This window comes from Harpegnathos saltator, unplaced genomic scaffold (assembly GCF_003227715.2).
Source record: "Harpegnathos saltator strain DR-91 unplaced genomic scaffold, Hsal_v8.6 scaffold384, whole genome shotgun sequence".
Classification (NCBI taxonomy): Eukaryota; Metazoa; Arthropoda; class Insecta; order Hymenoptera; family Formicidae; genus Harpegnathos; species Harpegnathos saltator.
Genome location: NW_020230188.1, coordinates 1545288 through 1661360, shown reverse-complemented (window position 1 = coordinate 1661360; position 116073 = coordinate 1545288). Strand labels below are relative to the sequence as shown.

Sequence of the window (116073 nt, the reverse complement as noted above, 5' to 3'; positions counted from 1 at the left end):
ACCTTCGATATCTCCTAAACGGTTAGAGATACAGGCTTCGGACAGGTACCAAATTAAAGCCCTTTCAAAACCCTACATTTTGCACTACATGGACGACTCTCTACTCCCAGTAGAAGCGGAGATATCGACGGAGAAAGGTTGGAAAACTTTAACCTTCGATATCTCCTAAACGGTTAGAGATACAGGTTCGGACAGGTACCAAATTAAAGCCTTTCAAAACCCTACATTTTGGACTACATGGACGACTCTCTACTCCCAGTAGAAGCGGAGATATCGACGGAGGAATGTTGGAAAACTTTAACCTTCGATATCTCCTAAACGGTTAGAGATACAGGCTTCGGACAGGTACCAAATTAAAGCCCTTTCAAAACCCTACATTTTTGACTACATGGACGACCCTCTACTCCCAATAGAAGCGGAGATATCGACGGAGAAAGGTTGGAAAACTTTAACCTTCGATATCTCCTAAACGGTTAGAGATACAGGCTTCGGACAGGTACCAAATTAAAGCCCTTTCAAAACCCTACATTTTGGACTACAATGACGACCCTCTACTCCCAATAGAAGCGGAGATATCGAAGGAGAAAGGTTGGAAAACTTTAACCTTCGATATCTCCTAAACGGTTAGAGATACAGGCTTCGGACAGGTACCAAATTAAAGCCCTTTCAAAACCCTACATTTTGGACTACAATGACGACCCTCTACTCCCAATAGAAGCGGAGATATCGACGGATGAAGCTGGATATCGACGGAGAAAGGTTAGAAAACTTTAACCTTCGATATCTCCTAAACGGTTAGAGATACAGGCTTCGGACAGGTACCAAATTAAAGCCCTTTCAAAACCCTACATTTTGGACTACATGGACGACTCTCTACTGCCAGTAGAAGCGGAGATATCGACGGAGAAAGGTTGGAAAACTTTAACCTTCGATATCTCCTAAACGGTTAAAGATACAGGCTTCGGACAGGTACCAAATTAAAGCCCTTTCAAAACCCTACATTTTGGACTACATGGACGACTCTCTACTCCCAGTAGAAGCGGAGATATCGACGGAGAAAGGTTGGAAAACTTTAACCTTCGATATCTCCTAAACGGTTAGAGATACAGGCTTCGGACAGGTACCAAATTAAAGCCCTTTCAAAACCCTACATTTTGGACTACAATGACGACTCTCTACTCCAGTAGAAGCGGAGATATCGACGGATGAAGACTGGATATCGACGGAGAAAGGTTGGAAAACTTTAACCTTCGATATCTCCTAAACGGTTAGAGATACAGGCTTCGGACAGGTACCAAATTAAAGCCCTTTCAAAACCCTACATTTTGCACTACATGGACGACTCTCTACTCCCAGTAGAAGCGGAGATATCGACGGAGAAAGGTTGGAAAACTTTAACCTTCGATATCTCCTAAACGGTTAGAGATACAGGCTTCGGACAGGTACCAAATTAAAGCCCTTTCAAAACCCTACATTTTGGACTACATGGACGACCCTCTACTTCCAGTAGAAGCGGAGATATCGACGGATGAAGGATGGATATCGACGGAGAAAGGTTGGAAAACTTTAACCTTCGATATCTCCTAAACGGTTAGAGATACAGGCTTCGGACAGGTACCAAATTAAAGCCCTTTCAAAACCCTACATTTTGCACTACATGGACGACTCTCTACTCCCAGTAGAAGCGGAGATATCGACGGAGAAAGGTTGGAAAACTTTAACCTTCGATATCTCCTAAACGGTTAGAGATACAGGCTTCGGACAGGTACCAAATTAAAGCCCTTTCAAAACCCTACGTTTTGGACTACATGGACGACCCTCTACTCCCAGTAGAAGCGGAGATTTCGACGGATGAAGGATGGATATCGACGGAGAAATGTTGGAAAACTTTAACCTTCGATATCTCCTAAACGGTTAGAGATACAGGCTTCGGACAGGTACCAAATTAAAGCCCTTTCAAAACCCTACATTTTGGACTACATGGACGACTCTCTATTCCCAGTAGAAGCGGAGATATCGACGGATGAAGACTGGATATCGACGGAGAAAGGTTGGAAAACTTTAACCTTCGATATCTCCTAAACGGTTAGAGATACAGGCTTCGGACAGGTACCAAATTAAAGCCCTTTCAAAACCCTACATTTTGCACTACATGGACGACTCTCTACTCCCAGTAGAAGCGGAGATATCGACGGAGAAAGGTTGGAAAACTTTAACCTTCGATATCTCCTAAACGGTTAGAGATACAGGTTTCGGACAGGTACCAAATTAAAGCCCTTTCAAAACCCTACATTTTGGACTACATGGACGACCCTCTACTCCCAGTAGAAGCGGAGATATCGACGGATGAAGACTGGATATCGACGGAGAGAGGTTGGAAAACTTTAACCTTCGATATCTCCTAAACGGTTAGAGATACAGGCTTCGGACAGGTACCAAATTAAAGCCCTTTCAAAACCCTACATTTTGCACTACATGGACGACTCTCTACTCCCAGTAGAAGCGGAGATATCGACGGAGAAAGGTTGGAAAACTTTAACCTTCGATATCTCCTAAACGGTTAGAGATACAGGCTTCGGACAGGTACCAAATTAAAGCCCTTTCAAAACCCTACATTTTGCACTACATGGACGACTCTCTACTCCCAGTAGAAGCGGAGATATCGACGGAGAAAGGTTGGAAAACTTTAACCTTCGATATCTCCAAAACGGTTAGAGATACAGGCTTCGGACAGGTACCAAATTAAAGCCCTTTCAAAACCCTACATTTTGGACTACATGGACGACCCTCTACTCCCAGTAGAAGCGGAGATATCGACGGATGAAGGATGGATATCGACGGAGAAAGGTTGGAAAACTTTAACCTTCGATATCTCCTAAACGGTTAGAGATACAGGCTTCGGACAGGTACCAAATTAAAGCCCTTTCAAAACCCTACATTTTGCCGTAAATGACGACTCTCTGCTCCCAGTAGAAGCGGAGCTATCAACGGAGAAAGGTTGGATATCGACATCGAAAGTCACACGGACACAACTGCGCTAAAAAACGCCTGCCGGAGTATAAGTAAGTACTAACGTAACGCTAAAATATTTTGGAAAAATAATTTTGGGTACACACAAAATATTATCTTATTGTCATATATTTATATATCGTTATAAATCGTATATAATCTTCATGATATTAATCATATACAATCTCAATTCTTATTTTTTTTGTGCATGTTAACATGTTAATTCATGTTACAAATGCATAACAATGCGCGAGACCGTGCTTGTCAAGTACGCTATTATGGTTGTAGCACGGACATAAACCTCCTGAAAGTGGATGTAGCACGGACAGCCACTAGATGCAGGTTTTACCGTCGAGACCTAAAAGTGGATGTAGCATCGTAGTTCCCAAAGTGAACGCAGATAGCGCCCATTCCCAGTGCGAAAAATCGGTGTCGCCGAAAACGCCGTGTTGGCCGCTCTCAGCTTCCTCTCTGGTTACACTTTGTACGGTATTCACAATTTGTCTTATTTTCCTTGCAAACATTATGTTCCTCCGACAAAATTTTTCGGAACCTTCCTTACGTAATTTCTAAAAAAGATGCAGAGTCGAATTTTACAATTCTTCAAAATTATAATAAATAATAATATGGTGTTGTGCTACACTCCATGTGCACTCTAGTAAATCAAGCAATTTTTATCTCTGATTTTAAGAAAGACGCTCTGTACGTTTCTGTAGACAATTTTTCTAATTACAATGTTATTATGATAAGTACAAGGTGATTTTCTCTATATTATGATCATAAAATACGAAATGTCTCTGCTTATTTCGCAGGTCTCTACAAGAGGTCTCTGTGTTCCTCCTGTAGGCCCTTCAACTGTCAACTATATTGACCATCAAACCATGTTTCAATACATTCGCAACGGTAAGTCAGGTATGTGTTGAAATATCGACAGGAACTACTTGAGCTTAGCATGGTTGCGACACCTAGAATAAAATATGACAGTTTTTAGCAACGATACAAATTCAAGGAAATAAATTATCAGGTAATATTTCAATTTTAAATGTAAGCATTTAAATTTTAAATGTAAAAGCATTTAAATGTAAAAATCTAATACGAGATAGCGAATGTTTTGTCAAATATGTTAATACCGTTTATCACACGTTGAATGTGTAAAGCGCGTGCGCGCATAACGCCACACACACATTTTTGTTCATTTTTATATAACATTATATAATAAAAATTATCTAGTATATTCTCTCTTTCAATATCACGGTATGATTTGCACGACTCGCTTAGCTCATTTTATATCACATCGACGAACTTAGCTAATATCTTATCGCACGAATAGTATCACATTTTATCGCAATGCTTTTACACGATTTCGCGCTATTAGCCGGTAGCAATTGCACGTTCCGCGGTTATTTGAGAACGCAATCACACGGCCCTTCTTCATTATTTTGATAGCGCCGTCATCGTTTGCATCTGCGTCCATCATTCGCTATTTTATCGCGAACTCTTTCAGGAAACCGTGACTTCTGCTCTTGTTTTTTTTCGCGCGTAATGATCACGCTACATCGCCCCGCGCCCATTTCCAGGATCGTTATCTAGGTAAGTTATTTAGTAAAAGCATGTTTCGTGAATTCGGTTGTGAACTCTGTGCCGTGAATCGTATTAAAGAAAAAGAAGAAAGAAACAAAAATTCCATGCATGGGCAATCTATGTCGGACTAAAGCTGATTAACGATGTGGAAAGCGCAATCGTTAAATCTTTTGGCTAAAATGATTCGCCGTGCGCACCGTGGCATTAAATAACAAATGGCCGCAGGAAGCAATTAGTCGACGGCTGTCAACAACCAGACAAAAATGTCCGGTGTCTTTCATAAATAAGGAAGGCGCTATCACGAAATCACCGGCGAACGAACGATATTCGAGCGCTCATTATGTTGACGTTTATTATTATTCCACTTGACAAATTCGCACGTCATGGCAAAACGAATAATGCATAATTTGCTTGCCGTAATTGTCGGAGAACAAGCCGCCATACTGGGTTGAAATAACATCGCAAACCACTTGAGGACTTGCTTTTCAACGATGATTTCACCTCTCCATCATTAGTCTTTCTGAGTAATATTACGTGGGTTTTTGCAAAATATAATTTCTAGGATAATAATTAATCAAATGGGAATGTAAATAAAAATTGCCCGGAAATAACTTTCGCGACAAGCTGCTTGAGCTGTAAAACGTAAAGGTGACTGAAATTTCGAAAATAATGTTGACGACACATCTTCCCAGAATTAACCGAGATGATCTCGAGACACGGATAAGAGAACAAACATATTATTCGCGAGAGATACTCCAGATATCAGCTATCGTGATCAGCTGTGATCTATCGCGCATCTCATCGCGCTGTTCCATCTTTTATCGTGCCCTTATTCCGTGTCTCGCAGAATGAAGAAACGACGAGTAAGCAGGAATTTACATGTTTCGGGCAACAACGTACGAGGAGTCGCTGCTCCTCTCCTCGTCACCGTCGTTATCGCCGCCGTTGTCGCCGTCGTTGTGAATCGTCGCTGAAACGCTTAGAAGAGGGGAGGACAGGGTTAAGGGACCGAACGGGTTGTTCCAACGCCGCGACTTCCACGAGGGACTTCCCGGCCGCATTTAGTTTTTCGTTTAAAAGCGGACGCGGTACCACGATACCTATTCAGTTTCACATTTGACACGCGCTGTGTGTAACAGTGTCAATCACCATGAGGTCGTTCTCTTACCTCATCGTGCCTGCATCGCGCATCCTGATGCTCCTCCTCGGCGTCCTCCTCGGGCACACGGTCCTCGCCTCGCCCGTTAAACGCGTAAATTTCGCCAATGCCACCGGTAAGCCACTCTACGATTTCGCTACGAGAACGAAGAAACGAAATTCTTGAAATTAACCGGCTCGAAGCCGGAAAAGACTTCACTTTACGGCTTAATGGCACTTACAAAGGAGAGACGCAATCTGACAGTTACAAGAAAACTCTCTCGAAGTGCACAGAGCGTGTTTAAAGTGCAACTTTTTTTACGCATTACTTTAAATGATATAAAAAATTGCAGGTTCTCTTCATGTTGTTACAAAGCGGCTGATTGGCTTTTATATCGATCTTCAGCTTAAGTGTCTATAAATTTAAGTTTATTTCTTCGAATTTATTTAAGTATTTCTATGAATTGTTGCTTTTATTCGCGAATATACGCTCGAGGTTTATTGTTTTTTAATTGTTTCTAAGAATTCGAACTCAGAGCTTCAGGCGAAAGAAAATTCTCGTACATTTCGTCTTTTTTACTGCTCTTTTTGTCGCTATTTGCCATTTTATTCCTTTTATCCATTTTAATCAATTTAATAAAGATTCAGTCTGCGCTCTTTCCTTATAAGTTTCCAATTTGTGGGCAATATACTATATTCCTTACGGGTAATTATAATTCCGCGATACGTGTAACAATAGTAACAGTGCGCGAAATATCGTAAAACACAAACGACGAACATCCGCGCCAAATATCAGCGTTCAGTCACAAAAAAGTTTAAAAAGTTTTATAACCGTTCGAATACTCATCAATATCCATTTAATCATTGTGAGTCATCCGCATGCAAATTAAATTATTTCATCGTCACAGTGAAGTCCGGTTGGAGGTAATAAATACTTGACGTCACAGCTGAGTAATTTTCAGCCGACATAAATTCGCTGTATCAAAGCGTCATTTATGACGCTACGATGTGCCCAATTTTCTGATTGTATCACCATAATTTCACAATATATCTTGTCGACGATGCACACGCATGCGCGCGCTCACGTACTCTCTCGTAAACAAAAAAATCTGATACTAATTGCACATAATTCGCGGCGGGAATTAATATGCGCTGATACGTAACCCACGGCGATGAGTTTCGGGAACCTCATTCGGCGCCGGCCGACAAAAACAAAAAGAACCGTGTTTTCCCATAAGGGAAAAACACAATTTAAGGTTTTCATGAATCTCTATTTTTAAATATATTCGCTCGGTATCGGCTAGTTCAAAAAACGCCTTGAATATTTATATTCATGAACGATCAATTCAATAAATTCGTTCACACGGTCAGAAGTCCGAGCAGAAGTCCAAGCAGAATCGGGAAGAAACAAAAAAGATATTCAAGGTGAAATTTAGTGAACCTGACGATCTTTCTTGGCTGACCGGCAGTTTCCATTCGCGGGACGCGATATTATCGCACGTGTCAGGTCGTAATTGTTTGACGACGTAGAGCGATCCGCCCGCGCCGTCGCATCTCTCACAGACAAAATATTACTCCGCGCGATAGTGATACGTTCGCAATTGCGCAACTAATTGTTGAAAATATGTTTACCGGCTTGTTAGCTGACTCACGAAGCGCGAATAAAATGTCGTAAGGCGGCATTTTACGAGAGTGCGCTCCTGAAACTCGTCGCGTGCGATTTATGTGCTCGCTGATTTTCTCAATCTCCATGATTACGGTGTTGTGGGAGTCGGTGCGCGGCTACGACAACTCGACGATTTTCATATCGAAGATCAACAATCTAAACAAGCGATAATTCACGTCCGGCAAATATACCGAACGACGATCTCGCGTAAGAGCTCTCGCCTTGACGCGCGCTGAGAAAAAAGCGTCCGGTATTCGCGACTACAATTGTATAGTGCATTATTTACAACTAAGAAAGAAATTCTTCTTTGTAGTAGATATGCTATTGCAGCGTTGCTAGGATAATGTGCACACATCTATTATTTTTTGTATTACAACAGCAGAAAATATATAGTTTTCACCGGAGATGTCATTTTAACGAAAGTCGGCAGTTTCTTTTTTTCTTCCTTCATTGTGAAAGACAGACAAATTGTGTGTCTGATTCTGCTACAGAGTGCCCGAGGATCGTCAGTCGGGAGGAATGGAAGGCCAGGAAGCGTCTGGACTTTGAGCTGCTGCCGGTGACACCGACGCCGTACGTGGTGATCCACCATGGCGGTATACCTAAATACTGCACTGACCAGGAATCGTGCTCCGCGATCGTTCGATCTTACCAGAATCTCCACTTAGATAACCGAGGCTGGTGGGACATCGGTTACAATTTCCTCGTCGGCGAAGACGGGAATGTCTACATGGGCCGCGGTTGGGACTACGTCGGCGCCCATGCACCTGGTTACAATACGCAGAGCATCGGCATATGCGTTCTGGGAGATTTCAGCGGTACTTGAGATTATCTGTTTACGTCGATCGAGTTACTCGAGATCGCGTACGGTTGAACGCAGCGCAAATCGTGCAAACCTAGCGATACGATCGTTTTACCAAATCGTCATTTAAATCGTCGAGAGGTCTTTGGAAATAATATCAATTTCACATCGCTGCATCGTTCATCCGAAGGTCACCTTCGCTGTCGAGTCTGTTTCTCGTAGAAAAATAATCAGATTCGACGAGGAAGAAGAAGAGACCTGTTTACGCTTAAGGCAGCAAAATATGATTGGGACACGGGACGTCATGTACCGCGATAAAAACAGCCGCGCTTCTTCTGCGTCAATGCGCTCATTGACGTAATGCAAATATGATTCCGCAGACTTTCTCCCGAACGCGGCCGCCCTGAAGACGCTGAACGAGCTGATAGCATGCGGGGTTTCACTCGGCAAGATAAGCGACAAGTACAACGTGATCGGCCACCGGCAGACACGGCCAACGGAGTGTCCTGGTGAATCCTTCTACAAGTACGTAACCGCTCTTCCCCGTTGGACTTCGAGTCCGATACCGCACACCACCACCACCACCACCACCACTACCACGACCACGACGACGGAGGCAGCGGAACGAAAGGGCAACAACGTGGAAGAAAACGGCAAATCCGTCGCCTCATGATGACTCTTGCGCTTCCTCGCTCCTCTCGCTCCTCTCGCAAAGCAAATGACATTTACGTTGAACATTACTACTACTACTCAACGCAAAAAGAAGACTTGACAGACCAAGAAGGACTCGCAGTATCACATCGATGAGATCATCCCGCTCTTGTTGCGAGACGCTCGCACCATTTACGTAATCATAGCTGGTAACTTAATATTCCTACTTTTTTCTCTTTTTTTTCTTTAACAAGTTGCGGATGAGCATGCACTTGACTAAGAGAACAGTCGCAGGCTATTCTTGTAGGATACAAATGTAATTTTAGTGCGCCGACATTTCGGTATGCCGGAATATGTTGAATAACCGCTGCTACCTCTCTCTACGCGTTCGTTACGAAAGGTCTTCTTCGCTGGGGAAACGTCCGTCGTCCTTCAGTTCGTTCGTTCGTTCGTTCGTTCGTTCGTTCTACAGAGAACGGTTCTACCGAGAACAGGCTTGTGAAGGTAGTTCCCCCATGTCCCAGATTCCGCCAGTGCGCCATGTGCGCGCGCTCGACATCGATGACACAAATTAGTGACTAGAGTCAATGACGCGAATGAGACTTATTAATTGACGAGGACGACGTGTACTGTCGTCGATACTGTACGCAGTTTATCGTAAACACCGACGAGTGCTCCCGATTACATCGCTGTAGTCCGACGAAGGAGATCGATGTACGGGTTCGCGTGCCCGAGCCGTACTTTTGCGTACGCCTATGGAACCGCATGGGCCCCCCGCGAGGTCACGGCCTGCGTGTTTAATTAGTTAATAATGATAATTGAAGATCACCGCGCGACGTGATTCTCTCCGGCGGGATGAATATCTTCACGCATGTAGTTTTGATAAGATCTCTGGGCGCCAGCGCATACATACTTCATAATTATGTAAATGGCCTGCAAATTACGATCGGAACCTTTTTACGGACGCCGAAACGATCCCGTAGCGTGTATGTCGGCGGAAGGACGCGGAAAGTAAGACCGTACACAATTCTCACGGAGATCGACCGCCGATCGACACAGAAGCAATTTCCGAAAATTATACATATGTGCAAATTTTCGCGGACGACGACCAGACCAGCCACCGCTGACGGTCCTCTTCGATTCCTCCTTGTCGGCGCGGAGAGCGTTACCGAGTTATATTTAAACGATTGCGAGTTATATTTAAACGATTGCGAATAGCAGAATTGAAAAAAGAAAGAAATGAAATATCAAATTGTCGATTAATCATAATGATCGATTGCATCTCCCGGGAGAGTCATTAAATATTGCGGGAGTCCAATCGACAAGATCGTCGGTATCGCTTAATGTAAGATGACATATTCTCTACTTGGTACGTGTTCTTGTCAAGCACTCTGCGGAAAAATGAGAGAAGAAAATAATCGAACTCCCCGGCGGGAGTCCCTAGCGCGTTTCGCCGGTCGTGCGAGTCAACTCGAACGGTCGGCTTCGATCATCGTGAACATTGAACATTGAAACGATGCGTATTTATCGATTAATTCCAAATAACGATCGACTAATCGGCACGCATGATCGACTTTTCAATGTTCCTGAAAGAGTCTGTTCCTTTTAAACAGTACAAACGAGTAGTTAGTGACGTTGCGTCGCAATTATTTGTATTTATCGTTTTCGTCCATTAAAGTAGAATTAGACAGTGTTCCATCTATGTATATAATATTTATGTATATCATTTGACAATGAAATAAATATATGTCGTAGCGTGTGTCGTACTATCTCGTTACATTCGTGTTTTCTCCTTTTCATTCACATCAAGTTTCATTGCGTTGCGTAAGAAGAAGGAATTAAACTCCTCGTTATTAGTCAAGTTTGTTGTTCGTGCGAAACTTATTTGAGCGACGAGGGTATCTCATGAATTTCTCGTCTGAATGAATTTTTCTTTCCTAATTAATTTTTTGCTTTACGGTAAAAATTAACGAATCAACATTGTTTTCTGATTACACCGTGTCTTACCTTATTCATGGCTGTGGTTCCCGTTTCAAGCCTCACTTCTCCTCCTTCATCCCCGTTAAGCAAATAATGAGATTAGTTGGAAAGACCCACAGGGAAGTCCAAATGAGGGAGTGTGTTGTTACATACACAGATATGTACACACGTACGTACGCGTAATGGTATCACAGTGTGCACAGATGTGTACACAACCTACACAAGAAGCGGTCAAAGATCATGACTCGTGAGTTATATCGTTAATTAAGAGGATAATCGTATATAATGCGAAATTGCGCCTCGTAGCATCAGTAGTCAAAGTGGCGTTTAGCGTGTCAAAATGTTCGTCGCAACGTCAACATCAGCGGTGTTCATCGCGGCGGCCTACTTGACGCTCCTCATCCCGGAGACCGCAGCCAGTAATATATTAATTATATTAACCGCGTTAACATGTTACGGGCCTCGTACCGCGAATATTATCTCACGTCGAGATAGCCGGAATATCGCGGTGACCGTCGTCAGTTCTCCACGTAAGCGCGAACATTTTGCGTTAACACGTATTAATCGTTCTCGAGTTACATCGCACGCATAAGAGAATTTATTCATGCTTCCGTCATTTCTACGATGTTGTGTGACCTTGACACGCATTGTCTCAATAGCGTCGCTATTTTGTATTCGATCACAAGGTTATCACTCCGAATCATTCCGCGAAATGTTGATAAATGACTTTCCTCTGACATTTCTATCGCCGATGTTTTCTTCATCAGCCGTTATTTCGCAATTGCTCAGCCATATCACTAATCGCCGATGGCTGATTAAGCGCCAATATTACAGTGGTCTCAGTCTATTCGCTTGTCATGCGATTAAAATGTATTCATCGACGCAATAAGTTTTTGCAAAGTACAAGGTGGCGTTTAATGATCAACAAAGTCTCTCTCGTATAATCGCTAATTACTCAATTACAGTTAATATATTTACATCCCGAGACAATCTTCGAAGTGTGCGATATGATAATTATAATTTTTTAAACGATCGCGGAAGCGAGAAATATTTTCACTCTTCTACTTCTGTAAACACGCTCTCGGTTTTATTTTCCCCTGTTAAAAGTGGAAGTTGTAATAATATATTTCAATGGCTTCTTATACGCGAGTTTCGTAGCCTTATAATCCTTGGTTCTTAAGGACCGAGCTCGTCATATCGACCCTGTAACATAAATTGCCAGATAATATGAATGATTTTGTTTCCATGAAAGACCAACAAAATTCAAAACGGCGTGTGAGTTTATAAATCTCCGCCTTTTCGTCTTTCGTCGGTTCGAAGATACACGTATATCGAAAATATACATGCCGGCAACTGCGCTTAACGTTCGAGGTATCAATTAATATTCTGATTTATGTTTATGATGATCAAATCAATTATAGGTGTTTCGAATAAGTATGATATTAAATCTGTCAACTTATAAATTTGACATCACGCGTGAGTTCTTATATGCTAAATGAAGTCATTAATTATCATTTAAATCTTCCGACGCCCGATATCGTTAAGAGGACTATCTTATTTTTTCAGCTGCTCCGACGATCATCTCGAGAGCGCAATGGGGCGCCAGAGCACCCAAGCACCAAGCTGCCAATCTCGCGAGAAAACCAGCGCCTTACGTTGTCCTTCATCATTCGACCGGCAATGGCTGCGTGACTCAAGCCATATGCCAGCTGAAAGTGAGAGAATTCCAGGTGAATCGCTGCGAGAAAACAAATAAGCATTCGCAGAATAACGAGCTCATAGCTTTCGATTCACCGATGCCCAAAAGAGAACTAGTCAAAGTAGAACTATTTGTTTCTTGTCTTCTTCCTCTTTTATCAAAACAGGACAATCTTCCATCCTAAGCTCAGTTTGCTCCTTTCTTCTGGTTTCTTGCTTGTGGAATAACAAATATGACGACAACTCTCGTATGTATCATATACACCCGCATAATCGTCGAATCTTGTGTGTTTCAAGAACTATCACATGAATAGCAAAAAGTGGTCCGACGTCGGCTATAATTTCATAGTCGGCGAAGACGGCAACATCTACGAAGGCCGCGGCTGGGGCAAGCAAGGCGCTCACTCCAAGCCCTTCAATAACAAGAGCATCGGGATATGCATCATTGGCGATTACACCAGTGAGTTACACCAGTGAGAAAGAATATGAAGTCTATCCCATCGTTATATTTTTTAATGAATTCTTCAACTCGATGTAGACCGAACACCAAACTCAGCTGCGGTTCAAGCTGTCGACAGTCTGATCGCTTATGGCGTGTCCAGCGGCGAAATAAAGAATGACTACAAGCTGCTTGGCCACCGGCAAACCTGGCAGACTAATTGTCCTGGAAACAGTCTTTACACCATGATGCAATCGTGGCCTCATTGGGCGGCGGCTGCTTAGTAAACATAATTTTTTACATCGATACGTTCCAATCAGCCGTGATCGGGACGATCAGGTCGTAAGCTACGATTGCTTTTGTAATTTTATATTTATGTGTCATTGGTTACTGAATCTGTCACACATATCCGAAGAGATATAAGTCGAGCCGTTTTTGTTTATTTATTGTAATCTGTATAAAGTAGCACATGTAATAATTTAACGATATTATTAAAATGAGGTCGTCGATCGAAGACACGCGATGTTTCCTCGTGGCAGTCACACGTAGATAGTCACGAGGCCGTTGACGTAGGTATCGTAAGTGTCTTCCTCGGTCCTGACGCAAATTTCTAGGCTCGAGAAATCAGGTGTCACGTCATCCTTCCCGTAATCAACCTGGTCCCTCACCTGGAACAGATTCAAATTCTCTGAAACCTTCCCGCCGTCAAGAGTTTCGTCAAAAATCGCTTCGATGAGTTTTTTACATCTTCGAGGGTACAGCTCAACGCAAACAAGAGCCAGCGCTGTTCGATACAACGAAGGAAACATGTACTTTTGCATTCAGTTCGAGCGTCTTTTTCATAGTAAAGTAAATTGGATGTTTTTTATACAGCAATTTTTTATACAGCAAGCTAAATTTATTCTTAAAGCAAATATGACGTGAGCTCTGGAGAGAATACCCCGAAAAAACCGTGGCAGCGAACGCCTCAACGAGCGCGATGATTATGCACCTCGAATGGAATCCACCTGCCGAATCGCTCGTTCATCTTCTCTATACACACTTTCGTCCCATAGGGAATACCGGATTTGAGATTACCGGCGACGGTGACGTAACGATTGCGGCCGTCCAAGTAATCCTGAAATATGTCTCCGAGTTGAACGCAGCCGACGAGGTAATTCTCACGGATTATTCTCAAACCTGAAGAGTGTTCAGTTTTTCGCCCCTCTCGTCCAGATGATTGCGTTTGTCGTCTGTTCCGAACACGGGATAATACGCGGTGAGGGATGCATTGTGGTGAGCGCGCCCTGAACACTTCAGGTTCGTTCTATTCAAGCTGTCATCTGAGAGATCGTGACAACGTTAAGCAAGCACTCGAGCGAGGTTGAGCGCGTGTAAAATCTAATCGCTATAAGCGAGACTACTGAGTCCTCACAAATCCGCACGCCGTAACCACAACGAAGTACAGATTTAACCTTTTGCACTCGGAATGCTAACACGGCTGGTACGAACGTTTATTCCGGCAACTCGGAATGCCAGGTGTGCTGACACGAAAATATTTAAAGAAGGAAAGCAATAAAACAATAAAATGCGGCGACAACATTAAGGGAAATAAAGATCCTTTTTTGCAGTTTTTCTAGGAAACTTTAGAAATAATATTTATAATTATCGAATCGGTGGAAGGAAATGTGGAAATATTCTTCGAGGGTTGCAAAGGGTTAAGCTGGAAAGCCGACCAGGATACCACCGTAAATTCGAGTAAACACCGTAAATGCTTGAGAGGCGGATAGAAGTAACGGTAAATCCAATCATACTTAAGCACACTTAAATAACGAGAACTTAAACGGGAGAACTTAAAAATGCTGCTCACCGCTCGCGAAGGCCACGGAGAACAGGAAGAAGGCGAAAATCAGCATGGACATTTTGGACTTCGCGGTTGGTCGGCGATTCGTGACAATCTTGTGACAATGGATATTCTGATCGTTGAACGACCGAGCGACCGCTTTAAAGCCGAGCGATCTTTATACAATGACGATCGGAATTCGCTAACGTTTGACAATTCGCTCGCGCACGTGCGATACCTCCAGCTGACGAGAGAGCAATCAAGATCACCGCAAGCGTCACACACAAGCGCGATGGATCGTCCTACTTTTGAAAATTGTCATCGCGTGATCGATTGTGTCGCGTACACGCGCATTGAGAGAGAAAAGATGCTCAATCTGCGAATCACAATCACTTTCAGCATCGGTTATATCCGTCGGCTGTTTTGACAAAAAAACAAAGCAAAGCAACGATTTGCTATGTAAGATTGCTATCAATTTAACGGTATTTACGTCGCAAGAGTGGATTTCCCGTCAGTAAGTATTTTAGCGTAATTAGTCGCAAATAACGCGTTGTTTCCTCAGCGAAGCGATAATGCGAAGCATGCTTCTTGAGCAATGCGTGATCCCGATATACCTGTTTCACGTTTAAGCACACTTGAGCGACATCGATTATTTGATTACTCATTTATTAACGACGTGTATCCGCGAGTCCGTGCAATGCCACGCAAGAAATGGATTCTCACGGTGGTAGCTCGCAGAATTGCTCCACGTATTTATTATTCACACGTCCTACGTCACGGCTTTTTACGCTTTTCGGAAAAAATATGTTATTAAATATATGTATCAATTATACGCGCGGAAGTCTCTCTCTCTCTCTCTCTCTCTCTCTCTCTCTCTCTCTCTCTCTCTCCACAAAAGATACACTGAGGCAAGTCGCTAATAACTTTTACGCGAGCCTCCGAACGGCTCGTTCGAGTCCAGCTAGGCGATTAGAAAACTTCATTACCGCCTCCATAGAGTGGCGACACAGTGTGACTTTCTGACCTATAGCTCTCGTAAATAATACAGAAGCTCGCTGAATAGGACACGTGGAAAAGTACGCGTCGTCAGTCTTACGAGACGTCTCGGAGCGACTTGTACTCGGCTGTACTCCACCTCGGGGCTAAAAAGTATTTGGAACGAGTACAATGAATCAGAGTGACACTTTCGATGGTAGCGAGTTACTCGACGCTCTGTGAACGCAGGGGATGAGAATGGGGATTCTCGTTAAACAATACGAGGCGACGCATTCGTGTTGATCTGCGATATCGCCAGGGCGACACTTCACGTTATTCCACGACTCGACTTCCTGCTGAACACTCGCGCGGGCTTTCGCCCGAACAGGTACTCAACTCTCGTAATCTCAGGTGATAGATACGCGAACGATACTTGCTACGTCGCATGTAATATGTCTCCGGTGCACGTTTTCAAATCGTTTGTTCACTCGAGATCCGCGCGCGCGCGCGAGAGAGATGCTCGGTGTGTTCACGATTACGATTGCTCATTTACAGCGCGATAATTGCAGCCTGTGAGGGCACTTTTCCGTCACGTGATTCTCAACTCTCTGCACATCGCACTTTTGCTTCTGCGTATCGCGACGATAAAATCGGCCGGCGAAGAGCGCACACGCGACGCCGAGATACCTATGAGCTACAGCATGATCGATGTGTCATTGCTCCGTACCCACTAACATCGATTCCTAGGCCGCGATGCAACAAACAAATAAAAGCAACTACGACGAGTTTGCCGGAGGCGAGGAGGCGTCGAATTGGGACGAGACGAAAAGAAGAGTCGTCGATAATCGTCTCGAGCCCATTACACTGGGTCAGGGTTATCGCGACAAACCGATGGCGCCGATGAGCGGAAGATAAGGTCGTCCCTTAACGAAATTATCCGTCGGAAAAGAATCGACCCACCGCGCGTTATATCCGTATCAAACCGCGCTCGATCGGACGGAAAAACACAAACTCGCCCCGCGACGAGTTCCAGTTTATCAAACCGGGCCGCTCTTTCTAATACTCCCTTCAGGGCTCGACCTATCCACCCTCTCCCTCCCGCCAGGCAATTTATCGTTGCGACCGTAACGCGCGGTTTCCCGCGGTTATTGACGCAAAGACAGAGAGAGAGAGAGAGAGAGTGAGAGAGGGTGAGGAGGGGGAGAGGAAAGAAGATAAACACGCGCAGTGGCGCATCGCTTATTCCATTTCAAAGAGTCGATCGAACGCGCGGCGCGATTCCCGCCCACGAGGATGAACTTCTGCCGGAGGAAATCGCAACCGTCCCGGCATCGGCATGAATTCTTCATCGATGCCGGATCACTTATTTATCAGCCGGCTTCGGGCTGGACGCTGCGGTCCCACGTGAAAATCCGAGAGAGCCGGCTGGGCAGCGACGACCGGACCTCGCAGGTGGCGTCTCGACGGCTCCGTCGAGCCAACGCGCTTCATTCGACGCGCAACGCTTCCTCGTGTCACACGTCGTCGTCGACGTCGCCGACGTGTACGCTTCGCAGACGCGCCTCCCGCGACCTGCGTATGATAGCGTTCGTTCTCAGGCGCGAATGTCGTCTCTAAAGTCGAGTCGTGAATCCGAGCCGAGCCAGGTACCACTTTTCTTTCTTCGATTCGCACGCTGCGAGCAGCACAGCACGCCGGCCAAAGCACCCACCGGATTCATTTGGATCCGCTTTTCTGCATTATTCATTAGACAGATAGCGAAAAGCGCTTCATTTCGTTTCTTTCTTAGCGAAACGCGAAGCGTATATAACCTTTGTTCGTGCTTCTTTACGCCTTAACGCTAGAGGAGTTTTCTCCGAAAACTCCGAAAATTTTGCACTCTGGGCCAAACAGACATATTTGATCTCATAATTATGCTCATATCTGACGTCGTTGATATTTTTTGTTGCGCCAGCCGAGAAATATTAACAACTATTTGCATATAAAGTGACAGTCGCGCTGCTTGCTGAGAGGAATCGATATTATTATTCATTCTTTTTATTCCCCCAGTTCTTTCCTTCGCGATTCGACTTCTTTCCTTTGAAATCCAATTATGAATCATAAATATCATTAGTCACTTTATTTCGAAAGTCTTATTTTATCTCCATTTTGAAATTCTCTCCTTCGAAACCCAATTATGAATTATAAATATCATTAGTCATTTTATTTTTGAAGTCTTCGTCGCCCGTCCTCGAGCTATCTCGAACTCGTAACATTTGTTCTTGCCAAATAGCCGTCTCACACTCACAAACACACTGGTCTGGTTTAACAGGAACCCGCGTTCGCGAGACTTAGCGTTCGTGTTTGCATTTGCAATTGAGATCGAAAGAGCTTATTCACGGTTTCTGTTTGCTGCCTCGCTTGTCTGCTTGGACTTGAAAATTAAACATGTATGTTACACATCGAGCGTTTTTCCAAGACTTCCCCATAGTTATTTAATACGCATATCAACACGCTTTAATAACAGTGACACGTGGAATCCGCGCTGTTAAAAACTCCGCACGGAAGCTCCACTCGTTATCTTCCTACTCGCCGTCGCGAGTATCATTATCACGAATTCATTTGTACTTTAAACATTTTTACATTCAGCACCATACTGCCGACGAAAAAAAAAGACTTTGCAACGAGTTTTGCAACGCATTCGAACAGGGGAATTTCTCGTCTCGTATGTGACGATAATTATTGAAAGAGAAACTCTCTTGACCTCAGAAGGTCTGAATTGCAAGAGAGCCTTCCCGACTTGCTGACAAATTTTCCCACTGGACTCCGAACGCGTTCTGAAATTCATACGGGGTACGACATGCGTCCGCGTGTCTTAAACGACGGAAGCGCGTGTGTACGAAGATCGCTGAATGTTTCGCAAAAACAAAAAGTACGTAACGCGACGCGATAACGCCGCGCGGTACATTTGCATTCCGCCGTACGAACGCAGAAACGGGGAATTCACCGGGAGTCCGCGCAAGAGGAAAAATCAAGGATCCGCGCAGCGTGTTCCGGATTAATCGTGCACGCGCCGATTATATGTCATTTAAGCGAGTGATCTAACACGTGCGATAACGCGTCGTGCATATCAACGGAATTGCAATTATAAATCGCCGTGGCCGACCGACCTGCGATTAAATAATCGTTTAACGCTCGCGGTTTCTTCCGCGGTCGTTTTTATCGTCAACCGCAGCGGTAATTACCGAAGCCGCATCGCGCAATGCGATCATATTTTCCGCGTTACGGCGAGCACAGCGGCTCTCGCGCGCTGATCAGGAAACCCGACTGGACGTAAATTTCAATCGAACCGTCGCATCCCCCAAAGCTGAGGCAGACTTTACGGCTAAACGCGAAACCCGGAAGCTCTCGTGGTTACCCGCCGTCTGAACTTTCGGCTAATCCCAATGTTTCGCGTGATCGCGTAAATGTCGCTATTACATCGCAACCCTTCAATCGCCCGCATGACCGACCATGAATATGCGAGTGAAAATACGTCCGGACACTGTAGAACACGCTGTAACGCTCGAATCGATAACGGTGGAATCGGGGAAATACCTATACCTGCGAAATCTGTCTGTTGGCTCCTTATAGATTGTAAAACACATATTGAGTTCTTACGTAACGCTGTCGTTCCCAGCGGCGAACACGCTCGCGCGTTTCGTGCTGCGAAGCGCGTAACTCTTCGGTTTGTCTTACGCGAACGGAATGAAACTAAATTAGAACAGAAAGAGAGGAAGAGAGAATGCGAGAAGGAGAGGGAGGAATTAATCAAATTACACTAAAAGAACAGCAAATTTGGCTGAAAAAATCGGAGCGGTTGCATGGCTTCGTGCAACTCTGAAATCAAGTTCGTTTAACCTCGAATTGTTCAACCGAAGTTCCACTTGGCTTGCTATGCAAGCCGATTTTTCTTTTTTCTTTTCATACGATACACCTTCGAAACATCTCCACTGGCCCTCTAGCCCCATCCCTCTGACCCCTCTTTCGGACCCATGTGCTTTCCGTTGCAGAGGCTCAAATGACCTCGTCAGCGGTCAAGACCTGGTTGCACCGTGGCGAGCTCGAGAGACTCGAGAATGTAGTGTTGGAGGGTCGAGGTGCGTGCTTATTGGGCGAACACTCGCAGGACCTTCGAACTCGTGTCTTCCTGAAGGGACTCCCGAACTACTTGGTAAGAAGATTCCCTCCCTCGCTTCTTGGTGCTTGGGCGCTTCTTCAAGATTCGACTGACGACACGTTCTGTGCGTTTCAGACGAAGATCGCTCAAGTGCACGACGCTGTGGAGCGCTGCTCATTAGCGGAGACGCAGCGGATCATAGCCGAGGAGTCGAAGAAGAAGTTGGCCATCGCCAAGGACTCTTGCGGCACCCCCTTGATACACAAGGCGGTCTACTACGATCAAGCCGACATCGTCGCATGGCTCGTAGAGAACTACCCCATCACGCCGCAGCAGAAAGATAAGGTGGGTGTCGCGCATTCCTGGCTCGCGAGATCGCCATCGAAGGACACGCGAGGAACTTCATTTCGCGACGTGTGCTCGAACAGTCCCAGCTAATCGCCGCGATATCAATTTCGATGATTACAGGATCGATAATCGAGCTACTACTCTCGTGGAAGCGAGAAGTCGAGAAATTAGTTTCACGGAGTCCTCCTCGCGAGTCGCGCTGTTTGCGCAACATAATGTCTCTCTAATTGCTTTAATTTAGCCGACTCCTAATGGACGCGAGTGTCGATCGATTATCCCCGTGGCGATTCGCTCACGAGCGATCTACTTTCGCGAAAACGGAATCGCGCCGCAGCGCGAACGTGAAGATCCTCCTGCGAAATCAACGTTTCGCGGGGAGGAGGAATACCGAATAATCGAGCGGTTTCTTTCCGTCGCGCTAATCGCGTGACGCCGATAATAACCAAGTGTAAACCACCTGTTCTGCCCTCGTAGACATTAGCTCGCACGCGGGCGTCCGCACGCACCGCTCGAAGGCGCGGCCGACCCTCGGCGTATATCAGCCCTAGCGAGCATCCATGACTCCGCACTTCCCCCGCGGATAGCCGGCGAACACGCGAGAAAGAGAAAACGCGCTCGCCTGTCGAATCGAATAATTAGACGGTCAGGCGACGACAATCGAATAATCTGACTGTCGAGATCACCCTCGTACTGTCCAGGAGGGGAGGACAGCTCTGCACTATTGCGCCGCGTGCAAGGACTCCAACGCGATCTGGGATCTTCTTCTCGAAGGCGGATGTGACGCCAGCGTTTGCGACAAAAGGGGGAATCCGGCGGCCTATTACTTGGAACACAGCGCGGAAATTGAATTGCCAGAAGTGGAGATCATGTCCCGTCGGAGGAAAAGTACCGGAAAGGATTGTGAGTATGGCCTCTCTCTCTCTCTCTCTCTCTCTCTCTCTCTCTCAGGTCACTCCAGAATGAGAATAGGAGGAAAAACGCAAGAATAAGGAGGAGCCTGACGACTGGCGTATCGAGAGAGCTACATTCGACGATTACAGTTTCCCTTTTTTCTCTCTCTTATTCCTCGATACGTCGACGTGATATTAATCAAGTCAAATTAAAGGGTTCATTTATCCTGTCAAAAGAACATATACGTGATTTTCTCTTCTTCGGAAGAGCCGTAAGAAAAATGCAACGAGATGTGAACTCTTACAAATCGGAACCTCTTACAGCAAGTTGAAATCTTGCTCGAGAAATAAACCCGGGAACTAAAATCGAGACAACTGGAAGTGCAACGACACTCTCTATTTCCACGCAATATTATCTACCATTAAAGAAAGAAGGGCTGCGACAAGCGAGGTGTTTTCACAAGGTTTATACGAGGCCATTCGTATAAACCCGCACGACACATTGTACGTTTCACGTCCTACACATGCTTTTAAATATTACATGAACCGCTGAATCATTAGAAAAAAAAATTCGTGGAAACTTCGCACGTGCGAGTCGCGCGGCGCGTTATAGCGAATTCGTTCATATTTCCTACATCCGCGGCTATAGATTCTCAGTTTCTCTCTCTCTCTCTCTCTCTCTCTCTCTCCCTCTCTCTCTCTTATACCCCACACATTCGTTTCTAATGACCGTGAAAAATCGATAGCACATAAATTCGTAAGGCAAGGCTAACCGCGGCGCTCGATACGACGACGCGATCGAAACGCGAAGAATTACCGCCCACCCGACGGGGTGGCACAAATTATGTAGCGCCTAAACGAAAGAGGAAATTGCCCGGTCGCACACGACGATACAACGACGTGCGTCGGACTTTTCGTTTTTAACGCGCCCTCAAATATTATTGCTCATGCATATCGCGTCGCGAGTCGAGTCGGGACATACACGAGCTGCGTCTGGCGCGCGACATGTAAATGGCAAACGGGTGAACCGACAAGCAACAGCGACATGGCACGAGGAATTAACTGTTCCACGTGGAAACGGTATTTCCGCCTGAACACAGACGTAATTAGGTCGCAGTAGATCGACCGATCTTCAACGAGTAAGAAAGACCGGGTTCTAATTTCGTCGGCGATAAGAACCCATTCTATCCGTTCTCTTCGATCGCGCACGCCGGCAATTCCTTTTGAGAATTGCTAGCCGAAGCTATTTCCTGTAAACATATATCCCGTCGATCGTCTTCGTGCCTCCATGCGCGAGACATGCATGGAGAAGATTCGCCGAATCGCTCGCGCAAGATCGATCGTATGCGGGGCATGTGTACGAGTCGCTCTGACAAATTAAATTAAAATTAATTTCCCGCGCGCGTCGAGTAATCAGCGAATTATAGCGCGATGACGCCGCGTTTTATCTTGCACCGTAAAAGCGCGATTCGCCGCAAACCTCGCGACGCGCGATTCCAGTCAACCCGCCGCGGCGCAATTAAAGTCTCAACGGCGACCCGTCGTCGCGCGCGATGATCGATCGCCATGGATGGTTATTGTTTTCGAGCATCCGTCCGAAGGAAGTCTCGCGTGAGCGCGGCGTTTCGCAAACGAGATCGCGGCCGTAATAATTCATCGCGCGATACGGACGCGCCGCGTCGGCCAAAAGGCCGCAAACAGACCGTGCGCGAGGAGTTTCTTTCAGCTCAGAATAACGCAATGTCTATATGCAGCGTAGAACGCGAAGGCAACGCGAAGTGTGTCAGTAATCAGCAACTCGGACTTCCTCCGGATGCGACGGGGACTCGCTCGCTGCCTCCTGGAAAATTTATTAACCGGCGATCGGGCGCGTCTTCAGGACGTTGTGAAATATTAAGGCGGGTAGTCGTGCACGTAACTATTACCGTAACTATTACCGAACGCTATGCTTCGATACGTCGAATCGTGCCCGTCAAGTCGGACACGTTCGACTAAAATAGATATGCCCCTGCATGTGCATTACATGCCTGCGCAAGGCTGTCGAATATTTTGTTATTGTTAGCCTTGTTTCTTTTGCGGATAATAACGGGATACACGCCACACCGTTAAATCGAAGCGTCTGCCGTGAAGCGTCCGCGTTATGAATGACAGGCTCGGTGTCGTATCAGCTCGAGTCGAGTCGAACGAACTGACTTTCAGGGTTGTGTATTTCAGGGCGGGTCGAGCGCTCTCAGCATATTTCGCTCCTCTCTTTCCCTTTTCTTATTTTGATTCCGATTTGAATTTCTACCTTTCCTGTGCGACTCTGAGTCTAAGCTGCATTTTGCTGATCTTCTTTCTTCCTAGCCAGCACTTTCGAGCAATTGCGGAGTAAATGTAACGTCCTTTGAGCTGAGAAATTTCCATGCGATTCCTACAACATTTTGCGCGTCTTGATGCATGAAAAGTTGAGCTGCTTCCTCATTTGCGTTCTTAAAGGGTGTTTTACAAGGTGCTGCTCTTATCGCTTTGAGCAAACTTCTTGATTCGCCAGAGAATTTGCTGATATAAACTTCCCCTATTTTTAACGTCTAAAATTTAGAATTCGCTGGTAAAAATCTTCTAGACGCTAGCGGGTAAAAATCGAGCGCCCGGAAGAATTGTAAAGACTGTCAAAGCGAATAAAAGCAGCATCGTGTAAATTACCCTCAGAGTCCTCGGCCGAATTTCGTGTCTAAATGCGCGAGCGTGACGCTAACGATATACAATGACCTTTCGCGCAGATCTCGACTGCAAGCCTTCCAATATCAGGATATGGATACACAACAGGGACATCGGGAAATTGCAGCAAGTACTGTGGGAGGGACACGGGGCGAAATTGCGGTGCGAGACCAGCAACAGTCCTCGAATCAGAAAATTCCTGGAGGCCGTGCCCTTCATCATGGTACGTTGGCGTAGTAGAATAGAATCATTCTTCGCCGCATGCGAGCGACCGATTCTTCTTTGCTTTCATAAATTTTGGAACCATCATGTTTTGATTTATTTACATGCTGTTTGTACGTACCGCAAAGAGGCTATTCTCCATGAACAAAAAATAAATGAATAAATTCCGGCCGATATTTTCAGGGCACAATAAAGGACATTCACACGGCGACCATCAACAACGATTTGGATGGCCTGAAGAAAAAACTGGAGGAACCCGTTTCGCCGGTCGTCCTGGGAGGCAAGGACTGCAACGGCTTGAACGCATTGCACAAGGTAGGATCTCTCGTGATATAATTGCTCCATATAAATGGAAATTACCGAGAAATAAATTTCACTCTTATCGCGAGAAGGCCGCCGGCTTGGGGCATGCGGACATCGCGCGTGAGATCCTCGAGAGGTATCCTACGGCGGTGGCGACTCAGGACAGCGAGGGGAAAACTCCGCTGCATTACGCGGCTGCGCTCAAGGACGACGGCGCCATGTACGACCTGCTGACGGAGCACGGGGCCGACGAGAGTAAATTGGATAATGTGAGTAACTTTCGCGTTATCCGCGAGAGAAGAATCAGGATTCGATCGCGACCTGATAACGTTTCGCATGTCTTACTGGAAAATCAGAGGCAAAAGGCGCCAGCCTTCTACAAGAACCGGCCTTCGGACGTGGACCTGACGAACCTGTCGGTGATACCGGATGCGCCTCGTGTCTCCGGCAGCGCCTACCCCAAAAACTGGGACTGGAGGATCCTGGAGGCGAACCAGCCTCTCAGCCGGGGGATGAAGAAGGTAATCAGCAGCAGCAGCGACATCGACAGCGCCTTCGGTAGCGCCGAGTCCACGACCAAAGATTCGGACGCCTCGAGCGAGGTACTTTTTCTCGTCGTTGCTTACGTTAAGACGCTCCTCGAAACTCGTCGATCGTTGCTCCGATCATTGTCAATTCCTTTAACACGCATCGTGTAATGTGGTACATCGCGCGAGAGCGCGTTACTAAATAATAGAGATATGCGAACTATTCGAATTCGAGTCGAATCTAAATGTAATTCGATTCGAAACCGAACCCCTATGATTCGAATTCGAATAGGAATCAAATACATTATCGTTTGCGTGCATCAGCTACAAAACAGGCCATCTGGGCCTGTATGTTTGAACCCTTAACTTGTAATTAACTTAACTTATAATTAATAACTTAATTATAAATTATTTTAATTATTTAAATATATATTTTACTTTAAGATGATATTACAACATTAATATTCCCTTTCATATTAAAATCTTCCATCATTATTTGCATGTTTAATAGTCATGTTAAATTTTTTAACGATTCGACTCGATTTCATTCGATTCGATTCGAATTCGAATTTAAAAAATGAGATTCGACTCGACGTAAAAATTCTTGATTCGCACATCTCTACTAAATAATTACTTGGCGTATCCACATCGCGTAAAATAATATCCTGGATGAGAGACGTGTGAGTAATAACGTAGGTGGCCTCGGTCTGAATGAGTAATTTGAAACGAGCAATTGAAAACCGAAGATTGGTATTCTTTTTCCTCGACACGTGAAACCTCCGTATGCGGTCTCGCCTCCATGATACTAAGGTTCACACGGGGGGTTTCACGGAACAGGTGAAAAGAGCGGACGACGAGCAGCCGCAGAACGAGGATGAGGAGGAGGAAGAGGAGGGGGAGGAGGCTGAGACTCCAAACGGAGGCATAGAGGAGGAGGAGGAGGAGAAGGAAGCGCAGAATGAAGGAGATGATGAGGCTAACAACGGCGATGAGAAGCAAGAAGAGGAGGGGGCGGAGGAGGGTCCGAACGATGAAGAAGCGAACGCGGAGGAGGAGGAGAAAGAGGAGCAGCAGGAGGAGGAGCAGGAGGAAACAAAAGCGGACGATTCCGAGGAGAAGGCATCCTCGGACGATGACGTAGTGATCGGACCAGTCGCGGAGCCGGAGAAAGATGAAGAGGATGCGGCCGAGGAATCCCCGAAGATCGAGGAAATCGCTGACGGCGAAAAAAACGATGAGGAGAGAAACGATCCTAGCACCGGCGACTCCGGCGTCGATGACCCTGCGCAGGACGAGGAGCAGGTATGATCTCGATCGTGTTGTCCGCTACGATCGTCACGACGCGCTGCGTCTTCTTCGGCAGGAGGACCAAAAAGCGATTCGACGTTTCGTCGCCCTCTCGTTGATTGGATTTTATTCACCGACCGTACGCAAATCGGCATTAAATAACATTAACGTACAATATATAAGGCTGTTGATATTTTCCACTTGCGCACATTTAAGATTTAACCATCACAATGACAGACTTCGGCTTTGACACAATGTTTCTGCTCTTCTTTGGATAATCGTCTATAACTATAAACCAGTAACGCGTGCTATAAAAAAAGAATTGTAACAACTTACTCGTGTGTGACGCGTTAAAGCTATTTTTGCCGGTTTGCATACACCTCAGCTGCATACACATTGAAATTTAACTGTTTGCCTTCTCAGCTGCTATATGTGTGTGTGTGTGTGTGTGTGTGTGTATGTGTATATGTATATATATTTAAATCGAACGTCCGGCATAGTCGGAGGTCGACTATCGACGGAACGCACAGCCGGGATCTCTCAATCTGTTCCCTCCGCCTAGATCGTTAGATAGGAAATGACATAATTATTGTATTATGCACAATGTAATGACAATTGCATACAATAATAATGCTGTTTGAACGAAGAAAAAGCTCGCCGTCTATTTATTTTGACGAAACGACGCTGAGATTCTTCGCGTTCTTCCGCCGGTGGCGGATATTAATTCATAAAGCGTGCCCCCGTTGTCGACGAACCTTTCCTCTCTGTCTGCGGACGTCACTTATGAGTACATATACGTTGTCGTACGTGGTGTGTACAGGCGCGGCAGGGGACGATCGATTCGCATGTAGGATTCCCAGACGCGATTAATATCTGCTATCGATCGCTACGTACCGCTCACTGCCGTGCGCATGATTTTGTACCTAGACATGACAGCAGGTCGTCGGAGAGCACGAGGAGTCCGCCGAGGTGGAACTCGACGAGGGTAGCATGGCCCGTGATCCGGAAGTGGACAACCTGCTGGCGAACGGTAACATGGAACAACTAGCGGCTCTAGTTCTCAACGGCGAAGGCCGGCGATTAGTCGGGCGACAATCCGGAAATCCGGAACTCCAAGCGTTCATCGACAATGTGCCGGCTTACATGGTACGTACATTGCTGTCACGTTGTTATACATTCAAACGTGTGCCTCTGTATGCGTGTGTAATATGTATTATATACGAAAGCGCCTCGAAGCAGCCTTTCGCCGAGACAATACTTCCCGCAACTCGCTAAGAAATTCTAAGCAGGAGAGTTTGCAACGTTGATATGAACTAGTTGATATGAAAAGGAGCCCAATAATTAGGACCGACAATATTCGATAAATTGAGTAAAAATAAAATTAAAATTTTCTCCTCGTTGGAGGTTTCCGTATAGGTCTGTTAACGATTCTCACGATGGGAAAAATCCGAGGGTCTCAAAATAATCATTGATTACATAAAGATATATTTGTAATTTTTTTATAAATGTTAGAAATACACGCACAAAATAATATATCCTTCCTCGCTCACACAGGGGAAGATCCACGCGGTGCACATGGCGGCGCGAGAAGGGAATCTCCGCGATTTGCAAAGCGCACTGGATCGCCGCAAATTCGCGGTGGCGCGGGACGAGTCGTCACCCCATGGCGCGACACCGTTGCACGTGGCGGTTGTGTTCGGCAATACAGCTGTCATCAGGTACTCAGCGTGGTACTCGATACTTCATTCCCAACTGCGCACTTGTACTCTTTCCTCTCGCGCTTGTCGTCCCACGCTCGGCGAAGGCTTACTTTTGCGAAGCCGATAAGACGCTTGAAGCCGCTTCCGAAGACGATCGACCAACCGCGAGGAAGCAAGTCTGTTCAATAATATAGACTGTGTATATCTGTTTAACTATTACAAGCCGATCGCCCCGCAGATATTGGCTCATAATTTATCCCGATCACGCGGCGATAAACCTTCCTTACGAGTGACAGGCTATAAGGCTCCATGCACCATCAGACTCACCGTCGTCCCATTGAATATTTCATACGTGAATATTTCATACGATTCAGGTACTTGGCAGGGAGGTTTCCAGAAACCGCCCACGCGATCGATCTCGACGGACGTACTCCGTTGCATTACGCTGCGACGCTCGCTGACAACGGTCATTATTACAATCTTCTGCTGCACCTGGGAGCTAACCCTCTAGTGCAGGACAACGTAAGTACTTCGTATCGTTTCCTTACGTCTTTTGCCTGCAAATGGTTCAAAGTCGAAAGCGACCTCAAAGACTATGATCTCTTCGTCAATAAATTGATACGGAACGAAATTTCGCTCTCGTTTGTTTCTTCCTCGTCATCAACGGTGAGAAAGTCACGAGTCAATTAAGATACGCGCGAATTCTCGAGCGAAGCGCCCCGGCAATTTCCGCCGACCGCTAATTTCCCACGGACGAGCGCAGAGCGTCCACGAAGTGTATCTTTTGTATTATCTTTTGTCACGTAGTTCGGACATAAGGCGGATTATTACAAGCAAAATCAAAGCGACCTGTCGCACAAAACGATTCTGCGCGATTTCGGGGCCAGCGAGCGGCTCGCCGACGAAATGCTGATGGACAAAGGTATTTCTTGATTTGAGGCATTCTTTTGAGCACTGATCGATAAACATGTGAACAGTTCTACGAGGAGTCGTCGTCCGCCGTCGGGCACTCGATCCCCGCGATCCTTCGTGTCACACACTCTCCTCGTGTATTCGTGTGATCAGGGGTAGTTCTTTATATTATAGTCACAGTAAGAGTCGAAGGTCCCCGTGAAATCACCAGATACGTCGCACAAGACTCGGCACTAACGTCCCCTCTCCCTGTGTCTCCCCTCACGATTTTTCGTCAAATGTATTTCCATCACCCTCCTTCCCCCCAACCCCTCACTTACGTGCGCGTCCCACACATTTATAACTCATTAATGCGATTATTTTGTGATATCCAGTTTCGCTCGGGACCAATTTAAACAAGCGTAGTCAGGTCGTCCCCCAAACGTCGTCGCGTAAGGATCCCAATACTCGAGATGTACTCGTTGAGCGCACCCACACGGATTCACACAACACACACACACACACATACACACACCCGAGTGCTGATCCCCTTTGACTTGACTTTCTTGTTTTGTGAACTGATTTCGCTTCGCTCGATCACTTGACGTGACACAGCACATAATCGATCCCCCCACAAACATGTCGAATAGCAAGGGAAAGTAAAGGAAAACATGATACGTCCAGAGAAAAGTAGGATAAAGTCGCCCCTCCCCTCACACTCTCTCCTTCCCCTCGAGCGGCCTGATTCTCAGCACTCACACGCTTCGACAAACCGTCACCATCCCTCCGTGAATCTCTTTGCTCACTCTTTCGCTCCCCCATCAACCCATCCCACCCCGACAACACCGATGGTAACTCGGCTGTTCTGTTGCCACCGCCGCCCGTTGCTGCTGACCCGGACGAGCCCCGAACAGTGCCCGGAGGTGACGTCTACTCCGCCCGGCGGGACGTGAGCGAGCCGGAGACACTGGCCATTCTGGAACGGTGTTTCCGTTTGCTGGCGAGTAACCGCCGGTCGTCCGTACCGAAGACTTCGTCGAACACCGGTACATTAGTCGGCCGTTGCCTGAAGCGGCCGGTATTCGATCTGATCAAGCACCGTGTGACTCGCATGGACCACAATCTCTTTGACGTGATCTGGCCGGCGATGAAAAGGTACGGTAACGTCACGGCCAACGGCAGCAAGGCCGGCAGCGCGCGTTCGAACATCAGCTACTCGGACGAAGACCACGGTTACGGCGTGGTAGCGCCCGACTTTGAGAGCTACGTCGTCTTCACCGAGTTCTTCGACCCCTTCATCCGGGAGCTGCACTGCGTCACCGCGAGCGGTGACCTACCCGACCATCCGCCGCCGCGTTTCTTCAACAACGACGACGAAGGGGACGAGGAGGCGCCGCCGGACGAGGCGACGCTCGCGTCGATCGAGCAGCACGACCTCGACCCGATCGCCAAGTTCATTCAGGCCGGTGTCATCGAGTGCGCACGAAACCTCGTCAACTACACTCTACCGTTGACCTTGACGGTCAACCAGCTGGAGGAAGTCGAACGGGAGATTACGAATCAGTTCATGAGCCCGGAGATCAGCGCCATGATGGCGGAGGGTAGTAGCGAGGACGAAGCTGGCACGTATTTCACCCTCAACGAGATCTTGGAACAACCCAGCCGTATACGAGCGCAACTGGCGGCGGCCGGTCTGCTCTTGCCGATCACGGAGTACGACGTGAGCGACGATCGACGTCTCCACGGTAAGCACTGGCCTTACGGGCGAGGTGTCTACGTCACCACCGCCGGCGACCTCGCCGCGTGGGTCAACATCCAGGACCATCTGCGCGTTGTCTGCCGCACCAACGAGAACCGACCGGGCCTGATGGGTCGTGCCTACGTCAGGGTGGCCAAGCTGATGATGATACTCGATCGGAAGCTGAATTTCAAGCGCGACTGCAAGCTGGGTTTCTTAACCGCGCGCCCTCATGCCCTCGGTAACACTTTGAGGTTCTGCTTGGTCGTGAGGTTCCCGGAGCTCTCCAAGACACCCGACAATCTCCGGCACCTCTGCGTGGTGCGCGGTCTCAGTGTACGCGACACCGCCAAGAAGGACATGGTGAGGATCGGCAATCAGCAGTCATTGGCCATCGCCGAGCTGCAGACCCTGCAGGACTTCTCCAGAGCGGTTCACAATATCATCACCCTGGAGAAGGAACTGTCGTTGAACAACTCGATGAAGATCGCTACCCTCATCGCTGGTATATTTCGCAAACGGGCAAATGCGTCGAGGGGTCTGAAGGCGTAAAAAGCTCGACGGTCATGGTGGTAAAAAGAAAAAAAACAAAAAAAAAAGACAATAATAATTAGGTCCTGAGCTCTTGAAGACGATTCGTCGAAAATAATTCGTCCGCTCAACGTCCATCCCGAAAAAAAAAAAAAAATAGTCGCCTTTCTTCAACGTACTCTGAATAATTAACGTAATGTGGAAGGTACTTGTGTGGAAGAACCGTCCGCCTTTCTGAGAAATCTTACACGAGACGATCTCACACCGAGGCGCAAAAACACGGACTTGTTCATCGTTCGTCGAAGATCTAGATAGCGAATCGAGATCCTGATTATCAATCAGACAACCCACCGAGGATGCTCGACTTTCATTAAGACTCAACTCTCGACTCATCTCTAGATAATATTTCGTATATACACAACCGATATACACACACACCGATGATCGTCGAGATCGCCTTCGAGAGCATCCATTCTCTTTCCCTTCAATGTCAATGTCTTTCTACGAGAACTAAACATTACGCTTACCTGTGGAAAATCTTCTGTGATAATTATCAGCCAACGTCAATTACTCCTCACAGACTGAACTTTTTTTAAGATACCTTCTTAGGATGTAGCGTGCGAGAGAGAGAGAGAGAGAGAGAGAGAGAGAGAGAGAGAGGGAGAGAGGGAGAGAGGGAGAGAAAGAGAAAAAATACGTTGGAAAGACGTGTGAACGTTATTTTGTTTCCTCTCGTGCACTGACGTTCCTCTTTGCGAAATTGCGCGATATAAGTAATTAGCCGCGGCTCTATTATATCGGATTATCCGGTGGCGAGAATGCAGAATTGCCGATTAGGTTAGTAAACGATTAGCACTATTTACCAACATATACCTATATATACACGACACCATTGTCGCACAACATCCCACTTACAATTGTGCATTGTAAATCTTTGTTCTCGAGGTAATCCGACGAGTCGTGCGAAGTAATGAGAAGAAGGAATAGGGGAGAAAATAGAAGGGCGTTCGTGTACCAAGTAATTAATAAATCCATCGTCGCGTAAAAAACGCACGACTAGATGAGTACTTGTATAAATAAGCCATGCGCGGCCCTCGTATATCTCTTCTTCGCAATCTCTTGGATCGAGACAACATTTCGTTACCGCGTGTATGTACACACGCGTCGATCCTCGCGTTTATTCCAAACGCTGAAGTTGCCGCTTTTACGTAAAGTCGACGGCGCAAAATATCTCGGTGCAAAACTAATGGCACGACAAGCTTCCAACTGTCAAAGTCTTTTCAGGGGCTTCTTCTGTATGTAATGCACGAGTCGATGTTCACACAAGACAAAATTGACGAGGCACATGTCTTTCCAACTCCGTGTTACCAACTCGTGCTAAGATGAAACCATGTTACCCGATCTTTTACCCTTATTACGCGTACCGCAATGTGATCTCGTTATCATCAATCGAGAGACCAATGGGCGTCTAAGTGTCAAATCGTAATTTTCGAGGTGCGCAAGCATTACATATAACGCGAATTCGCGCGCTCTATATTTTTGTAAGATGTCGATGTTACTTCGCCTCGCAACTATCGCAGTAACGTGTTCTTGACAAAGTACAAATAACGAAATCAACTGGAATCGCAATCAAGCGTGGGGAAAAAAGTTGCCTCGTGGCAATAAAAGAAGCTGACATTTAAATGTTTATTGACTAGCAAGTGGCAGACATTTATTATCATCGTTGTTATATAAATAATCACTGATGCACTTTTTTCTATATTACTGTCGTGTTTGCATAACTGTGCCTATGCCTGCTTTTGCATTTTAGATTTATACCTGTACATAAAAAATAATTGTTTTGTCACGTTTTGCCGAGTGATTGTGCCACACAGCGTTTCATCGTTTGCAGAACTGAAAATCATTATTGCATCATCGCGATAAGTCATAATAAAAAATATGTATGTAAATTCAATAGAAGAAATATACAGAGAAGAAATAAAACAAGAAATAAATTTCTTATGCGACTTGAGGATTTATGAGCAGAACTTGCAATAAAAATTTGCAAAAACCATGTGGGAATGCAATAATCGATTTCAGTACTGAAGAATCGTTTTGCGAATTTATTGAAAATTGACGAAAACGCGCTTGCTATTTTATCGAAAAAAGTTTTTGCGTTATTGTTCTTTATCGTCAATCCATTGAAGAAGTCAAAAATATCTTTAATCAGAAGATCAACCTAGTTCAATGCACTAGAGATCTCTAATTAGCATCACAAATATATTTTAATCAAAGATGCAAATATAACTAAAAAAAAAATTGGATGTTAAAAACATAAAAAAAAACTAAAATATTAATTATTAATAATAAAATATTGATTTTATTTAGTAAAAAAGGAACTTCGTATAATATTATCACAGGATACTGACTTCCAATTCGACAATCAGCCAAAAAATAAATTCTTAATTAATTTAAAGTAGCAAGCGCGTTCTCTTCCTGATTATCGCGCGACGATCTGACGGGTCTCTTTTACAGATGACAATGAAGTCGACATTCCGATATTTCGTTCGGAAGAAGGACGTTATTTGGCATCGTGTAAGTAATGACAGTCGAATTTTTCTTTCCTTTCTCTAATCTTCAAAGAAATTTATATAACCACATCATATTCACGCACCTTTTAGCATTGGGCGATCCCTTGATCAAGGGACTGACGGAAGTTGCGAATGCGCGGCCAAAGGATCCGGTCACGTATCTCGCGACGTACTTGTACAACTTTGCCAGCCAGAATAAAACGAATGGACAGGTAATACGACTTTCGGGCGTATTCACGAAATCCACGCAACATGCAAACTTCCTTGACCCCGATTTCAGGAATCCGACGTTCTCATTATACCCGATCGCGAAGAGGAGAACTTGGAAAATGTCGAGAACGACAATTTCGACGAGGACGCCGGCTATCCGCAAAGTCCAGATTCGGACATACCTGAGTCTACATTCAGCAATCCTAATCGAGTACGTAACGCAAAATATTCAACGACTCATAACGACCCTGACAATAAGCAACCAGTAAGATCTGGCTAGCGAAAGGCGCACAATTACAGCTCTCACTGGACTAATCTTTTATTTCAAATATCAGGATTTTCACAATACGAAATTTTAGCTGGTTTTTCGTTAATAGTGTCCCACGGTGACGAAGCGTGACGTTTCGCGCGTGCAAATTAAAGATAAGAATGATACATTTCTCAGGACGAACACGGGCAAAGCATGATCCACTTCGCGACCGTCCGCTCTTACTCGAAGGACGGTTTGTACCATCTGCTGCTGGAGACGCAGGTAAACGTCGGTTTCAGGGATGAGCTATATCGGACCGCCAGAGACGTCGCCGAACAGGCGAATATCCGAGGGAACGTCGACGAGATCGATCGCTACGTGGTTTATTTAGCGGCGAGAGGTAAACAAAGCGGCATACGTATGGCGAATGCAAAAACAAGATATCAGACTCGAGATAGAGACCGATGCGACTTTTAAAACGTTGCGCGCAGGTGAGACGGCGAAATTGGTCGAACTTTTGTTGGAGGGCTACGATCATATCTTGGACACCGAGGACGAGGGAGCGAACATTATAGACATCGCCGCGGAAAGGGGCCACGACGCTACCGTACAATTTCTGCAATCGATCCCTAATTACGTGGTAAGTCAATGAGAACGACGCGACTGCTGAGAGTTGCGATCTCGGTCGGGCAGAAAGAAAATCGGTTTGCTTTCTCATCGTCCTTCGAAGGTCAAACAATCGGCCATCTCCCACGACAAATTTACATAAATGCCATGAAATTTAAACAATGTTTCCAATCTTGAAGTTAAAATCTTAAAATTAAAAATTGACCCAAACACTCAACGGCGCGACGACGAATCCGATTGTATTCAATGCGGTGATATCCGGCAGAATCAACGCGAAGAGGTGCACGCCGCGATTCGCAGCGGCGAGGAAGATCGCGTGAAGGAACTTTTGCATAAGAACAATGGAGGTGGAAAGTTGCTGGCCGTCGGGAAAAACTCGATCGGCCGCTGCGCCCTGCACATCGCCGTGCTCCGAGAGCAAGAAGAGCTCGTCAGATTCATCGCGAGAACGTATCCGGAAACGTTGCGCATCGGCGATAACGTATGTCACTCTCGCACGTTCTCACCTGCGCAGTAAATTATAACTCGATGAAATAATAACTCGGTGAAATAATTTTAATTGCAACAAATATATCCTCTCGTTAAAAGAAAATGGATAATATAAAACTTACTTGCACGCGAGAGATTACAATTTTACGTTTCAGTTGGAGAGGACCGCTCTTCATTATGCGATGGGAGTGCCGTCCGTGGAAGTCTTAAGTAACGTGTTAATTAAGGCAGGCGCGAAGCGTATCGTTAAAGACCTGGTAAGACGTAGATACACTGCAGCGAAAGAAACCATCGCTGCTCGCAACACAAAGGATGCTAATTCTTCTTCCCTTCCAGAAATCCCGGCAACCTTCGTATTACTTTATGAACAAGTCTGACATTGAGAGACTTCAGGAAGAGGAGAAATCCATGACATGAGTCGTACGATAACGATATTCGCACAGATTTCGCAATTGCACATTCACATACTTTATTATAATCCATCAAGATGTACGTTGTGTGAGACAAGGTCGACGAGGAAATGAAAGATAATGAGAATCGACGAGATTCGGAGATCAGGAAGAGAAGCCGAATGGAGAACTCTCTTTATTTGTCCAATGATTCTTGTCAAGAATCCAACAAACCGACAGATAAAATATTTCTGAATTTAACAATATTTTACAAACTTTTGAACTTTTTTTTTTAATGAAAAGAAAAAAACCAAATCTCTTGATATTTTCTCCGTTCCTATAGCGCTCTCGGCGACCCTGTTGAGCTACTTAAGCGTTAGTCCGACAAATAATTGAAAAATTGTATAGATTCATAACATGTTTGAATTGCGTCAAATGTGGAGACAATCTAATGTCTTATAAATAAATGTAAGGAGACTACAACGGTGTCGTGTGTCATTTCACCAAATTCCACCAAAGCAGCGCAATTATACACCGAGCAAAGAATAAAGTTCGAAGGCGATATTATTTGAGAGACTAGTAATAAAATATCGAAAATCGAAGCAACGTGTAAGAGACAGAGGGGAATTCAGAAGATTTTTGTCAGTTATTTGCTCATTCTGCTGTTCTATTATAATTTAAGTCAATGCTTAACAATCTTAAATTAAGTTGTGCTTGTTCGACATATCATCTAAGGTAAATTGAGATCGAAAAAAGTTTAATGCTCAGATATGAAACTCTTAACATTGGTCTCAGTGGCATTGTTTTGCCGCGTGATCGTTAAGTACTCCTCGGTGATCTCCTCGGGCTGGATCTTGTTAAAGTACGTCTCCCGCTCCTTATGTACGTAGCGCGCATCATCAAAGTTAAAATGCAATCCAAGAACTATATTTAATGCAGAGGTGTCGTACGCGTGACAGCCGGAGTACCGGTACTGTGGTTTTTTATTGAATCTACAGCCCGCCGATTGCGCACCTACGGATCATTCAGTAAGAAGCTTAAAACGTGTAAGGAACACGAGTTTAGATAAGACGATTAGTATGTATATTCGTTGAAACACATGACACACAGTAACTACGAGTAGAGCGTATCAACGTTGGAGTGTTTAATTGCAAATACCTACCAATAGGAGAAATGCAATCTCTCGTCAGTGCGCACTGGACCCAAGGTAGCATTACTCTCTCTCTAATGTCTTTAATATTGCTAATCACTAGGTGCGACGCTCTAATCAGTGGGAGAAAGAAGAAACTCTCAGCGGAGGCATGAAAGTATTCATACATCTTTGGATGCGTTAGGGAACTAATGGCGTGCCTCGTAGGCCAAGTCAAAATGCCAGATTTTGGAGAGAGATACTTCGAAATGTCTGACGAGTTCAGACGTACATTTGAGTCCATATAGATTATGTTACCTAGCGTATTTAAAGCTGTCTACGGTAGAAAAACATTATTCACGTATATAATCGGTATCTCTGAAAAGCCATAAATACATACTCATGTGATGGATTACTCACTTGAATAACTAGAGGTCTATAAACATGCAGCGTGTCGTCTTCGACGTGAGCAGGAAATGGGCTTAGATCAAAGTGAATCACATTACATCTCGTAGAATTACAAGCGATTCTAACACTTTGTAAGGAATCCTCACTTAAACCAACACTATAAATCACAATACTATTATTTGGCAAAAAATGGCTGACATTTCTAACGAAGCCGTAAATATATTGCTCGTTTCCAGGCCTTACGAGCGACACAACCGTCACATTCTGAGGTTTAAGACTGACTGGTGTCGTGCTGGTCTGCCCATCCAGACCAAGCAACGCGAGGTACTTGGAATCTGTCACCAGACGCTTCTCCTCAACATCTTTTAAATTCTCCTTGAAACAATTAATTCAACATGATGCAAACAACGCAAGACACAGGGAGGAGAGAGAGAGAGAGAGAGAGAGAGAGAGAGAGAGAGAGAGAGAAAATAGAGAGAAAGAAAGAAGGAAAAAGGGAGGGAAACAGAAAAGAGAAATAGGGAAGACGAGAGAAAGAGAGAGGGAGAAGGAGAGGGAGAGGGAGAGAAAGAGAACGAAAAAGGAAAGAATATTTATGTCTGTTCAATTAAACGCTACCTACCTGGAAGCTCCGTAGCTGCTTGTGAGTTTCGGTCACTAGGGTCTGAATGGAAGGTCGTTGATTGCTGAAAGCAATGAAAACGATGCTGCTCCCTGCTATGCAAATCAGCAACAGTAGCAGGCCCTTGGTACGCATCGCTCATCGTTTAACGTGATTTGGGGGGCAATCCAATACAGATATAATACTGACTATCTTACGTCAGGAACATCCCAATTAGGTTAGACACTTGCGGCGGCGTCATAGTACGTCACGTTGTAAACGAGCGAATACCGTGGAAACTCATACCGAACGCACGGACGGTCAATGTGGATTATCAGCGGCTATATTTACAAATTAACGGGAGATTAGATTAAGGCCTTTGATAACAAATTGTTCCAGAGAGCTCGACAAACGCTCCACCTCTCCATAAGGGTCTCCATTCTGTGCTCTGTGCGTCCTTCTGCGCATCTGTCGCCGAGAATGACGTATGATCGTAGCGCCCTCTGTCGAGAGCGGCACGCGATATTTCAAAACTTGTTTGAAAAAGTACCGCATTGCATGCAATTTATATATTATATTTATATATGCGTATTATTATATATTACATACGTAATATTATAATTAGGCCAGCGATGCAGATGAGAATTCCCTCGACAGTTTAACATTTAAGACCACTCGCGTGGCCCCAAGGTCGCGAACCGAAAGTTTTACCATTTTTTGCGTTACGGAGAATCTGACAGAGCTATTCTTACGCAAATGCGACCTTCGCTACAGAGAGAAAGAGAGCACAAGAGAGTTTACATGTTACCGTAAGATTATATCTTAAGATACATACTCTTACGACACCAATACCAAAACCATTGTGCTATTCGCACACCTCGACAAAACTATGCACTTGAATGATGTATTATTATGAATAATTGACGAGCTCTTGATACACATTCTGCATTATTTGATTGTGTACACCTCGTAATTAATACTAAAATTTACTACATCATATGCAATGAAAAGAAGCAAACATGATAATTTATTCAAAGATTTATTCAAAACACAGACAACAATACGATAACTCGTTTGTGCGCGACCTTAACATTGGTTAAGGTTGTTCGCAGATTCTACGAATTCTATCTCGAACGACGTGTATTCTTGTAATGCTTGTTTTTTAATGTTTCGGCCTGCGTAATGTACGTATGAGAAAATAAGAGAATAAACCTATATATACTGTGGCTGATTAATTCTGAATGCTATTTTTATTTCCTTATATTTTATTGCTTCAAATGTAACCAGTTTTTACTCATGAGCAACTTTTCTCTATAAATGAGAGTCTCGCTCGGACGGTCTCAGTAGTGTTCGATTCGACACCGTCGATATAATTTCTTCCGTTATCAGTTAGTGCGAGAACAAAAATGATGGCTCGACTAATCGGTGTCTATCTTGTGATCATCTTCGGATTGATGTGTATCTATGCAGAAGAGTTATATTCTGACAAATATGACGACATCGACGTCATCAGTATCCTCAAAAATGACAGATTGCGGAATCAGCATCGTAAATGCTATTTAGGTGTAGCACCATGTACAACGGCAGATATGAGGTTCTATAAAGGTATACACATACACACACACACACACACAAGTAGCTCATTCCTATCATTTATTTTTTATGACAAAATTCTCTTTCTCTCTTTCTGTCTTTTAATATCTTTTTTCTATCTCTCACTTGATAAACAACTCATCTCATTTTCAGATATCCTCGGCGAAGCTATCGTGACACAATGCCGAAAATGTACCGAGAAGCAAAAGCAAAATTTGGAAATAATGACTGAGTGGTATATAACAAACAAACCAGATGAATGGAACAAATTCGTGGCGAAAATGATAGAAAATTTAAGAGAGAAAAATAAAGGACAATAAGAAACTACAATAATTATAGAACAATAATGTTAATCAATTGTTAGAGATGTTAATCAGTATTAACAGCACGTAAAACGTTTCAATTGCGGAGAACTCTTCTATGATATTTAGAGTAAAAATAAATGTAAAAATATAGTTTGGGATTTTTTAAACTAACATTTGTATCTATCGATATTGTATTATTAGAGCAATTTATAAGAATACAATAATATTCAGAATTTGTTTACATTGTGATGGTGAATTTTTCCAACATAAATTGCATCGTATTCGTCGTATTCGCCATACTTTTACTTTACAAACGGATCACTTAAAAGCTTTCCTGAGGTGACGTTCTTCCTGTAGAAGTGAACTGGAATATTCGCGAAGCGTTGGAAATAAATTTTAAACTACATTTGATTATAAACGCCGTAAAAGGCATATATTATCATCTGATGAATATTTCTTATAAAAAGAATTCATAAGATAAAATCCTCATTGCAAATAAAGCAAACTCGTGTTTATATAATCTAATGCGCAGTGTGCTTTCAGGAATACAGATTTTACATTTATCCTCTGTACTTCTTACAATGATATATGCTGTTACGCACTAAGTACCGATTCGTGCATATCTGGGTTCGCAAAGAAATTTTACTCTGAATTTTGTAAAAGAACTTCACTTTGTTACTAATATATACAAGATTATTTAAAAGTTTCTCTCGTATGGATAATACTTGGAAACACGTTCGCCACACGTTAGCCTACGACGATGGCTCGTGCGCGACTCTCCGTTGTTTATTATTGATTCGTTGTCCAGGGAGATCGCTCTTTAATTCTAAGGACTGGTATTGATTTTCTAAAATATAGCTGATCAGATCGTCCCAGCTGACCGGCAATCAAAAGACGAGAGACACCACATATCGTGGCGCATAACAATACGATACGTATATTAAGTGCTATATTCATCATTCCACGAACTCTATCTTGAACGATGTCTATTCGTAATGGTCGGTTTTAAGTATTTTGGCTTGCGTACATATAAGAAAATAAGAACATCCCTGTATGTATTGTGGCTGATTCATTCTGAGTGCTATTTTTATTTTCTTTTATAGTTTATTGCTTGAAATGTACATAACCAGTTTTTTCTCTTGAGCAACTCTTCTCTATAAATGCGACTCTCGCTCAGACGGCCGCGGTAGTGTTCCATTCGATACCGTCGACACAGTTTGCTCCGTTACCAGTTAGTGCGACAACAAAAATGACGACACGACTAATCGGTGTCTATCTCGTGATCATCTTCGGATTGATGTGTGTCTATGCAGAAGAAGAGTTATATTCTGACAAATATGACAACATCGACATCGACGGTATCCTTAATAATGACAGATTGCGGAATCAGCATCGTAGATGCTACATAGGTCTAGCACCATGCATAACAGCAGATATGAAGTTCTATAAAAGTATACATATACACACACACACAAAGTAGTTCATTCCTATCGTTTATTTTTTGCGATAAAATTCTCTCTCTCTCTCTCTCTCTCTCTCTCTCTTTTTTCTCGTTCATCATTTTTTTCTTTTTTAAATTGTACTTTCTACTCAATATATTTGCGTTTGAGCTAAACTCTCTCTCTCTCTCTCTCTCTCTCTCTCTCTCTCTCTCATTGTCTTTTAATCTTTTCTTTCTATCTTTCACTTGTTAAACAACTCATTTCAGAATTTATCGGCGAAGCTATCGCAACAAAATGCCGAAGATGTACCGAAAAGCAAAAGCAAAATTTGAATAAATTAGCTGACTGGTACGTAACAAACAAACCAGAAGAATGGAACGAATTCATTGCGAAAATGATAGAAGCACAAAGAGAGAAGAATAGAGGACGATAAATAACTGACTACGATAATCACAGAACAATAATGTTAACCAATTGTTAGCGACGTTAATCAGTATTAATTGTATAAAGTATTTCAATTGCAGAGAACTTTTTTATATTTAGAGCAAAAATAAACATATAGCAGTAAAGAATATATAGTTTATGATTTTTGTAACTAACACTCGTACCCATCGATATTGTGTTATTGGAATAATTTGTAAAAGCACAGTAATATTCAGAATTCGTTTACATCATGATGGTAAATTTTTTCAATATAAATTGCGTCGTTTGTATTCATCATATTTTTACTTTACAAACGAATCACTCAGAAACTTTCCTGAGGTGACGTCCTCCCTAAAAAAGTGAACTGGAATGTTCACGAAACGTTGGAAATAAATCTAAGATGAACGCAGCATAAATCCAGAAATCAAATCAAACATTTAATCACGGACGGTGTTAGGAATTTTTGAGAAACAATTGACAGTACGCGCCGTCGATTATGTATAATTTTGCGTCGTTAAATCTGTATCGAGTGAGCGTATTATTTGATTCTCTCAGAGGGAAAATGAGGAGTTCACATGCGAAATTTTAAACGGCGCTTTAAAAACTAAAATGATCTACGTTCACATCTGATCATAGAAGGCATATTATCATCTGATAAATTGATATTTCTTATATATACGTAATGCGAAATGTAATAAAACATAAAAAAATTTATAGGATAAAATCCTCATTGCGAATCATTACAAATTCACTCTTACATAATCAAATGCGCTCTCAGAAATACAGATTTTTTCAGTTTTTCTCTGTACTTCTTACGCTAATGTTACGTACGATATGTATGTGGTATATTCAACATGTTTTGCTACGTATGTATATGTAGAGGAAAAACTTATTAACTTTGTAGAGACTATATTAATAAAAATTGCGTTTAATTTAATACATCTATATTGTATGTAATACCATACTGATATATAATCTTCTTTGCCATGTGAAAAATTGTAGAATCTAATAACCTTCCGACAATAAACTGAAACATTATTAGTTAAGGACTATGTAAAGAAAAATGCTTTCAATGATTTATCTAGTCATCTGTTATATCACGAAGCAATCGTTTCAACGTTTCCATTCTACATATCAAAGATAGTCTCAAAAAAAAAAAATTGATGTTTTTATCTATTATTTATGTTCAATGTCCATCAATCAATATCCTTTCACGTTTAAAAGCTACTTTACGATACTTTATATCACGCGTTCATGATTGTTGTTGAACGACTTTTCACTACATATCTCGCGTAGTTCACTTGTTTTTATTATTGTTTCATCGTACATTTATTTCAATTATTCCCAGCATTTCTGTACGTGAAAATACCATGCATGATTTATAAATGAAACTACTTGTGTGAGATATGTGCAATTATTAATCCCTAACATAAGTACGATTACCCTTCTGTGCCAAAAAGTTGGTGGTTTGAAGACAATGAGGTCTTGAATGAATACAAAGAAACAATCATTGGATATATTACGTATATATATTTATCTTATTATAATGAATCATAAATATTGATCAATTCTAACATAATTATATTAGATTTTCAATAAAGAGAAATAATTCCTAAAGGCACATCAAAGTTACACGTTTTGTAACACTGAAAAGTCGATTACGTAAAGCTACGTCGTCAGGATCAACAAATTTGATAAAAACTATTTTTGTAAAATTCATCTCACTAAAGATATACCTTCTGTCCCACAGCAGACAGAACTCGACAATTAACCGTAACAAATTTTCGCACAATCCCGTGTAGCACTCGGTGTGTGTGTATGTGTGTGATCCTCGTGCCTTTACCTCTGAATGAGATCAATTAAGCATTACGAATACTTCGATATAAACGGTATTGCATTTCAAATTGTCAGATTTCCACATGCGTCATTTCGACGCGTGACATTTCGCGCATTTAACATTATTACACCATATTTGCTTTGGGACAGATTTTACATTTTTAGTCGTAGTATAATATATATCTATATAGAACACGCACTTGGCGCGCGCACGATTCAACAGTTAATTATAGACAAATTCTCTATCTATAATATTAATCTCCGTGTTTCTTTCATATATATATATATATATGTGTATATATATGAATATATATATATATATATATATATTCATATATATACACACATATATATATATAGATTTATATATATATATTTATAATTAAAACGAAAAAGTTGTCTATTATCGTTAAAAATGCGTGCATCGGCACAACTATCTATCTATCGGCACGACTAACAAACGTCGCCTCGTTATGCTTCACTATTGGATCAGGAACATATGTCTGAAAGTTCGTAGAAATAGTTAATCGTGAAAATGTGCACAAAGTAATATACTCCGCCGTGTTTCGCTGTTTGAAAAAAACATCGATATAACGATCAGGACTCATACTCGTGTATCCCGAGTCCGAACTTCTTCGAGCTTCTAGAGAGACTAGCTAGTTAAGTGATATTTGGTAAGAAGCTTATCTTCACAATTTCAGCGTCGTCAAGAGTTGCTGGCCGGTCTCCATTATCAACGACTTCACGTGATCCGCATGCATGATTTGATTGCACATCTCAGTGCATCTCTGAAACGCCGCCATGTCGTCCCTCGGTAAGATGCGATGTAGACTCTTCATGGGCAACGTGTGCGGTAGATAATTCAAGATCTCTGCGAATTTTCAAAGAAGAGACCGATCTTATCATGATTGCGCATCAAATTGCCAGTGATTACGTGCGACTCACCTTTCATGATCTGCGTGTACAACCACTGAAGCTCCTGCTGCGCTGTTGACATGGCGATCTTATCTCGCGTTAATTCGATAAGGTACTTCCACTCGGTATCCTTCGTGTATTTATCCTGAAATATGGAAAACGTGGCAAATATTGCGCATGCATAAAGATATGACACAACGACGTACGGAGAGTCTACCTTTGCATACTGCAATACCGCTTGCGAGCAGTTATCCATCAGAATCGCCGTGACTTCCTCTGTGTTCTGAATGCACAAGGTCTTGAGAGACAAGTCTCCGTCAATGCTCTGCGTTTCGAGGAACTGCTTGACTTCGTGCAAGCATTCGATCGGCAGGAATTCGCACGACAGCACAGACTGCAGCTTGAATAATTCTTTAGGCATGACCTTCTCGCTGTCGGGCGTGTTGTTGAAGTTTGCGAGGTCCTTGAAGTCATTCATGTTCAAGATCTTCTGATAATCTTTGGCGTACGGCGGCATCTTGTTCAGATAGCTCGGCCGGTATTTGCCGAACATGAAGTACTCGTTATCGCTCTTCGGATCCTCCTTGGACTCGGTGTTGTAGACCTTCGTCTGCGTCAGCTTGCCTAAATAAGATCGTACCAGCAACTTGAACGCCTCGACGAGGGCAAAATCCGCGCGCACCTGATTCTTATTCACGATCGCACACTCTGTCATGGACTTGGAGCTGAAATAGTTGTGCAGGTACTTCTCGAGGAAAGCTTGCAACGTGGCGGCCGCGTTGTGACCGTCCCTGCCGACTCGCGACGGCAGGTACTCTAAGAACACCTGTATAATCTGATGCAAGGACAAAGTGCCTTCGTCCTCGATGATCTGTATCAGAATCTCCGCGAAAATAGTGTTCTTGATGAGCATCAGCGTGCCGGCGAAATCCGAGAAAGTAGGGATCATGGGGCTCCTCTTCTTCATGGCGGTCACATCGAACAGCAACTCCCAGCGCTCCAGAACGATCTGCTTGATGCATCGCGCGGATACCGGCTGCAACGCTTGCTCCGCTTGCTTCTGCTTATCAGCTTGGATGTAGAGAATCGCCAGAGCGAGCTGCACGATGTCGTCGATTTCGTGAGTCAGCAGCACGTTGATCAGCTTCTCGGTGGCGTACTCCCTCAACACTGGACTGCCAAAGATCAGTTTCAATAGGTCATCTTTCTCCAGCTTGCTGATGATCTCCATGATGTTGTATCCTTGGAAAAGCGCGTCCGCCTCGGAGCCGCTCTTCATCGTGAGGAGCGCGTCTGTCAAGAACGTCAGCAGCCCTGGCGCGTCTTGACTGCACTTTCTGGACAGTACCTCGGAAGGTTTCAGCCCGGACATCTTGTAGTAAGGGATGCACAGGTCCCAATCGGACTCGGCCTCCGATCGTATGTAATAATCCGCGAGCAAGGCGCATGACTGATTATACAGGTTCTTCAGCTTGAGATCGATCTTGTGCGTCACGTCGTCGAATTCCTCATTATTGTCATTGTAGGAAATATCCTTCGCCAAGCGTATCAAGGCGTGCGCTTCTCCCAGCAGGTGCCGATAGGTGCTCGGACTGGAAGACCTGTGATTCCTCGCGGCGTTCAGAATGTCGAAGTACACGTTCTCGAGACTGGGTAGATTCAAGGAGTACATGGTCCAAGAGCTATCGGCTTTCGCCAGCAAGATTATGTAGCTCTTGGTGTGTAAGAGCTTCTGTATTCCTAGAAATGGTCTCAAACCAATCAGGCATACCGGTTCACTGAGACTGGGACATATTGTTCTGGTGCTATCGGCGCTGCTCGTCAGCTTGGCGATGTGATGGGACAAACGTAAGGTGTAGGACTCGAGACCGGCTTCCGTAAGCGCATGAAGCACCGTGTGCTCCAGCGCGATGTGATAGACAGGTGCCGTGAACGGATAGGTGGTGAGACACGTGGCGTCGAGGGAGCTGTTGCTCGCTGCGGGGAAGTGATATAAATAGCCTTCCTGCATCGTGCAAACAAAGCAACTTACACCCTGTAAGTACCTGTACTTGCCGGACCGTAATATAGATTTCTTCATGCCGGCAGTGTTACACTCCTTCTTCAAATACAACGGTTTCAGCACCAGACATCTGAAGACCTCCAGAACTCCGTCGAGTTTGGCGCTATTGCCGTTACTACCAGCGTTGATCTTCAGACACAGTAGGTTCTTTATTGTGTAATTCTCGGACCATCCCACGTCGGGCGAGGTCGTCTTGATGAAGATCCTGATGTCTGCTGAGTTCAGCACGAAAGGGCTCAGGGTGTGGCCTGGCCCAGCTCTCTCTAGACTTATCGACGGCAAGCTCACCGTCAACGATTGCGAATTGGAATCGATGATGCCCTGCGCGATCAGCCTCTGCATCTCGTCCTTCTCATTGCACACCAAGTGCTCCCAGTCTATGTAATTCTTATTACTACTTGGTCTTGCTCGGTTAAAATCGCTTGTTTCTAATCTACACCAGGTGCTCCCCTTCGAGCCTCTGTGCTTCTTATCTTTGGATTTCAGACTAATCGGCATTGCCTCGTTGCTCTCAGATTGATTATCATGATCCGCGGACTTTGGTTTTGTGTTCGCTACTTGCTGCTGCATCGCGTCATCGTTCCCCAAGCTGTTGCTGTTCTCCACGAGCGACGAATCTGTGGATATGGATGTCTTGTCGACGGAGGAGGAGTTCGTGGAAGCTAATGAGCTAAGTTGGTCGATGTCTTCATACATTGAATTCGTGAGACGAAAAACGGAGAGATTTGTGTCGTCCATGATGGCTACGAAGTCTTCCATGATTTCCATATGCGTAGGTGCAAACGTGAATCCCAAGGACCATGGCCTGGATTCGAAGTCTATGAACTTCATCTTTGATACCTGTTGCGTCTCCAGCTTGAATTCATGCAGAATGGCGCTGTTTCCCGAGGCTACTAGTAAGTTACCTGTGCTTTGGCAGCAGGCGATTAATGTGGGCTGCACACTGAGTGGCAGTTCTATCATCTCCAGACTGTTCAAGGGTCGATTCAGACTCGGGGTAACACGTCCTGCAATCCTGGCTCGCATCGCTTGACTCTGATCCTTCACTACAGCCCAATTGACATAAATCCTTACAAAATTAGAAGTGGCTCTGTTCACATGATTATTGCTCGCGCTGTCTCTGAGATATTTTGATTCCAATGTCACGACATAGTCACCCTTGGCGCAGTGTGCCATTTGATTGATCATATCCACCGTAGGAAAGACTGTGTGCAGTTTGACGTCAGAGTTCATCAAGTCCCATACCTCCACGCAATGTGTTGACAACGCCAACAGGAGCATCTCGCGACCCTGGCTGGTGGCCGTGCACATCGCCATCGGTTCCTCAATCTGGGTGACATTCTGTCCCAGGAAGTTGTGTACTGTTATCACACGCACCATAGCGTCGGTCCCCTGCTCCTCCTCTATCTGTATTGCCTCTCACCACGTAGCATACCACGAGCTGTGCGAGCGTCACACACCTTCGTTTTCGTTGGATCGTTGGCGGTTACTTCGTTGATGATTACTGTATGAGCATCATAACAGTGTACATATCTCTGCGTGTATGTATATGGGTGTGTGTGTGTGTGTGTGTGTGTGTATACATATATGTACGTATAGCTAAGTATCCGTCACGTAGAGGATGAGCGTGCTGGCGAGATTGCGAGCCAGCACGACGCAATACTTGCATGAAAATAAATATGACTCAACGTACGGAATCGACGCGGTCAGTGGGAGAACACCGATCCACCGGGAGCTCGACGAAACTTCGGGCCCGCGATGAAGCTGCGGTCGCCGCTGACATTCCGACGGGATGCGCGACGAACGATGCGAGAGGTTGATGAGTCGTCGTTGAATCGGTGAGCATGGTCATCGTGTGCGTTTCAAGCAACTGTCGTCATACTTTGGAATGCGTTGTCCGACAGGAACGATCGTTCAGCTCGCAAAAGAGGAAGGCACGGCGGATCCGCTCGATCTGTTTGACATCGCAAACGCACCCCCAACGCGCGCCCTCAGCGTGCCGACGATGCAGTCGTGAGAGTGCGCGTCGTGTGCGTCGATTGGTTCCACGGCTCTAGTCCGTTTGTTGACTGCCCGATCACAGCTTTGTGGGCTCAGCTTGAGTCAACACGCCTCTGTGACCAATCAGGGTATCGATATGCTTTCGGTGAACACCTGCTTGCAAGTGTCAAAGAGTTTGCTCGGTGAATGAATTGAGAAGAATATATAGGTATAAGTGCACATTACTCGTTTACACATACAATGACACGAAGCGAGTCTATCATTAATAAGGTAATGATTTAACTTGTTTCGTTCAATTCATATTATTGTCAGTTAAACAATGGTTTTCATATACGAGGTTAGCTCTGAGTTATTTTTTCATTTTGTTTTCATTTTTTTAGATAAAACATGTAGAGGACAGCTTAAAGAATACTTTACATCGAGTTGAAGTAATTGAGAAGAAGCTAAAGACGAAATTGCTCACTACTGAGAATCGAGAGAGATTGGAAAATGAACTGGAAGAAGTTAAGGAGGTCCTCAGGAGGAACGAAGAAAAATTGCAGAGTTTAAGAAAAGAGAACTGCAAGTCCTCTATGACAGCGGCCTGCTTGGTCTTCCTGTGTTTTCTTTTCTATGGCATTTACTTAATGATTTCTGAAAACATTTAATACACAGAACTGTGTGTACTTAGGGGAGAATTGTATTTTATTAAAAATTGATTTATATATTTTATAATTCATTGCAAGTAGGAAGCAGAGTCACTGTTGTTGAATCAGATCTTGCCAATATCATAATGCATTAGTGAGCATCAAGAAAGCAACAGAAATATAATTCTAAGATAAAAATATATGTGTAATACTTTATTATACGTACAATACATATAAAGATGTTATTGTAATGAACATTCCATATTTCTTGATCCTGTATACTTTATAGGTGGAAATTAGTATGTCTGAAAAATGTCTTCCTCTTTTCTGTATACATATATAATTATATATTACATGAATCATGGACCAAAATAAACACACCGAAATACATGCAATATCTCTTTTGCCAAAGCCACTTTTTATTTTCATATATTAATCAACAATCAAAATAAATGCTCTGTCCTATAGACTAGTTAATTATTTTAAATATTACACAAAAATATAACTTTCATCTGTTACTAAAACATATAATTGTTATATGTATTTATATAATTGTATAAAATAAAGTCTGCTGCTATGCGTTTGGACCATTGTTAACACATAAAGGAATATTTGTATTACTCAAGTTTAGCACATTGTCAACAAGTGGAATGAACTTTAGATTGTATTGTTTTTAATTGTTAGCAACAAGATCATATTGAGGTGCACGTGCAAGAGAACTGCGTATATATTTGGCATGTATCTCAGCCTCTAAGAAGCTGCCGCGTACTGCAGAATCTTCCTTCATCGCAGCTCTCCATTCAAGCTGTATTGAACAAAAGTTCTTATTACAAGCAATTCTAATTTACGGACTACATTATTAACAAGAATATTAAATTACCAGCCGCAGAAAGCGATCTCGAGGTATGACAAACTGTTCTCCCTGTAGAATTGTCATTGCATCAGCTCTTTCACACCATGGCCATATCATAAAATCCAACATTCCAGGCTTACCCCCACCAAAGAAAGCTGTTCCTCTCTTGGCTAACTCTCGCTCAAAGAGCTCCAATTTAGCTAATGCCTCGTTGAATAAATCCTGCTCCAGTTTTGGTGCTCGATACGCCTATGAATTAATTTGATCCAAGTACAATCAATACTTAGACCATAAACATGACTATATTATGTAAATACATGGAAAACCAATATGATAAATACCTTATATATTGTTGTTATCACCTCATTAAATCTATCAATCAATATCTTATCTTTGGCTTTTTTCAAAGGCTGGATTGGATACAGTTTATTGTGAGGATAAGCCTCATCCAGATAATCAACAATAATTAGACTGTTGTATAATGTCTCTCCTCCCTCCAGTTCAATGCATGGAACATCTTCCAGTGGATTTTTTTCTATTAACCAGTCTGGTTTATGCTTCAAATTTATATTCACAACATCATACCTGGATGTAAAACAATATGTGAAAAAGCATTCCACTTCTTTTAAAGAAACATATGTAGAAATTATATTCAATAACTATGTCTTGAAGCATTCATTTAGAATTTTTTCACAAAGATTTAATTGTTTAAGAAGATATATTAATGAGACGAAATATTTGCAACTGAATGATGCTCACGGAATTTGTTTTGCGTCCAATACGAGCAATACTCTTTGCGCATACGGACAAAAACGCATGCCGTACAAACGTATTTTCCCAGGTACAAGAGGAGGAGGTACCGATCCTGAAAGATCCAGAAAACCGAAAAATATGTTTCCGTCAATCGCCGATTACGCGACTTCTCACAACTTTACGCAATATAAATATGTTTCCCTACCGGTGCTTAAGTGTTTGGTGTTCATTTTGATCCTTGTGCTCGTTGCCGGCTGCGTCGAAACACTAATGCCTCTCGCTTCAAATAACACCTGACATTTCCGTTACACGACCGGGACTAAGAGAATAAATAACGATGACACTATACGAGTTTCTCTACGCGCAGGTATCGCAGCTATAACACCGAGTATAACAGTGTTTGTATCGTGGCGCACATGTGCGGTCTTCTTTATCGATCTCATATCCTTTTCCTATCAAATGTGCGTTGAACAGGTTTCGAGATGAAATCAAAACATTTCGCAAACGTATTATTCAGATCAAGTATGCAAATTTGCGATGTAAAGCTATTTCACCTGCGATGTAAAACACCTATATATATATATATATAGATGTTAATATGTAAAATATAAATGATTAAAACCACCCTTCAAGATGATTAAAACCACCCTTTAAGAACATTTAAAGTTTATTCGCAAATCTTTCATAGTCAATAGAACGATCTACATGGATACCATATTGCGACCGTTTCATTTATGAATTCCATAAAATTTGGCAAAATATAGACCAAGCGTTTCTTATAAATTTTTAGGATTGTATTCGGTAGTATAGTTCTCGCCGAAATATGAAAGATGGCAGCAACCTTGAATTTTTCTGTCCACCGGAAATGTGCCCGAAAGAAATTACATTTTATTGCAATAACTTTAAATTAATCTTCGAATACTTTTGGGAGAAAATTTTTGAAATTACATCGCTTTTCTTGGCTCGACAAGCACCACCGATTGCAATTTTAAAAGTTTGCAAGAAAACGTCGTGTTTGAATGGTATCATATTTTATGGTGGTTTATACATTTTGCAAAAATTGAACCGGTTTCACCTATGCTTTTATAAATGATATTTTGCTCAATATCGAAAGATGGCACTTGTAATTTTGACCCTTTATAAAATTATGAATCCCCTTACATTTACCCCTTACTTTCGTGAATCGGGAGCATATCCTATGCAAAAGGTTTGTGTCCCTGCTACATATGGTCGAGTCTTGGCTAATCTTGGAAAGTCCATATTTAGTTTCAAAGTTTCCGCTACGAGCCGCCACTATACTTACCGCCGGATCGAAGAGATTGTACGATTCAATCAATAAAAGTCAAGTAAATTTCTTACTTTTAAGTAGTACGAGAATTAAAAAATTTTTTATACATCAGTGCAACATAACAGTTAACGATTTATATAATGGTATTAATTAATGTCTTCCTCTTTATACGTATTTACTCATGCATTTTTTTTTTCAACTGTGTATTTATGTACACAGTTATTATGTATATTAATTAGAGAAATGAAATAGTCAACTACATCCATTAATCGGTTTATTTGTTTCTGCTAACGATTAATCTTTTTCGTTCTTTTTTAGGAATATATATTGGAAAATATACGTATAATAGTCGGATATCCATTTGTATTATTAACTATTCCGCTACCGGCGTGCCAAACTACCAAACTAATTCGGAATATAAATTAAAACCAAAGATAAGTTTTCTAAAAACGGCGAACATGCGACTGCTCGACAACTGCTTTGTGCTAGCAATCGATAATCGATAACCAGAACATACACAAAAAATCGAGATTCTTTAAATGACTTTTCTTGGATCCAGAAACGTCTCGTCTTAACGATTTCATTTGCTCTCAGCCTTCCTTCCACGGCTAATAAATGATAACATTGCACTTCGACGTCTCTATAATTAATTGATTCATAAATTATGTATAACCCAAAATATTTATGGGAAGAACGTTTAAGAAAATTTTAAATATTTAAAAATAAATTGGAGGTATGCGCAGTAAATTTCTCCGCAATATCAAAGCAATATGCAATATGCATAATGAACAAAGGAGGAAATAAGGATAGAAAGCAAAACAATGAAACCAGTATGATTTGAATGTTATATTTGGCAAGAGAGATGGCAAGGCGATGAGAAGAAATAAGGTGTACACTAAGTACTCTGTAATACAGAACTGATGACGGAGAGACATAGAAGCGTAGAAGCGATGTAGAGACTTTCTGAAAGAGAAAGTCGTGACGATGGATGACAATATGACATTGGTGCCAGGCTAACGTTGGCGGTGCTGGTGTTGGTATTGATGTTGGTGCTGGAGTGTTGGTGATGGTGTTGGTGTTGATATTGATGTTAATTTGGTGCCGGTGCCAATGCTGGTAGTGGAAGTCGTGCACAAAGTATCACGAAGAAAGAGAGAGAAGGAGAGACGCGGAGCGTGCGGAGAGAGGAGAGCAAAGTGGTGAGGAGAGGACGATGTGGAGGAACGGCGCGGGCGCTGATTGGTAGCAGAATCGATTAGCCAAGCCGAGCTAAACCTCCGGCACCGCGGCAGGTTCGGCGTGGCGACGCCACGAATTTCCCGAATGGGGGTTTCCCGTTGGGGCGGACCCAGCCGCCGTACCCGGGGAATACCCCCGGCCCTCTTCTCCATGGCAACCCGACCAATTCGCCAACCGCCGGCAACCAAGACTGACCTACCGTGTGTTCCTCGGCTTATTTTTCTTCTATCTGCCTCCGCGCGTTCCTCTTCCCACCTCGTCCCCCTCCTCTTGCTCCACCACCTCCTCCTTAACCATCGCGCTACAGCCGTTCTTTGTGTCTCCGCTCCTTTTGTGTTCGTTCCTTTTTCCCCGGTCTCGTTTACACACACGCGTTTACAAGTACGTACATGATGCACATGCACAAACGCGAGGAACGAAAGGCAGAAAGAGGAGGGCAAACCCGCGAGAAACTTTTCTTTTCTCTTTTCCTCTTCTTCTTGTTCTTCGTCTTCTTCCTCCTTTCGGTCCCTCCCGTCTATTTTCTTCTCTCTCACCGGACTCCACCTCTCTCTCTCTCTCTCTCTCTCTCTCTCTCTCTCTCTCTCTCTCTCTCTCTCTCTCTCTCTTCGGCGTGTGTACACGCTTTTCGCCACTCACTCACTCAGTCAAAGACGGGGGTGGTGATGGGCGCGAAACAACGTAGAGAAAAACGGGAAGTCCCATCGATTTTGCCGACGACCGATACAACCCCGTCGGCACGTTTAATTAGAACATGGCGACTTTAATACAAGCGCACGACAACAAGAACAACAACAGCGCTCCCCCGCTTTCCCGCGGCGACACTTCGCGATTCTGGGTCCGGTTGATTGTTGTCCGCCGTAGTTTTGCAGTTCCGCTCTATTGAAAACGACGAAACCATGTTCTTCGGCTCTCCTCCTTCGAGAAGGGTTGGGTGAGATGGGGAGATGGGGGGATCGCTTATCTACCTAACTTAACGCAATCTACGCTAGAGCCAGACACCCCTCGGTTCATCCATTCATCCATCATTGTCATCGACGTCATCGTAATCATCAGCAGTTATTATTATTCGGCTCCACTCTCGCGAAATCACGCCCGTTCGAACGCACACGCGCCTCTAACACACACACACACACGCGCGCGCACGCACGCACACGCGCAAGCACACATATACATGAACAGGCAGACGCTCTCTCTCTCTCTCTCTCTCTCTCTCTCTCTCTCTCACACACACACACACACACACACACACACTCTCTCTCTCTCTCTCTCTCTCCGAATTTTAACGTCCACTCGAGCCACTCGTACTCTCGCGCTAAGACTAAATTCTCTACACGCCTATGCTAAACATGAAAACACCCTATCTACATGAGCGCCCTTGACGCTCGCGACCCGTCGGACCGATCTCAAAACGGTCTCTCTCCGGATGACACTCGTTCCCCGATCGCGCACGATCGGTCCCACGGGCCATTCGTTCGAGGGTCGCGCGCTAATCGTTAAAGTTAACTCTAGGAATGCTTAGGGTCACTTTACTTAGAGTAATATGGTACAGTATATGTCTTGAGGAGTTACGCTTCTTCGACACGAGGTACGTCTGCCTTCTTCTCGGGACGGATTGCCGAGACGCGTCGATGGTCCGCGGGGAAGCGCGATCCTGATCGTCCCCCCCGCGACTCCGCGACGAGAAATCGCGTCGTTTCTCTTCTCGTTCCTCATGCTTCGTCGTTTTCCTTTTTTTCTCTTTTTTTACGCCGGATTTCTTCGCGAACTTCGGCGGCACCGGAAGTATGGACTATGCGGAGGAGATTCCGGACTGAACGTCGCGGCTGCGCGTTCGCGACGCTTAATTATTTCTACATATCGATCACAGCTAAATCTCTAGATCCTCGCGAGTGTTTTCCTTCGGTTTTCTTTTTTTCGGAAATTAATCGGAAACCGCCATTACTCGGGAACGTAACGCGATGGCACGCAGTTGCGATTGGCGTCGCGACGTCTGCTACGCACTTCCTGGTTGGAATCGAACTCGATCTCGGCAATCCACCCTCTGTCTTCGACACGGATGGAGCGGCCACATATGTCTTGCATTGATTTTAAAAAGGGATGATGTGTGCGTGTATGTGTGTATGTGTGTGTGTGTGTATGTGTGCGTACGTGTGTGAGAAAAGTACGATTCTGATTGCGTGTGATTGCCGTCAATTGATATGACTTAAAAGTTGTACTTTAATTATCTTCTACGTCCCTCTCTCTCCCCCTATCTTTCTCTCTCTCTCTCTCTCTCTCTCTCTCTCTCTCTCTTTCTATCTCTCTCTCTCTCTCTCTCTCTCCTTCTCTCTCTCTCTCTCTCTCTCTAATTCTTTCTCTTTGTTTTCTTTTTCTTTTCGATCTTTTTCTCCGATGACGGATGATGAGAACGTGATAACGCGGTTTTCGTTGTAAAATTACGTCAAAGAAACGAGCGATTCTCGCTCAAGCGAGTCCAGACGTGTTGTGATAAAAGTGGCTGTATAAATATTGTTTCATGCGTTCGACGATCGTTTCCCGCACGCTCGATTCGTTCGATTCGTTCGTAGATATACATACATATACGCGTATATGCGGCGTCTCCACCCGCGTCTCACTTCACGTAACAAATAAGTTAAAAGAGTTTATGATACACACATTAGTTTTGGTCTGAATCGAACATGAGTACATCTCTCACGGTCGGGCGGTGTGAGCAAGCGATCGCGCGCGGAACCCCCTTGGAAAATCGAGATTTACAGAGCTTTTTTTTACGGCCACGTAAGGACGAGGCGAAGAGGCTGACTCGAGTAATCGAGTAGTTGTTGTAACACACGGTGACGCGTTCTGTTTTAATGTACACATGCCCGATTTAATCCAACCGTATTGCACCGGCGATTCCGCGAGGGCGGAGGGGGGAGGGGGGGGACAACTTCTCTCGCCGGCTCCTTATTCGCGTAGCGAGCTCGCGCTTCCTTGGCTCAGACGATTTCGCATGCTCAATTTACCGTCATGCGATCGCACGCGAGAGCACTCTGCTCTCGAATGGAGTACGTCGATCGTGAGGGGAATTTATCCGCACGTCGACGAGCGAATCAGAAATCAACGTCAGACGGAGCGACAACAGAAGAGAGAGACATCGACGAGTAAAAACTATAATACACAAAGGGAACAATATTTATTAACAAGTTTGTCGCGGAAAGCACAAGTAACCAATACGCGTGTCCTCGCTCGACGCGCGCGTCTCACCGCGAGCTAAAGAAAGTCATTTTCTTTGGTGTGTGTGTGTGTGTGTGTGTGTGTGTGTGTGTGTGTGTGTGCGTGTGTGTGTGTGTGAGTGTGTGTATCTTTGGCAAAAGAATCGACCGACTCTGCGCTCAAGTCTCACTTCGACAGCAGGATTCTCCTCTTTCTCAGCCGCTGGACGCGGGGTGTCTATTCTTCGCGGAGGGGAGGGTAAAACGGTAACGACAACGGTAAAGAGATTCATGCGAATCCTCTCACGGACGCACACCCTGTACTAACGTAATGCATTATACTGTATGTACAACGTTCTTACAATAACTTCTTTCTCTCTCCTTCCTCTTTCTCTCTTTTCTCTCTCTCTCTCTCTCTTTCTCTCTCTCTCTCTCTCTCTCTCTTCTCTTCTCTCTCTCCCTCTCTCTCTCTCTCTCTTTCTTTCTTTCTTTTTTTTTGGGCGCACCGTCAGCCGCGGCGAATCAAAATCCGTAGGACGTTCATTACGCGCGGAGAGATCGCCTCTGCGCGCAGAGGCGGCTCATGAGTGACCGTTAATTAAGACGACGTTAATTGCTTAGGTGTTGCATCGGAATGTCGCAAGCGAGCTTGCGACGCGATATTGAACGGTACGAGCGCGCACCCCGAGTGATTCGGGAGTCGAGATCTGCCCGAGTGCGAACTCGCGGCGCAGCCACATTTCGCGGCCACGTCCCCCCTCAGATTCGTTGTGAACGCGGTTAAGAGAGATGCGAATGCGAACGAGACTCGTAAAGCTTTCGCATTCACTTCACCGCACCCGTCAGCGGAGAAACTAACCGCTGCGCTCGGAACGAGCTCGAAAGGCTCGGCGAGCGCTCTTTCGAGTCGCTCGCCGTGCTCGAAGCTCGCCGAAGACGAGCACGCGGAACGGGCAGATTCGCATGCGAGTACCTGAAGCAGAGAGTACGTTCCGAGTTTGCGCGGGAGCAGGATCAGGGAGCCGGTGTGGAATTCCTCGGTTACGACGGCAGCGACGGCACCACGGCGACGGCTGCGACGGCGGCGGTTCGTGTTTCTTTTTTTTTTTCTCTCGTTTTCTCTTTTTCCCTTCTTTTCCGATAGAAACGCTGCCCTCAACGCGGCGTGCCCAAGGCACCCCAGTGCTCGGCGGTGGGTCATGCGTAATGAGGGTAGGTGCCGAGATGAGGTGGTACGTGTCCCGAAGCCGTGTGATGGCCGGCGTACAGGTTCGCGCCCGGACTGGTCGACCAGTAGCTGGACGCCGATTGGAAGAGGCCGCCTGGAACGGAGACCGAGACCGAGGCCGCCGGCGGCGGCATCAGGTTCAGCTTGGCGTGGCCGTAGCCGGACATGAAGAGCTCGCTCTGGTATTTGTACGCCGCCGGGTCGGCCGCCGCCGGCTGCGTCGCCGCCGCCAGCCCCTGGAAATCGAACTTGTACGCGTACCTCTTGCCGTGCACCTTCGTCATGATGTTCTTGTCGTAGTAGTACCTGCGGACAGTCAAAGAACGCGCGTTGGCTTGATCCGCCGTCGCCGCGACCTCGCGAGCAGGGTCGACGTGTCTCAAACTTTTTCAGTTTGAAACGAAAGTTTTAAATGTGTTTGCGAACATCGATTTTTTTAACATTAAACTTACGTTTCTTCTAAGTGTTCTTTTGTCTTTTTCTTTTATTCTTTTTATTCTTTTTAGGATGTTTAGTACAAATTTTGGGCGTAAAATTATCGGTGACGTAAATTGATCTCTTCACAAAATATCTATTTTTTCATATTCTTGCACATTACAGTATTACACATAATGTATGCATTATTGTGCGATTACTAAAGAAATAATTATCACATGTAAATATATATATATATACATATATTTCTTAGTTTATTTAAATGAAATTATTAGAGGAAAAGTTTTCTTATTAAACCATCGACTGCACTGCAAACCGCATCGAAAGTTGAATGTTCAAACTGTACTAAAAATCGAATACATGGTTTCCACGTTTTAAACATATTTTTTCGCGCCTGTTTGAAACGTATCCAAAACATAATAAAATATAAAACAGTTAGAAAACAGAATATTTTATTTCTTTATTTTAAATATGTTTTTCACCAACCCTGCTCGCGAGCAACCCCTGCGAAGTCGGTCTCGCGCGCCGACAGAAAAATACACTCGATCTTGCTCTGAGATTACATCACGTCATTTGTGACATCGGTATTCTAGTTGTCTTCTAGCTGTCTTAACAAATAATCATTAATGCTGGGGAAGATTACTTTTCCGAAGTATCTTTTCATCGTCGCTCGGTGCGTAAAAAATAACTGTTAATTATGTAACTAGCAAGAAGCAACGCGGTTGCCGATGAAAGAGAGTAACTTGCGGCAAGTTACTTCCCCGTCGCTACTATCAGCAGCAGCACTAAAGAATAACCACGAAAATGGTTTCCCTCGCCGTAATTATTTCACTGCGCAATTATTCACCTCAGCACGAATGTATCATACATTTCTTTCTCGGTGCGTACGACGCGTATCGATGCGTGACTCGCCGCTCAAAAGCACGGGAGAGAAACGATCGAAGTAACGCGAGTCGCGAGAGGAGAATCGATATTGCGTTGCGTATGCGCGATCTCGTTAATTCACGTAGGCTGTGCGAATAAAGCCAACAGCGAATTTTCGGCACTGACGCGAACGTCGGAAACCAGCCCGCTCCTGTTATCCGCGGGGTTCTTACACGGTGAGCGAAGGGACGTCAAAAAGAGAGCAATCGTGTAATATAATCAGTGGATCTGATGGAAAAATAATAGCCGCGTCTACCGTCGGTCTGACTGTCGCTGATTGAAATTTCTCTCCCGGCCGCCACCCCCTGAACCCTGACGACACCGACACATGCACATGCACGCGCGCGAGCACACGGTGATACATGTGTGTGTGTGTGTGTGTGTGTATCTGTATTTGTGCGCCGAACGAATTTACTTTCTCCCCGAAACTTCGTCAAAACATAAATGATGGCCCGTTAATGGGTTTTCCATTTGACGTTCACAAGAGAAAAAAGCAAAAAAGTGGAGAAAGAAACGTCGTTGTCGCGTTACAGCGCGAGTTGCGAGCGTGTCTCTCGCGGAGAAATGCCAGCTGATGCTGGTTCATCGGAGGAGGAGGAGGAGGAGGAGGAGGGTGATGAAGACAAGCGGTGCGCTTCGGTAAACTCACCTCAAGGCTCTCGACAATTTGTCGTAATTCATATTAGGCTTGGACTTCCTCTCGCCCCATCGTCTCGCCACCTCGTCGGGGTCGGTCAACTTGAACTCGCCGTTGGTTCCTTCCCACGTGATGCACGCGGCGTTACTCGAGTCCGACAGGAGCTCGAGCAGAAACTGCCACAGCTGAATCTGACCAGAACCGGAGCTCGCGAGCCGACTGCTCGTCGCTCCGAACATTTGGTAGGGATCTGCGAGGTGACAACTGACGTTCAGCGACTCCGCGTAAGAATGTCGCGTTGAAATTAGGCTAGGCTGATCGACGCAAGCTGCACGTTTCACTCTCGGCTTCGACGTCGGAGCTGTTGTGAGCGCGAGTATTTCGCAAAGTATCGCAAAAGAGTATCAGGAAAGATATTAATTCATTGCGCGTTGGGATAACCAACGGCTGCCAGACGTCGCGTCTTCGCCAACCAAATGTGCGCGATGTTCGCGTCACAAACCTAATTAAATTTTATTGTCGTATTGCGAGATTGTATAAAGCAGATGTGAAACTCTCTCTCTTTCTCTCTCTCTCTCTCTCTCTCTCTCTCTCTCTCTCTCTCTTTCTCGTGAAACGTGCACTCTTTTTCGTTGATATTCCGAATATTGACTCAAATGGATACATCCGGCCTGATGACGAGTCCGTCGGACAACGCAAGGATTTGATGTAAATTATAATTTAATTAAATCAATCATCTCTCGCTCATTCGGCTTGGAGTCGAAGCAATGTCGTCGTAAATAACATTAGCAACATTCAAGCACGGTGATTGAAGCCGATAGATACAACGAAAGGGGCCGGGCGATGAACGGTACAGATTTGAGCGCAGAATTCCGCTGCAAACTTACACGGCGAGTGTAACGACGTCAAATGCGCGATAATGCCGAATCTGATCACTATTGTGATTCGCCCTTGTCGCGGGGCCGACTAGCAACCCCCCTCGCCAGATACTGGCAGCTCTCGTTAAATCGCACGAGAGAGAGAGAGATAGAGAGAGAGAGAGAGAGAGAGAGAGAGAGAGAGAGAGAGAAAGAGAGAGAGAGAGAGGGAGAGAGAGAGAGCAGTCACGGCGAGACGATTCCGCCGGATAAACGACCGAGAGGCTTGGATATTTCCATCCGCGACTCGCGCTCGCTTTTCGATGAATTTTTCACAGTTTCGCGTGGGATATACCCCTATCCATTACACAGTTGTTTTCCAAGGACCCCCCGTATCGCCCTTTAAATGCTTTACAATGCGTCATCACCGACGCTCGCCGCCGCTCAGACGTGGAGAGCCCTACAGCCGTACAAAAGAACATAATCGCAACCCCACAATAGAATAGAATTCATTTGGATCATAATAATTTCAATTTGAGAAACTGCCGACACGGAGTGGCTCAAAGGGTGAAACGAGTGTCTTCTGAGCCTTCGGAGCTTCGGTCGAGGAGCCCGATGTATGGATTTTTATTGTTGCGATGCGAAAGAGAGAGGGAGAGAGAGAGAGAGAGAGAGAGAGAGAGAAAGAGGCAGGGAGAGACCGAGAAATCACGGCCCGAGCATTAATGAAGCCAATAATCGCCGGCCTCTGTAAATCAACGGGCAGCAAGTATGAATTCTCGGGAATGTCGAAAGTTGAAAATTCCGGATTGACAATGGAGCCAATTAATGCGCGCTGTGTTACCTCGCAATCTTTTGCAACGGAGGAAAAGAAATGTGACGGAGCGGCGTAACGAGGAAAGATGCCGGCCGGCATAGTCGCGATTTAATGACTTTCACGGTCTGAAAGAACGAAGAGCGGAGACCCCGACGCGAGAGAGGAACTTGAAGACGGACCCCCCGTAAAAATACAAGCCGAGCGATTATGGGACAGAGATGGGGGACAGACGCGGATGATGGGGACGGATTCGGAATTGCCGGACCTCAAAGGTCGTTTCGCCCGATGAATCTGCTGAATGCGTGCCGGAGTGATCGCCTTTCGATCGAACGGTAATTCACTTACAAGTTAATAATGGGAAGGGGCGCGGTACACCCATTTATCTGGCCGGGAACGAGGGGGAGTAGCGACGGCGGGCGAAATACTGGGATGCGACTACGCCCGAGGATTCTCGAGGCTCTTTTCTCGAGTCACGGCTCGAGACTTTCGAGGAATCGATGATGCGCGCGAGAACGCGCGAGCGCGCGCGCGCGCGCGCGGAGGGAGGTAACAGTGACCTTGTTCGACTATCGCGTAGGTGAACCCCTTTTCACCTTGCTCCCGTATTCCCGGATTTACACCGGATCGACTCCGCTGAGAGCGGTGAGAACTCCTTCGTTCGGGTAACCTAATTTTTTTCGCGATTTCTCCTTTGCCCTTTTACTTTTACTCTCTCTCTCTCTCTCTCTCTCTCTCTCTCTCTGCCCCGCGCGCAACTCGACAGCTCGGCTGAAACGCGCTCTCGACAGTACGACTCGCGCGCGTTCCGACCGCGATTTGCTTTGGACTCTGCTCTGATGACAAAAGAATGCTTTAGCTTCTCAAAAATATCTACCTACTACATACCAGGCTGCCTGAGATGGCTGTGCGTGTCCAGTGCCGACTTCGATAAGCTGCTTCCATACCCTGAAACAAGATATTTCGCATTCGCGCGTTATGATCCACTGTGCAGGAGGAAATTGACGAGAGATCGGCGAATACGTGTATCGTATTTGCCTGCGCCTTATCAATCTCGTATTCGTCGACTTTGTACAACGATGAATGCTCTGATCGCGTTGCAAAATCGCTAAGTACTCTGCTACATCGGAAATTTTCTTGAGAAAGAAGAGAGAGAGAGAGAGAAAGAGAGAGAAAGAGAGAGAGGTTTCGATTTTCGAGCGTCGTGTAAGCCGGTAGTCGGTCAAGTCGGTCGAGAAAATCCCGAGATCGCGCGCAGGAGAGGCGCCGGAAAGTCATCGGTCCGCCGAAGATGAAAAAGCGCAAACTCAAGCTCGGTCGAGCGTTAGAATCCGTTAGAGAGGATTTCCGTGTAGGCAAACACGGGGCTGAGAGTGCCTACGTGTATGTTTCTCTCTCTCTCTCTCTCTCTCTCTCTCTCTCTCTCTCTCTCTCTCTCTCTCTCGGTCTCTGTCTCCGCCTGCCCGTCATAGGCCTCCTCTCTCCGTCTTATCGCACACGGATTCCCTCTTCGTGCGTGCGTCTCTCGCCCGAGGCCCACGCCCGACGGTCACGTCCACACACGGATGTGCAATCTGTTTAAGGCACAATGCCCCTTAATTTCGGCTCGTTATACGCTCTCTCTCTCTCTCTCTCTCTCTCTCTCTCTCTCTCTCTCTCTCGCAGACTCGACGCCTCTACGAAGGTCAGTCGCAGCTCGGCACCTCGTCACCCGAAAACCGACTGGATCGCGCGCGAATTCGTAATCACTTCCAAATTGGCTCATCGCGTCTCGACACTGTCGATTAGCGTCGCAAACGCGTAAAGCCACGCCAAAGCACGTCGCGATAGCCGTACCGTGGTCGTTCTGAAATATTCCGTGGAGCATAGAAAGAGCAGAGAAGGAGGAGGGAGTCGCGATGCGTGTCGATAATGACTTTGCGAGCCTCAAACGAGCGTATACGAGCTCCCCCGTGGCGACGACATTTTCACGACTTTTTGCTTCTGCGATACAACGCCGCCGTGTCGTCGTCGGAATGTGTGTAGCGCAGCGAGCCGCCCTCCCATGGGGCAGATGCTACCTTTAAATAGCAGTTGGTGTCCGCTGTGTTAAACAATCTGATTTCGCTTCTGATTGGGAAGCGGGCACAGCCTTGGACGGAGGGTCCGGGGACGGGTTCCTGGGTCTCCGCGGGTCGCGTAGGGTCCGCCGCAATCAGTATAGCCGCGGGGTTTTCAGCCGCACGCTCATCCTCCGACGCAAACTCCGTACGGGGTGTCATCACCGAAACAATGGCTCGATCGCGCGCATTTGCAGCGTGGCATTATTCTCTAAATTTTTCTCAGGACGAAATCACATCCAAAGCCAAAGTTGAAATTCGCTCCGGATGACAGCGAAGAAAAGCGAAGTCGCAGGAGTGTGAGGATGTTTAACTCCAGCTTAATTCGCACGGCTGAATGTTTCAGTCGATTACAGAGGATTTGCTGCAGCGAAAAGAGAGAGAGAGAGAGAGAGAGAGAGAGAGAGAGAGAAAGAGCGACAGAGAGTTTTGATCCTCTTCGATTTCGAATGAAAATATTCGCTCGACGATTCAGACTGGAAGAATTCGCTCTGTGCGAGCGAAAGATCAGTCGGCTGCCATTCGCGCATGGGGTGGCACTTTGCGCGCGCGAGCTGAGTAACCTCTGCATCCAACGGAGGTGAGATTAAGCTCAGAAAAATCCAGGTTTAAATCCATATCGATTTTTGCACATGTCAAGATATTAATATATGCGAGAAAACTCGAGCAGCCGTGAGCCGTCTCGATGAAGAAGAAGTAGAAGCAGAAGAAGAAGAAGAAGAAGAAGAAGAAGAAGAAGAAGAAGAAGAAGAGGAAGAAGAAAAAGAAGAAAAAGGCTCGACCGTCACCCACTCTTCGTCACCCACTTTGCTTGAGTAAATTCAGAAAATACTCTCAATATGATATTTTATTCGCCATAAAAATGTTATTGAAATCAGTGGCGAGCGGAAAAATTCGGAAAGCAGCTGGATAGATGCAGCGTTAGACGACCTCTTTCTCATCGTTGGGGTCGTAATCCTTGTCGTCAACGAGAATCGGGGCGGATGGACTTTTCCTTTAAATATTGTTCTTACAGATCCACCCTGCGTGCCCCGCGTGCGGTGATTCGTCGCGTCACCTCGAATCGATGTGCACGAGCTATTGTCGCGCGTATATCTGTGCATTCACGAGCAATTACTCGGGGCGGGGTAATCCCGTTAGACGGCGTGTAGCTTCCTCGCGAGGGAGGATCAAAGAACCCGTCATTCCGTGCTGCTGCACTCTTTGGTAGCCCCGGACGCGCACAATGCCGATTCGCCGGCGTCGTGACGCCGAAAAGAAAGGGGGATCCGCGTCCCGCGACTCCGTAGAAACTTTGGGCTGCATTCCAACAAAACAGCGAAGCGCGACCGAGGAAGGACGACGAGGAGGTCCTCGCCCGTTTCTATCGTATCGGGTTATCGTTCCGCCACGCTAATCCCGAGATGTCGCTGACCGAGGACGCCGCCGCGTCGGGATCGCGTCCAAATCGCCAGGAGATTTTTCAACTACCGTCTCTTATCGACACGACCGAGGATTACTCGGAAGTTTTGCCGGCTCCCGCCCCTCCCCCCTCCTCCGTCGCTTATTCCAATACTTTGAAATTGGGACGAGAGACGCGATATTTTCCAAGGTACCAGTAGATCTTCCCAAAATTACAGTGAATATCATTTTGAATATCATTTTCAGCCACGCTTTGTGGACGCTTTGTGGTAAAAAATTATGATTGATTTCCCGCTAAAGCTAGTCCCTTTTACGTTGTTCTGATAAGAAAAAAGGTAGTAACGGAGTGTGCGTGTACAAAGTTAAAGCGTTACGGTTACCGCAAAAATGGATCCCGGCTGTATAATTGCTTCCCCACGGAATTCTAGTCATAATTATACCCAACCTCTCCCTCAGCAGAATCCGGCCCCCCCCTCCCCCAGATTCGTGTCCGGAGTAGCGCCACCCGCCGATCTCGTTCACGCTCGGCGATAAGTCGATTCATCATCGGCCGAGCTGTAGTTTCAGGCGGCTTCACCGATTCGCGCACTACTACTGTCTCGGCTGTCGGACTTATTTCAAACATAAATCACTGCGCCCGTGCGAGAGCACGCCGCGCGGCGCGTAATAATGAGCAAGCAAGCGTAGCGTGTCAACCCTTGAGCGTAGCGGGCGAAACGGGTCGCTCTTACGGGCGACGTTGCGCGGTTCAGAGAGAGAGAGAGAGAGAGAGAGAGAGGAAGATGCAGAGAGAGAAAGAGAGAGAAGAAGGGCTCGTACCTGCGAGCGGACGCAGAAGGGGTGAAGATCAGGCTGGTGTTATTTTTCGTGTTCGCCGCCGACGATCCGCCTCGTCGCGCGCGTCCCCGTGGAAACGCGGCGTGAAATGCGAAGGTGTTTTCACGCTCGTCTCCCGTGCGTCTCGTGCACGGTGTAAAAAAAGAAAGAAGAGAGAGAAATTTGGAAGCGTGCGTCGTCGGTTGAATCTCGACAGCTGATTCGAACTTGAGCTAAACGAGAGCTGATCGTTCCGCCACCGTCATTGCCGAGAGTCGGCTGTCACGGGCAAAATTCGCGCGTGTTCGTCCGGCTCGACCGGGCGGTTTTCGCGCGGCAATTAAGAGTCCGATGATTGCACGTAATCTTCCTATAAACGCGATCGCCGTCGCCTTCGCGCTCGTGCGAAAAATTGTAATCCATATCGCGCGACCATTCGTGACATCGTATGTAACGTACTAAAGTTTCCGTGTGGTACCTCCAGCACTCTACGTACCTACATAGTGCTCCGCATTAACTAACCGTCCGGTAAATTGCCTTCTAAAAAGCGGAAGTTGCAGTTGTTGAATGAGGGTCCCTCGAGAAGTTGGACGTGATGGCGCTTCGTGAGGCGGTCCGACGGAGGTAACATGTTTTTGTTCGTCAGATAAGAGCAAGCGTAGCAAAAGTTATTTGTAAGAGCGAGCTGCGTAGCGCGGAAGAAAATTAATCGTTTCCTAATTATCGCATAGCGTGAATAGCGACCCGGCGCGGCGGGAAAAAAGATTCTTGTCTTTGAGCCGAGGTCTCCGCACGACACGCCGCGCCGCCACGTTCGTTCGTTCGGCCGACTCGGCAACTATTGTTCAGAGGCTAATCATTTTTCGCGCTATCCACGCGATCTGACCGCCGCGGTTTCACTCGCGAACAGCGAAAGAGGCGGTAAAATTCCGGCGCTCTTATCGGTTCTTCGGAAACGGAAGGTTTCGCGGGAAAAATTTCGCGAAGAGTGTATATCGCGCAACGACAGAGGGCGATTTCGCGATGTTAATCTTCCCGCTATCGAAAAGGCGCTGTGTGTGTACCGAGAGAAAAAGAGTGATTAATCTAGAGATGGTAATCGAGACTGCCATTTTTCTCTCTAGTGATTAATCGGATTTATATTCGCTTTCAGCGTCAACCGCGTATCTTTCCAGTTGATCCAGCGAAAAGCCAACGGCAGCAATGTGCGCAGATTGTCGTTGACGTTGCAGCGACAATTGTTGTAAAACCGGGAGGGTTTCCCCCCCCCCCTCCCCGGCTATAGCGACAGATATCAATTATTATTATTTCCTTTTAATACAGCCGAAATCGTATACGAAATTTCTCACCAAACTCGAGAAACGTCCCGCGAGAGCATCCCGCGAACGCAAAGGGACAGAGTAATATTGACGTTTCGCGTCCGAGATTATTGCGTTACGAGAATCTCGAGTCGCGTTTCTTCGACTCGAAGTCGGCTACTTTTTCCGCGCGCGTGCGAATGCGTGGACGCTCGACTGTGCACAGTTAAAGTGGAAACGCAATCCCTGCACCCCAACAAGAAATCAAGAATGAATGGCAGCCGATATGGGGGGAGAGTACGAGCATGGGCAGCCATGCGTGAACGTGTCACGCATAGGCACGTGCCCGTGTATGTACTACCGAAAGACATAATGCGAGCTACGACAGCGACTCCGACGTGTCCCGCAACCCCTGCAATATGCTACGGACGTTTCTTCTACGCGCGATTCCAATTCATATGGCCTTGTACCGCCGGAGAGAACAACAATCCGGGACCCCCGAGATACCGCACACGCGGAATTCGGAAGACGCCCGTCTGTTTTTTCGGGTCGAGCCCTGTCGGTTTGAAGTTCCTTCGGTGAAAAATTCCGTCGTGTCGTCTCGAGGCAGACGCGAGATCGCGAGATCGAGAGAGAGAGAGAGACCCCTCTGTGTCTATCAATTTAACAGATATACTTCTGAAGGCCCGACCGCTGAGAAGAGGGAAACGAAAATGACGTTTCGGGAGATTTTAAGAATTAAGGGGGCAGATTCGGGTCACGCAGGTGCACCCCTCATTTGAAACCGTGTTTCAAAAGAAATGAATCCCAAATCGACGAAGAACCCGACCGCCGCCGCGCCGCTCGGTCGCAAGTGTCGTTTGTCCATGACGGGAGTCTCTCCGCTCCTCGCTCGCCCTTCCTCATTTTTATCGTCGTAAATCTGGCGGCGCGAATGCGCTGGTCACGCGCTGTTTCCCACTGACTTGTTGCCCACGATTCATGTCTCCTGGGACTTCACTGAGCGACCCCGCGAGATCCACGGACCGGCGGAACCCGTGCCAGATCCCAGCAAGATCCGGTCGCCTGTTCTTCCTGGCTCGGGGTTCCGCTCGTCCTCCGTCCCCCCCCCCTTTTCCCGCATCCTTTCCCCCTGCCCGCTTTGTCCGCGTAGAATCCTCCGATTCGAACTTTAGACGGATTCTCACGAATTCGAGACCCACTTTCGGGTTCTCCGGAGCGCGACGCGCTAATTATAATCGCAACCGAGAGGAGGACTCGCTCGCACAACATGAGTTTCCTCAACAATGCGTCGAGAAGTAAGTGAGACGAACTCAAGATGATCTTAAACACGAGGTCAATCTCTCCCCCAGTCGAAAAGAAGAAGGAAAAAAGAAGAAACGAAACATGTGTTTCGAAAAATAATCAGGGGGTTAAAGAGATTTGGGCAACACACCCCTAAGTATTCCCCCCCTTACCCTTAAGATAACGGGTGGTTTTTATGTGTTCAGGCCCGAGGAAGAGATTAGACTGTCTCCCAGACATCTCTTGGGCTTCCATTAGCGTGGTTTTCCGATTGTGCCTTCCGACGTCAATCACTGCGTACGTATTTTAAGGACTCGGTGGCCGAGTCGGAGGGTGGGGAGGAGAGAGGACTGAGCGACGCGATAGTTACCTATGGTGTCGAGGATAGTCACGCCATACGCGATCAGCGCGTGAGCGAACTTCCGAGGCACGCGCCGCTCCAGAGTACGTAATTATCATAGGGAAGCTAGGGTTGCCCTCAGACCCACACACACACATACACACACACACACAAATATACAGGGAGGGGGGTCGAGGGTCAGTCGACTCGGGTCAGAAAGTCACGCGAGGCTCACTAGGGGAGCGGAAGGGCAAGCAGAAACGAAGGTGGGTAGGAGGGGAAGAGAGGGAGAGAGTGCTTTTATTGTTCTACGAGTCGTCTTAAAGTCGCTTTTCCTGGCCAGTGGGCAGACTCGCTGAAACCCCGCTGGTGGTCGATAACGCGACGTGACGTTTCTGGACGGACGCGCGCGAGCGCGCGCCGAGCGCGATCTCGAGAGTTGTTGAATCGACCCGCCGAGTTTTATGCCACTTTCGTCGTGTAAAGTAATATTCGCGCGGAAAAAACACATGAAGGGCTCCATACACCGGAGGCCGGAAGAGAGATTGAGGCTCGTCAGCCGTGAGTGAAGAAAAGTGCTGTATGAGGCCTGTATTAATAGTCGTCACGTTTGAAGCTGGTTTCAAGCGAGAGAGAGAGAGAGAGAGAGAGAGAGAGAGAGAGAGAGAGAGACGCTCAGAGATTTGAGTTTGAAGTTAGACTTGGCGGTGTAAGTTCTTTCTTTCAGCTGAATCGCGATGGGAGCGGATGGTTATCGCAGCGCGAGCGCGGTGGTTAAAAAAAAAACTTCGAGTGAAACGAACGCAATTCTTTCCTCTCGGTGGCCTATATACGTATTAATATACCGTACGGGTTACCCTCGCAGATATTTACAGAGCTCATTAGGCGCATGAACGAAATTCCGTCCGCTGCCGCTCCCGCTCGAAAATTATGCAGCTGCTTTCAACACGCCCGAGCCGACGGGGCCCGCGCCATCGGGATAATTAAGCATCACGCGCGATTCACGTGAGGAGACTTTTTTCATCGCTTCAACTTTAGATTGGATCGCGTGGAGCGGACTTCTACGAGAGAGAGAGGTCTAGAGTGCGCATTTCGGTGCACAGGGAGATTATACGAACATGACCTGCTTCAGAGCAGAGTGGAACAACTTTGGGCACGCGCCGGGCACGCGAGCAACATTAATGGGCATACTTGAATTACCATTCTGCAGATATATCTCTGATGTGTTAATTCCCGGTGCTGTCAGTTCATCATTGTCCTCGCATGACGTTACGGCATGTTGGAACATCGCCGCGGTAAGCGAGGAAATCATTTGCATCGAGCCGCACGGTTCAGAAGGACCATTTGTTCCTTCGATGTTCTCGTTGCATACGAAACGACCGGCTTTTTCTCGCTTCCACTCCTTCGGATTTTCGCCACCGTCGCGGTCTCTCGTCGCCCTCTCTCTGTCGCGCGAGTACGTCGCTAGTCGCACGTGAAATTGCGGCTGGAAAAGCGGAGCTTTTATTCTTCAACGTACGGTATGTGCGATATGCCGACGGTGATGAGATTAAAACGCGTTTCGTGATTGACGAGAATCAAGAGAACGATCTCGCGAAGATTTTGATTCGTTGCAAGGGAAAAAATGGGCTGTTAGCCCTATTGCGGATTACGGTTATTCTCGACATCTTCTTCAACCACCTTACTTGCAAAAACACCGTTGCAATCAGAAGACACTTTTTCTGATTTTGAATTTCTCCGTGCAATCGCAAGCACGAGTGATCGAATTGAAAAATATCGTAACGCACGAGTTATCGAAACAACGTTTGGGTTTACTCCAATCACGGCGTTGTTGGCCCAAAATCTATCGACAGCGGCACTTCTCCGTACTGTATACGTACTGTATACGGGTATCATTTGCAGCCCCAAAAGAGAGCAGAGTACACCCCCGAGTATATCGCGAGTTCGCCCGAGAATTTCTCGGGATTAAGATCCTTTGCACGCGCGCGAATCAACCGAACGAAAATACAGACGGGATGCAGGCCGAATCTGCGAGATCGAGTCTCGCTCCGCGAGGCTGCTCTGCGAGAGAGACGAGCTTGTAATTTCAATTTCATGCGGTCTGGAAGACACCGCAAAGTACCCTCGGGTCAACACGCGTCACGTCACGTAATTTCATGAACCTCGCTGTGACACGACGATGTCACACCCTTTCGCATCACGGCGCAAAGCGTAAACCGAGTCAAAGGCAACCCCGCGCCTGTCAAGATCAGAGGACGCTGCTGAAGTGTCGCGCCATTCGAAAATGCCCCGGAGCTCTCGCGCTCTCGTGATCAAGCGACTCGTGGTGTGCGCACACGTCGCGGAAGCACGTTGACCCGGGAGCATTTAACTTCCAGGCGACGCGAGATTTCGGCAAAATGCGCACGGGATCAAAGGCCATCTCGCCGCCGAAAATTACCATTCTTCAAAGCGAAGAAAGAAGGGACGAGAGACCGAGCTGGAAGAGTCGCCGCAAATAATGCAGATATGTCACGCACACTACAACAAGTGTCGTGTGCCGCGTGTGAAGCAGCGATTCTCGCGACAGTCATGTCGTGTGTGCAGCGATAATATTTCATTCTATGTCCACATAAACAAATAAAGGCCGCTCAATACTGTTGCGTGAAGAAACGAAAAGTCTAAGGTGGTAACAATCCTGATTAAGCCTGATTTACAATGTGCTCTCTGTCTCCTGTTGTTCTTTACCTTCTTCTGGCTTGTAGACGTATAGTTTATTCCAACTTCTTGGTAAGTTAACAAGATAGTCAAATCATATGTTTTGCCTTTGTTGTTTTCTCTTCAATTCAGACAAAGACAGACACATATGATTTAACTATCAGTTAACTTACCAACAAGTTGGAGCAACCGGCCCTTAAGGTTCAAGTGAAGACGAGAGATAAAGGGGAGAGCAAGGAGCATATTACAGATCAGGCTTCAAGGAGCCTGAGTTGTGCCTCTCTTCTGGAATTCAACCGCTTCTGCGATTCGCCCGAACGTTCGCTGTACGCGAATTACCGCGACGTACACGTGGCGTATGCCATTTCGCGCGCGCGAACTGGGTCACGCTTAAAGCCCGGCACTAAGGTGCGACACGGCAGGCTGCGAAAGCTGAATGCAATTCCGCATTCGCGGGCAAGGTGGACGTGCTGCTGATGGCGCCAACGCGCGTCCGACGGAGCGTCCAAGGGGGATGGGAAGAGACCTTTACACCCTCTCTCGCGGAGGTGATCTCGAACTCACGCATCGCCGCGACCGCGTGACACCGACCGCCGACGCGACAACGAATGGCCAAGAGCCGTTTATAACAAAGATGCCTGCGGGCAGGGCTCTGTGATCTTCGCGGGATGATTGTGCCAGCACCGGTGGTTGGCGTCCACACAGGGTGGGGTCTGTTCTTCGGCGCTACCACCGTGCGGCCAGGCGTCTCCACATAGCCCCCGGGGCTTGCTCTCTCTCTCTCTCTCTCTCTCTCTCTCTCTCTCTCTCTCTACTTCTCTCTCGCTTACTCTCTCTCTTTCTCACTGTCTCTCTCCCTCTCTCTCGCTTTCTCTCTCTCGCTTTCTCTTTCTCTCTCTCTCTCTCTCTCTCCCTCTCTCTCTCTCTCTCTCTCTCTCTCTCTCTCTCTCTCTCTCTCTCTTTCTCTCTCCTCTTGCCTCTCTCGTCCGCTCTACGCGAGCGACGACAAAGGGGCCGCGGTTCAACGCGCCACAAAGCGCCGGGACGCCACCTACACCTACACCAACGCCCACGCTCACTTCTCTCTCTCTCTCTCTCTCCCTCTCTCTCTCTCTCTCTCTCTCTCTCTCTCTCTCTTTCTTTCTATACGCGATTGCTGCACGCACAAAGCCTCGGGAGAACAAGCCGGGGTGTCGCGACGCGTGAACTTGCACCCAACGGCGCCTCGACCCACCCTTTAGCGAGTATATGTAGCGTCTAGCGAACCGAGAGCGAGAAGAAAGAAAAGCCCTCTTCTCGCGCGGAGAGAGTCTCCGCGAGCGAGGAGAGACGGAAGAAGCCGTAAGTAACCCGGGGAAGCGGGTCGCGGAATTTTTGGAAGTGATCTCCCCACCGCGCGTAAAACGCGGCTGCTCGACGCCGGCTCTTGCCGTGCGAGCTTTCGTCAGTCGAAACGTGGTCGGAAAGTAAGTAACGCACGAGGTTTTCGCCTTCTTCCTGCGTGAACCCTCGCCCTTAAAGGTCATTCTATAATATGTGTCGTAAGTTGTAAGCCGTAAGAATTGGCGATTATTACAAAAGTCGATTATTACAAAAATAATCGGCTATAACTGGTCAGTTCTTACGGCTTACAACTTACGACACGTATTGTAAAATGACCTTTACTCTTCACCCACTATTACTCCTACCGTTGTAGCGCTAAAGTGCTAACATCCTCGTATGATTAGACCATGAATTTCGCAGGAGACTCACCCTGACCAGGTGCCGGCGACGTGGCGTGGCTCCAGCCTCCCTTGTACGAGCTGCCGGCATCTAAAAAAGAGAAAGAGCCGTTATTCGGCCGTCCGTCCTTCCTTCATCCCGCAGTGACGGGGGTGTTTTCTTAAAAAAAAGGACGGCAGGGCAGGTGGGGAAAGGCAGCGCAGAAAAAGAGAGAAGAAAAACAAACGCGAAGCCGTGACGCGCGTTATAAATCTACGGTTTATCGATCCGCACTCGCGAACCGGTACTTCGTGATCCAACTGCGGCGGCGTATACCAATTGCGATTACACATTTTGAGGTCACGTCGGCGGAGCGGGGCGTATATTGTCCGCAATTACCGGTTAATCGGTTCGAGGAATCGCGAGCAGCCATAAAGTATATCTGATCGCGCGGGACGAAAGTGCCTCCGTGCTGGCCGCTCGCGTAAGTCACGGCGGCCGAATGACGCTGGAAAAACGCGGTTCCTCCGCTCCGCGAGATCTTTACGGTTCACTTTAACGACGCTCGCTGTTCCCGCACGAGAGTGACTCGCGCGGGAGACGCGAAAAACGCGTCGCGCGCGCGACGGTGAACCGCGCTGCGCTCGCTCGTCGCGAAGTGCATTTATCGTCCTTGAAATATGTCCCCGTAAGATATCTGTATTCGCCGGCTGGCATATTCGTGGCCGTTCCGACTTCGCTCCCTTACGCCCTTATCAAAATCGCAAACGTTTCGCTCGCCGCGCCGTAACTCTGATCGTAACTCCCCGATTTTTTCGTGTGGCATAAAATGCTGCGTGTGTATGTGTGTGTGTGTATGTGTGTGTGTTCGGTAAAAGAGTGGGAAGAGACGCGCCGATTCTGACGCCATTTCGATTCTGGCTCCTCTTTTTTTCAGACCAACCCCCGGCCCGGCATATTACTTGCGATTCGCCAGATAATTTTGATTCTACTGACTACACGCAGCAATTCAATAGTTTTCACCGATGTGGTCGGCGCGAAAATCAGCCGAAACCGAGGGCTCGCGAAAAATAATGCGGCGGGCCTTGGACTGGCCAAACTGTGCTCCAGCCGGTTCTTTTCTTCTCACAGACAAGTGTGTTCGGTCGCTGATCGCGCGAGACGGAGCGTTGGCGAACGAAGTTATGCGGACGATTCGCAACACGTGCGCGAAGATTTCGCGATGTTATTATTCGCCGTGGGCGAAGAATGCGAGCGTCTCCCGCTCGCGGAGAGAGCCGCGACGAGTCGTCGGACGAGCGTCCGTCGGTGGCGGTGGTGTGTTTGCGAACAGATATATTTTCATTTGGCAGTTATTGGCACGAGGGTCGACCCTCGTGTGTACATACGCACGTCGCGTCGCGTCGCGTCGCGTCGTGTCGCGTCGCGTCGCGTCGCGCGACAGAAACTCCGACTTTCCGGGCAAACAACGGCCTCGCACGACGGCGAGCGCACGACTCGTTCCGTGCCTCACGATCTTTCGTCTTTACTGCCCCCTTCATTTGATCTGGAGACCGGAGTCCATTAATGGAGCCTCGGATTTCACGTTGCTCAAGTGCCGAAGGGTGGGCGCGCCGCCGATCGCTCGCTCGCTCGCTCGCTCGTGCTAATGCGCGCCGGATTTTTCGCGACTTTTTCGTGAAACGCCTCGAGACCCCCGAACTCTACTACGCGCGGAAAATCCTCGCGAGAAGTTCCCCGGGAGACATTACCGCCCTCGGCGAGCTGGAGGAGCTTCGAAGGGTGCGAGAGTTCCGACGGACCGCTCAGACGCGACGCGCGGCTGTACGCAAACGCCTTGGCTGTACAATTGTGACGTCACTTCAAGTGAACTGAAATACTTAGCGTGCGCAGCGATACATTGTACAGCAATGTTAACAAATAGTGGAGTGAGTGTCCGGCAGTTTTCAATCGCTTCGATTCCTGTCATATCGACGTCACATCTGAATGGTCAAGGTGATTATTTACAAGTGTGACAGCATGTTGATGGCGTGACGGTGCGAGTGAAAATGCATATTTTTCAGCCACTCGTAAGCCGTGGCTCTTGCTTGACACTTTCATGAGAAGCACGAGTCGCAGTGCGAGGTCGAAGCGAATACGAGAGGAACGGGCGAAGGGAAGAAACTGAACTCCGAGATTTTCGGCAAGATGGGCTCGATACGGAAGCTCGTAACGTCGTGCGCGCGGGTCGGAGAGCCACCCTTACGGGGTTCCTAACGCGCAAACACACTTCCGTTGATGGCTGTCTCGAGACAAACAGTCTCGACGTTTGCCTTTCCCTACCACATCCACGAGATCCACGTGGTCACTGACGATCACTTCCGCCGACTCGGCGCGTCGCTACCGACATTTACGCCGCTTCTCGCGTACATCCTGCGTGTGGAGTCTCAACAGCCGGGTTTACCGCGAATGAACACGCGTGTGCCATCGATCATCGCGAGACGCGCGAGCGCTCACCGAGACTCGAAGACCTCCCGCATTCGAGGGCCGATCCATCAGACTCGCCTCGTCTGCCTCCGTCAGAAATAATCAGTGCAATTAACAGCGCTTCTCTCTGAGCAGCGTAATTTCTTCGGAGCCTCCGACGAGACAATCGAGAGACCAACGCGAGGGACAAACGCGAGTCTGACTCGGAGACTCGGAGGATGGTCTCAGCGAGCACACAGCTCGCGCGTTCCTCGTCGCGCGTTCACTTGTCCGCGAGCTCGCGGACAGGCGAAAGCGCGATTGACGATCGGCGAAGAGCGCGCGTCATCATCGGCGGACACTGCGATATACGCAGGCAGCCATACGGCAGCCGAGAGCCCTTGCCGCGCGGCACAGATCCGGGTAAGAGGAAGATCGACGAAGCACAGCGGGCACAGACACTCGTCCGTACGACGTCCGGCGTGGAACGTACCGGCGAACAGCATCGATAGATTGGTGAACGCCGTGGTGCGTGGTAGCTCCGCCGCGGTGGTACCGCTGCTCTTGAGGTCCAGCATCGCGCGGTGCGGTCCACCAGCACCGCGCCGCGACGGCCGATTCTCGCTGCTTCTGGCTTCACCTACGCGCGTGGTCTTTCGCGGCCAGGCAGCCAGCGGCCCCTTCTTATCGCGGCACCGTCGACGGCTTTCGAATCAGCTGCTGCGACGGCACGAGGCGCGACAACGACGTGCTGAGAGACGTGGTCATATCAGCAAACAACGTGGCGAGCAACGCCTCAGCCTCGGCAGACGGCTGCGAGGGGGAGGGGGAGGAGTAGAAACAAGTGGAGAACGGCGCGTGACACCACCGTCTCGCTGATGACGATGCTGATGCAGTTGATGATGATGATGGTAACAATCGTCGTTGCCGTCGTCGTCGTCGTCGTCGCCGTCGTCGTCGTCGTCGTCGTCGTCGTCCTCGTCGTCGTCGCCGTCGCCGTCGTCGTCGCCGTCGTCGTCGTCGTCCTCGTCGCCGTCGTCGTCACCGTCGCCGTCGTCGTCGTCGTTCTTGCTGTCTGCACAAGCGTATTGTACGTAGACTGCGCGCCGATAAGGGCGCCGATCATCTTGCCGATCCGCTCCGAGCGACACTGCCGGCTCCTCGCGCGCGCCACGACGAGAGACGGACGTCGCGGCGACGTCCACCAGCGGGGGTAGACGGACAGACGCGCACGCCAGAGGGTGGCGGACGAGGTTCCCGCCCACGAAGGGCGCAGAGGTCGGTCGCGGGGGTTGGCTCCGTGTCGAAGCTCGAGGGCCGGGCTTGCCGAGGGTAGATCGACACCCCCGCGAACGAAAGGGCGGAAGCGCGCCTGCGTATGTCCGCGGCTGTATGGCGGGAGCGGAGGCGACGGCGGCGGTAGCCGCTGCGGTACCCCGCCGCCGCCGGCCAGACTTCCGGGGATGGTGGTGGCGACGGCGGGGGTGCTTGCGATCGGACAAGTCGCCGGGCAGCAGACCGACCGGGAGTGCGCGGGCACAGACGACGTACCGGACCTCCTGCACTTACCGACCGGCGCTTGTCGACGACGTAGTAGTTTGCCCCGGTAACGATGTGCCACCGGTTCCCTTCCGGGACAAACCCTCTGCGGTAACGCGTCACGCGCGCTCTCGCGAGGATCGTTCCCTCCTTCACCCTCACTCCCTCTCTCACTCTCTCTCTCTCTCTCTCTCTCTCTCTCTCTCTCTCTCTCTCTCTCTCTCTCTCTCTCTCTCTCTCTCTCTCTCTCTGTCTTTCTCTCGCTCTCCTCCTCCTCCCCCCCGCTCTCTCTCTCTTTCTCTGTTTCTCACGTCGCACCAAGACGATATCGCATCGGTAACGACGAGAGACGAGGAAGACTCGAGCCAACACGGAGCTTGCTTATTCAATTTATTGTCCTTAATCAGGATGAGCGCATTTTTAATGTTTAATCCGGCGCGTCGCGTTGCGCGCATGAAACAACCGATACGGCAGATATCGTCATTCGAAGTATAATATTCTCCGGGGAATCGACAAATATACACGACACATGGGAATGCGTTTATCCGCACACAACTCAACACGACAATTCGTTGCCGTGCCGCGCCGCGCGACGTAACGAAATTGCGAGCCCGACGCCGACGTGTGTGCGAATCGTCATTTTCGCGAGACGTTTGCGCGTGCAGTTTTGTGCCGCGAAATATGATTATATTTCGGCGCCCGGTGCCGTTGAATAATCGATGAACGCGCAGCTGCCGGCTGTCAATGCCCGCTATTCAACGGCGCACACGCAAATTCCATTGCCAAATTATAATAATTACACCTCGTGTCGGGGCGATTTCGCGTTATACGGAACCGCCGCGATAATCTCGTTATTATTAACGGAATTTACATCTCGTTGCAATTATACCTCCCGCGCGCGCCGCGTCGCGGCGGCGCGGCGTCGCGCGCGGTATTTGCATAAAATCTGCTCCATTCCGCGAAAACATGAGGCTGTCTTAATTAATTAGCTATTTATCAGCGTTATTACGCCGATGACGAAGAAACTTTGCAGAGTCGCATGCAAACGCGCGCTGCGCGTTCTGCTCTCCGCTGCTCGCGTCCGGCATGTAATACATAACTCCACTTGCGATTTTATATTCGGGAGAGAAACACGAGTCACGAACGAGTTTCTCCCGGATAACTCATCATGGTTATCACGGACGAAGCCGCGAAGGGTGCTCGAAGAAATAGGGATGTTTAACACGTCATCTGCCGCGTTCACTTTCGCTAATTGCGCGGAAAAGCTCAAGTGGCGATTGAATTATCAAAGGTGCGACAAAGCGAAGCCTTCGTATATCCTTCGTCCGGTTTCATCAGTCGTCCTATCCTTTGTAAATTATAAATCCGAATAATTTGTCAAACGCCTGATTAATCATATCTTATAAGCAAGTCAGTGAGAAATCACGACATTCCACGTCTCGACTGTTCGAACCTCGACGAAGCGAGTCACGTGTGTCCACCAGGAGATCCGCACGAGGACACGCGGATCGCGGAAAAAACTAGTCGCGACGTCGGCGATGAGGAGAAAATCAGCGGTCGCGATCGTCGGAGACTGAAAGTGGCCGAGTGGTGTGCAGCTACATCGACAGGAGTCATTTACTGTTTATAACCGTGATTCACGCTACCGTTATATCGCCGTCGAGAGAGAGAGAGAGAGAGAGAGAGCGGGAGGAAGAAATACAGAAGGAGAAAGAGAGAGAGAGAGAGGCCGGCGACAGCCGAGGAAGTAGTAGAACCGCCGGTGTGTGCACGGCGCGCCGTTCCGCAGCTCGCACGCACGTACGCACGCACGCACGCACGCACGCACGCACGCACGCGGGGGCCGCGTGCCCTCAGCCGCTCTTTCCTAGGTGTCCGCTGCGTACGTCGTTTCGAGAGTAGGCACCCCTTCCCCCCGATAAGAGGGCACGCGCACGACACGCGACCGCGTACGCCCGACGGCGCATTTAACGCGCGATCACTCTCGAGTGGCCGCGCGCGCGTTGCACGCTGGGGGTTAAAGCGCTCGCGGAGGGGCCCGCCACCGCCGCTTTTCCGCATCAGCCACCCCCGTCGCCGTAGTCGTTGGGCCACCCCCCTATCCAGCTCGGCCGTCGGCCGAGCGTACCTTTCCCCGCAAACGCGGGAAGCGTCCTGTCGCCCGTCCGGGATCGAACGGTGCGAGCTGTGAATTCACCCCCCGCGGGGGGCCAAGGCAAGGTATCGATGTCGAAGTGACCCCATCGGATTCCGGCGACTTTCAGCGCCGGATATCGATCGGGATGAAATCTCGGGGTTAGGCAAAATCACGCGGTTTCTCTTGAATCAACGTTTTTTATCTCACGATCGCAGCCGGTCATCGTCGGCGGCCATCGAGTTTGCGGCAGCGCGACGCTGCGCGTCATGTATGACGCACCGGTTCTCATGAGAGACCGACAATGTGCGACAATGTGCGGCAGCAATTGTAATTTTCCTGCATTCTCCTGTTTTGCATTATTACATTAAAAGAAATACACGGTGGGCGGTCGAACGGCGGATTTCCCGGATGGATGGCGGTGAGCGAACGTGTTAATGATAGATCTCGAGAACGGGCGGAATAGCCGACCGACGAGATAGCTCGTTCGCCGGCGATTAGCTCAATTAGAAGAGCGGCTGGTGGAGGAGTCCGCGGGCGATCCACGGACGAGTGTGCTGCTATCGTCGATCGGTCTTGAGGAGAGGCACTTGGGTGCCGCGTGCGCGCAGCACATCCACCCATCCACCCACCCACCCACCCACCTATCCACACACGCACGTAGGCACGCATGCACACACACACACACACACACGTACGAAGAGAAAACGAGCCGCGTGCCTTGCTTCTACCCTCTCGCCCGCCGGCACCCGCGCGCATTATCTCGAGATATAGCGGAGTACCGGAGCGGTATTACGGCTCGCGCGCTCCGCGGCACTTGGGCGCTGCCGCGCGTCGTCGCGCGCGCCGGTGTTAGTGCGCGCGCGGAGTATCATTGTGCGCGCCATGAAACATGACGGGCACGGCTATTGTACGCGAGACGCATAGCTGCGAGGTAGGGCATGGAGCGACGACAAGGGAGCCAGTTATACACCCCTCTGCGGCACTCCATCCTTTTCTCCCCCCCCCTCCACCCTCTCTCTCTTTCTCTCTCACTTACTACTCGCTCGCTTCACCCTCTCTCTCTCTCTCTCCCTCTCTCTCTCTCTCTCTCTCTCTCTCTCTCTTCGCTCCCTTCGTCTAGAGCCGCGCGCACTCTTGTACAACGTAGCCCTCTCCTCCCCCTGCCGCCCCCGCCACTGTCACCGCGCCACCCTCTCGGTCCTTCTTCGTTCTCGCCCTTTTCTCGGTCCATAACACGATAAGAACCGTGTCACTTTGTTACGTTTGGGGGTCGGCGCTTAAGTGCGCGATGATACATATCTCCTCCTCTCGCCGCCCGCCAGATAATTCCTCGCATTCAATTTGTACAATATGCTCAATCCGCCCGGCGGCGTAGATAGCAGCAGGATAGGAGGCCTCGCCGACATGCCGAGCACACGTAATGTCTCCGCCGTTTTGCCGCTCGTCGCTGTCGTTTTCGGCGTGCCGATAACTCCGGCGGCGCGGCGCGGCGCGGCGCTCCGCGTTGATAACTCGACGCGGGGAAAACGAAATTCGATCCCCGATACGAGCTTGCAACGGGCGTGTGTAAGTAAGGGAAGCGAGAGCCAAATGTACACAAGATCGGCACGCGGGGAGTATCGGACGCCCGTTATGCTCGCGTTGCGAAAAGAAATAGAAAAAAGAAAGGGGGCGGGGGTGGGTAACGTATCTCGCGCGCCTCCCTCGCGTCGTTATCGCGTTACATCGAAGGTATTCCGCGATGCAGCCTTGCGTAACGCTCCATATCGGATTTGCTTAGGATGCTAATTAAATTCCCCCATGATCGTATCGACGAATGCGTACGACACGTTGTAGCGGCGTGGCATGACGCGAGAGATCGCGTGTATTGCATTGCAAAACGCTTGTTTTACATCCTTCACGTCGAGCGCAATGCTCAAAGGGAGGAAAAGGAATGATCAGGTTTTTTCGTATGGGCTGAAACGGGGCTGAAATCTCGCCGGTGTTTCGCTCGCGATTCTCGCCGAGTGGCCTAAGTGACAGCGCGCCGCGCTGAGTTTCTTTGCGCAGCATTTTAAAGTTTGCCAATGCATTGGCAAACGCGTTCCCGTGGCATGTTTGCCGGCCTGCACGCGGCAGTGATACAAAGCCATACGTTGACACGAGGTTTGCCTCAAATGGATAACCGCATTTCTTGTTTGCCGTATTTAAACGAAGCGCACACGCGCGCGCGCGCGCGCACTGCCAGTGCGCGATTCAATCAAAGGACGATCGATAGGAAGTTTCTCGAGTCGCGTGAATTCGCTCGCGAAAATTACCGTGCGCCTTGCATCCTGGATGCAAAACGCACGGTTATTTCAGTCGCACGTTTCACGAAGATGCGCGCGTAATAGCTATACACTACGGGGGGGGGGGGGTTGAGGATGCTCTCGTAGAAGCGAGAGCCATCAATTACGTTACGCAAGAATGCGATCGCGGTCTCAAACAAAGACCCAAGTGCGCATCCAACCCTCCGCAGCCCGGAGTCGTTAACACACGCTTCATATCACCCAGCCTAATTATTTGCGAATTTGCATGTCTCCGGCCGGCGCGTCCTGGACCGACCGAGCCGTTGCATTTTTGTTCGTGCCTACCGGACGTCCGTTTCTATCTCCGCTGCGTCGCGACCCCAGCGCGATTTCGACGAGGACTCGTTAAAGATCCTCCCCTCGATTTAATGCAAGAGAGAAAAAAGCAGCGATAAACTTTCCGGTTCATATTTACATGTAGATTGACAAGCCTCCATCTGTGTGATCGTGTATCTTTATTGTTCACTTGAGACTTGTAACAATGGATACGAAACAGTGGAAATTTTCGAAAATTTTGCGGGATTAATTGGTAGGAAGGAACGATTGGAAGTTGACGACGAGATGCGGAAAAGAATGCAATTTGAAAATTCCTCAAAATGAGAGAATATATTCATTTTAACGCACGGCTCGCGGTACATTTGCAATCGCCGGCGCAAGTCATGCAGTTTCCACGAATGGTGTTGCTTTAACCGTAACCTTTACACTTCTCTCTTTCTTTCCCTCTCTCTCTCTCTCTCTCTCTCTCTCTCTCTCTCTCTCTCTCTCTCTCTGTCTCTGTCTCTGTCTCTGTCTCTTTGCGCCATGCTTAAAAGCGACGGGAAAAAGCGAAATGCGCGACAGGATGAGGCGGAAGCGCCACCGGAATCGGCTTAAAAAATAATTATCGCGTTCCGACGTATCTCGACGTCGAAGAGGGTGCGGAAGAGAATGAGAGAGGAGTCTCAACGAGTTCGCAGGACCGTTTTAAAATCTTCGCAGGCCCTGAGATCACTCTCTTCTTCTCCCTCTTTCTCTCTCTCTCTCTCTCTCTCTCTCTCTCTTGGCAAATCCAATCGTCAATATTCATATCTTCAATATTCCCAAGAGAGAAAAAGAGAAAAAAGACATCCCCTTAATCGATACCGAATCTATCTGATGCGAAGGCGTTTTAAAGAAAATCATTACTGTGATGTTGCCCTTGAAAATACACATGAATTGGCCGACACGCAGTTAGTCTAACTTGACCCGACTAACTCGACATCACAGACTTATGGGTGCTATATCTGAAATATTTCTTCACTTTGACTTTGCTCTTCGAGACGCAGTCAAAAGTATCTTTCCACGTGTCTCGTGCATTTTCTCAAGCCTTAAACGTCCGATGCTTCTAAGTGCCTGACGGATAACCGGCCCTGGAAGTTCTGACGTGTTGCGTCGGTGAGAATGCCAGTAGCGAACGTAGGGCAGAAGAGACACGGAGAGGATGGAAGCTCGAAGAGGAGAGACAGAAGCAGGAATGGGACCGCAAGAGGATAGACGAGAGAAGAGAGAGAAAGGGACGGAGGAGAGTAAGAGAACGAGAGAGAGAGAGAGAGAGAGAGAGAGACGCGACGATGCGAGGGAAAAGACGAGAGAGCGAAGCGGGGTACCGAGGAGAGCGGAGGCATCCGCGCGCTCATTTCCGTTTTGGGGCCGTCGAGGGGTACGAAAGGGGGGAGGGGGCGCTAACTCGCGAGATATTAATTCCGTGTTAGCGCTAGGAGGGTTGCAGAAGCGAAAACTACGTGCCGAGGGGGAATACTACTCCCCCTCTCCCCTGCCGCCCGCCACCCCATCCCCAAAGCTAACGTTCCATCCCTTGCGACCCGCGTCTATCCCTCCGTCGTTCCCGCGCCTCGTCGCGCGAACCCCGGCACGACCACCCTGTCGCGCGGCGTGGGGGAGGCGTTACAAATCAGAGATTAGCCATAGTTAACTCGACTTGCGCAGTCAAACAGTTAATCAATAAACGATTATTTACATCGTGTGCCCACGGCGTGCTCGCGCTTTAGCCTGCGCGAGAGAGCGTATTTTCCCGCCGCGGGATGACGAATGCGGACGCTGATAACGGCCACCGGCCACTGGACCACACACCCGGGTCGCGCGGGATTAAAATTAAAAGAATGCCTATCTCTGTTTTGAAATCCGCTCGCCAGCTGGTAATTAATTCGCGCGTTGTTTGCGGCAGCGAACGCTCGCGAGCGAACCTGCGCGAGCACTCGTATCAAAATGAAAGGGAGAGGGAATATTGCGATTGTCAGCGTTATGTTGGACGAACTAATGATTACGTGGTTTCGACTACTTTACTCTTCAGATTTCTACGAGCGAAGTTGCACGCGAGAAGCAAAGCAACGGCCGGGTCACTCGAGCTTGAGCGACCTTTCACTCGCGTAGAGTGAATTTTTCACCCCGACTCGTCGAGTGAATGTATTTTCACTCGAAATTGAAAAACAAATCTCTTGCATCGCCCATCGTCACAGGATCAAATTCACTTCAATCGATGTGAAACGTTCGTTCGTATGGATTCAAAATTCACTTTGAGCAATTCCAAATGGCGGTATTTCCACACCAAAAAATCGAGAGAACACGTCCTGATTAGTAGGTTAGATATTAATGATTATAGTAGATATTAATTGCGAAGTCTCGTGTAAAATCATGAGAGATGACGCACCGACTGGTGGTGGTCCCGCATATATAATCACAGGATATAGTCGACGATGAATTGACCCGGTGGTATTCGGAACCAAATTTGTTGTCATCGACCGATAACAGGTGCGATTCGCAAAGTATACGTCACCACGACGATGCAGACTGTACCTCCCCGGGGATGGTACGCAGGACTCGCAGGTGGATGAGATCTTGGACAGACAATAAACGGCGTCTGTTGGCGTTACGGGAAAGCAGCGATTAAGATCGCTGAGAGGATGTCGTGTGTAACGTCGTCGACAACCCAGTCTCTCTCTCTCTCTCTCTCTCTCTCTCTCTCTCTCTCTCTCTCTCTCTCTCTCTCTCTCTCTTTCTTTCTCGCGGTATCTCGGCCGAACCGCGGAGAGAGGATCATGGTGGCTGACGACGAACCGTGCCGGTAACAAACGGCGCGATGAGTGGGCACCTACCCACCCACACGGTGGTGCGGTGGCGGCAACGGGGTCGCGGGGGTGGAAGAGGAGAGGTCGAGAAAGAGGGGTGCGCGCGGAGGTAGCTGGATGACTGGCGGCGGAAGCGTCGTCATGGCGACGCATCGATCAGCTGCCGCCACGCGAATCGAGTTGAGTCGAGGCCACATCGCGCTGAACCACCACACCACACCACACCACACCATCCGCGTCGCACACCACGCCGCCCGCCACCGCGCGGATACACGCGCGTGTAGCTTGCGTGTGCGAAGCAGAAAGAGAGAAAGAAGAGGCAGAGGCAGAGAGAGAGAGAGAGAGAGAGAGAGAGAGAGAGAGAGAGAGAGAGAGAGAGAGAGGGAGGGAGGGAGGGAGGGAGGGAGGGAGGGAGAGAGAGAGAGGGAGGGAGGGAGAGAGAGAGAGAGAGAGAGAGAGAGAGAGAGAGAGAGAGAGAGAGAGAGAGAGAGAGAAGGAGAGAGGGAGAGAGAGAGGGAGAGAGAGAAAAAGAAGGGGGAGAGAAGGAGAGCCCGATTCTACTCGCGTTGGCATTGTTACTCGGTTACCTCGCTTTGATCCTCGAGGCAACCGACGAAGTCCAACGAGAGACGAGAGACGACGACCACGACGACGACGACGACAAGGACGAGAACGACTCACAGGGGGAAAGGAAGAGTGACGGAGCACAGAAGGGGGTGAAACAGGAAGGTCGAAGAAATCGGCGAACCGAGGTCAGGGTTTTCTTTCGGAATGCCGCCACGGTGCGCGCCGCGTTTCTTTTCTATCGCGTCGCGGGGTAACAGCTGCGACGATTATCGTCTCGCTCCACGAGTGCACGCGCTCACGTCACCGCGAGAGCATTACCCTCAGATCAGAAATGATTTACTCTTGCGGGGCGAGATGCCATTTCCAGAGCGCGACGGCCGCGGCGCGGCGGCGCGTTTATAAAAGCGCGAATATAACTTCAACTTAACCCTCGTCATCCGCCACGAACCCTTATGAACTTTGATTTCCTAACCTTCTCTATGGACACAATTTGGACCCTAATGTTAATCATAATTCGAAACACTGTACGAGAGTCGCAAAAGTCCACGACGTGCTCCACCGGACGCATTGCTATCGGAATTCGATCCGTGGTAGAACCCACAAGATCGTGCTGTTCGACTGCCACAGTTCGACAGCTTCCGGTAGCCAGAAGAAGCGGGTATTACGTCGAACCGGGTGTCGGTGGTCGATCGATTCCCTGCACGAGAGAAGTATAGAGGAAAGAGAGAGAGAGAGAGAGAGAGAGAGAGAGAGACAGAGAGAGAGAGACAGAGTCGTCCTCGTCCTCATCGTCGTCGTCGTCGTCGCCGTAGTCGTCCATCCAAGCCGCCAACGCGGGCTCCCTGGTCTTCCAGTCCTCGGCTCGCGCTGAATACCGCTGATTGTCCTCTACTCGCTCGGTCGCTATCCCTCTCCTCCTCTTCTCACCCCAACCCACCCCATTGAGGAGGGCTTCCACTCCTAACCATTCTCATCCTCCTGCCAGCCAGCCCGAACGAAACCCACCCCGTGGCACCCTATCCTCCCCACGGTGCTACTCCTACCCACTCCACGATAATGATGGCAATCAGACCCTCAGAAAGGATTTCAGGAAATTCTCTCGCCTTTTTGTCGGCGGCAGCGGCAACGGCGGCGTTGCTGGTGGTGGCGGCGGCAGTGGCGGACGCCACAAACACCGGTCGCCGTCGTCCTCGCACTTCGTGCGCGCGCGGCTATAGCACACCCTGGCCACCCTTCTACCTCTCGTCGTCCGTCCGTCCGTCCACCTTTATATCCCTATCCGAGCGCTCTTTCCACGGCTGGCGATCGCGAGAACATATTCAGACCGCTTCTCGATAATTTCTCGTGAAACGCCTTCTCACGCGATAACGTGCCGTGGGCGAGTCGCGAGGCTGCTGCCATGTGCCGACATTTGCCAGAATCCGATAATCGCACAATCATTTGGAATTCGAGAATTTCCGCGTGGAAATCTCCGCGTGTTCAAGGGCACGGACGATCTCAGCGGACTCGACTCGAGCGTCCTGTCGAAGCGCGTTTGTTATGACTATTTGTGCGGCCGGTAATATCGACGATAAATTCCCTGGTCACTCTTTTCGCTCGTTTCAGGCGTCACGAGAGAAAGCGCCGCACGTGTGTACGTATGTACGTACGAACGGTAAAATTTATGATAATCAGTTGCACCCTCGCGAGGAATTAATCATCGCAGCTGTAATGACTGCATATATAACACAGCGGCGAGGCTGCTTCATAACTAATGCATACGAAGGAGCGCGAAGCTAGCTTTATCGCAGATAAAGCCCAGATTTTATCGGAGTTCACGGTCCGCAATTTTCAATCAGTTTTACGTATCTGCAACGTAAGCCCGTTCATACATTACAGTCGTGTACCTTCGCCAACGGGAGAAAATGCCGCTGCGGCACCGAAAATGTGTCTACGCGTGTACGCCGAAATATTGATCGCGCAACCGTCGAAACGTCTCGATACGCGCTGTCGGTGCGGTGTCGATTATTATTTTTCGCGTAAACCGAACCGAAAGAGACTCCCGTGATCTTTCGCCGATATATCCCCATTGGAATTGCAAAATGGGAACTCGCGCTGCGCGACGGCAATCCCCGGCGAGCGAGTATCGAAGCGGCCAACCCGAGCAGAATTTGTCACCCACGTATTACCGTCTGACCGATTAACGATCCGAGATGTCAGTCCGCTTATCGAGACGCCAACGAGGGTCTATTTTATTTCGGAAGTGACGGCGATGACGTCGCAGAAATCGGCGGGCGCGTCCCTCGATGTCGGGGGGGGGGGGGGGGGAGGAGGAGGGGTGAAAGAGAGAGAATCATTAGCCGGTTAATCATGCGTTATCGTGTGTGCTTAATGTTCCGTCAATGAAGGAGTGACTGGGGAGTGAGCATTCGGGAAAAGGGAGTCCCTTGACGGGCGCCCCCTTTTTTTCCAGCTTTCCTCAGGCTCTCGCAGTCAATATTGTCGGCGTGCACCGCAGCGTGCGAAGCAACAGATCACACAGCACACCGCCGCTCGACAGCCTCAACCCTCACCTTTGTCGCGGCTAAAGGCCCTGCTACTCTTTTCTAACTAATGGAGGTGACGGGGTAACTTCACCCGCGACGCTTTCTGACGCTGAAGGGCTAATCTCGTCGTGGCTTTTACGACGTCCCTAGGAAGCCCCGAGTGCTTCCAGGAAGTCCGACGAGATCGCCGTGACTGCCGCTTCCTCGCGTGCAATTATAACTAAACCGAACTGCAACTAAATAGGACTTGAGGATTTTTGTGACGAGTAGGACGTATAGCGGTGCGTATCGTCCCCGTCGACAATTTGATAATTAAAAATTCAGAGTATAAATGTATAAAAATTTAAGTGATGTAAAAATAATAATTAAAACGCACAATATTTGTACTATCATTCATCGTGATCGATGAATACGATCGATTGGATTTCCATAGATATGTTTTCGCGACACAGGTATTGTATTTAAAAAATAAATTTTTAATACACTGCGATAAGGGAAAGAGGAATTCGCTTATCGACGAAATAATGATCAACGACCAGCACTCGACATCAGCAACTTTCGAACACAATAATGTCCTTCCCAGCTCCGAGGGGTTGTTCCGAACAGCGCGCGAGACCTCTGGCACGTTTTAGGCAAACTAAAATAAGGGATGATTTCGCAATACAGTGCCATCTAGTCAGAGGCCCCAGAAACTTGGAGAAATTTTGCGCCTGGTAGACGAGGGTTTGCTATTGATTTCGACCACCTCGCCAGAGATGCTGGAACTTCGAGGGGATGAAGTCGTATCTAACGTGCACCCGACGTCATCCTCTTAACCGATAATCGCTAATATTCGTGCGGTAATCGCTCGTCGATATGACCTCAGTGCGATAGGAATTTCGCAACGAGCGGTACGAAGCGACTTGTGCGCCGTCGTGTCCAAGTCACTCCGGATTTATTATGTGACAACAGTCGGTTTAGAAAAAAAGAAAAATCTATCGTTTCCCGTTGCAAAGCAGTTTGCAACGGTTTGCGGTTTGCAAGCAACCCGAGAATATCGTTCATTTCCATCAAGATTTTTATAAATTTTCCGAGACCACCGCGCGATCGACAAAATCCAAGAGGCGTGGAAACCACCACGGCGAGCACGTAAGTGCGACGAGAATTAAAATTTATCGCGTAATGCGATCTGGTCGAGGGCCGGTTCATGAAATCGACATTGTACTCGGTGTACATACGCACATACACACGTGCGCGTACGTAAATGCGCCCTTGCGCGATCGCGTAATAAACCGCGTTGCAAGGGCGGACCGCTCTCTCTCTCGCTCGAGTTTCCGCCGAGTCACGGGGGTAAAACTTTCTCCCTCGCTCTTTCCTCCTCGCCCGCTTGCACCGCCGCTTTCTTTTTCTCCCGGCGGTAATATTCGCACTTACGTGCCCTCGTCGTCTCGTTCTTCGCCCGTCGCTCTCCCTACATATTTTTCCCTTCATTCTCGCTCTTTCTCTCTTCCTCCCAGGATTCCCTCTTACCTCCGTCTCTTCGCACCAACATCGTTCCCGCCAACACACTCTCGCAGGCCAGCCGCGGCAGTTAGTGGCTTAACGAGGTTATTTCACGACGTCGGGTGGGTGGGCTATAGGTCGCGCGAGAATGAATAATGATTCGTTCGTGGGGCCGGCGAGTCGACCTCGCTGCTCCTTGACGTGCGCTCTGGTAATACACGCTAGAAGCTCGCGAGGATCGGAGAAGGACGAGGGATACGATGCACGGCGGTTGTAAAGTCGGGCAGGATCCCGACGCGGAAATCCGAAATCCCAGGAGATTCCGGAAGAAATCCGGCGAATCCTGCCAACCGCACGCTCGCCGTAAATGCAGCCTCAACGGCCTGGATATGACGCTGTCAGTCGGGGAACTATCATAGTGTGTGCCTCTGGCTGTGATGCCAGGTAATCCAATTACATTAATGGCTCAAAGCGTCAAGTGTTTTGCAAGATCCGACCACGTGGATGGAAGGGCGCGAAGGAGAGAGTTTAGACACAACCAGATGAACAGATTCAGCGGGCAGTTTATACGTCACGCGCGACAGAAGATCTTATCTTCAGCTTTATCGCGTTCATCGCGAGAGAACGAAATTGCCATGCTGTCGAAGAGAAGAAGATAAATAAACGCGCAGAAACCGCTGCAGAATCATACGAGCCGTGGAAAAGCACATATCGCAGAGACATAAATGAGAGCTCACATTCGACGATATCGAAGAGAATAAACGGTAGAGAGAGAGAGAGAGAGAGAGAGAGAGAGAGAGAGAGAGAGAGAGAGAGAGAGAGAGAGAGAGAGAGAGAGAGAGAGAAAGAGAGAGAGAGAGAGAGCTTGAAGCGACGAGACGAGACCAGGCGAAGGGTCGCGTTAGCCGCGAAGATAAGGCAGCGGCAGGAGCAACCTGGCCCTTCCGAAAGCACCGCGCGAGCGCTCGAACGCGACGCTCTTTGTTGCGAAGCGCAATAATTGCGCGGGAGGGCGGCTCGCCGAGCACCATGGGGTAGCGCAGCGGCCAGGCGGTCGACGCAGGGAGGCCGAGAGGGGGTGACAGCACGCGCCGGAACCGGAACCGAGAGTCGTGTGTCCCCGCCGTTCCCGAGCGGAACTATCATGATTAGTCACGGGGCCTGAAACGAGCCGTAGGAGAACTGTGCGAGCAGAAAGACGGAACCCCACGAGGATACCAGAATCGGCCGTGCGCGATCGACCTGAACGACGACAGAATGAGAGAGAGAGGGAGAGAGAGAGAGAGAGAGAGAGAGAGAAGGAGGAGGGAAAGAGAAAAGGAGATGCCTATGTGGGTGTACCGCTGCAATCCATCGCACCAGAAACGTTCCTATTCAAGGAAAAACTTGCGTCAGTTGATAATTATCCTTAACAGTTATTTGCGTGTGCGCTTGCCTCGATACGTTGAAAAGCGTGCGCCTCATTAGCATGCTCAATTAACTCGCGAGCAGGAATTTGCGCCAAGATCCGAGAAGGGAGAAAAAAATTGCGCGCAAGGGCGGAAGTCGTGGCGCGTTTCGCGTTTGGGGGATTCTTAATGTATTCCTTCCATTTTTTAGAAGCGAGACAGTTACGATTCTCTGACCCTTAGTCACCCCCGAACTGCTGGGAACGACGAGGGTGGACTAGTCGCAGTTACCGGTGCCCGCTGGTGGCGGAAGCGAAGGGGCTCGCGGAGGTTCCCGGATAAAGGGCAAAAGGGATCACGCGGAGAAAACGCGAGGGGACCGCCAGATCGTAGCGCTTGCATAGGGTGTTCGAGACCCATAACCACCCCCTGGGTTAACCGATACCGGCAATTATCAACGCGTCTCGGTCACCGTGATCCCCCCTTGTCCTCCCCCTCCTCTTTGGCGGCGCCAACTCGTGATTGCGGGACGCGGCAGTAAGAAAATATGGACGCAAATATAGCGAGATATTTATTGCATCGTTTGTGTCGCGTGATCTACGCGTTTGTGAATTTGTGAATGTAATTCCGACGAACATGCATTTCAAAGGACACTTTATTCGCACTTTCGAGCGCACGAATAAGATACGGGTAAAGTCATGCGTGTGTCATTTAACACGCACGTACGCACGATATTAACATTTTGTCTTCGGGCGTTATTGTCAGTTGCCAGGACGATTTAGGACGATTTAGACCGCATGCAACTGTACGCGCGTCTGCACATGAACGCTTAATACCGGCGAAAATAACGAGAACCAATTTCCCCGTCATCGTCCACACAGATGAATAAATTTCTATGGCAAGGGCAGGCCGATCAGGCAGAACGGGGATCTTTCATGTCGCGCCGCTCTGTCTCCCGATATGTTCCGTGCAATTAGCTAGATGAGAGGCAACATTACGCCTTTGCAGCACGTAATGCGACCGTTTAGAGTCCTTCGAGTTGAGGGGTGCTCGAGATCGTCGCTTTGATTCTTGCTAGTGTCGCCAAGTATCGGCTGCACGTAATTCGAGTAAGTGCAAATATAATTGCCGGCGAGAGACACGCGATTCAGTTACGAATTAGAGAGAGAGAGAGAGAGAGAGAGAGGGGGGGGGAGAGAGAGAGAGAGAAAAAGGAGATTTAATTCGATTTAATTTAATTTAATGGAACTCGCGAGCGCGCTCGCGTCCCCAGATGCGTATCGTTTGTTTCTCACATTATAAGGCTAACGCGTGTGCATCGATAAAAGGCGACGTTGGCACGCGTGTCACCACGTCTAATCAAACATCAATTACGTACTCAAACAAAGACCGCCCGAGGGATGGTGCTCGACCGGCAAACATTAAATACATGCATCACCCCATAAGACACCCTGACACGATGACCGACACTTCCGTTGTCGATCTCCTCGACTATTTCGGTGTTGGTGCAGATTACGCGACGCGGCAGAAGTCAGAAAGTGAAACAGACGTGGGACGATTTAAAGAGTCGTGCACGCCGTCGCTCATCAGCGTTCGTCGTCGTCAACGTCGTCGTCGCCGTCGTTAGTATTAAAAAGCTGGGCTATGCCGGACCGACTTTAACTCGACGTTCTATTACTCAGGAGTTAGGATACAGCTAAAATACGACGTCAAAATATATCACCGCGGGATACCGCGTGCGCAACGAAGCGGACGATTTTAATTTTCAACGAGGGGGGTACCTTTGTGCCGCGAAAATTTGTGCTTCGCGCTCGCGTCGAAATTTCGTCGCGCGCGTGCGTGTATTCTCAATGTTCTCTAAAGGGGTGGGGGAGGGCTGAAATTTCACGGAGAGAATCCAGGCTCCTTTGTCGGCGTGTCTGAATCTCGCGAGAATTATAGCCGAGTTAGATATAGGTGCGCGGCACGAAATGGCCTGACTTAAAATCTAAGTAGCCGTGCATCCCCCGGAGCGAAGCGGCCCGCAGATAGGGGTAGATAGAGTCAGCCTAGGAGCCATAGAGGGTTGCCCAGGGTGGTCGCGAGGCAGGGAGGAGGACCGCGGGACGACGACGGGTGACGGGAAGAGGGAAGAGGGAGGTGAGGTGGGATGCTGGGATGCCGAGGGGAGCATCCGGGATCTCGGAGGGTAGCGGGTACGTGGGGCGGTCGGTCGTCATGGATACGCTCCCGGCTAACCCTGTAACCGCTCCTCCCTCGTCATTCTACATTTTCGCAACTACCCGCCGCCATCATCGACCCACCATCTTGCCTCGAGCCCTACGAGTCCCGTCAAAATTTTGAGACGATCTCTGGAAACGCGATTGTCATCGATGCGACGACGAACGTTCCTCCCTTAAATGGGCGACGAGCGTTCAAACAAAAGGACGGTGGTAATCGCGCCGACACGTATGACCGCACATGTGCGAGCCCGATAATTCTCGCGATGCTCGGGAACCAGCAGGAAGGACGAAAAGATTTAGGAAGTTGCGGCGATAACATAATCGAGATACGGTCGGCGGCGTCGGAGAATAACGCTGACCTTGCTCCGCCGGCGCGAGATGAATTAACCAACAGCTGCGGAAAGCGTGTAACAAGGCGGGAGAGAAAAACCGCGAAGCTAGCGCGACCAACATCCGCAATCAGGATCCCGAGACGGGCGATCCAGGCTGTGGGAGATCGATCGATCGCCTACATAGGTATGTAGGTAGGTAGATAGGTAAATGCGGAGGACCGCGTCGCGCCGTTAAATGCGCTCGGCGAAAGAGAGAGAGAGAGAGAGAGAGAGAGAGAGAGAGAGAGAGAGGGGGGGGAGGAAGAGAGACACGAAAGTTTCGAGTCGCCGATAAATTTCGGGCACTGCGAGCAGGATATTGCTGCGGCCGTGGAGAGCACAGTCGACGAGCGTTTTGCTCGGCTGGCAACGGTGCAACACCCTCGTGCGCAATACTACTACCCCCGACCGTATTCGAACACCCCCGTCCCCTCCGGTACCCTCTCGTCCTTCTCCTCCTGCTCCTCCTCCACCTCCTCCTCTTACTCCTCCTCATCCTCCGTCGTCCTCCCCTTCCGCTCCGCCGCTTCCTCGCGGCCCTCGCGGGCGTGGGCGGTAGATAACGTGATTTACACTGGCCGGGTAATTAATGTCCTCGGCGACCGGCGCTTTAAAAAAGCAATCGGAAATCGGCGACAACGAAGAGCAACAGTCAGCCCGCCGCCGCCGGCCGCCGGCTGCTGCTGCTACTACTGCGAGATGACAAATTATTGCGCGGCCTCGCGAGCGCGCGAGACCGTTGCACCGCTTCTTTTTCCTTTTTCTTCACTTTTTTTCGTATTTCTCCCGGCGCAAGAAATCGCGACGAGATGCTGGTTCTTCTGGTGAATTCGCAGAGGGACATTGTCGTGCCCCTCTGTTATCGCCCGCACTTCTAAGCGCACGACGGTGTCGGCCGAGCACCGCTGTGATCTCGCTCGGTTTTGTATAATATGTAAATTTTGCCATAAACTCTGAGACGTGAATTTTGGCGCGACTGCTCGGAGTTTGCGAAAGCGGAGTATATGGAATTTTTACAGCACGATATGGCCGACACACACGCGCGTTAAACGTAGGTCGTTAAACGTCGGCGACTCTCTCTCTCTCTCTCTCTCTCGCCGAAATCTTAATATCGCGCACGCCGTCGCAGGCGCGTTATCATTGTGGGAAAATAGCGAGGGCAAACGCGGCCCTTGCTCTCATTAACCGCATTACGTCATCGCGACGCATATTAGAAACGATCGATGGTATCTCCGCGGCACTTACGCCGGTATAAACTCGCGCGTAATCAGGTTACGTGTCTTTCGCACGCGGCCCGTGCGTGACCTTACGCCCGGCGTTACGGCAACTATTTCATAGCGCCGCGGCAATGAGTTATACACTCCCATGCGTATCTCACACCTGCCACCCGTCCGCCGTCTCTGATGCCGGAGAAATATCGCGAGTATCGCGTTAATATTTCCGCCGCTCGAACGACTTTCACGCAAGACGTGCGCCTCAGGCTGCGAAACTGGAAGACGAACTGAGCTTTCTGCGAGAAAAATATTAACAACCTCACTACCGATTCGCCCGTTAATTGAAGGGGACAATTGAAACAATTGAATTGAGAAGGATCTATTTCGCGAAAGAAATGTTGGATCGTTTAAAATTATTAAGGACTGGATAGTTGCAATTACGGTAGAATCTGATTATGAGTAAAAGATTGGGGGATATATAAGTTAAGACGTATAAATTAGGACTGATGTGTGTTTCATTATATTAGTATAAGTCTGGATATTTTGTGTGTGCTGCTAGTACGACTCGGGCATTTCTTTACTCAGATGTACAGAATAAAAAACGTTCTTGACACAATCATGTATGATTTTTCACGTTATTATAAAGCGAGTACCCTTTGCTCAATATTTCATATTTCACTTTGATATACATCATGATATAAAAATGTATCTTTATAAATATTTATCTCGTGTGTGCATAGAATGACTGGAAAAGAGAAAGTAAGTAAAAGGAGAAATAATATTAAGAATAAACAAAAAAAAAATGGTACTCGGTATTGCGCAAGTATCAAAATACTCGGTTGATTGAAATCGGAATTTGAAAAATACCCGGGTGGTACTGAAAAGACTCAGATATCTGAGCAATAGGTTAAGGTACTCATGTACCTGAATCGACTGATCACTGAGCAAGATTAAAAGAAAAGACTCAACCTGCATTTTTCATCCTAAAACTATCCATGTCGCGCGAGAGAAAGCCGTTCGAGTGCGTTTACCAAGGAGGCGCGATGACGAAAATCCCTCACGGGGATCAGAGTAAAAGAGGAGGACTTCGCTTACCGGTGATGGAAGCTGTGGGCGAAATGGCGGATGGATTGGCGCGCGGGGGTGGTGAGAAGGCACCCGCCAGGTACCCGCCGCGATCGGCGAGGGCTTGCTTCGCCTTGTCGACGCTCTCCTTGAGCCGTTGAAACGTGCTACCGCAGGTGAGGCCGCGGTACGGCCAGTTCTCCTGCTTGACGCCGGCCGCGGTTACACCGGCGGCCGCGGCCGCGGCTCCGGCGGCCCCGGAGGCTCCCTTTAATTCGAGCGCACCTGCGTACGAACAGCTAGCGCTGTCGTACATCACCAAAGAGCCCCTGCAATACAGAATCGCTGCACTATACGTGGACATACGATAGCTTTCACTTCGGAAATCGACGCACTTGCCGTGCAGAACATCGACAGAACCGCGCGCGCGGACACGGCGCGGAGATTCGCGTCCGAATCATTCGTAACGTCGCCACGTCGCGTCACTTCGTGCTTCATCGTGCTTCCTCGCCATCGTGGTGCAACTCGACAATGCAACGAGGGAAGACGCGAAAAATACCAGACATATACGTTTTCAAAGGAATGTCACTGAATTATCGGCCGTACATCACGGCCGCGCATACGCCCGTTGTAATTGCGAAGAGAACGGCCGATCACGCTCGCGTAATCGGGGAAACACATCGGGGCGCCGGGGCACGGCCGTCATCTACATACATCATCGGCGCGGCCTCGAACTTACGATCGTCAAAATTGCGAGAACGATCCTACGACGATGGGATTTGCATGAGACACCCACCGGGCGATCGTATCTCGCCGGCAATTCCGAACAGAGAGAGAGAGAGAGAGAGAGAGCGCGGAGATATTGAAGCTTGTCGTTTATCGCGAGTCCGCTTCCGTCTAATCTTCAAAATCTCCCGCTTCCGTTATCCCTTCCCATATTACATAAATCATTATTCAAACGGGATGATGCCGGACACAATGTTGGCCGCTCCGCGCGCGCGCGCTCGCGTTGTCGATTCACGTGTAACTCGCGCAAACACGTGCGCGCGCGCGTCTCGTCGTGCTATTTTCGACACGAGCTGACATTAATAATGCGCATTCACACACGCGCTTATTTGTGCTTACCGTTTCGACTCGCGTCTCTCTAATTGCGCTCCAACTCCGACACCACCGACATAACCTATTCATGCTCGACCTCGTCGGCGCGCGTATCGCGCGCTGTTTACTTTCTCCGGCCGTTCGATTGTGCATTTTCGCGTGGAATTTCGTACGTACGTGCGCGCCGAGCCTACTTGCGAACACTCGACAGAGTGCGATCGTTTTTTTTTTGTAGAAAACCGCCGCGCGCGGCATCTCCGTCCGGCACGTCCGTTACTTTCCCGGAAACGTAGATAATCGCTCTCAATGCAGATTTCATATTATAAATATATAGCACCGCTTCCCCCGACAGATGGCGCTAGTTACACGAGGCCCATTTTTCTTATTCTAACCGCGTCTAACCCGTTTTCATCTCTCGTTCATTTACCTTCAGTCCCGACTTTTTTGCTCACGGACAGATATCTGCGTACGCGCGGGCGCGTTCCCCGCTCCCGACACGCCGATGGAAGCCCCGAGAGTGTCAACGCGGAGTGAAAACGCGCGGTGAGTAAAAACGCAGCGAAATTCTCTCTTCCCGTCGCGCGCTATCCCGCGGAGATATCCCCGTGGCCGTTGGATATTGCGCGCCACGCGCTGACATTCGATCGGGATGGTTAAGGATAAAGCACTGGTGGGTACATCCGGATGTCCAGCGAGTATTGAGGTCAATCTAATCACAAAACTGTCACACAGCCACGCGATGTTCCGCGAATGGCGGCGAGCGCGCGCGCACGACCAGCGGATCGCGCCTTTGCGCTCGTGCTCGACAGTTTAAAAGCCAAATCGAACGCGATCGATCGCTCACGTCGCGGACCCCGCGCTCTCCGCGCTTGGATTCGGCCGGTCGGCCATTTTTACGCTATTCCGCTACGGATTTCACTCGTGTGGATCGGATAACGGCCACGTGAAAAACACGTACCTTACGCCAATCGTGCGGCTCCCATTGTCGCGCATAATTCACTCATTCGTAACGTCCAGCGAGGCGAACGTGTCACGTCGACCGACCGCGCGCGCGCGCGCGCTCATCGCGCGAGATAATTACTTGACGATCGTCAATTCGTCCATCGGCCAGCGCGTCGGCGGCTCGTTTTCTTTTTCTCTTCTTCTCTCAACGCACTCGACACACGCGCGCGCGCGCGCGCGCGCTCACGGTCACTGCGAATATGTGTCTTCTTCTTTGTCCGGCGTTTTCGTCAGCACGGCACCACTTGTCGCGAAAAATATGTGAAAATAATCGATCGGAAATCGCTTCGATCGGCTTCGAGGGTCCGATGATAGATGCCCGGGCGGAGGAGGCTGGACCGCGATATCAAGAAGAAGGTACTCCGGGCAGGTTGTCTCGCGCAACTGCGGCCGCCGCGGGCAGCAAATTGCCTGCTTCCGGGCCTCATTACATCACTCTGTTACTCTGTTAACGCTCGCCGGAAACCCCTCTGCCCACCTCGTCTAAACTCTCGTCGCATATATATCTACACACACCATTTAAACGCACCGTCGCGGACGACATAGGCGCGCGCGATTGCACGCGAGAGGGAGAAAAAGCCGTCGCGCGGACCCGGGAAAACGCTTGTCTGCCGACGATGACGGCCGTGCGACGGCCGCGTCTCGACGCCGCGCGATCTTTATTCCCCGTCGAGAAACCGAGCTCTCCTTAAGAAACGCAAACCGGTCTCGGGAAAGGCGTTCGCGTTGTGCGAAAAGAGAGGAGCCACCGTTGAAGAGCAGGTTTCCAGCGAGAATTGGTGACTCTTGTACGAAATTAATAAGTAAAAAATGTGAAACGAACAGCGTCGTCCTCTCTCGACTCACAACTCACGACCTGTGCGTACGATGCAGTCCCATAATTTTTCGAGACAGATAAAAAATGAATTTTATAGCGTACGATTTTCTCGATGGAAACACGGGTGGGATCGCGGGCAACGAGCGAGTGTACGCACACGTCACGTTTCTCCTCGCGAAATTAACGTAAAATTTGCATTTCTCTCTTTCAAGAGGGGGGAGAGAGAGAGAGAGAGAGAGAGAGAGAGAGAGAGAGAGAGAGAGAAAGAAAAAAGCAGCGGTGAGCACGATGCGTAACACAGTGAAGCGAGAGGGGACGACCTAGCACGGCGAACACGCGCGGTAATTTCGCGCTGGTCAATGCGTGCGCCCGCCGTTTAGCTCGTAAAACGTGCGTGGCGACAAACGCGGAGAGACAAACGCGTATACGTCATGCGTAAGACTCCGTAAACGAGTCGCAGGGTTGTATCACCTCCAACGCGCTCCGCGATGTCCCGGCGTTTCCGCTCACGTGAGATTCATTTCCGCTCGTAAGATCGCTCCCGAACGTTCCTGCATATTCCTTGCATCACGTCGACATTTATCGAGCTTTGTTTACTTTATTTATGCGCTGCAATAGCAACGCATATAGTCGTTATCGGTGTTGTCTAACGCGGCTTTCAGAGAGGCGCGCGCGAACGATCCGCGCGGAGGAGCGAGCGAGCGAGCATCGGGCCGATTTTTCGAGGCGAGAAAAATCGCGCTCGGGAGATCGCGGCGGATCGCCGTAAATTCGCGCACACACCAGCACAATACGATCGCGGTCGCATTCGGTGTTATCGATATTGTTCCATCGGCGAGAGACCGCGTCGCGAAGCCGGCGCGACGGAAGCGCGCGGCCGGCAATCCTCGGTTTCCCCTCTTTCTCTCTCTCTCTCTCTCTCTCTCTCTCTCGGCGTGCTTTCGTCGCACCTTTCGACGAATCTCCCTTCGTCTCGTACAAAATTATTCGACTTGAATATCGCGCACCGTATACAAAGCACGTATCGCGCGAGCCACTATCGCGAAGCATCGCGCACTTACCGTCAGTGCGGGGGGCTACGTGGTGTCTTGCTCGGCACTATCCGATCCAGCTCGATCCCCGGAAATATTCCCCCCGCGATTGCGTCGATCACCGGCCGGCCGAAACCGCGCCGGTGTATACCGTAGGTGCAAGTAAACCGCTCCTCGCCTCGCACTCGGTCTCGAGCACGTTGAGAATTTTGCTGAAGTTTCCCGACGTGTCGCGTTGGCCGTCGACAGACTGACGACGCCTTCTCCACACGTTCACTCCGTCTCTCCGCTCACTGTGTGTCCCTTGGGCCGTCTTGGGCTTTTGCGAGAGAAATCGAACCGATCTCGTGGTCTCACGGATGCAAATCGCGGCACTAAGAAGACTCGCGCGATCACGCGGACGAACGAGCGAGCGAGCGAGCGTGAGGAACGCGCGCGAACGTGGTGGTTACGCACGAGACTCCGCGTCAAGCTCGCGGATATATACACGGGGGATTACGAGGTGGTGGTTTCGGCGGCTTCGCTCGCTCGCGAGGATATCCCCGAGAGTTTGTCAGCGCGCGTGGACCACCGTGGCGAACTCGGTCGCGGTGCGACGGACGCACATTTGGCAGCGTCGTTATCAGTCGCGGTCCGACGATTGGCTGTATCGGAGCCTGCGCCGGTACGTCCTCCGCGGGGGAAAAGCGAGCACGCGCCCGAGACAGAGAGAGAAAGAGAAACGGTGAGACAGAGAGGAGAGGGTGGCGATGAGGGTGGAGAACGGAGAGAGGGAGAAGAGGACGCCGGGGGTTTCCCGCTCACCCCCGGACAAGCTCTCCGACGCGAAGCGGCTCCTTAGAGGCGGGATCATCCACCAGACTCTGCTCTCTCTCTCTCTCTCTCTCTCTCTCTCTCTCTCTCTCTCTCTCTCTCTCTCTCTCTCTCTCTCTCTCTGTCCTCTCCCTTCCCCCCTCTCTTTCTCTTTCTGTCTCCTTCCGTCGCTCCGCTCGTCTTTCTCCACCCTCAGTCTACTCCTGGTCGCTCTCCTTCGGCCTTACCCCGCTTCGTGCTACGAGCGTAGGTGGGAAGCGGCGGAAGGCTTCCCGCGGAGCGTCATACGAGACGCGCGATATCCCACGGTGCTTTTATTATTATTGATGCCGAGGATACCGGTGCGCGATAAGCGTTTGCGGAGAGACTGCGAGAATGGATTGACGCCGATCCGCATAGCGCGCGCGTCGTCGGGCTCGATCGTGTCGACCGGGCTGATAGGTGGTAGGTAGGTAAGGCAAGGTATCCGTGCCTTCTTCGCGTGCGGAAGGCGCTGAAAGGTAATAATAAAATACACGTTCCTACAGCGCGCGATCAGGCGCCGTCAGCGATTTTCCGCATGCGGACGCGACACGGACATACTTTCGGTACACAGCGGCAGCAGCGGTGAGTTATTTTCTGGGAAGAGAGTGAAAACGCGCGGGGATAACGACGATGAGGATGAATCGATCTTCGCGATCGAGATTTCAGTGAGATAAATTTCCTGACTAATGCCGTTATTATTGCGAGAAAGAGCGAGGGAAGGGAAGGTTCGATCTTGTGTGCTAAATTATTCTTTCTCTGAAAACAGAAGCAGAGGGAGAGAGAGAGAGAGAGAGAGAGAGATAGAGGAACGAAACGGATAGCAAATTCGCGACTCTGCGTCTGAAAACTCGTCGTTGCAGTCGGTCGATGACACGGTTGAAATGTCCAATTTGTTTGATTAATATATCAGCGATATCGCGTGATCTCTCTCCGTGCGAGAGATCGGCCCGCCGCGCGAATGGCGAGCCGTATCTGCTTGTACTGAAAATTATCTGATCCACGCGGTGGAGTAACAACGGGGGCGCGACAGGCCGGACACGTGCCTGGTATACGATTTTCAAAGGGCAGCTCGGGCATGGGGCGGCATATATTCATACGTATCGCGATAATAATGTATCGTTATCGCCGCCTTCGTTAACCAACTCGCGCGCGCTATCGACGCGCTGCCGCGGCGGCGGCGGTGGCGACTACGGCAAAATCGATGCTTTGATTTAATAGAATTCCGTTTCGTCAACGCCCGCATAAAACCTCACAGTTATTTTCGCACTCGCAATGATTGATATTTCCCGCTCGAGACGCTCGCTTACGAAATTACAAACCTGGTGCAATGTGGTGAGAATTTTTCGTGGGAACGATCAAATCGGACTGGATCAAATGATCCAGTGATAAAGATGATCATGCGATAACGATGATGTGACTCTGACTTTATGTATACCCCCGTTTGTTGCTGCGTTAAAATCGCAGTGGAAGCAACGAAAGTCGGAGATATTTTACTCGAGCTTTTTAAGCTTTAAGCAAGCATTCGATTCTGCCAGTTGAGCGGAATTGTCGAAACTATCCCGTGGCATCTTCACATGCGCTCCAGGCACACTCCTAACGACGGTCATCGCCGTTGTTCCGCTTCCTATGACCGCCATGAGTGATGTCGCAGCTCTTCGTTCATGCGTAAAGTTTCCGATCGTTGGACGAGAGAAGCGGTGTCAATCGTGCGAGAAACATCAATGCATTGTACGACTGATCGTGATCCGTGGCGCATTGTCATGTAAAAGTCCCGCCCCGACCCGATATTTTTGTTCTTTCGCGAACAACAACAACGTTTTGCAAACGGGAAGAACGAGCGCGCGACGTATCCCAGTGAAAGGAGAACGCTGCCGCGCGGCCGACGTAACACAAAAAATTACGCTCTCCGATGCTGACGCTTTTTTGACGGCCAGCAGACAGTTTGTCGAGCGTTCGCTCTTGCGACTCTCGCTCTGCTCGCGAAGCTCCCTTCGAGAACTCACGGACGCGAAACTCGTGTGTCGCGAAAAAATAATGCCGTCCTCGGCGACGTCTTCAGCAACGATCGGCGTCGGGTTAAACGCTTATCACGCACAAGGTCCTTCGTGTATAACCGCGAGGACGAGTCTATCGGCGTTTAGCCGGCTTTCGTGAATGTAAACTAGGCGTTTCCTGCACGTATCGTACAAAGTGCTCGATTCGCTGGTCTTTTTTCACCCCGCGCCGATCGATAATGCCATTGCAAACACCCTGTATGTGCTCGGTTAATGTTAATGGCAGGGGCCGGCACGGTCGAACGGGGTGGGTTGCCCCTTTGCCCGTGAGTTAGAGCTTCCTGAGGCTTTCCTCGCATCCACCGCACTAACCCCCGCCCCGACTCGAGTCCTGCTTGGCTAATGGTAAGGGCAGGAAATATCAAAAGTCGTCTCCGCGATCGTTCTTTTTACCGTGCTTCTTCTCTCTTTCTCCGCATTCCTTCCTCCTCCTCCTCCTTCTCCTCTTCTTTCCCCTTTTTCCTTTCTTTCTTCAAGCGGACAGGCAGCTGGATACCTTTGTGACGCGCGACTTTCGGGAGAGATAGGGGATGTTACGTTTGAGGGAAGTTCGGTGTAGATTCCAAGCGAAAAAGAGAGCTGAGCCGACTTCGCGATATCATCATTATCATCGTCGTCGCGAGTTATTATCCGACTCCATAATAGACAGCGTGAAGAAAACCTTGAATATCGTAGCGAGAAGGCACCCTTACACGACAGAGGCTTGAAATATCGCGAGGCTCTTCGCGAGGGAGGGTGCAGCGGGGTTAACACGCTTATCGTGCGCAAAACGCGATCGTCGAAATGATAAAAAAGGGAAAAAATGAATGTAACTCAGGAGAGCCGCGAATGTAATCACCGTTCGTCACGAACACAACGCATTCAACAGGTTAAAGCGACACATTAAAAAGAATGCGAATTTATTCGCATGCTTAAAAATTTCTCTTTCATCTCGCGTGGGGGGAGATTCAGCGGTGACGATATTCGGCGGTGAGAACCGGACAACCTCGAGCACCTCGTCTCGAGACGAGGCAAACCCTTTGCGTTCGTGCTCATTCTCAGTTCTGATCGGTCGGTCGATTTCTCCTTCTTTTTTTTCTTGTTTCACTTCAACAAATCAAATCAATCGTCGTATGTTCGACCATAAAAGCCGCTGCCAATTAAGGTAGCAACGCGTACGGGGCGGCCGCAGCGGTGAAAAGGCGCGTACAATGCGGCCGCGCGGCACGCTTCATACGTAACGCACGTAAATTTGACCCGAGGGAATCGCCGATATCGCCTGATTTAATTTGTTGCAATTAGGGCAAGGGTCGCTCGAGCGCACATCGATGCGGGATAAAGGAGTGTGAGAAGCGAGAGAGTGAGAGAAAGAGAGGAGATAGATAGATAGGTGGAGAGAATGAGGAAGAGAGAGACATAGAGAGAGAGAGAGAGAGAGAGAGAGAGAGAGAGAGAGAGAGAGAGAGAGGGAGAGAGAGGAAGGAAGACAGTCTCCACCCGGCTCACCGCGCCCTGCTATTAATATCAGTTAACGACCCGATATGATCACTCGTCTATACGCAGACAGGCTATACAGCCGGCCGGCTGCTACCGTTTGAGCCGAGTCATGATTCGAACCGTGTCGACACCGGCGGACCATAAGTTCGACCGTGATTCTGGCCCATCGATCGCGAGCTGACTCATCGGGACGCGCGCGACTTCACCTTGATCGATAAATTCCGCGAATCCTCCTAGAGAGCCGACCCGCCTGTCGGACGATCTACAAACCGAGACCGATTCTTCATCCTTGCTGATGAATAAAAATCACCTCAAGAGACCATGTCGCTCATGACGAGAGAAATAATTCCAAGCAAAGAGCAGGGTTGGGAAAGTTACTTTTTAAAAGTAATTCGTTACCGTTACCATTACTTTCGGTAAAAAGTAACTCGCTACTCGTTACTGATCTTAAAAACTAACGCGTTACCGTTACTTGAAAGTAACGATATTTTATTTTGTTACTTTCCGTTATATTTTTTTGTTGTAAATCCAGGATTATAAGAAAGGTGCTAAGACAAGATATAAATCGGACATAAGACGATTAGAAATATATATATATATATTTAAATATTTTTATTATTTTATGTTATTAAGTATTGTATTTAATGAAAAGTTTCTTAATTAGTGGATATGAATTTAATATTTGGACATTAGTGCCTGTTGACTTGAAAAATCTTTGCCATTCATCATAGGCAGATTTCTCATTTGATGTTTGCTATTTAAAATTTAAAAAGTCATTGTTATTATTGTGCTTATCAGACATCAAAAAATTTTTAATTGAAGGAATTCCTTATAAATCTTCTAAATACGTTTGCGCAAGTTTTCTTCTTATCTTCAGCTAACCAACTCAATTTGGGATGCAAACAGCTGGCAATTATCAATTCTTCTTTTTCGAATGTAATACAAAACCTAAAGTTGAATCAATAAAATTAAATATGAACATATTGATTTTTCTTTTTGATCAGATGAATGTTGTTTGATGAACATATGTATTAATCAATTACACCAACTTACCTTTCTTTTAAACCTTTCTGTATAGCTAAGGCCAATGGATGACAATATGTGAGTCCATCTTTATTGGTTCTCATTAAATTCAGCATAAAACAAAAAATGCATAGAAATTAAATACAATTAAGTTTAATTTTATAAAAATTAAAAAGTAACGATTAAAGTAACGGACATTTTGTTACTCGTTACAAAAAAAAATGTATCGCCGTTACTTTTTCGTTACTGACACCAAAAAGTAACGGCGTTATCTAATCGTTACTCAAAAAAGTAACGATACCAATAACGGCGTTACAAGTAACGCGTTACTTCCCAACCCTGGCAAAGAGTAAGGCGACGAGGAAGACGAGATTCACCGCGAGTGGAGGAACTCGTCGGAGGGCTGATGCAAAGTGACCTCCTCTGGATCTACTTTGCGCGTATTTTCCTGGCTGGATTATCCGAGCCGGGTGGCTATTGGGACAGACTATTTCACGCGACGGCGCGACGCGGCTCCGTTAACTTCGATAACGCAAGGAAACATCGGCGTAGCGCCGCCGTTATGGCAATGGCATACGTACCGATAGCAATAGGCGATACGGAACGGGTTCTATCTAGCAGACATCCGGCCAGCATCGAAACAAGCCGACCGCGCGCGGATTACCATAAGCATTTATATATGCGCCAGCACATTATACTTGCATACCCAGCCGACCGGCCGGCGGGCAAAGGTGCCCGTGTCGACGACGGTAGCGCCTCGTATTAGGCGTGCGGCCGCCACCGTACAGGCCGGCGGCAAATGCAGGGGGATGCGTGTAGGTGCCCATCAGGCTGGCTACTTACTTACGTGTACCAGCCGGCCTCACGAGCCGCCGGCACGCGAGCCTGATTGACTTGTAGATGAGGCGACACAGTCGATATACTCCGGACTCTATAGCGTCCGGCCCTCTGGAAACTCCCGTGGGCCACCACTGACGCCGTCGCCACCCCCGTGGTCCCATGGTTCGTCAACGGGGACTCCCATGGTTGGCCCATGGTTGTACCGTCACCCTCTTCCCCCTTCTCGCCCTCCACCCCGCTATGTTTTCCGTCTCCGGCACGTTCCTCTCATTCGTCGCTCTCTCGCTTTATCTGCCTTTCTCTCTCTCTCTCTCTCTCTCTCTCTTTCTCTCTCGCTGTTTTTGTCCACTCCCGCTCTCTCTCTCTCTCTCTCTCTCTCTCTCTCTCTCTCTCTCTCTCTCTCTCTCTCTCTCTCTCTCTCCTCGCCCTCTTTTCCAGCCACCGACCGTTATCTAGTTAATTAATCTCCGCCGACGGCAGTAGTCGACCAGCGGGGCGGTAAAACTCCCACCGTCGCTGCCGTCGCCGTAACGAGCCGCGGCGACGAAAGTGTCGAGCGAGTACCCTCGCAACCCCCCCGTCGCCACCCCGTCGCAGCCACCGCAGTTGCCGTGTCCCGTTCGCCAACGTGGCGTTATCCCCTTTTTGCTTGGAAATTTTAATTACAACGGAAGAAATACGGACAGGTCTTGTTAGGTGTTCGAATCGGAGCGAGTACTGAGATTTGGCGACGTACTCGAAAGAATTTTCAGGAATTTGATCGGTGATGGAGAGATCGACCGCAAGGTCGACTAATTCCAGGTGGGCTTTATCGGTTTGACGAAAAGAGAGCAGTTCGGACGCTGCTGTTGTTGTTGTCTCACTTTCTTGTACAAGAAAGTATCAGGTGCCGTGACGGCACCTTTCGTCGGGACATAACTCTTCGACCCTCCTTAGCTTCTTCCTCACGGTTATCGGTATTCTTGCAGCATTCGCGCGTCATATTTCTTCCATTAGTTATGCTTGTTATCCCGCATATATCAGCGCCGTAACACTTCTGAATACGAATCAGCACTATAACCGTAACAACGGAACAAGGGTAAAATCAGACCGACCGGGCGCGGATCAACCCCTAAGCAGTTACCCGCGGTATGAGGGTTACCGTGGGTTAGAAATTTATCGATCTCAGCTGCGGTATAATCGGAGCTTCGCGCCGGTTTTATCTACTGACAATTCAAACAAACCTTAGCGTAGGAGACTAAATTTTCAACAGCTTTACGTTTATTATTTAATGCATCTAATTTTTACTTATTTTACAAATATATCCTTGAATCTTACTAGGTATCGTATATATTACAGTTATATTTAAAGTCTCCAAATACACTTATGATAAATCTATGATATTTATTTTAAGAACTTGTTTCTCCCCACGAGGGGTAGAAAGTGAATTATGTGTTATAATTATGAACAGTTCGATCTAAATAGTGAATCTTCCGCTGTGCGGCTCATTCTACATACAAAAGACCGGTCTTTTGCCACGAGTCTGTAAACTCATTACAGAGCAAAGGTGATAACGAAATTGACTGGAAGTTGATTAATTTCAATCGCGCAAAGTTAACACTTTCCACTGATATTATATATTGCATCTTACAAGCTGGTTATACGTAAAATAAAGCCAGTATAAAATAGACAAATGAAAATACCCGAACGAAATATTACATAATCGAGTTACACGCTCGTCTCCACCGCAAAGGATCGGTCTTACCCTGAAGAAGCAAGATATCGATTTTCGCGAAAGTATCCCAAAGTCACCCTGTCAATCGCACAGATGTCCCCGGGGGTCGTCGCTGCGTCTAGCTGGCGTCGGCGTCGGTGTCGGCGGCGGAGGCGGCAGCGGCGGTGGCGCACAAAATGCGCCCTCTGATGCGGGGTGGGAAAGAGTATTGATTGGTCACCGTGGTCGCCGTCGTCGTAGCCGCCGTGCAAAAGGGTGGCGGAATCGGTAGGCGCCATCACGCGGGGCTACCGCCGCGACCGTGTCGTCGAGAAGGGCGTCCAGCCAGCGGCCGCGGTCTCGACTCGCCGAAAAGATGGTCATGATGGCTGGCATGGCCGACCACGAGCGCAAAATCGTCCTGGAGTTCTGTCATCTGCTCGAGAAGAGCAAGCAGCTGTTCAACGGATTACGCGACCTGCCGCAGTACGGGCACAAGCAGTGGCAGGGTTACTTCGGGCGGACCTTCGACGTTTACACGAAACTCTGGAAGTTCCAGCAACAGCACAGGTGAGGCAAAAAGTGGCAAGAGAAGAAGAGAACGAGAGACAGGGGTAGGTAGAGAAAAAAAAGAAAAAGAATGAATGTGAGAAATGATGTGTGCATATGTGCGTGCGTCTACGGGGGTGAGAGAGAAAGAGAGAGGGAGAGAGAGAGAGAGAGAGAGAGAGAGAAAGAGAGAGAGAGAAAGAGGAAGGGGGAGGTAATTCTGTAGCGAGGTTTCCCTGATATTACCCTGATACTTGAAGCACACCTGGTTCGCAATTTCTTACACCAAGTTTCATTCGGAGTCGAAAGATTGTCTGAGACCTTCGGGAGGATAGTTCGCTAATGAGGGATCCACGAGGATGCGCGAGGCGTTTCTCCCGAGCATTTGCGTGCCAGAGGATCACTTTGATTATCGCATATGATTCAGCGATTTCCGTCGATTTCTCTCTCTCTCTGTCTCTCTCTCTCTCTCTGTCTCTCTCTTTCTGACGTCCTCCATGTTCGTCTATTCTTTTTCTCTCTTACTCTCGACCGAGCGGGAGAGCAAGGGGTTAGTCAAAGGGTTCGGTTTAGGCGACGATGCGGGGTGCTCGACGAGGCATGTCGCAAAATTATGACTATCGTGGAAAATATCGTCAGGTGTCCTTCTCAACTTTTTGATGTGGAGTACGATATCCTGACACGCGAGCGTTACATGCGCGAGTGCCGCAGCGCGGCTTGATCGCCTTTCACGGATGTCATCGTGCTCTCCGTGTCAAGTTTGTTCCGCGACGATGATGAAATAAAGCTCCGTGTGTGGCGAGGTCCACGTGACCACCGTGCCCTCGTGCGTCGCGTTCCGGACTTTATATCCAGCCGATCCCACGAGATGCAATTAGAACGATCGAAGACCTCGTTTCTCAGCTTCTACACGTTGATTAATAATCCGCGTACATTTCCGTTCATTTCCGTGCGCTTCTCGAAGCGTGTCGATGGCGTGTCGTTATCCGCTCGTGCCGTTCGCTTGGTCGCTGATCTGTTCTCTTCTGCATTTCTTTCAGAGAGAGATTCCGCTCGGAAAGCACAGCACGACAGCTGAGTCGTTCGATATCGAGTGACTTCTCACTCGCGTCCAGCAAATTCTTCCACTCTAAATCGTCCAGTCCAATATTTTGATTCGAAACTGAAGAGTGAGTCTGATGTATCGAATCTGTCCCATCTGTCGTCATCGAGACAAATCCGCTCTAATCGACTGCAGCATTCGTTCGTATGGACGAAGAATTCATTCTGGATGTACATCCCTCTGCGAATATTTATTCGCAAGAATTTTCCGCGAGACGATCGCGGAATTCATTCATCGGTATTTCGTCCGTTCTCACAATTCCGAATGATAGTATCTTCGCCGTTGTCCCGAGTGAAGTATTTTATTCGAAGAAAAAATTTCGGTAAACGATCGACTGAGAAATTTCGATGAACTTATTTAGATAGCCGATGAGATAGCCGACGAGAATAAGCCAAGAATTGCGGGAATAATTGATAAAACTTGAATTGTTATGTCCGTTATGAAATAATGCAGAGCGCGCGAGTATGCAGATCGTACGCAAAACACGTGCGCGCTCTCACGTGCGCCTCTCACCCGCCTGTTCGCAGAATGATCCTGGACACGAAGTACGGCCTCAAGAGGTGGCAGATCGGCGAGATCGCGAGCAAAATCGGCCAGCTCTACTACCACTACTACCTACGCACCAGCGAGACGAGCTACCTGCACGAGGCCTACTCGTTCTATGCGGCGATACGCGGCCGCGCCTACTACAGCCGCGCTGCCAAGGAGGACAGGAGCGACCTGATGGTGAAGAAGCTCAGGTATTACGCTCGTTTCATCGTCGTGTGCCTGCTGCTGAACCGCATGAAGCTCGTGCGGGAGCTCGTGCAGGAGCTCGACACCCAGATTGTCGATTACACCAGCACGTACGAGCCGGACGACCAGCTCGAGTGGAACCTCGTGCTCGACGAGATCAAGGCCTTCGTGAAGGCCGAGTCCGCGGTCGGCGTGCTGCACTCCGACTCCAACCCCATCGTGCTGACCCACAGGCTCGGTCCGCAGACCTCGCCGCCCATCGAACGATCGCCACCCATGTGCCTATCTCTCCAGGAGATTCTGATCGTCGGCAATTGCGCCGACCAGGTGAAGTTCAGTGAGTTGTCGATGGACATGTTCAGGATGCTGCAGACACTCGAGCGGGAGCCCAGGGACGACCCGAATCACCTGCACGACGCCTCGCCGGCGGGTCGAATGCCCTTCCGACCCGGACCGTATCCCGGGCCGGAGAACGGCGCGCCGAGACGCGACAATCCGCACAAGTACCTGCTGTACAAGCCGACCTACAGCCAGGTGCAAGTGTTCCTCGCGAGTGGCTTCAAGGAGCTACCGGCCAACGGCGCGTTACTGCTGTACCTGTCGGCGGACGGCTGCTTCTCCACCGTCAAGCACCCCGAAGAAAGTGAGTGTTTCCTCCAATTGTTATCCCGTAGCGTTGAGACTCTCCCGTACTCTCTTCTCGACCGTTCTTATCGTAGACGTTAGACGTAAATTCTACTCTTAGATTAGAATCTACGCCGCTTCGTTGGGGATGGCTCCTCGCAGCAGAGGTGGAATTCAAGTCTCCGTTGAGTCGCGCGAATTTCTTCCCTTCCACCGCTTCTCTCTCTCTCTCTCTCTCTCTCTCTCTCTCGAAGTAGAGCACGCCTCGAGCCTCGAGCTTATATATACGGTTACGGCGAGAAATCGTCTGTCTTTGTGTATCATTCAGATTAAGCGAAAAAGAAAAGAGCACTCAGCTTCTAGAGCGAAATTCGAGAATGCTTGTCGGCTAGGTGCTTAATTAAGTGGCTCTCATTCGCTTCGCCGGCCGTCAGCCGATAACCTGTCTCGCATGGATCAATTAATAACGCGCCGCAAATATCACGCGAGAAAGCGATATTTTTATCGCTAATAAGAATACTCGAGCGGGTGGATAATGGAAGTCTTGGAGGAAAATGCAGACGGTGCGGCTCGCGCTCACGTGAGGGTTCCAGTCGGGGCCAGGCGGGGCAGGCGGGGGAGGGTGTTAGTCAGATGACGTTAGATTATCGTGACGCGCGCGCGGCGCAACGCTACGTCGATTTTTTATATAGCCGTCACAGCCGCCGGGCGATCCGCGGGCAAACCGCTTGTCTACGTCCGCAAGACCCACCGGCTGCACAAACGTTGTCGGCGTCGTTTGTCGTGAAACGCCGCCCGTGGTGTCTTTGGTGTCACGCGAAACCGCGTTGCAACGGCCGGTCCGTCCATCGCCGCAGCATTATTCGCCGTATCGCGCTCGAGCGCTATCAATCCCGATATCGGAGTTCCGCATTTCACGCCCTACAATCTCGCGCCCGCCCGACGGAGGGAGAGGGAGAGAGAGAGGGGGGGAGAGAGAGAGAGAGAGAGAGAGAGAGGAGAGGAGAGTCCGTGTTCCCGTGGCCAGTTTTCTGCTCAAGTCGACCGTCAGCACAAACGATCGAGCAGTCGCCCAAAAGTGCCATCGCCGCTACCGATACGAGAGAGGGTGAGAGGGGTAGAGGGGTAGAGGGACTGCTGTACAGTCATGCGGAGTTAAAGCGCATCACCTGCTCGACGAAGCCGAAGGCGTACGCGTGTCGGTCTTTTCGGTCAGTTTACCCGGTTGGTAATCCGGTACTTTAGCCGATATCATCGTGGGAGATGGGGCTGGGTTTCCCGTGTTCTCTCAATTGGAACTGCCGCGACACCCGATAATCCGCGCGCGCGATGTCGTCGAGCCGTTAAGAGCCGCGTAGGCCACGTGCTTCGTACACGTGTACGTAGAGCGAGCTCACACCGTCCGGTCCGGTGTGAGCGCATCTTTACGTCACGTCCACACCGTACGGATCGCTTCGATCCGAGTGTGCCTCAGTCGCGGATCTCTCGGCGATCTCATCGATCTTACCGTATATCTTACCTGATAGTAGCAGTTGGAAAAAAGGAAGAAAAGAAAGAGATACGGGGGGGGGAGAAGAGGGAGAGAAATCTTTATTGACCGCGCGACTACTAGAGAGGCCGAGACTACAAGTTGCTGTCGCAACAAGGCTGTTTAAAGTAAAATAAAGTAGCGGCCCGATACCAAGGCCGCTTCGTAATAAAGATTCATACGACCATGCCGAATGTGGCTTTGCAATCAATATCAATGTATTAGGAAGCGCGGCTTCATCGATTGCAATAATTGGCGGTGTAAATAAATTGGCGGGGCGAATTCCGCAGCTGTATTGCCTACTGATGAAGAATATTCGCCGAAACACCACGTGCAAAAATCCCGCGGGCGAGCATGCGCTCTCGCTTCGGCCTGGGAGTGAAAATATCCCCTGCGTTGTACGATTGAATGATGGCAACATCGAGGAAAATCACGATCCATAAATAAGTCACACTATCTGTGCCAAAGGAGTCGTTTGTGAAGATTTCAGTGCACGATGTCAATGTATCGTCGTGTAATGCGATGTCGCGAAAGAATGCCAGGAAAGTAAAATCGTAAAGTCGAATCGCGATTTCTCTCCTCAATGTTGCCTGACATTCGACAGATCGGCGAGCGCAGAATTGCACGATGTTGATAAAATCGCGATTTTGCAGTGGGGTACGACCTGGGCGGCGTATCCACGTGCAGCAAGAGGGATCCGGAGCACGGGAAGAGGCCGGCCGGCAGCAAGGAGCCGCACTGCCTCTACCCGGGCGATCTGTACCCTTTCACCAGGAAGCCGCTCTTCGTCGTCGTCGACTCGGACAACAGCTTCGTGTTCCAGGAGATACCGCGCTACTTCGGCCAGCCTTTGATGGTGCTCATGTCGCCGCAGGATACGCCGTCGACCCTGCGCGATCTGCGACACGGTGGTAGCCTGTTCACCCTCTTTCTTCACGCCCCCCTTGCCGCCTTTTGCCTTATATGCAACGTCGGGAGCCTCGCCGTGCATCATTGGGAGCGTTGCCAGCATTACATCGAGCGATTCCTCAACGAGGCCAGTCAGCTCGTCACGCGTTCCCGATGTGGTAAGGATACTTGGACATCACTCGCACCGTTGCTCGTTTGAGGCTTCGGTTAAACGGAAGCGGACGAGCGGGCCCGGTAGTGGAGGACGATGAGAGTCCAGGAAACAAACGTCTCGTCGGGACAAATAGAGTGAGAAAGAAAGAAAGGGAGGGAGGGAGGGAAAGAGAGAGAGAAAGAATGTGAGAGAGAGAGAGAGAGAGAGAGAGAGAAAGAGGGGGAAAGAAAGAGGGGGAAAGAAAGAGAGAAAGAGTGAAGGAGATAAAGAGAAAGAGAGAAAGAGAGACACGAGCTCCAAAAAAAAAAAAAAGAGAAAACGAGTGTATCCACTTTGATAAGTCACGAGTCGAGCAGAACCGACTGACACGACAAGCATCCTCCTCCACGAATCGAGCCGTTCCCGACGATCTAACGTGCCACGTGACAACCTCCGTCCACAATCGTCCTAAAGCGGGACACACATCCGTAGAAACCAGCGTGCTGCAATTCTTCGGCGACGATTTTCTGCGGCTGCTGGTGGTGCGGTACGTGTTCTGCTACGTGGTGCTGAACATGCATCGCTCGTTCAGGGGCCGCCAGCAGAGACCGCGTATTTACCCGACTCTGCCGGACGCGGAGGTCCTCGAGCACCCGGTCCTTCATCATCTGGTGCTCGACTTGGCCATCTGTCTCGACGTCCGCGACCACTTCTCGGACAGCAACGAGCTCGCCTGACCCAGGCATCTTCCCTGCCCGGTTCCCGACACGACGTCCTTGTTGCCACCTCACAACCACGATTACGATTACGACTACTGTAATTACAATTGCAACAATAAAATCGTTACACTGAGACCTCATTAAACCGCGTCTTCGCAGTAATCGCGTACTCGAGATCGCGAGCGCGCGCGCTCGCGCACGTCGTATACTCTCGAAGGGGACTCGGAAGACACCGAGGTGGTACGCGAATGTTATCGACGCTACGGCACCGAAGCACCGATATCGCTCTACTGATTTCGCATACCACACACACACACACACACACACACACACACACACACACACACACACACATACATATATACATAATATAAACATAAATATAAATATATATCTATATATATGTATGTATGTATATGTATACACATATGTATATATACATATATATACACATATGCAACGGGACTCACCTCCGTCCGACAACGCGACACGCGAGTTGCGCGCTGCGACACGAGAGTCCCTCTCTTAAGATTCGATCCGCGTACGAGCGAGTGTACCGCGCGCACCAACGCTTTCGGACTGATATGTAAGATCTAACGATAAACTGCTTCTCGATTCTTCGAGTTACACAAAAAAGAAAAACAGAAAAAACAAAGACAAATGCGTTCGCTTGAACTTGTAACATAGGATATATGGAGTGGCAATATAATTTTCATACGAATAACAAACACACAACCCCCTCGAATATATTTGCATTCTCCATCTCGTAAGACGCACCGTAAAAAAGAAAAAAAAAAAAAAACGGCTGAAACAATCGACTCTCTCCGTTTCTGTGCTACTCTGCGTGATTCAAGGTAGACGATGCATCACCGTCATCATCGCCATCATCGTCATCATCATTATCATCATCATCACTGTCATCTCTCCGATCGTCGTCGTCGCCCGCGCCTTTCACGAGATCGGTCGCAGAACGTCACCCACGCGCGCGTTGTACACGTCTCTTCTTCTTCTTCTCCTCCGCTCGTTTATTTATAAGTAAAAAGTGGAGCGGCGAGGACTGTGCAGCGAGAAGCTCGAGTGACGCGTCGGCCGCGTGGATGACGACTAGCCGGAATAAATGACCGGGCGCGACCATGCGAGTCGGTGGAATTAATCGAAGAAATTACTGTGTGCTCACTTGTACGATACATGCGATTTCCCCCGGAAACGATACTCGACTCGCGGGACTTTAGCAGCCGCACGGGACGAGTCGAGTTCGTGACGCGTGAACGTCGTTATAGAACTTCTAGCGTTTTAACACACAGTGTATTATATATTTATACAAGCTCTGTATATTCTATATATTTTATAAAATATTGCAAAGTATAGAGCGTTTCAGACCTACCGTACCATTTCTCAGTCGCGCGCAATCAATCGATCTGTGAGCTCGAGGCGGATTTTCCTCTACTTCTCTGTTGCGAAGCGTTCATTCGTGTGCGCCGTTTGCCCCCTTCATTTTGTGCGGACTTTAAACGTCGTTTGAATTAAGCTGGATTAAAAGTCTGTTAGTTGGAGTAAACTTTTCGTTAAACCAGCTGGAAAAAGAAAACTAAGCGATATGTATTCTTTTGTTCACCCACACTCGTAAGACTCGAGATTCACCACACCTTCTGGATCTTTGCGATCGCCCGTGGCTCAAAAATCAGCACCGGTGTCTTTACATTGTTTTTTATATTGTCAATTACAATGAGCGACGCGTGGTACGTCTGGAACATCCTGAATAATACCGACGAGAGGATGTTGTGAATATGTAATGTTTGAATGATATATATATATATATATATGTGTGTGTGTATATATATATATATGTATATGTATGTATGACTAGACACACGCGTACGTACACACGCACCCACGCACGCACAAGGTATTCCAGAATTATCACAGTTCCTGCCGTCATTTTCTAATTAATTGGAATTCGATCGTTTTGCCATAAAACGTCGCCAGAGTCACGAGCAGTGATTGGATTATAAAGAGCTACGTACATATACACATACTCTCACACACACACACACACACACACAAAGATAGAATTACATCAAGAAAAACCCAATCTTCCGTCGATTCCAGTAGTCGTGGGGGAAAGATGCGTCGGGAGAGACGCGCTGGAACTTCCTGTGCGTGCGTCGCACGGCGTAACACACCGGGGATTACAAATGTGTCTCGCAATTTCGTGCATGGTCGCTGCAGCAACTTTCGCGAACAATGCGGCGCAGCTGCGCGCTCCTCTGCGAATTATTTTTGCATTGACCGAGCAGGCGTATTAAACAAAGTCGACAGATGCCTCGTCGAGGTATCACCTAGAGAGAAGCATTGTGCCGAGCGACGCCTGGCGCCGCGTGCCAAGGTGTGACACAATCGTCGAATCCGACGGGGTCGTCGCGTACACAACAACGCTCGGGGGGCTGCGTCTCTTCCTTAATATGGACTATCTCGCCGATTTTGTGAGCAAACTGTGTCAAAAAGTAATTTTTGTTTAAACGAATCCGGCTGAATCCGATTGAAGATGTTATCGTCATCGTGCAGCTGCATCTGCACTCGCCATGGTGGATTGCGCGACGAAATATACCGCGCGCGCGAACGACCTTCTTCGATCATTAAGACGCCGATAAGTGACGCTAATGCATCGTCGCATACCGCAGCTGCACCCTAATTCCTCGCTACGTTAACACGCTCAGCGACTCGCTTGTCGTCGGCTTTTCTGCTCGT

At 48.4% G+C, this 116073-nt stretch overlaps 13 protein-coding genes across 23 annotated transcripts; 8 read left to right on the top strand and 5 right to left on the bottom strand.

Annotated features, from left to right (window-relative positions):
- Window positions 1-2900: 2900 nt before the first annotated feature.
- Window positions 2901-10587, top strand: LOC105185776 (peptidoglycan-recognition protein 2). Of its 2 annotated transcripts, XM_025300823.1 has the most exons (5): window positions 2901-3062; window positions 3298-3498; window positions 3822-3921; window positions 7885-8211; window positions 8576-10587. In XM_025300823.1, the coding sequence occupies exons 2-5, from the start codon at window positions 3346-3348 to the stop codon at window positions 8866-8868; spliced, it is 873 nt and encodes a 290-aa protein (XP_025156608.1). In that variant the 5' UTR covers window positions 2901-3062; window positions 3298-3345; the 3' UTR covers window positions 8869-10587. The 2 variants fall into 2 exon arrangements, with proteins under 2 accessions (XP_025156608.1, XP_019698190.1); XM_019842631.2 differs by lacking the exons at window positions 2901-3062; window positions 3298-3498; window positions 3822-3921 and adding an exon at window positions 5212-5864 and having other exon boundaries at window positions 8576-10584.
- A 539-nt stretch (window positions 10588-11126) lies between these two features.
- Window positions 11127-13477, top strand: Pgrp-s2 (peptidoglycan recognition protein S2). Of its 2 annotated transcripts, none has more exons than XM_011145528.3 (4): window positions 11127-11245; window positions 12393-12556; window positions 12822-12984; window positions 13063-13477. In XM_011145528.3, the coding sequence occupies exons 1-4, from the start codon at window positions 11167-11169 to the stop codon at window positions 13245-13247; spliced, it is 591 nt and encodes a 196-aa protein (XP_011143830.1). In that variant the 5' UTR covers window positions 11127-11166; the 3' UTR covers window positions 13248-13477. The 2 variants fall into 2 exon arrangements, with proteins under 2 accessions (XP_011143830.1, XP_011143831.1); XM_011145529.3 differs by lacking the exon at window positions 11127-11245 and adding an exon at window positions 12078-12197.
- Window positions 13467-15326, bottom strand: LOC105185774 (uncharacterized). The gene is made up of 4 exons (XM_011145530.3): window positions 14813-15326; window positions 14143-14285; window positions 13955-14080; window positions 13467-13631 (listed from the first exon to the last, which is right to left on the bottom strand). Exons 1-4 carry the CDS (start codon window positions 14862-14864, stop codon window positions 13503-13505), a joined length of 450 nt encoding a protein of 149 aa, XP_011143832.1. The 5' UTR covers window positions 14865-15326; the 3' UTR covers window positions 13467-13502.
- A 441-nt stretch (window positions 15327-15767) lies between these two features.
- On the top strand, window positions 15768-31373 carry LOC105185779 (uncharacterized). The gene is made up of 14 exons (XM_019842618.2): window positions 15768-16148; window positions 19792-19952; window positions 20034-20243; window positions 20945-21146; window positions 23899-24059; window positions 24242-24373; window positions 24451-24630; window positions 24718-24963; window positions 25699-26190; window positions 27112-27321; window positions 27730-27893; window positions 28250-28397; window positions 28683-28797; window positions 29681-31373. The coding sequence occupies exons 2-14, from the start codon at window positions 19800-19802 to the stop codon at window positions 31054-31056; spliced, it is 3789 nt and encodes a 1262-aa protein (XP_019698177.1). The 5' UTR covers window positions 15768-16148; window positions 19792-19799; the 3' UTR covers window positions 31057-31373.
- A 332-nt stretch (window positions 31374-31705) lies between these two features.
- LOC109504071 (uncharacterized) lies at window positions 31706-35993 on the top strand. Its single transcript, XM_019842617.2, has 9 exons — window positions 31706-31872; window positions 33550-33609; window positions 33696-33817; window positions 33886-34026; window positions 34261-34465; window positions 34557-34705; window positions 34958-35173; window positions 35337-35438; window positions 35518-35993. The coding sequence occupies exons 1-9, from the start codon at window positions 31854-31856 to the stop codon at window positions 35596-35598; spliced, it is 1095 nt and encodes a 364-aa protein (XP_019698176.1). The 5' UTR covers window positions 31706-31853; the 3' UTR covers window positions 35599-35993.
- Window positions 35994-36216: 223 nt separating this feature from the next.
- On the bottom strand, window positions 36217-38179 carry LOC105185772 (uncharacterized). The gene is made up of 4 exons (XM_011145527.3): window positions 37730-38179; window positions 37120-37482; window positions 36733-37036; window positions 36217-36584 (listed from the first exon to the last, which is right to left on the bottom strand). Exons 1-4 carry the CDS (start codon window positions 37862-37864, stop codon window positions 36328-36330), a joined length of 1059 nt encoding a protein of 352 aa, XP_011143829.1. The 5' UTR covers window positions 37865-38179; the 3' UTR covers window positions 36217-36327.
- Window positions 38180-38875: 696 nt separating this feature from the next.
- LOC105185771 (ejaculatory bulb-specific protein 3) lies at window positions 38876-40126 on the top strand. Its single transcript, XM_011145526.2, has 2 exons — window positions 38876-39313; window positions 39455-40126. Exons 1-2 carry the CDS (start codon window positions 39115-39117, stop codon window positions 39619-39621), a joined length of 366 nt encoding a protein of 121 aa, XP_011143828.1. The 5' UTR covers window positions 38876-39114; the 3' UTR covers window positions 39622-40126.
- A 272-nt stretch (window positions 40127-40398) lies between these two features.
- On the top strand, window positions 40399-42408 carry LOC105185770 (ejaculatory bulb-specific protein 3). The gene is made up of 2 exons (XM_011145525.3): window positions 40399-41057; window positions 41315-42408. The coding sequence occupies exons 1-2, from the start codon at window positions 40856-40858 to the stop codon at window positions 41479-41481; spliced, it is 369 nt and encodes a 122-aa protein (XP_011143827.1). The 5' UTR covers window positions 40399-40855; the 3' UTR covers window positions 41482-42408.
- A 917-nt stretch (window positions 42409-43325) lies between these two features.
- Window positions 43326-48162, bottom strand: LOC105185768 (uncharacterized). Its single transcript, XM_011145522.2, has 4 exons — window positions 47978-48162; window positions 44440-47788; window positions 44253-44367; window positions 43326-44178 (listed from the first exon to the last, which is right to left on the bottom strand). The coding sequence occupies exons 2-4, from the start codon at window positions 47662-47664 to the stop codon at window positions 43997-43999; spliced, it is 3522 nt and encodes a 1173-aa protein (XP_011143824.2). The 5' UTR covers window positions 47665-47788; window positions 47978-48162; the 3' UTR covers window positions 43326-43996.
- A 204-nt stretch (window positions 48163-48366) lies between these two features.
- On the top strand, window positions 48367-49378 carry LOC105185769 (uncharacterized). The gene is made up of 2 exons (XM_011145524.3): window positions 48367-48555; window positions 48666-49378. The coding sequence occupies exons 1-2, from the start codon at window positions 48526-48528 to the stop codon at window positions 48930-48932; spliced, it is 297 nt and encodes a 98-aa protein (XP_011143826.1). The 5' UTR covers window positions 48367-48525; the 3' UTR covers window positions 48933-49378.
- Window positions 49311-50944, bottom strand: LOC105185767 (pyrimidodiazepine synthase). Its single transcript, XM_011145521.3, has 5 exons — window positions 50723-50944; window positions 50524-50629; window positions 50106-50349; window positions 49792-50013; window positions 49311-49716 (listed from the first exon to the last, which is right to left on the bottom strand). Exons 1-5 carry the CDS (start codon window positions 50745-50747, stop codon window positions 49585-49587), a joined length of 729 nt encoding a protein of 242 aa, XP_011143823.1. The 5' UTR covers window positions 50748-50944; the 3' UTR covers window positions 49311-49584.
- A 5783-nt stretch (window positions 50945-56727) lies between these two features.
- On the bottom strand, window positions 56728-99706 carry Ets65A (DNA-binding protein D-ETS-3). 6 transcript variants are annotated; one of them, XM_025300815.1, is made up of 6 exons: window positions 99134-99706; window positions 95186-95484; window positions 72821-72880; window positions 62022-62081; window positions 59475-59823; window positions 56728-57772 (listed from the first exon to the last, which is right to left on the bottom strand). In XM_025300815.1, the coding sequence occupies exons 2-6, from the start codon at window positions 95469-95471 to the stop codon at window positions 57436-57438; spliced, it is 1092 nt and encodes a 363-aa protein (XP_025156600.1). In that variant the 5' UTR covers window positions 95472-95484; window positions 99134-99706; the 3' UTR covers window positions 56728-57435. The 6 variants fall into 6 exon arrangements, with proteins under 6 accessions (XP_025156600.1, XP_025156599.1, XP_011143822.1 ...); XM_025300814.1 differs by lacking the exon at window positions 99134-99706 and adding an exon at window positions 97212-97662; XM_011145520.3 differs by lacking the exon at window positions 99134-99706 and adding an exon at window positions 97212-97660 and having other exon boundaries at window positions 59475-59712.
- A 7548-nt stretch (window positions 99707-107254) lies between these two features.
- On the top strand, window positions 107255-113470 carry LOC105185764 (protein SCAI). 4 transcript variants are annotated; one of them, XM_025300797.1, is made up of 4 exons: window positions 107255-107596; window positions 109205-110055; window positions 112221-112631; window positions 113081-113470. In XM_025300797.1, exons 1-4 carry the CDS (start codon window positions 107403-107405, stop codon window positions 113341-113343), a joined length of 1719 nt encoding a protein of 572 aa, XP_025156582.1. In that variant the 5' UTR covers window positions 107255-107402; the 3' UTR covers window positions 113344-113470. The 4 variants fall into 4 exon arrangements, with proteins under 4 accessions (XP_025156582.1, XP_025156581.1, XP_011143820.1 ...); XM_025300796.1 differs by having other exon boundaries at window positions 107257-107596; window positions 112218-112631; XM_011145518.3 differs by having other exon boundaries at window positions 107259-107596; window positions 112218-112631; window positions 113099-113470.
- Window positions 113471-116073: the final 2603 nt, after the last annotated feature.

Excerpts from the sequence above, each read along its gene's own strand:
- LOC105185776 (XM_025300823.1), top strand. The coding sequence starts at position 3,346 with ATGCAGGTTTTACCGTCGAGACCTAAAAGTGGATGTAGCATCGTAGTT. Across the intron at positions 3,499-3,821 it reads CTCTGGTTACACTTTGTACG|GTCTCTACAAGAGGTCTCTG; the intron begins GTATTCACAATT and ends CTTATTTCGCAG. Across the intron at positions 3,922-7,884 it reads CATTCGCAACGGTAAGTCAG|AGTGCCCGAGGATCGTCAGT; the intron begins GTATGTGTTGAA and ends ATTCTGCTACAG.
- Pgrp-s2 (XM_011145528.3), top strand. The coding sequence starts at position 11,167 with ATGTTCGTCGCAACGTCAACATCAGCGGTGTTCATCGCGGCGGCCTAC. Across the intron at positions 11,246-12,392 it reads CATCCCGGAGACCGCAGCCA|CTGCTCCGACGATCATCTCG; the intron begins GTAATATATTAA and ends TTATTTTTTCAG. Across the intron at positions 12,985-13,062 it reads CATCATTGGCGATTACACCA|ACCGAACACCAAACTCAGCT; the intron begins GTGAGTTACACC and ends AACTCGATGTAG.
- LOC105185774 (XM_011145530.3), bottom strand. The coding sequence starts at position 14,864 with ATGTCCATGCTGATTTTCGCCTTCTTCCTGTTCTCCGTGGCCTTCGCG. Across the intron at positions 14,081-14,142 it reads AAAAACTGAACACTCTTCAG|GATTACTTGGACGGCCGCAA; the intron begins GTTTGAGAATAA and ends GACATATTTCAG. Across the intron at positions 13,632-13,954 it reads GCAGGTGGATTCCATTCGAG|GTGAGGGACCAGGTTGATTA; the intron begins GTGCATAATCAT and ends AATCTGTTCCAG.
- LOC105185779 (XM_019842618.2), top strand. The coding sequence starts at position 19,800 with ATGACCTCGTCAGCGGTCAAGACCTGGTTGCACCGTGGCGAGCTCGAG. Across the intron at positions 21,147-23,898 it reads GAAAAGTACCGGAAAGGATT|ATCTCGACTGCAAGCCTTCC; the intron begins GTGAGTATGGCC and ends CCTTTCGCGCAG. Across the intron at positions 27,322-27,729 it reads ACAATGTGCCGGCTTACATG|GGGAAGATCCACGCGGTGCA; the intron begins GTACGTACATTG and ends TCGCTCACACAG.
- LOC109504071 (XM_019842617.2), top strand. Across the intron at positions 34,027-34,260 it reads CATTCAGCAATCCTAATCGA|GACGAACACGGGCAAAGCAT; the intron begins GTACGTAACGCA and ends TACATTTCTCAG. Across the intron at positions 34,706-34,957 it reads AATCGATCCCTAATTACGTG|AATCAACGCGAAGAGGTGCA; the intron begins GTAAGTCAATGA and ends GATATCCGGCAG.
- LOC105185772 (XM_011145527.3), bottom strand. The coding sequence starts at position 37,864 with ATGCGTACCAAGGGCCTGCTACTGTTGCTGATTTGCATAGCAGGGAGC. Across the intron at positions 37,037-37,119 it reads ATAGACCTCTAGTTATTCAA|ACAGCTTTAAATACGCTAGG; the intron begins GTGAGTAATCCA and ends TTTCTACCGTAG. Across the intron at positions 36,585-36,732 it reads AGATTGCATTTCTCCTATTG|GTGCGCAATCGGCGGGCTGT; the intron begins GTAGGTATTTGC and ends AATGATCCGTAG.
- LOC105185771 (XM_011145526.2), top strand. The coding sequence starts at position 39,115 with ATGATGGCTCGACTAATCGGTGTCTATCTTGTGATCATCTTCGGATTG. Across the intron at positions 39,314-39,454 it reads AGATATGAGGTTCTATAAAG|ATATCCTCGGCGAAGCTATC; the intron begins GTATACACATAC and ends TCTCATTTTCAG.
- LOC105185770 (XM_011145525.3), top strand. The coding sequence starts at position 40,856 with ATGACGACACGACTAATCGGTGTCTATCTCGTGATCATCTTCGGATTG. Across the intron at positions 41,058-41,314 it reads AGATATGAAGTTCTATAAAA|AATTTATCGGCGAAGCTATC; the intron begins GTATACATATAC and ends AACTCATTTCAG.
- LOC105185768 (XM_011145522.2), bottom strand. The coding sequence starts at position 47,664 with ATGGTGCGTGTGATAACAGTACACAACTTCCTGGGACAGAATGTCACC. Across the intron at positions 44,368-44,439 it reads CGGTATTGCAGTATGCAAAG|GATAAATACACGAAGGATAC; the intron begins GTAGACTCTCCG and ends TCCATATTTCAG. Across the intron at positions 44,179-44,252 it reads GTACACGCAGATCATGAAAG|AGATCTTGAATTATCTACCG; the intron begins GTGAGTCGCACG and ends GAAAATTCGCAG.
- LOC105185769 (XM_011145524.3), top strand. The coding sequence starts at position 48,526 with ATGACACGAAGCGAGTCTATCATTAATAAG. Across the intron at positions 48,556-48,665 it reads GCGAGTCTATCATTAATAAG|ATAAAACATGTAGAGGACAG; the intron begins GTAATGATTTAA and ends TCATTTTTTTAG.
- LOC105185767 (XM_011145521.3), bottom strand. The coding sequence starts at position 50,747 with ATGAACACCAAACACTTAAGCACCG. Across the intron at positions 50,350-50,523 it reads TTGGACGCAAAACAAATTCC|GTATGATGTTGTGAATATAA; the intron begins GTGAGCATCATT and ends TTTTACATCCAG. Across the intron at positions 50,014-50,105 it reads TGATAACAACAATATATAAG|GCGTATCGAGCACCAAAACT; the intron begins GTATTTATCATA and ends ATTAATTCATAG.
- Ets65A (XM_025300814.1), bottom strand. The coding sequence starts at position 97,246 with ATGCGCGACAATGGGAGCCGCACGATTGGCGTAAG. Across the intron at positions 95,485-97,211 it reads AGCCGCACGATTGGCGTAAG|GGGCTCTTTGGTGATGTACG; the intron begins GTACGTGTTTTT and ends TCTGTATTGCAG. Across the intron at positions 57,773-59,474 it reads AAATTGTCGAGAGCCTTGAG|GTACTACTACGACAAGAACA; the intron begins GTGAGTTTACCG and ends GACTGTCCGCAG.
- LOC105185764 (XM_025300796.1), top strand. The coding sequence starts at position 107,403 with ATGGTCATGATGGCTGGCATGGCCGACCACGAGCGCAAAATCGTCCTG. Across the intron at positions 107,597-109,204 it reads AAGTTCCAGCAACAGCACAG|AATGATCCTGGACACGAAGT; the intron begins GTGAGGCAAAAA and ends GCCTGTTCGCAG. Across the intron at positions 110,056-112,217 it reads CGTCAAGCACCCCGAAGAAA|TGGGGTACGACCTGGGCGGC; the intron begins GTGAGTGTTTCC and ends GCGATTTTGCAG.